General features: G+C 32.5%; 8 protein-coding genes, 1 long non-coding RNA gene and 1 other non-coding gene across 17 annotated transcripts; 5 read left to right on the top strand and 5 right to left on the bottom strand.

Moving 5' to 3' along the window:
• The first annotated feature begins 13,412 nt into the window (after positions 1 to 13,412).
• On the top strand, positions 13,413 to 14,133 carry LOC144560364 (uncharacterized). Its single transcript, XR_013513382.1, has 3 exons — positions 13,413 to 13,444; positions 13,546 to 13,635; positions 14,056 to 14,133. It is a non-coding gene; the product is annotated as an uncharacterized LOC144560364 (long non-coding RNA).
• Positions 14,134 to 17,856: 3,723 nt separating this feature from the next.
• LOC144561012 (allene oxide synthase 2-like) lies at positions 17,857 to 19,508 on the top strand. Its single transcript, XM_078310235.1, has one exon. It carries the CDS (start codon positions 17,943 to 17,945, stop codon positions 19,404 to 19,406), a length of 1,464 nt encoding a protein of 487 aa, XP_078166361.1. The 5' UTR covers positions 17,857 to 17,942; the 3' UTR covers positions 19,407 to 19,508.
• Positions 19,509 to 32,933: 13,425 nt separating this feature from the next.
• LOC144560256 (alpha-1,3-arabinosyltransferase XAT2-like) lies at positions 32,934 to 35,186 on the bottom strand. The gene is made up of 4 exons (XM_078309419.1): positions 35,069 to 35,186; positions 34,869 to 34,955; positions 33,486 to 34,261; positions 32,934 to 33,380 (listed from the first exon to the last, which is right to left on the bottom strand). The coding sequence occupies exons 1-4, from the start codon at positions 35,184 to 35,186 to the stop codon at positions 32,952 to 32,954; spliced, it is 1,410 nt and encodes a 469-aa protein (XP_078165545.1). The 3' UTR covers positions 32,934 to 32,951.
• An 8,495-nt stretch (positions 35,187 to 43,681) lies between these two features.
• LOC144560666 (poly(ADP-ribose) glycohydrolase 1-like) lies at positions 43,682 to 47,962 on the top strand. 4 transcript variants are annotated; one of them, XR_013513440.1, is made up of 12 exons: positions 43,682 to 44,145; positions 44,254 to 44,439; positions 44,740 to 44,843; positions 45,101 to 45,287; positions 45,458 to 45,562; positions 45,786 to 45,904; positions 46,071 to 46,214; positions 46,479 to 46,545; positions 46,765 to 46,896; positions 47,089 to 47,236; positions 47,343 to 47,405; positions 47,515 to 47,575. XR_013513440.1 is itself a non-coding variant. In XM_078309907.1 (11 exons), exons 1-11 carry the CDS (start codon positions 43,882 to 43,884, stop codon positions 47,689 to 47,691), a joined length of 1,548 nt encoding a protein of 515 aa, XP_078166033.1. In that variant the 5' UTR covers positions 43,688 to 43,881; the 3' UTR covers positions 47,692 to 47,962. The 4 variants fall into 4 exon arrangements, 3 of the variants coding, with proteins under 3 accessions (XP_078166034.1, XP_078166033.1, XP_078166035.1); XM_078309907.1 differs by lacking the exon at positions 47,089 to 47,236 and having other exon boundaries at positions 43,688 to 44,145; positions 47,515 to 47,962; XM_078309909.1 differs by lacking the exon at positions 47,089 to 47,236 and having other exon boundaries at positions 43,963 to 44,122; positions 47,515 to 47,962.
• Positions 47,963 to 48,318: 356 nt separating this feature from the next.
• LOC144560078 (disease resistance protein RPP13-like) lies at positions 48,319 to 51,970 on the bottom strand. The gene is made up of 3 exons (XM_078309229.1): positions 51,172 to 51,970; positions 49,991 to 50,773; positions 48,319 to 49,742 (listed from the first exon to the last, which is right to left on the bottom strand). The coding sequence occupies exons 1-3, from the start codon at positions 51,783 to 51,785 to the stop codon at positions 48,467 to 48,469; spliced, it is 2,673 nt and encodes an 890-aa protein (XP_078165355.1). The 5' UTR covers positions 51,786 to 51,970; the 3' UTR covers positions 48,319 to 48,466.
• A 2,579-nt stretch (positions 51,971 to 54,549) lies between these two features.
• On the top strand, positions 54,550 to 66,159 carry LOC144560758 (BTB/POZ domain-containing protein At4g30940-like). Of its 3 annotated transcripts, XM_078310006.1 has the most exons (11): positions 54,829 to 54,967; positions 55,611 to 55,684; positions 55,974 to 56,059; positions 56,277 to 56,360; positions 56,523 to 56,607; positions 58,898 to 58,977; positions 59,624 to 59,725; positions 59,852 to 59,910; positions 63,760 to 64,234; positions 64,455 to 64,761; positions 65,399 to 66,159. In XM_078310006.1, the coding sequence occupies exons 1-11, from the start codon at positions 54,888 to 54,890 to the stop codon at positions 65,959 to 65,961; spliced, it is 1,995 nt and encodes a 664-aa protein (XP_078166132.1). In that variant the 5' UTR covers positions 54,829 to 54,887; the 3' UTR covers positions 65,962 to 66,159. The 3 variants fall into 3 exon arrangements, with proteins under 3 accessions (XP_078166134.1, XP_078166132.1, XP_078166133.1); XM_078310007.1 differs by lacking the exon at positions 55,611 to 55,684 and having other exon boundaries at positions 54,887 to 54,967; XM_078310008.1 differs by lacking the exons at positions 63,760 to 64,234; positions 64,455 to 64,761; positions 65,399 to 66,159 and adding an exon at positions 60,710 to 61,097 and having other exon boundaries at positions 54,550 to 54,967.
• A 20,374-nt stretch (positions 66,160 to 86,533) lies between these two features.
• Positions 86,534 to 87,209, top strand: LOC144560955 (protein NDR1-like). Its single transcript, XM_078310175.1, has one exon. The coding sequence runs from the start codon at positions 86,535 to 86,537 to the stop codon at positions 87,120 to 87,122; it is 588 nt and encodes a 195-aa protein (XP_078166301.1). The 5' UTR covers position 86,534; the 3' UTR covers positions 87,123 to 87,209.
• Positions 87,210 to 96,516: 9,307 nt separating this feature from the next.
• TRNAL-AAG (transfer RNA leucine (anticodon AAG)) lies at positions 96,517 to 96,597 on the bottom strand. Its single transcript has one exon. It is a non-coding gene; the product is annotated as a tRNA-Leu (tRNA).
• Positions 96,598 to 98,921: 2,324 nt separating this feature from the next.
• LOC144560348 (transcriptional regulator) lies at positions 98,922 to 104,863 on the bottom strand. 3 transcript variants are annotated; one of them, XM_078309514.1, is made up of 13 exons: positions 104,734 to 104,863; positions 104,427 to 104,637; positions 103,405 to 103,608; positions 102,256 to 102,437; positions 101,966 to 102,092; positions 101,598 to 101,786; positions 100,827 to 101,501; positions 100,575 to 100,730; positions 100,403 to 100,488; positions 100,256 to 100,307; positions 100,017 to 100,082; positions 99,696 to 99,727; positions 98,922 to 99,458 (listed from the first exon to the last, which is right to left on the bottom strand). In XM_078309514.1, the coding sequence occupies exons 2-13, from the start codon at positions 104,559 to 104,561 to the stop codon at positions 99,161 to 99,163; spliced, it is 2,202 nt and encodes a 733-aa protein (XP_078165640.1). In that variant the 5' UTR covers positions 104,562 to 104,637; positions 104,734 to 104,863; the 3' UTR covers positions 98,922 to 99,160. The 3 variants fall into 3 exon arrangements, with proteins under 3 accessions (XP_078165640.1, XP_078165639.1, XP_078165641.1); XM_078309513.1 differs by having other exon boundaries at positions 104,427 to 104,613; positions 104,734 to 104,860; XM_078309515.1 differs by having other exon boundaries at positions 104,427 to 104,634; positions 104,734 to 104,854.
• Positions 104,864 to 111,748: 6,885 nt separating this feature from the next.
• Positions 111,749 to 114,145, bottom strand: LOC144560335 (temperature-induced lipocalin-1-like). Its single transcript, XM_078309499.1, has 2 exons — positions 113,724 to 114,145; positions 111,749 to 112,243 (listed from the first exon to the last, which is right to left on the bottom strand). The coding sequence occupies exons 1-2, from the start codon at positions 114,099 to 114,101 to the stop codon at positions 112,058 to 112,060; spliced, it is 564 nt and encodes a 187-aa protein (XP_078165625.1). The 5' UTR covers positions 114,102 to 114,145; the 3' UTR covers positions 111,749 to 112,057.
• Between the last annotated feature and the right edge of the window lie 11,005 nt (positions 114,146 to 125,150).

Genomic DNA, 125,150 nt, shown 5'->3' on the forward strand with positions numbered 1-125,150 from the left:
AAGTTTTCCTAACTGGTGTGTTCTAATCTAGGCCCTTGGGGGCACATCCAGGAGTGCCAGAAATAGAAAAACCGTTGAAAAATACATTTTTTTAGGCTTTCTGCGACTCTGTGCATCCACACAGGCTTCTTAGGTTGTAGATCTTCTTGCGAGTTTTTCGAAAAGTGGTTATACACTCAAAACGGAGTTACAAGTCAAAATCTATGACTGTTTTAAGTTCAGGCGCCAGTCTGCGTGCGTTCGCATTGCTCTCGGATTTTTTCTGTGCGGTCGCATCAAAATTCGTGCTTCCGCACCAAGCCTAGAATTGCTTCTGTCGGCTGCTGAAGCCTTCCAATTTCGTCTAAGTGCTGAGTGCAGCAACACCAGTGGCCAGTGTGTCTGCACTAAGGTCATTTTCATTCATTTTCTTCATTTTCTGCAAATTAAAATCAAACAAACGCAGTAACTTGATTCTAGGTGTATTCTATTATTTTTGTATGAAAATACAAGATATTTGGTGTCTTTTTTATGATAGAAATCAAATCGAATATGTATATAATTTAGGTCTATCAAGCATCTATTTTGTTATTTTTTGTTAATATATTGTGCATATTTTTGTAAGTTAACAAACATAAATTAAGAACTACATATATGTGTTTGTTCACTAATTATTTTAAATAACTATTAATATATATTATTTGAAACACAGGAAACTTAGGCATACAACATTTGTGTGTTCATATTCAAATTCAAAGGGTATAATTTAATGAGCTCAAAAGGTAAAATGAATTTAATTTGAAGTTTGTGAAAAATAAGATTTAAATTAAAATATCGATTGTTTCTTTTAATAATTAACTTACAGAAAGAAGACAAAGAATGAATTAATATTATCAAGTATATAATAATATTTCATCAGTTGGAAGTTTAAAACATGCTCTTAAATATTTCTTCCGTTGTAGTGGAGGGCTTTGTTGGTGCAGCATGCTCCAACGGAAGAAATATTTAAAACATGCAGCCCAAAGCCCGCTATCGTCGGTGATTCTTCGCCACCCATTTCTTTTTTCTAGAACAACCTAAGCCTATTACTTTTGGTAGCTAGTAGCCTACTACCAAGCCATTAAAAAAAAAAAAAAAAAAAACCTAAGCCTATCACACCATATGCTTTTTGCGTGCCAATTTCATTAAAGCACGTGGTTTTTCTTGTCGAAGTAGATAATTACGGAAATTAGCTAGATACACCTCTCAAAGAATTCAATTCGCATCTCTGAGATATCTCATACTTTGTGTGATATTTTTCGGAAAATCTCAACCGTTAAAATAATACTGCCCGGCCCTACGCTATTCCCTGGACATGTCGATCAGGCAAAATGTGAGATATCTTAGAGGATTCTCCCTCCCTCCCTGTCAACTGCATACTGAAATTATATTAATAAATTATTTTGCGGTCAATTTAATTAAGACTGAAATTAAATATTAGAGAGAGATGCCTTCTCGTCTTGGTGAAGAGCGATCCAGAGAAACTCAAGCGAAGAGAAAGGCACCAAATTAGCTCCATGGATTCGCTAGGGTTTTCTCCTGAGAAACTCAAGCGAAGAGAGAGGGAGAAAGAGACACAGCGGAGTTGCTTGTTCAATTAATGGTATTAACGGAGTCACGACATTAATGTCTGATTATCTACTAACACGAAATTTGATAAAAAAAATCAACGGCTCAGATTTCATCTTACTCTTGGGAGTAGGATTTTCCTGCCTACAGAGGAGCAGAGGATTCGATTCCCATCAGTCTTGTTTGGATTCTCTCTATTCAGAATAGCATTGCTATTTACAACATCCAAACACATTCAAAAAAGACAAAAACAATGACTTTCCTTCATTTTTCGCTTCTTGCTCTCGTGATCAAATCTCGTCCATCGCTGTCACGTCTCTTTATTTGAAGTGGGGATAATTGTCCGTATTCCAGTCATATTCATTTGTTTGCTTGTTTTTTTAGAAATAGTCGACTACCAACAGCTATGTAGCCGTGATTTTTATTAATATTCTAAAAAAAAAAGAAATATCAAATTTGTTATCGCTTTAAAATTAATTTTAAAAATATTCTAACTGTCCAATGTTAGAGAGGTCAGTTTCTTTAATCAAACTGTTCAGCATTTGAGCGGTCATTTTTTTTTTTTTTATCAAACTGCTCACAGTTTGGACGATCAGCTACATTTTTTTTTTTTTAGATCTTAATATTTTTAAATTTTTACCAAAGTAGAAACTAATTTATACCATAGTAACGTGATTCACATTTTACTCTTAAATAAAATGCGAATAAAACACTTTTGAGCGGTTACCGAACTGAACAGTGAATAAAACAGTTAACCAAACGTTTACCAATTTATTCGAAAAAAAACGCATATAATACGTTTTTTACGAATTATTTATGTTTTATTCTGAAAGTTGGTCGCGTTTTTCGCTTCGTAATCCGTGCAATATAGTGGTTTCACACTAGTTCAAAGTTCACACGACAAAGCAACACGTTGGTGAAGCTCTGCCACTTTTTTTTGAGAGACAATTTTGAAGTTTGAAAGGACTGAGTGGGCCCTCCCCCTACGACCACCAACCTCAAAATTTTAATTTATGTAGCATATTTTGAATGTCAAGAGGTGTTTCACATTTGGAAATGGTGCAAGGAGAAGCTTGAAATGAAATGTCATTATATAGGTAGAGAAAAGAATCACCTAGCAGATGGTCTAGCAAAGATAGGAAGGGAACTAGGAGAACAGTATGAGGGATACACATATCCATGGACACGTATCCTCTGCATTAACGTACCGTTTGAGTTAATTTCTGAACCGTACGATCAGAATTCGGGCTAATTCAGCCCAAGCCTAGCTATAACGCACGGGACCCTTTAATATTAGTACAAATCTCAATCGGACGGTCCACATTTTAACTCAAAATTTGAGTTAATGCAGAAGATATGAATTCCATATCCATTGTTTAGTCCCCTAGCAAGGGGTATTGGGCAGGACCGTAGGAAGAAGGCACACTGAGGTGCGTTAGAAAGGGAGTCTATTTAGATCCATTTTCAGAAACAGAGTCAAATGTAACTTGCCTATGGGCGTGATTCAAGCAAAAAAAAAAAAAAATGTCAAATAGAGGCACAGCTTTTTTTTTTTGCCTCCAATTTTTTTAAAAAATATTGAAAATTAAAAAATTAAAAGATATATACATTTCTTTTGATTTTTTTTTTTGCTTCCTTATAAAATCGAATCATCCCCGAATTATATCCGAATTATATACCAGAATGACGAATTTTTGACTCCGCCAAACCGAACCCGAATAATTAATTTGTCACTATGGTTTATACTAGCAAATATATAGTAGTTTTAAAATGATTGTGATTTTTTTTTTATAGATGTTTACTAAACAAAACTTTTTTTAGAGAGATTTTAATATTTTCATCTAAAATGTATATTATATGACACCTATCTTAGATGAGTATATTGTAGTCATAGAGAGATTCTGAGTTGTTGTATCGATTAGATTAGATTACTTTGAAAATGCATTCTAATTTGTTAGATTAGATTGCAAATACTTGAACAATTGCTAGCTAGGCACCTATTAGAGACGTAAAATTCACAAATGCATATCCAAAGTTGCCAAAAAAACAAAGAGAAGAGCCTCCAAATTTGAGTTGAAGTTTCATATTAAGTTATTCATTTTTATTTTTCGAACATGTAAAATACCAATTTTTTTATAGCAAACATTCATTCTATACACACTAAACATCTCTAAAAAAAATTATAGCAAACCGCCCCACTGTGGGGGTGGTCAACAAAACATTTTGTTTTAGAGATGTTTAGTGTGTATAGAATGAATGTTTGCTATAAAAATTGGACATTAAAATGAATGTTTTGATATAGTTTTTATAGTCTTTCAAGTTAGATTTATTACCCAGAGGTTTCGCGGCGCAGGGGTATTGCCTTAACATTTCTCAATTTTAGCACTGAATTGAACATTAAGAAAAATATCAAAATAAATATTTGCTATAAAATTGAACAGTTTTCATTTCTCATTTTTAGATGAAAATATTAAGATTTCTAAAAAAAAACTATAGCTAACTGCCCAAACGCTGAACGATTTGGTAAAAAAAACTGACCGCCCCAACGTTAGGCAGTCATGACATTTTTAAAATTAATTTCAAACCAAGGGCATATTTGATTTTTTTTTTTTTTTAGTTTTAATAAAAATCACAGACTATGTAGTTAGACAACTGCATTTTAACTTTACTCATGTATACATACATATTGACCAAAACCAAATCGATTCGGATTCAAATCTAGTACAAGTTAATTGTTATTCAATATTGTTAAATGGCTACATACAAGTTCCTTCTCTCCCATGGTTCCACTAGTCTATCATTTTCTATAATAATTAATTGTATAATTAATTATGTTATGTTTTCTATTAAACTTAATTATGTTACTATTTTTTAAATTTGACTTTTTATATTTTCTGTGTTATTTTAATTATATCAAAGTTTCTAAGAATTAATCATTATGTATTGTTAGTTTCTACGTTGGACTTCTATTTTAGAAGAAATGACATGTTATATTTTACTTTAGACTAAATTTTTGATAATATATGATATGTTTTTTTATCTTTTATCTTAAGATTTCTTTCTTTTTATCTTGATTCTCCTTTTTAAATTGTTTAATATGTCACTGCACGGACTAGAATTTGAAACATGCTGTCGTGACATACAGTTGTCGACAATTTGCAAATTATTTGTATGTTAATTAGTCATAATAATATTAGGCAGAAAAAGAAACACTTCAGAACTTCAATACGCGACTAAAATCATATACCCTCGCTTGCCATTCCGTGCATTACTTAGGAATGTTTTGATAGAAATTAAATAGCACGCATCTCAATAAAAAAAATAATCATTGACGGGGTAGGCGCATGTGGAACTCGTCACAATTGAGGTCCACAACTCAATTATTCATGCTTGGTGCAAATGCTTTGCTGGCCAAATCATGATTAAAGGCACGTGGTTTTTCTCGCCGAATTAGGTAGATAATTATGGAAATTATTGGCGTGCATGTGTCAAAGGTACGAATCAAACCTAATCAAATTTATTAAGGTACGAATCAAACCTAATCAAATTTATTATAGTTTGTGTTTGATTTGTTTTGAATTGAATTAATTGTAAATTATATATTTTTTGAATCGAAATCGAATTACGAACTAAATATTTTTTTAGCAGCTTTAGTTATACTTGTAGTTTATACATTAATTTTTTTTCTCTGGGACAAAATTCACACGGTTTCCTTTTACCGGTATAAAATGAGCGTTTTTAAGTTGAAAAATTGTTCATGAAAAAATATATCACAACAAATAATAATAAAAATATAATTAAGTACAATAACTGAAATATACAGTAAAACAAGTGATCGTATCTTGAGTGCTCACTTGATCAAATCCTTGATCGGACCATCTAATGAAGTGAGAATCCGAAAGGTAGAGAAGGCGGAGGAGAGACGGCCGAAGAAAGAGGAGAGACAGCCATCTAGGCCAGATAGACGACTAGTCGCCAATAGCGTCGGCTAGGTTTTAGAGCGAGAGGGAGAGCGAGTTAGGGAGAGGCAGAGAGACACTACTAGAATTTCCGTTTTTTTCAAGGGTAGCATCTGTATTTTCAAGGGTAAGAAGGGCCCTTGGAAATAAAATCGAGTTTGCTGACACATTTAACTATTTTCAAGGGTAGGCCCTTGGAAATAGGAGCGCATGGAAATCCCTGATGCCAACCCTTGAAAATGCTTGTTATCCACTCTTGGAAATACTTTTGCACGACCCCATGACCTGCTAAACAGAACGAATACTATATTTTATTGATAGCCCATATTATTTCCAAGGGACTACTCTTGAAAATGTTTTGGTAAGTTTGTTTATATTATTTTATAGTGGGGCTCATGAAAATGCTGGAGCAAAATACTCTTGGAAATATTTTGTTGATTCAGTTTATATTATTTTATGCTAAGGCCCATGAAAATGCTGGAGCACACTCTTGGAAATATTTTATTGATTCAGTTTATATTATTTTATAATTAGATATAATATTTTCATGAGGCTACCGTTGGAAAAGTTTAGCTCTTAGAGACAGAAACATTTTTGATTATTTGAGATGCCCCTTTGAATGATGAAAATAATAAATCACAACAATAAAACTAGTACAATAAACACCCACAATTCCAATTAATAATACTAAATTATATAAAAAGATTACTAAATAACACAATAATAATATCATATTATGCAAGTATCATATTTACAAAATCAAAGTATCTCATTATTCAACACAGTTTCATATATCTATGATCAGAAAAAATCCACCTACAATTTTTCTCAAAACAAGAAAAGTGTCAAAACCATTAAAAAAAACTCAACGCAAACTAATATATCCCCACTGGTTCTAACTAATACAGTGTACAGGGGGGATTTCATTGTGAATATGTCTAATAATCATGAATATCAATTACATTTTCTTTTGCTATATTAATTTTTTTCAAGATGGGATTTCATTGTAGGAGTAAGGTTAGTGACTGGTACCAAGCCGGTACCAGCACATCAGTTTTACAACTGACCATATGTCAGCATTACACAACATATATACCAGTAGCATTCTTTTACTAATATAAACTCTTTCTAATAGCTAACCATGCAAAATAAAACCTGAGTTACAACCCAAACAAAACAAGTCTGACAACAACTATTACACTTTTGCAAATAAGTCCACATAACTAAGAAAATATCAAAAACTTGAAATCAGCAGCTAACAAATAAGCAAACTGTCAATTTCCAAATGGTTCAAACAGCCGATTCAAACCGTTAGACGTGGTCTGTATATCAACAACATGTGCATGGTCATGCTCAAATGTAACCGGCTCTGCTGGCTTGAACTGCTCAGCCTGCACAAATTATCAAAAACACCAATTTAAAGCAAAAAAATAACATAAAAAGAAAAGGCATTTATTTTCTGGAGTGATTCAATGTCATAGTTATTAGGCAGACTAAACTCGATAATCAAAACTATAGGTTAGGCAAACAAAGCAAAGGAAACCACTTAAATTTTCCTAACATCAACCTTTTTAACAAAAAAATTGATTTCACTTTCAAACCCTTTCCTAATAGGTAACTATGCAAAATAATTTATGAGTTATAAGTTATAATCAAGTGTGCTCCAGAAAGGGTTAGCGGAGGGGAAAGGGTTTATATCGTAATTGATAATTTGGTTTACTTCCACCTTTGACATTTCACAAGTCATGTACCCCTTTGACATTTCACATAAGGACTGTACCAGTACACTAAGAGAGAAGTAAATCCAATCTCCACTTGATGATTGTACTTTTCAGCATTTAGAATTTGTTACCTGTCTTTCCTGCTTTTTGAGAAAAAAAAACAACAATTATAAATACAAAATTATTAAGGAAAGCATGTACCAGAACAAGCATAATCAAGTAAATAGAAAGCAAATAGTAAATCAAAATACAACTTAAAGCATACAAGTCAAAAAGCTAACTGCAGAAGTGTATATTTGGATTTCATCATAAATTTTATTTACATATGACTATTTTACCCTTATTTTCATATGACTATAATACAAAAACATGAGACGCACCATCATAGGAACGAAGAAAGTTGTCTTGCAGAAAAAAAAAATAGCCAAGTCTAATGCTTGTTACTTGTACCTAAAATCAAGTGAGTCAGATACCAAAAAGGATGTTGCGCCATTATAAATTATAATGACATATCATCCGTCGAGCATACTTATTAAAAATAAAATCAAAAGTTTATACTTCTTGATCCATGGAAATGTTTCTTAATCTGTCTATTTGATTTTGCCTAACCTATAGTTTTGATTATCGAGTTTCATTTGTCTAATGACTGTGACATTGAATCACTTAATCGAACGGTTCAGATTTATTAGTTCTCATTAACAAATTAACAAATTTGATAGGAAGGTATTGCTGCTGCATAAGAAATGCATACCCTCTATCTCTCTCTGCCCGTCTCTTCACTTTGCTCTTCGTTACCTGTAAAGGACAAGATCAGTCCAACAAATCATAACAATATCGTACTTAAACCAAGAAAGAACACTAGCTTGTGCTATGGATGCTGGGTTCACAGTTTCTTGAGCTAGGTAAAAACAACTAAGACCAAGCAAAAACAATGTCAAGTACCGGACCAAGTGGGTACCACCACTACCATGCCAGATGGCTCCTCTACAATTATGTAACTCCATACTTTGGTGACAAACAAATTCAACATAGAAAACATAACAACTGGTTCTAAGTACAAGTTGAGTGCCTTAGCACCAAGTATTTCAAAAATCATTTTGAGGAATTTACTGGTACTTTTTAAACTTCTAAAAATCTTTAGGTCTGACATGAGTCATTACATACCAGTTGTATGGACCATTAAACCCAACAAATTAAACAAAATTATTGTAGCTGATCTGATTACATTCAATGTACATTCAGGTTCAGATTGGATTTCAATTCACATCCTTCCTGAATTATGAACCTTGATAAGGACCCATTCAAGATTAACCTATTTAGCCTATTCAGTTGAAATTGGTACAGAAACAAGGAAACAAAGAATTAAATAGAGAGAAATTTGGAACAGAAATCTCAACTTGATTTTAAGCCTAAATTATTAACCTGAAGTGAAAAGGCAGAGGTGGGGACAGGGAACAAGGAAGAGCGGAGGCGGTGGCGATGGGAGGAGGGGAACGGGGAGGAGAAGACCGGAGGCGGTGGCGACGGAGCTCAGATCTGCAGAGGTATGAGCAGGAAGGGGCGAGAGGAAATCCTCGGAGGCGAATGGATCGCCTGTGAATTTTAGCTGAGAGAGAGGATCGAAGAGGGGAGATGAAAGATACGCTGGACGGAGGAATTCGTACCTCTGAGGTAGAGAAAAAGAGAACTGAGCTTTTGAGTCCAATAAGCTCTAGCACTGTCCGATCTATATTAAGATATGGGCGCACGAAAATTGAAGCATTTACACATGGATATTTAAGCAGAGCCCACGCATCTTAATTTGGATCGGACGGTCACCGAGTACATCGAACCAAAGAACCATCCGGACCTCTTTGAATTCAGAGAAAAAAAAGTTTGGACTTTGGAGAAGAGACGATTTTTTACAGAGAGGGCTGAGATAAAATTTGGTACACCCATGTGGGTCCTCCTAGTCTGTGACACAATATTGATTAATTGGATGTATCCATTGGTAATTTGAACATCACATCTTCTATCAAACGGTTCAGATTTACATATGTTTCTAACCATTCGATGTTTCGATATTCCGTCGACTTGATGGATAGGTAAACTAAAATAAATTTTCATCAAAATTTGCTGCAGGAATATAAATGCAGTGCTCTTTAATTTCAACGGTTCCGATCGACCAACAGACGACGTGTTTACGTGCGCCTTCATTAACTCACAAAGCAAGAGTATATGTTTCATAAGACATATACTCTTGCTTTGTGAGTTAATGAAGGCGCACGTAAACACATCGTCTGTTGGTCGATCGGAACCGTTGAAATTAAAGAGCACTGCATTTATATTCCTGCAGCAAATTTTGATGAAAATTTATTTTAGTTTACCTATCCATCAAGTCGACGGAATATCGAAACATTGAATGGTTATGAACACTTCACGTTAGATCGAAACTCAGACATAATAAAACTTCAAAATTTTTATGTTGGTTACGTTCAATTTTTTCTCTTGATCATTTTAAAACAAATATGGAATAATTTTTTCTCTTGATCATTTTATGTTAATTTCTCACGTGAAAATGAACGGTTCGTATATATTTGTTAAATATGGAGGGGCAAATAATGATAAAAGTCTATAAGATGGACAATTATAACTATGATTTGGTTATAGAAGATATAAATTATTTTATTTTATTTTTTTGAATTTTTTTCATATTATTTGTTGCACATATATTATTTGGAAATAATTTTTTTATATTTTTTGCTGTGCAAGCATTAATTAATTTGTATATATGTAAATCTGAATTGTCCGATTGAAAATTTGTTATTTGGATTATCAATGAATATGACCATTTATCTTATGTATTAATTCTAGATCAGAGATAGAATAGAGGATGACAAATGGATCCCACCTGACACATCAGAGATGAATAGTGAATTTTTTGTCAAACAGAGGTGCTTAGTGAAATTTTTGAAAAATAATACCCCCTTTCCTATTCTCCAAGTCCAGTTGAGCGCGAAACGAAAATTTTGTCAAATTATTCCCCCTCTTCAATTGGGGTTCCCTTCAATTACGATCCGTAATTCTCCCAGTAAATGCAATAGGTCTCCTTTCCATCTCTTCTCTGTAAACTTAACAAAATCTCTCCTCCTCTCCTCTCCTCTCCTCTCCTCTCTGTACTCTAAGAAAAAAGAGCACTATCGCCAAAACCCTAAATCGGATCTACACACTCCTATCCAAGCCCTCCTCCTGCAATCAAACCAGCGCCTCGCTGCTGTCCACACGGCGGTCCGACAGGAGCTCCTTCAATCCCTCAAATCCTTCAGCCACGGTGTTTGCCTCTGTTGCCGTGGGGTCCACTGAACCCCTTGTTGATCTGTAAAGGTACTAATCTCTCGACGAAACCAAATTGAAACCTCTTAGGAGTCCACTTAGACGTTTTTTTTTCCATTTTACTTCTCTTAAGTCAGATACCAAGTTGAAACCAAGTACTTCTCGACAAAAAAACCAAATTGAAATCTGCTGAACCTCTTAGGGTCCACTTAGGCATTTTTTTTTAAATTAAGTCCGAAAAAACCAAATTGAAACCTCTCTTAAGTCCGATACTTGTCTATTTATTCTTTCAATCTAATAGTTTTGGCATGATTATCCATAGGAAAATTATCCATCTTAAAAGGTTGAGAGAAGGCTAAACCCCCAAAGAAGAGCTTATTTTGAATCATCACCATCATCATTATTTTGGGAAGGGCGGGGTATTTGAGGGATGGGAGGTGGGGTGGTGGGGTGGGTTTGAGGGTTGGAGGTGTTGGAAACATGGAATGAAGTCAATTTAATTCGATTTGATTCATTCTAGTATACTGGTAATTATCCATAGGAAAATTACCACTTGGGCGTTTTAATAATTTATTGTTTCCATAGGAAAATTATCCATCTTAAAAGGTTGAGTTTTGGCATGATATACAAATGTAACAAACTCTGAATTTCAGGTTGAAGGCCGTCATAGCTATTCCAAAGGTGCAGCCTAGACATGCAATAGCTATTTGGAAAAAATACCCAACCATGAGATCTTTACTGAATGTGTATATGGACCCATCTAGACCTGTGAGTTCTGTTTTAAACTTGGATGTGCAGGCCACTTGAGGATTTTGTTACCTATTTTGTGCCGTAGCAGCTCAGCAATGGGCTGGGAACAGTAATACAGTAATGGAATCTGATATATAGGGTGGTCAAAGGAAGAATGTATCTAATATATCAGATATACAGTAATACAGTAACAGTTCAACAAGGGTAGCGCATGGAATCTGATATATAGTTAAATAGATGCAAGCCTTAAACCAAGTTAAATAGATAACAAGATAACAAGCCTTAACTTGTTATTGATATAAATTCAACTTGTTGAATATTGACTGACATTTAACTCTTGTAAAATAGGAATCATAAATAATTAATGTTGCTTGGTTAGTTCATAGTTTCCAATTTTAATTTTGTTGCAGAACAATATATAAATAATTAATGTTGCATGCTATATATGTGGATTGTTTCAACGAGGTAACCTCTTCATGTGATATTCAATTTTCAAGGTTTCTGTATTTTATTCCATTTTTCTTATTTTCTAAATGATTTATATTTTTCTAAGGAGAATCTTTATTTCTAATGATGCAGGCTTGCCTTATTGCAGACATAGTACACCACTTTGTAGATGCCAAGCTCGACTTTTCTATAGGAATTTGCACGTTTTGTCACCCAAAACATATCGAATCCTTTAAAGAGGTAATTATTCTTCTATTTCTTTTTCTTAGAGTGAAAATTTAGGTTTGTTAAAAATGTAAATGCTTTATCTCAGGGGCTTGAATTTTTGACACCGTATTATGTGAAAGGCTTGAATTATATGATATGTGCTGGTACCGATCAGATCAGGAACTGCTCTGAAACTTTGCAGTCCAGTCCTATTCTGTTGCAGTATTTTCAGAATCTGTCACAAACTGAAACTACTCATAACTTTTAATTGACAAATGGTTTTAGATTGATTCTTTCACCAAACGGTTGTGGTTTCAGTGTAGTTTTAATTAAGTTAATATTATTTGAGAAGTTCTGAAAAATGTGTGAAATATTAGTAAATTAAGATGAGATACAAATTCTTAATTTTAGTACCACTAGGTTGAGTTGGCAGCGGTGCAGGTACCTGTCTAAGTTAAAATTGCATTATAAACTTTTAAAGTTAAAGTATATTATCATGTTTCACTTCCTTTCTATACGGTTTATATGATTGAACTTTTCTTATTTATAAATGATTAAATAAAGCGGTGCATAGGCATGAACTTTTAACTAGTATAATTATGTACTGCTATACATATAGCAAGGATTATAGTTTCATCCCCAAAATATGCCAAGTCCCAGTTAACCCAATTGGCAATGTTGATTCATTTGACACTGATTTATTTTATAATTAAGCTTTATTTTATCCATTTCAGCTCTAGTATGTGAATTTCTGAAAATGTTGCATGCTTTGGTTGCTTAATCAAGTTTAACAATCCATTACAATTGTGCCAGCACACTGTAAATGTGTAGTTCTTTGAAGTATCATGGTAACTTTTAAATAGTTTTCACATTTATGTCTTTATATTATATAAAACAGAATGGTGCCTTCATGGTTGGTTGCATGCGCTCCCATTGGTAAGTTCTCTTTTAATGTTCAATTTTCATTAATTTTTCATTTTACTTTTAGTTGCCTCATTCTTAAGACTTCTGTTTTAATAATCTACAAGGTGCATTTTACTGTGCACATTGAAAAAAACTACAGACCTTCATACAAATAGACTTGTGATACGATACTTGGCAATTACTTCTGTCTTAATTCATAGTCTTACTAACTACTTGCACATTACAATTGAACTTTTATTTGAGCCTCGAATGGTGCATGTTTCAGTTCTGCTATACACCTTTAAAATCATGTTCTTTTGTTGTATTGGGCTTATTAGGTTTCCTTGTTAATTGAGATATCTAATTAGTGAGCTACTTGATAGTTACCGTTGTACCGATTTAGTTCTATTACTCTTCAATGTTTATATTTTCTAATAATATAACCTTATTATAAGTACGTGCGGCTAAACTCGTTATTTTTGTTAAGCTTCTATAGGATATTTTGGGAGTTCAATTGGAAGAAAAAAGCAAGGCAGAACTTGCTACTTTACCTACATGGTATTTACTTTTCCTTTTTCTCTCTAAAAGTACAAAAACCTTAATATAAATATATACTATTAATTACTGGATGTAATTTTTGAAACATGGTCTGAATATAGGCATTGCATTGTGGTTAGCTGCACGAGGTGCTGGAATGTAGATGGTGAGATCTATCAACTGTTAGAAAATAGCACCAACCATCAACAAGAGTAAGCAAGCACATAATTGTTATTAACCTTGACTACTGCTCATTAATCCAACGACACAGCATTATAATTTGTTAATTTGTAGTTGGAAGGCAACACAAAAGTTCACATGGTTTAGAGTTCCATTAATTCTTGAAGGAAGAGCATAAAAACAAAGCTCTCCTGATAACCATGCATTTCATGTATTTGGAGTGATTGGTAGATAATTATTAAATGGAAATGTTTATGATGCAAAATGAGTACTAAAATGTTGGTGTGTGGCTGAAGCATAATTGGTGCATACTAACAGAGGTTTATTTTAAAATTCAAGGGGTTTAGAATATTTCTTGCATTAGTAAGTTACTGAGTTGTAAAAATAACATAGCTATACAACTTTTCATTAAAAAAAATTATTAAATGAAAGTACCCTTTTTTTCTAAAAAGATACAGGTGGAGTAACAAGATTTGTGAGTATCAAGCTCAAACTGGATAAGAGGTTGCAAGGAGTGAAGCCGCAATGATCCAATGGCGAGGGAAAAATGTTTTCACTGGTAAAATTGTACCAGTATATATTTATAAATTCTGAAAAAGCCATAATTTTTTTGGAAATACTGTGTTGCAAGGTGTTGAATTTTTTTTTTTGGAAATACTGTCTTTAATATTTCCAAGGGATAATATTTTTGGGTGTATAGCAATGTGCAAGTACACGGTGTTGTGTTGTAATGGGTTTTCGATATTTTTTGATACAATGTGTGTTGATTATGCTATATTAATGCTTTATTCTTATTAAAAGGTTTATGCTTATTAAATGCTTTATGATGTTTTTCTCAATGTGTTTTCTATCGATTTGTAAGATGTGTTCTCAGTTTGAATGAGAATTGGGGATTGTAAAGGAATACTGGGTTGGTACTGGGAGGATTGTCCAATGAAAGCATTCTGGTACCAAAAATAGGAGGCTAGTAATTCCAGAGGTATATCCATGGAAAAAATGCACGGGCCCATTCAAATAATAGTGCCAATTTCTGACCAAGTGGGGCCCACTTTCGCTGGTCATGGATATGCTGGGGTGGGTCCCCCGTAAACTATCCTTGAAAATACTCAAGTGGGTCCCAGGGGTGTCACCTTTGGAAATGTTCAAGTGGGATCCATGTTCCCTCCCCTTGAAAATAATCTGGTGGGCTCCACGATGCTCCCCTTGAAAATAATCTGGTGGGCTCCACGATGCTCCCCTTGAAAATAATGTAGACAGTGGCCAAATTTGAAAGTATTTCCAACGGCCCTTTTTCCAAGGGTAGTCTCTTGAAAAAAGCTAGAAAAGAGTATTTTCAACGGTCCCCTTGAAAATACTGACTATTTCCAAGGAGGGTATTATCAACGGTAGCATTTTCAAGGGTAGCGCTTGAAAATGACGATTTTTGGGCTTTTTTCAAGGGTAATCCCTTGGAAAAAGCCATTTTTGGGAGCATGAAAAAAGAGTGAATTCTAGTAGTGAGAGAACTAGGTAAATTATTGAGATTTGAGAACGAGAGAGCGTCGGCTAGGTTAAATTATGACTCTCTATTTTGGATTTTAATTTCATCAGGTAAATGAACAACTGATATTATTATGAGATTCGAACCATAAAAGTTCACGAACCCATTTCGATCGAACCAGACCCAGTTTCAATTTGGTTTGAATTAATTTCAAACCGAACCTGATTTGGTTCGTTTCAGTTCAAACTAATTCTGAATCGAATTAACTCGAATCAAACTGAATCAAATCCGAATCAAATCACGAACTACGAATTTTGCCAGCCCTAGTCAAATGCATACTGAAATTAAATTAATAAATTATATGACTTTGCGGTCAATTTATCTAAGACTGAAATTAAGTTAAATTATGAAATTTTAATTTTTTTAGAAATAAGAAATTTGATTGGTCGACGATGCATTACGGCACTTATGATTTTATTTTCAATTTATTTTAGCTTGATTTAAGAAAATAATGGTAAGATTAGTTAATACATTTCGGCAAGTGATCATGTCTTCTATTAAAAAGTAAAGACAGAAAACAATAAATTATCAGAGCCCTTCATTTCCCGAGATTTTTATTTTTACCCAAAAAATAAATAATTTTATTATAAATAACCACGTTTTTTGAAAAAATTTATTTCTACCCAAACCGCATATATTATGTGCGGCCCGAATTAAAAATTCGGACCGTATAGAATATATGTGGTCCGAAATTTTTTTTTTTTTGGATTTAAAAATTCGGACCGCCTAGAATATTTGCGGTCCGAATTTTTTTTTGTTTTTGTTTTTGTGTTTTTCAAATGGCCTAGGCAATTTTTGAGTGATAATATCTCACGATCTGTTTAGAGATTTTGGATGAAACTTCACAGTCTTGTTCTACGATGTCAAGACTACATGTCGGTCAATTTTCATGAATTTTGAAGATGTTTTCCTATGTTAATTAGGGATGCAAAGTTGGACTCAGAAGCACTCCTTTAGCAGTTCGGACAATTTTTGAGTGATGATATCTCACGATCTGTTAAAAGATTTTAAATAAAACTTCACAGACTTGTTCTACGATGTCAAGACTACATGGAAGCATGAGTACCTTCCCGAATACCTCCAGGTTCTTAATTTATTCTCCTTTCATATGTGCAGTTATAAAGTTTCCTGGTATTTTGTAGTTGCAAACTAAACCCTGCATTTTGTACTTTCAACAAAACTCCAGTTTGTTTCTGGGTTTTCTCAATTGATTCACTAGAGTTTTTTTTTCATTTGGTTCACGTGTCTGTGAATTGCACATAAACATTTTTCATTAAGCAAACTAATACCTTTTTATTCAATTGATTTTTGGAATATCTTATCAGTTATCACGGTCTGGCAAAGCTGTCAGAATTCAATTGGATACAGATCTTCATTGTGGGCTACTCAAAATCTTTGCTGTTTGGAAATATATATAGAACAAATGTTGGTTTATTTGTTGCAAGTATTAGATATACCGGGTCTTATTTTCATGTATTTGGTGAAATTTGCATAACAAAATATTTTTGGATTGTTTTTCCTAGTTCCTTTCCTGTCGGTCTTGACATCGTAGAACAAGTCTGTAAAGTTTTATTTAAAATCTCTGAATAGATCGTGAGATATCATCACTCAAAAATTGCCCGAACTGCTAATGGAGTGCTTCTGAGTCCAAATTTGCATCCCTGGTTATCATAGGAAACCATCTTTAAAATTCATGAAAATTGACCGACATGTAGTATTGACATCGTAGAACAAGTCTGTAAAGTTTTATTTAAAATCTCTGAACAGATCGTGAGATATCGTCATTCAAAAATTTCCCGAACTGCTAAATGAGTGCTTCTGAGTCCAACTTTGCATCCCTGGTTAACATAGGAAACCATCTTCAAAATTCATGAAAATTGACCGACATGTGGTCTTGACATCGTAGAATAAGTCTGTGAAGTTTTATTTAAAATCTCTTAACAGATCGTGAGATATCATCACTCAAAAATTGCCCGAACTGCCAAAGGAGTGCTTCTGAGTCCAACTTTGCATCCCTGGTTAACATAGGAAACCATCTTCAAAATTCATGAAAATTGACCGACATGTAGTATTGACATCGTAGAATAAGTATGTAAAGTTTTATTTAAAATCTCTGAACAGATCGTGAGATATCATCACTCAAAAATTCCCCGAACTGCTAAATGAGTGCTTCTGAGTCCAACTTTGCATCCCTGGTTAACATAGGAAACCATTTTAAAAATTCATGAAAATTGACCGACATGTAGTCTTGACATCGTAAAACAAGTCTGTGAAGTTTTATTTAAAATCTCTTAACAGATCATGAAATATCATCACTCAAAAATTGCCCGAACTGCTAAAGGAGTGCATCTGAGTCCAATTTTGCATCCCTAGTTAACATAGGAAAACATCTTCAAAATTCATGAAAATTGACCGACATATAGTCTTGACATCGTAAAACAAGACTGTGAAGTTTCATCCAAAATCTCTAAACAGATCGTGAGATATTATCACTCAAAAATTGCCTAGGTCATTTGAAAAAAGCAAAAAAAAAAAAAAAAATCGAACCGCAAATATTCTAGGCGGTCCGAATTTTTAATTCGGGCCGCACATAATATATGCGGTTTGGGTAGAAATAAAAATTTTCGAAAAAGATGGTTATTTCTAATAAAATTATTTATTTTCTGGGTAAAAATAAAAATCTCGGTTCATTTCTGCTATATATACTGGTTATCTTATGCATGAAGGTAATCCTTGAGCTCTAGAACTCTAAAACCTTCTTAAAACCAATAACATAATAGTAACTAGCGAGCTAGTTCCATGGCCAACTCAAGCAAAGGTACCATTGAAGAACGGTCGAAATCTGGCCTACCAATAAAACCGATTCCGGGCAGCCATGGCATCCCCATCATCTCTCCGATCTATGACCGTCTGAATTTTTTTTATTTCCAAGGCCACATGGAGTATTTCAAATCACACGTGACCAAGAACAGTTCGACGGTTGTGCGGATGAACATGCCGCCTGGCATGTTCATATCTCGCAACCCCCGTGTTATTGCTGTTCTCGATGCAAAGAGCTTCCGTGTACTGTTCGACCCATCTAAGGTTGAAAAGAAGAACACTTTCACTGGCACATACATTCCACCCGTCTCTCTCTACTCGGGCATCCGCCCGATGGCCTACCTTGACACCACTGAGCAGCTACACTCATCCCTCAAATCTTTTTCATTTCACATGTTGGCATCTCGCAAGTCAGAGTTCATACCCAGTTTCCATAAAGCATACTCTTCTCTTTTCGATACGGTCGAAGAAAAGTTAGCCTCTGGCCCCGTGGAGTTCAACACCCTTAACCAATCTGCAGCCTTTGATTTCACATGCAATGCATTCCTCGGTGCTGTGCCAAGCGATGTAATTGGTCCCTCGGCATCTAATAAAGTCGCAATATGGCTGCTATTACAACTCCACCCAGTAGCAAGCCACCTCTCTAAATTCATCCCATGGCCTATTGAGGACCTCCTCTTGCATTGCTGTCAACTTCCGCCATTCCTCGCCCGTAGCAACTATGAAGCCCTCGAAGAGTTCTTTTCCAAATCTGGCGAATCTTTGCTAAATGAGGCTTCCGAAAAGTTCGGGCTCTCACGCCATGTGGCACTTCACAACCTAATTTTCATGACCTCATTCAATGCGAACGCTGGTTTCAAAATTTTCATGCCGATCATCCTCAAATGGCTTACGCAAGCTGGGCCAACACTGCATGGCCGATTGGCACAAGAAATCCGATCGGTGGTTCAGTCCTATAATGGCATAATTACCTTGGATGCTCTCGAGAAAATGGAGCTCACCAAATCAGTCGTCTGGGAAGCATTGCGCCTAGACCCACCTGTAGAGAATCAATTCGGCCATGCAAGAACCGATCTCGTAATAGAAAGCCATGACACGGCTTTCAAAGTGAAGAAAGGAGAGATGATATGCGGATACCAGCCCCTCGCGATGAGGGATGAGAAAGTATTTAGAAATGCTGAAGAATTCGTAGCTGACCGATTTGTTGGCAATCACGGAAAGAAGTTGTTGGAGTACGTGTACTGGTCGAATGGGCCAGAGACAGTCACGCCAGCAGTGGGGAACAAGCAGTGCCCGGGAAAGGACATGGTGATATTGGTTGGTCGATTGTTCGTTGCGGATCTATTCCTTCGTTACGACACATTCTCGGCAGTGCATGATGGAATGCTTCTCGGGCTCGAGCCGAAGATGGTAATAAAATCTGTCAAGAAGTCTTCATATTAATGAGCAAGATATAATTTGTAATATCTTTGTTTTGTTGAAATTAAATATTTTGTGTAATTTAAGCTATTATGCTTCAATAAAAAGATGTCTTCTTTGTGTGAACATCTCTAATTAAACCTCCAAGCAAAAGGAAACGGAAATGAAAAAAAAAGACGGTTTACAACAAATATATATGTATTTTCTTAAAAACAATTTGGAAATATATAACAATATTTTTATGGTCAAAATCTAATTATTAGGGGTTCAAGCATCTGCAATTTCTATGGATGAAATGAATGTGTGTCAACACCTTGGGCTCTTTTGGTTGTGACTTAACTGCAATTTCTATGTTCTGAATCTTATTGATAAAATTGACACCCAAAATATAACACATAAATTACACACTTGGTTAAGTACTGAATTTAATCCTTTTTGTTTTAACACATACTAATATAAACTATTTTCTGGTTTGTCTCATTCATGTTACCAATCAAGAACAGTGCTAAAACAGCAGAATTTTTGCTGGAGTATAAGGAATATCTTTGCAAATCCTTTAAAAGTAGTGCACAAAGCACTTCATCTTAATTTTGATGTTGGAATTGTCTTTGTCCATTGACGAGGGTTCTGAGTGTGTAAACAACATGCAATTAGGCAACTACATTTCCATAGGTTGCAATTTTATGCAAATTTCATATGCATATGTAGGCTTTGTGTTAAAAAGGTCTTTATCATAGACATAGACAGGCTGGACTACTTCAGAAGAATATTATTTATTCGAAGAATTTATGAATCGCAAAGGACTCAGAAGGATCGAACATTAACTCTTCTTAATGCTCACTTACGACGGGACTAACAAATTGTAATTTCCGAACACTTAATTAAATTTAGAATATGCTAAACAAACAGTAATTAATCTTCGCATAGAACATGGTTAATGGGTCAGATTTGTTTTTTTTTTTCAAACTTATTAAAGCTTCAATTAATAATAAATGAAGTGTTTTTCATGATGCAATTCGACAAAGAGAAGTTTGTTGGTTCAGTCTTGGTTATATATTTCGTTTGTTCTTTTGAGGTACTTAGTATGGCATGATTGAGTTATGATAGCATGCATACACCTTACAAATTAGGGTTACAGGCTAAGTTACTCGCTGATAATTTGATCTTGAGATGTAGTTTACGCTAACAACTCGCCAAAATTAACGCGTGGTAGTGACTCTATCTTTTGGTCGGGAAGAGGCAGAAAAATGCACAAGCAAGCAAAGCAGCTATCAGTTCCTAGGACAACATTAGAAACTTTCAGATTTATATTCTTGAACCAGAGCGGATCCCATTAGCAGGACCCGTTAAGAAAGGAGACACTCAAGGCGACATGGGGAAACAGGAAACCCTCTCTAATGGAGATGGTTGGTACATGGTACTGGCACGCCGGGAGAAGCAGCAAGCAGCTGGCAACAAGCACCAACAGCCTAGCAAGGCAGGGTGGCGACACCGTTAGTCTACACTCCTCAGAAATGAGCAAGATAGGATGACAATCATAGTAGGAATTATTGATATCAGGATCGAAATTGGAGTATCGGCTCAGAATCGGAGTTTTTTTTTTTCTTTATAACACTACTAGAATTCCCGGTAATAGCAACGGTACTAGGTGGTTTTAGCAAGGGTAATAAGAGCCCTTGCAATAGAAATTGAGATTCTGATTTCTTCCGAATAAATTAATATATTTGCAACGGCAACCCCTTGCAAATAAGCACGCTTGCTAATGTCTTATACTTACCCTTGCTAATGTCTCCTATTGCGCTTGCAAATTAGTCCCAGACGGTCACAACACACTAGTTGCAAGGGGCACCGTTGCAAATAAAATAAAGGGTTCTGTTTACATTATTTTATTGTGCAGGTCATTATTATTTGCAAGGGGGGCCGTTGCAATTGTTTTTGAGTTGTGAAGGTCCTAACTATTTGCAAGAGGCACCCTTGCTAATGTTTTGTAAGGTGCATTTTATATTATTTTATTGTAAAAGACGTTAATTAGTATTATCCAGAGAGACACCCTTGTACGGAGACAACAAAAATTAGTATTATCCTATAACTAATGAGACTACAAATTAAAATAAAACAAGGTGTATATATCCCAGTGGTTGTGTAGTTGAAGGCTCATCAAAAGGTCAACAGTTCAATATTGTATTCATTTACTTGTATAGAAGGTAAATGATATTAGATAAATGAAGAATCTGGATGCATTAACACAAAACAATATTACACTGGATTAGAGGTGGTAATATATTTTTTTTCAATATTACACAGGATTCCATAAAAAAATATATATATAGAAGGGAAAAAAACAAAAAATATTACATCCTACTTTACAAAGTAATTGAGATACACAAATAATTCACCAAATTGCCACAACACATACATGTATTGATTTACCAATTAAAAATTTGATTTTCTTTTTGTGGAGTACCCACTGTGTACATATGAAGTTAATGTATTGTATACAACCCACAAATTAATAGAATAGCCCCCCCATGATTATCTTCATTTGAATCGATAGTAAATTCACCATACTTTCAGATTAATGTATGTATTTGAGACAGGAGATTAATGTATTTGAGACAAATACTGACCATATATACAACTGGTACGATAACAATAAGAAAAAATACTGTCCATATGTAACAGAGAAACAATAAAAAAAAATAACATAAAGGGCTTCTATGTTTGTATATCGTACCAGTTTGGAGAAACAATAAAACATTACCACAATGTAAACTTCAATCCCAGTTTCTCAGAAAGTTTTATGGTCATGCGTCTTTGGGAGACTCAGTTTTGGAGCCTTCGAACTTGACGCAACCTGCTGCAGCTTTCTGAACAGCAGCTGGTGTGCCAGTTCAAATTGCTTTGTCTCACATTTTTCCCACACAGTACCCCTTCAAAATTTTACATAACCCTCCCATATATATCTAATGTAATTCCACAAAATATCAAGTAAAAATAAGAAAGGTAACATCTGTTTTTGTACACATTTCTCCAACAGTCCATAATTTCTCAGAATCTGGACTGGTCATAGAAAATACTGTACCAGTAGACATTAGGGTATTAATTTCTCCAACAGTCCCCCTGAGTGGATGTGGTGGAGTCTACGGGAGACTACCAGGGTGATGTTAGCTCGAGTCTCCCAGTTTAGTGGGGTCTGGCCAGAGCCTCGGTTCCCTATTTGGCAAAGAGAAGCATGAAATTAGATTGTAGAAACCTAAATTCTCAAAGTATAATTAAAGCTTGTGAGAATTTTGTGCAGATGTTGGTCTCACAAGGTTGATACCAGTTAAGTACCACAGCATCACTGTCAATGCACTATACCTTGACCTTGTACTTCTCAGCAAGTTTATCATGTAACCACTCAGACTTAAGAATGCACATGATTCAACGGGGCATTTCATCAAACACCTCGTGAGTATAGTGGAAGTGTAGCCAAATTAACAACAACAGTAACAAAGAAATTCAATTAACCAATTAATTTTAGTTGATCTTGAATTTACTACTCACCAATTTGTGTATCCTTAGCAGGAGGACCAAAGGGGATTAAGCTCAGATATCTTATCTGGGCTCCGCAACCTGAAGAGGGGAGGGTGAGATTGATTGGGGAAGTGGGGTGCAGCCTGAAGAGGGAAAGGCACCATTGAGAATCGTCTAATTGCTTCTTTGGATGAATTATCGGGGCTGTCGGGAAGCGAGTGCTACAAATTCAAAACTGTAAAAGGTATTGGCGGGGATGGTTTGGTGGGGATTTAGGGCTTGGTTGGAGAGAAGTATCTAGTGAAAATTGAGAGGGAAATAAATTTTCACAAAAGTTCAGAGAGGGAGAAGTGAAATTTGAGAGGAGGGAATCAAAATTTTGAGTTCGATAAACTCCTCCACCAGAAAAAGGAGAAGGCGGGTGGTAAGAAGAGAAAATAAAAACAAGTTAAGGTTCTACACGACAGATATTGGAACTCAATTTGAAATTTCATATTAGTCTTGAATTTAAATTGCAGATAAATTTCATATTAGTCTTGAGAAGAAATTAAAATTATTTCACTTGTATATTTAAAATTTATTGCAAAATATATTAAGTTGAGTGGTATTTTACAAGGTCAAATTATTAAAGTCAGAATAAAATTAAAAGTTAACAAAATAATTTTTATGATTTACATATGTATAGATTAGATAAAACATATACTACAAAATAATATAAGATAATTAAAAAGAAGATTTTAAAATCCTTACTATTTTTCTATGATTTACATATGCATAGATTAAAATTAAGTTGAGTGGTTTTTTAAATCCTTACTGCTTTTCTAAAAAAATTGATACTTGATAAAATAAATTAAGTTGAGTGACTTTTTTTAAATCAAAATATTTTTCAGAAAAACAATTTTTTAGAAAATATTATGAAAATGAAACAAAATATAATTAGGTAATTCACGCACGACAAATAGTATGAAAAAAATATTTTTAAAATTTTTATGGTTTCTCTGGTCAGATAAAATTAAAAGTACAACAAATAATATTAAAAAAATGAAATTTATTTATGAAATTTATGCAACAATTAATGTTATAACATATTTATTACTTAATTATTTGATTTTGACACATTAAATTGTATAGCATTACATGCATGTTGCTTACTTGACTCATATCTTCAATGTATGAACATGAAACATAAACTCTTGTTTCGTGAGTTAATGAAGATGCACGAGAATATGTCACCGATGGTCGATCGGAACCGTTTAAATTAAAAAACACTACATTTATTGTCTTGTATCTAAGTTTGATAAAATTTTGTTTTTATTTACCCATCCATCTAGTTAATTGAAAATTGAAGTATCGTATGGCCATAAACACTTCGTGTTGGATCGAAGACCATACATAATAAAACTTCCAAACTTTTATGTTGGTTACGTTTATTGTTCTCCCTTGATCATTTTAAAACAAATTTGGAAAGATTTTATTACAGATCGACCGTTGATTTTCCGCGTGAAAATGAATGGTCCGAAAATGTTTTCTAAATTTGAAGGGACATATAATGATGAATGTATATAAAAATGACAATAATAAGTATTATTTGGCTATATAAGATGGAAATAATTAAAATTTATTTTTTTTGAATTTTTTAAATATTATTTGTTGTACATACATTATCCAATTAGTAAATATCAAACTCTAAACCGTTCGATAGATAATGAATGGTCTTGATGTCTTTATTTTAGAGATTGTGGGTAAGAAGTCCCTATTCTCTGAGGTAATATAATATTGCTTTTTAGATGCGGTTTTAAATGATACACCAGATGTTTTAATATTCGTGCAAAACTCTTCTTAGACGACCCTGATTTAAACAAAAATATTATGTTACCTTGGAGTATATTACGATACAGAGCATCTTCTATTTTTCTTCTCTGTTGTGGACTTGGGGAACTTAGGGTTTATTTTCATTTCTCTCCAAACATTCATTTCGGCGCCTTCCTAAATTTTCATTTCCCTCCTAAAAATTCAGATTCTCCTTATTACGGTAAAATCTAACTCTCTAAAAGCTCTCCGCCATCTCTCTTTCTCTCTTTCGCTCTTTCGCTCTAATGCCTCAAATCGGCGCCTATTAGCATTGATCACAGCAAAGACGCGCTCACGCCCCCTCTTTCATTGCCTCCCCCCGCACACATATAATCCAACCACCAAACCCTCGTGCAAGGCTGGAGGCGGCTCAGGTGGTGCGATCGCTGGCCTGGTGCGGACGTGCAGCGTGTGCTCAGGCGAGGCTAGATTTGGGCGTGCGGGGTTGGTCGGTTGACGAGGTACGGGGCTGACGAGCACATTGAGGTATGCCTTCACATTTTTTTCCTTAATTATTTTTCTAGAATAATTACTGCCTGAATTTTTATTGATTAATCAAACTATTTACTAAAACCATTGCATAACAGATTTGTAGGAATTAAGGTTGCAACTCGATTGCAGGAATTTCTCAAAGATGCTTTTCTACAAGCAGTTGACGGGCTCATCCATTCATAGTATCGTAAGCCCCAAATTCTTCATGCATACCAGACTAATTGAAATTGCCCCCCAAATTCTTTAATCGGTCAACTACTTCACTACGTTGCATTTGAACTTTCTTGTTAGTTGTGTAATTGCAATTCATTTAAGCCCAAATGACTTCTAAATTGTTCTCAAGTATGTAACTAATCATCAACTTAAATCAACCTAGATTCAATTTGTCATCAATCCTGTAACCATATATGGTCATGTCGTGTGCCATTGCAAGTGAGACCGATCTGTTGGATTAATGCAAGTGAGACCGATCTGTTGGATTAATGCATGGTAGAGGCATGTATGCAAGTGAAACCTACATGTGCCTTTTCTACCTTATCTGATTCTGTGATTTCCAAAAAACCGAGCCAAGTGAAACCTACATGTATTCTGTGACTTCTTTTTTTCTTGGACTAGCAGACAGTGGCTATGTCGTGTGCCATTGCAAAGCGTTTGATAGAATCAAAGCAAACCACCCCACATCTCTATTTGTCTAAAGGTATGTGTTTGGATATATAATTGTTTCAACTTGACATATTCAATCACATAATGAAACCATTTTATGAGTTATGCAACCATTTAAGGTAACCACATTATTACTCAGAAATCTTTATCATTTCTCTACTTAATTAACATTAATTATTTTTCTTGAAACACAAGGTTTATGTGATTTATATGGAAAGTGCTACAAAAGAAGGAAATGAAGTTGGTACCCATGATGTTTCATTGAACCATGACAATCAAATGCTTGCTTCTGTTCACGATAGAAGGTAAAAGAAGAAAATATGTTGTTTTTGTTCATTTAATAAGGTTCAATTGAAAATTTTATCTTATAAAAGATATATATCAATGATGTCACTTTTAGCACTTATTAAATATTTTGATTGTTTATTTCATTAGGTATTTGATTGCGAAGACTATTTTGAACATTCTTAAATGCTGCTTCTGATGATTGGTGCTAATGGCAAATTTCAGAATTATGCAACTAATTTCTTGACTGTAATTTATTTTGTAAAAATTGTTAAATGGGTGGTCGATGTATTTTGGGCATATTTAGAAGTTCATTTCATTACTGTTGTTGTAATGTATATTGGTACAATGTATAATAATTGTACTATATTGATTAATGTTTATTAAATGTTATATCTTTATATTTAAATGTGTTTATGTAAATTTGGTTCAATAGAATTGTAACAGTTTATTGGGTTGGTACTGGGTTGGTATCGGGGTGGTACCAGATTGATACAATGAGGGAAGATTATAGAATTAGAGCATGCAAAAAGTATTAATTATGTCTTTGCAAATAGTCAGGTGGGGCCCATGTTTGATAACCTTGCTAATAATCTGGTGGAACCCATGCGTGACATCCTTGCAAATAATAAGTGGGACCCACAAATGATATCCTTGCTAATAACTAGGTGGGACCCACGAGGGACATCCTTGCAAATACTAAGTGGGTCCTACGATACGTATGCTTGCTAATACTCAGTTGACCACGCGGAAAGTCTAGGGAAATGTTTTAGCAAGCGTAGGCGCTTGCAAAAAGTCAGAAATTGAGCATTTGCATGGAGGTTTAAAGCAACGGTAGTTATTGCAAGCGTAACGCTTGCAAATGGCGTTTTTGGGGCCTATAGCAAGGGTAAGCCGTTGCAACAAGCCCAATCCCACCGTTGCTATTACTGGGAATTCTAGGAGTGTAATTTGCTATACGTGAGAATCGGCTCAGAATCAAATCGGACTCAGCCAATACTAATACGTATCAGCCGATCCGTATTGGTATCGGCCGATATTTCCTACTATGATGACAATCTCATCAAACAACGGCTATAGAAATACAAAACATGCCTTCCCAAGACAATATGGTACAGCTCCCATCTTCTCAGGTACAGCAAAACCCATGATTACAAACACAATAGGCGTGGGAATACAGGGGTAGCATTAATGGCAGCATTACTAATGAAAAACGTTTGCCTAATCCATCACCTCACAATTCAATGAGCATTAATGGCTACCTATTAAACCCCAATACAAAAATGCCCCAGCAGGTACAACATTGTCTCCCGCGTACACCCAACAATCGAGGAAATCTCACCTCACTCACCAACTGAATATAACCCCACCACCTCTCGGGAGAATGTACAAATTGTCTTTCATTTTCAAACTAACAAACAAAATACTCCTCTTCATAAATTATTAACAAAACGTTCTTGTAAGCTTCACTTTTTCTTCCCTTTTATCTCTCTCTCACTTCTCTTCATTTAGTCTCCACCATTTTTTATTTAAAATTGAGAGTTATGCAACATACCAACAAATATAAACACATTTCCTTGTTGCATAATTTTCTTTTAATTTGTTTAATTGGTAGCCGCTGCTTTACCGAATTGCTCCAGTCACTAGTGGAGATTTTTTTATCTATAGAAATTAATAAAATAAATTATACAGAAATAGAAAGAGTGTTTTATTTGTAATATTTTTAGAAAGATCGGGATCATTAGTTCCGATCCATAATTTTAATTATTTTTTCTCATCAAAGTTGTTCATAATGAATACGAAAGTATTAAAATTTTGATTTGGGACTAATAATCTCGATCTTTCTAAAAATGTTGCAAATCTTTCCATTTTCATACATCTTATTTTATTAATTTCTACGGATAAAAAATTATCTTCACTAGTGTCCAACAATTAGTCTTTTTTTTTTATAAAATAATTATATGATGTCACCACATTTTCTTATCTTTTGATAGGTTTGGTTATATTATTGTAGTTTCCTATGGACTATAGACTATGGCTCTTTGACAAGGTAAAAGACATATTTTTTTTATTAATGTATTAACATAAATCATGATAGCAAACTTTAATGTCTCATTCAGTGTAGAAAACATGCCTCACATGAAAGAATGTTAAATTTTTTATCTTAAGGGGCGGTATTAATAAACATTTCTAAATTTGTTTGGTCAGTTATTTTGATGTCTTAAATTTCTTACATAAGTTAAGAGGATCTAAAACCAGATCTACAATTCACAATTCAGCTAGTTAATTATTTGATTGGACAAAATAATGGATTTTGTAATCATTTGAAAGATGAAGAGGGTTCAAATATTTTCAATTTTTGTGCTTTCATCATTTTTAAAATTTATGCGGTACAATAAAACTGTTAAATATAATCTATATTATTTTCTCTATATGTCAATAAAATTATCGTTTTCCAATTATAGTTTTACATGAATTAATAAATTGAAAAATCAACATTCATAATTTATTCACATTGATGCATTTTTGCAAGCTCTGAATTCTAATCAAAATAAAATTAAAATTTTGTAATATTATGTGTGCATAGAGAAAATAATAGAGATCATATATAACTTTTTTTTTATTTAAGTTTTAAACTTGAAGTTATTGTAATTTTTAAAATGAAGACAAAAAAATTGAAGGCACTTGAACCATAGGGCCACCATTGCATTATGCTTTTATATTTAATTTCATAAAAAATAATACTGGTGTAGTATAATGAAATATGTTCCTGTGTACGCAAGCTTGAAAAATGATATAACAAAAATAATAAACTAATCTTGATGCGATGAAGTACAAAATATTTGCGACAAAAAAATTCATATTTGCTACAAAAATAATAAACTAATTTAACACATCATGAAACAATCTCAATACAATTTAATCAGCAACAAAAAAAATTAATAAATATATGCTACATCCAACAAACTTTATGAATAAAGTACAAAATATTAAGAAAATAATATTCGCTACAGACTTCGTGAATATAGACGAAAATATTAATAACATAATAATAAATAATTTTATTATAATTTTTAAATTGAAAGCAATTTAATGACCAACATTAAATAATAAACCAATCTTGATGCATTTTATATTTTATGATCTGTTGTATAATTCTCCATTTGAAATAAAAAAAACTGCATAAAGAGATTGGTTTATTAAATAAAACACGACAAATTATGCAACAAGGATATGTGTTTATATTTGTTGGTATGTTGCATAATCTTTCATTTTAAATAAAAAATGATGGAGAGTAAATAAGGAGAAGTGAGAGAGAGAAAAAGGAAGAGAAAGTAGAGCTCACAATGACATTTTGTTAATAATTTATAAAGAGGGGTATTTTGTTTGTTGGTTTGAAAATAAAAGGCAATTTGTACATTCTCCCCCACCTCTCATTATTTCTCCTCCATTTGGAGAAGGAACCAACTCCACTGCTCTCCAAATAGGAGTAAAATCGAACTGTTTAATCTTTTATGCACGGATCTCAACACAGATGAATGGTTTGATATTGAATAACAGAGTTCTGCTCTCCTATTTGAAGAGCAGCGGAGTTGGTTCCTTTGGAAAAAGGTTTGTGTGTGATATAATGTCCTTTATTTAGGTCTCAGTAGCATGGCTCATTAAATCGGTAAGTAATCGATTCCGATTGTGTCTTCCCTCTGCGTATATCTAATATCAATAAGGCCGATTAGTGTTATCGACTCCAGTAAAGTTGTGTAACTTCAAAAACCATCAGATTGCTTTCATTTGTTTGTTTTGCAAAAGATCTAGTGACTAGTGGTACGGTTCTACAATAAATCATTTTTTCGCATTAATTTTAATTAGACCTAGCTTGATATTGTCACAAAAAAAATCCTGAAACAAGAAAAATTAATTTGAAATGTAAAAGCTTATAGGTAAATCAAAATTAGCTTTAAGTTTGTCATTTTGAAATTGATCTGATTGTTTTAGGTTTAGTTCCCAACAAACTTTCTCGGTGTGCTTAAGCTCGATCATATAGGTTCATTGTTATATTGCACTCTCTAATTAGCATTTATATTTGCAATCTATGTTGCATGGATACGGATACATGTATCATATTGGATACGATACGGATACGGCGATACCGTAATTTTTAATAATCAAGGATACGCTACGTCTATTATATATATTACTTTTTATAATTTTAATTATATTATTAATTCTTATTATATAAATTAATTATTAAAATACAAAACTATAGATAAGTATATATTATATAAAATAGATATTGCCTTCTAACAACAAATAACAAGTGGCTCAGTGGTATTGTACTATTGATTTGTTGCCACAGCTCTTGGTTCTATTCTCCCCAGCATCAAAAAAATTTGATTTTGGCGTGGTGCACCGTGGACCAGACCCTGTTAGGGTTGTTCGCACAGTGCAGTGGACCAGGCGTATCCAACACGTATCAGAGACTGTATCAAAAGAATAAGGATACGCCACGTATCAGGCGCGTATCGGATGCGTATCGATATCGGATACATGTCTGACATGGGTACGGAGCCTATATCGAAGTATCCGAGTAACATAGTTTGAAATTGATATAACTTGCATGCTGAATGGTGTTTTAAATCTAAATGACTTGGCTTGAAGAGACTCAGATTTTACACTACAACAATGGAGCAATATCCACGAGTGTAAAACAAATACTATTGTCGATGATACATTGACGGAAACATGTTATTTATGAGCGTATTAGTATTACCGATAGGAGTTTCCACGACCATTATCTAACAAATGTTTATACTTTATATATATTTTCTTTGGTTAATGTTTTTACTCTAACTACTCTATAATTAAATTAAGACTGTGTATTCAAGCTGTTAATTGCTACTGCTGACTGATATATCATATACCTCTTGGGTAAATTGCTTTGATTTGTTTTTCATATATGCTTACATCCTATTTTTAAATGAAAAGTTGACTTTGACTAAAGTTGAGATGAAATAGTAAGAGACCATGTGAAATGAAATTTCTTTGTTGAAAGGATAGAATGCAAGTAGAATTTGTGTTGCTTAATTTGTTCCTTTTATAAGATGAGAAGAATGGACATAGCTAGGGGTGTTGTGTGTTTATCGGGTTCGGTTTATTTGGTTTTCAACCAAACCAGAAAGGTTCGGATTGAATGGTTCAGTCTATATATATGGTTCAAATCTATGCTTTTATTTTTTCTTAAAAATCCAAAACGGGGCTGGGTTATTGCTCTGATTGGCCTATGGGCTACGCTGGTATTAAGAAACCCAGTAATATAATTTTCTCCAACACTTCCAACTGGAAAGGACCGGCTTACTGTATGACCAAGATAAACCCAAGAAAGAGTGTAGAAGATAATTAAATCAAAATGGCTGGAGTGTTATTGCTGTTGTCAACTGTGCAGAGAGGTGCATTCTGTGGGCAACGCAACTGTTTTCCTGTTATATTTTTGGAGAAGTACATGTACATTTTCTGAGAATAAGCGTTCACACTCCATTGCTGTTCCTTTCGAATAATTTCCTCTTCAAATTTTTCTCCAGTGCCATTTACAAATAAAATAGATTTTGTTACTAAAAGGATGCGATTATATAGCATGTACGTACTGTGCTGAACATAGTGAGCAAACAATTTTTTTTTTTAAATAAATAAGAGGATGATATAATTGTCACACAAATAGTAAATATTTGTGTGAATAAAGTCAGTAATTAATAATGTCTATGGTAGAAGGACATCTAGCTATTGCTGTTTTATCTAACAAGAAAAAAGGAGACTGCTGAGAAAAATATATAATGTGTACCGTTATTAATTTTTACCTCTGGATATATGTTCTTAATACAACATGTTATCTTTTTATGTGTGTGTGTGTGCGCGCGCGTTGGTTTGTGGGGCGATGAACCACTCCATTGTTCGGTGCGAACTAAAGGAGAAGAAATTTCGAGTCACCACCACCTTTGTCATCTCAAACGTCGCGCAGCAGTTCATCCATTCTATATGCAGTTGAGACTTGAATGAGACTACATGTTAAATATATCATCTTTCAGAAGGTGTTGTAGTGGTCTTCTAGAAGATGGTCCTAGTCAAAGGCAGTTAGTCGGGGGATTTGACGTACGTGAGATTGATATTGAGGGTTGTTATGACGGAAATAAATCTGCTGAGATCCAACGGGATATATTGCACGGACCCTGTTATTCCAAATCCAGCCTTTTATTTGTGTTGAGATTTGTGCACAGAAAACATCTTTATTAAGATTCGTGTATTTCAAAATATGAAAGGCTGGATTTGGAATAACAGGGTCCTGCAATCCCGTTGGATCGCAGCAGATTTATTTCCTGTTATCACGGCCCAAGTCCGAATTAAGTATTTGGCAGTAATTGTGTTTAGCTTTCTTTGGCAGTAATTTTGGGCCTATAGGGTTTTACACATAGTAGGAATTATTGGTATCGGGATCAGGATCGGTTCCGGCTGATACCGATACGGGATCGGGGTATCGGATTGGTATCGACTCAGGATCGGGATTTTTTTTTTTTCTTTATGATTTACTACGTGAGGATCGGCTCAGGATCGGATCGGGTAGACCGATACCGATATATATCGGCCGATATTTCCTACTATGGTTTTACATGCAGTCTGATTCTGATAACGTTGATCAATACCCTTTGAAAATGAAAAACTATATAAAACCCTATAAATTTCCCCTTTTGCAAAAAAAAAATCGAAATGCAAATACTATTCGTTGAGAAGCTCAAGAGCATTGACAAGCACCAGTTCAAACCTAGTCACATTAAGCCTCACATCTTGCTCAAACCAATAGTACTTCTGCGGATCCTGCCATCCTGTTGCAGCTACTGCTTCGGGATCTTTTACGGCAAGGTGATCTCTTCCATACTTATCTAACAAGGAGCTCTCGTTGATGGTGATAGTGTAATCTAGTGTCCTCAGTTTCATCTCTTCCGCTCCTCGGTCAAATAATCCATGCGCTGCACTGTTCATACCTTTCCCTCCTAACGGTATCACCTGGATCATCACCGCATTTGTTCTAAGGAACAGAATGTTTGTTAGCCCAGCACCATGCACACCCATTAGCACATCGCAAGAGTCGACTAATTTTGCCACTTCAGACTGGTTGTCGCTCTTTTTGAGCTCCATCTGCACAAGCTGTCAAAAAAAAAAAAGTTGCTACTGTTGAGCGTTATGTTATAAGAAAGATATTTCACAAAGGGCTGCATAATATTTATAATATGTCATAATGGACAAATATACCTCAAAGCCGTTCTTCATAATAACCTCTGCTACCTCTTCTTGATTAAGAAGCTTTCTAGTTTTGGATCTCAATATAAGCATTAGCCTCGGCTTCTTATCTGGCTGGGGATCCATCTTATATGGTATATCTACATTCATAGGCAGTGAATAGATGTTTCGAACATACAATCTGAACTTAAACATGTCAAACCTATCAAATGCTCTGTCCGGATCAATTGAAAAGTCACGATGGTTTAGAACACCAACCATCATTTGCGGGTAGCAACGGATTTCTTTATCTTCATCGAAGTTTATGATTTTGTACCGGGTAAGATCCTTTAATATCAGACTGTGCTTGTTAATGAGTTCTTGATTGTAGCTGCTTATTAGAAACTGGACCTCTCGATTGAAAGGTTTTGAAGCAAGGAAAATCGGGATCAAGACATCAGCGAAGAAATGCCACATGTTACCATTCGCTGACGGACCACCCATAGACATCAAAATAGCGGGGCTGTTTCTTTGGACAGTGCAAGCAGGTGCATCCCTTGGGTCCCTCAGCTGCTTCACTGTCACAAACTTGATCAGGTATGCGTACATCTTTTGCGAATAAGGGTTTAAGCTCCATTCTTGTTCCTTGGGAACAATTGTGCGCTCAGAAGGAATGAAGAATACAGTAGAGCTATTATTTCCTTTTGTTCGAATATCACCGGTCATGCTGCAAATATCGCTGCGCCTATCAGAGAAGTCACAAATTGGTTTTGATGGAAGTGCCTCTTCATCTTTTTCACTAGCATTATCTAATTGACAAGTACAATAAGATGTGGAAGTAAGGCATAAATGTTTATGTTCCATAGAATTTTTAAGAGAAATATACCTACTTTTGATAATTAAACCGATTACATATAATTGAAAAACGTACTAGTAATTACTTGAGAATTAAAAGGGGGAAAAGACCAAATTATAACTTGTCAAATTTTTTTTAAGAGAAATAAGATGTGCAAGAAATATATAACTTGTAATATCTTTTTCGGATTCTGTATAGATTTGGCAGGTACTGAGTTATCTTTTTGGTTTGGCAACAGCTCTGTTCCTAGCAAATGTGTATAAAACACACAATCAAATGTAGTCAATTTCTTGCATGATTAAAAAAGAAAGAAAAAAGTAGAGCTAATTAAAAGATAAGTTAAAAAAAAAATCACAGAGTTGAAATCAATATAGTGTTGGATTTTGCGTTTGAATAATGTGTGTGTGTGTGTGTGTTAAAAACAATATGCAAAGTTCTAAAAACAAAACAAAACAAAAAAAAAAATATGAAAGCTCGACATAAAACAAGGTAGTAGTGCAAAGATATTAGAAAAAAGAAAAGAAAAAGGAAGAGAGGTTATGAATTGCAAAAATATATACCAAAGGTTGCATTGGTTCTACTGTTGTTCTCAGGATCAATGTTACTCTCTGTAGAAGCAATTGTTGTATCAGGATCAATGTTACTCCCTAGAAACATGAAAGAAAACACTCAAATTAAGTGCATACAAGTAAAAAAAAGTGGCAAGAAAAAATTGGTAAACTTGGCCTAATTAATTATATATGTTTTAATTTCTACTCACACTTAAGGTTACGAAGACTGAAAGATTGAGGCGATGAATAAAGCGTAGCAAATAGCAAGCAGATGCCTACAAGCAGCATGAAGATCAGATGAAACGCAGCATCAGATAATACCTTCATCTCTAACACAAGCCACTCAGTTATTATGAGATAGTGATCTCTCTTTTTATTATGTCTTCAATGGGAATTTGTAGTTGTCTAGTTGACTTGAGCACCTCATTTATAGGGAAAATTACTTTCTGTGGGCCCCACAGATTATCTTAATAAGTATTAATCTTATCTTAATTTACCATACTCTAACCTATTAAAATTAATTGATAATGAATGGAGAGTTATAGAATAAATTGATACTTTATATATAGTTTAACTCAAAAATCTAACAAACAAATAATAACTAAACACATCATGTACGTAATATTATAAAATATATATAATTATTAATCCTATTTTTACAGAAAGTAGAGTTAAAATGCTTCGTTGGTTTTGTGCCCCACATCATTATCTCAGTTTTCAAAGTACAAATAGTCAATTCAAACCGCTCAACATGGTTTCCATATTAAAATGTGTTTGGAGACCAAATTTTATAATATTTAGAATTTTTTTACTAATTTTTTAGATACTTATCATTTTTTTTGGAATTTGAAAAACACTGATTTTGTACATATTTAAAAAATAGTAAAAAATTTTACAAAAAATAATATAAAATTTGATCACTAAGCACGTACATTCTAATATGGATATCATATTGAGCTGTTCAAATTGACCATTTGACATTGGAAATGAAGATAACAATGTAGGCATGATTGGAGCATTTTAACCCAACTCTATTTTAAAAAATATAAATATTAACTACATGAACAATATAAAACATGTATAAATTAATTTTGCCATAAATTATTAAATAAAAAATATTGTATAAATCAATTTAATTGTAATAATAAAATTATTTAGCTATACATCAGAATAAAAAATTATCATAAATAATTTTATATTTATCAATTACTTTACACGATCAAGGTGTATGAAATAGCTAGCTCTTACATGCGCCCCCATCTGATATGTAAACGAACTTTTTTTTTAACTCGTACCCTTAACAATTTACAAAAAAAATTATTAACTAAATGTAATACAAATAGAATAAACGAAAAAAAAAAATCGCGGTCACATCCTAAATCAGAACATCTAAATGTTTTAAAATAGAGTACATATATATATTCAGACACAGATTCATAGGATCAGGACAACTCCTTGTTGGATTTAGATGTAGACTCTGATCTTGGTTTAGAATGATTGAATTTAGCTGATTATTTGTGTGACAGAGCGGTATATGACGCTATTGATTCACCTACTGGTCTTCTTCCTAGTTCCTCATCAACTAGTTCCTCTTCGGCTAGTGTTATTGTCATTAGTGATACCATTTATATAAAGATTATGTTGTGAGTTAGGCTGGGGTGCTATGGATAGCATAGTGGCCTCTATGCTACGGCTCAATATTCGAGTTTTTAAAATCCAAACAGTCGATCCGAACCGTTCATCTTATTCTCCATATTAATATCTGCTTGGAGACCAAATTTTACATTTTTCTGAATTTTTTTACTATTTATTAAGTATTTTACAAAATTGTTGATCCAACGGTGGCTGCACAAAACAGTAAAACCGTTGGATTAGCAATTTTCAAAGTGGCTTAATAAATAGTAAAAAAATTCAGAAAATTATAAAATTTGGTCTCCAAGCAGATATTAATATGGAGAATAAGATGAACGGTTCGGATCGACCGTTTGGATTTTGAAAACTCGAAAATTGAGCCGTAGCATAGATGCCACTATGCTATCCATAGCACCCCAGCCTAACTCTTATGTTGTTATCGTAATGTTTGTCTACTCTATGCTTTTAGTTTTACCGTTATGTTTTCTGCTGTGTTATGGTTAGTAGTACTGTGGATGTTGGTTATTCCATCTAGTTAGGCTTTGTTTTGGATACTAGTGCTATGCACTGTTTTGAAACTTTATAGTTTCGTAATTAATGTAATAGGCGGATATTATCACTTTTACAAAAAAAAAAAAAAAAAAGAGTAAATATGCGGCTTGAGGTGACTAGTTATTGCTATATGGCACTTAGAACGATGTTTTGGGTTTGAGATTTAAAATGGTTTAGGATTTAGTCTATATAAAAATAACGAAAATACATATTGGCTTTTATAAATTTATTTAAATGATGTATTTTTTTTAAATACAGTTATTTGTTATTATTTAATACAGCCGCATAAAAATATGGGATCATTTCACATTTCACTGCGTTGAATTGCTTTGGAGGCAGCAATCTGTCCGAATCGAATAAAATAATTGCAAAGGAATACACGACGATGAACTCTTTAATGTTAGTATGACATGTGAGCGCAGGAACCACGGAGCACAAATTGTGCCATTGAGTGTTCCTAGAGTACGTAATTCACAGCAAAAAAAATAAATAATAAGAAGTACGTTTCGATCGGATCGAACATATTTAACTCGAATAACTCAAATGGGGAGACTTACGCTGGTATTATAAAATGGTACCATGCATTCCGGACAGGATCCATATCTGTTGCTTTTCTATCTGGAACCGTATCTGCTGCTTTTCTAACCGAGAGAGAGAGAGACGTAGCCATCTGTTATTCATTTTTTCTCTATATTTCTCTTTAAAGAAGAGCTGAGATCGAGAGAAAGAAATCACGTGGGAGAAAAAATAATAGAGAGAGAATAGGGATTTAAAGAGCACGGGATCTCATTTAGGGGTGCAAACGGGTTGGATATTATCTGACTCCGTATTCGAAAATTTAATACGGATATCCAAATATCCATGCGGATACGGATACGGATATGATTTTGAATTTTAATTATCCGTATCCGAATAGTAGATATATATTATATAATTTAATATGAATTATGAAAAAAAATTATGTTATTCACTATTATAAAAAGCGGATATCCGTATCCGGTTAATATCCGATCCGTATCCGTATTCATCTAATATCCGTATCCGTATCCGAAAAATAAAAACAGATACAGATATGGTTTTACCATTATTCGATCCGTATCCGATCCGTTTGCACCCCTAATCTCATTTCTTCCAAACAACTACACAAGAATGTTGACGGGTATGATACGGTTCGGATGAAAATATTTTCATAGCTATATTCATTAAGAATAAATCTTATCCTACTTAATCTATATTGATTAAAATTATTGAATAATAAAATGGTAGTGAACAAATAATGAATAATACTAATATCATATAGCTAGTTTTATTATATTTTATAAAAAGAAAAAAAAAGATCATCAAAGTACTATCCATCTTTATGATTGAGAGAAAGACAAAAAAGTACAAAGAAAGAAAAATGTACGATATCGAAACCTAAAAAGTTAAAACGAATCTAGTTTATTCAACGGTTTGCTTGTTTTTCAGCTTCTTATATATTTTGTGTTCAAAAGATGTCCATATAAATTTCCAATATATCCAATTAAATCCAATTAAATTCCAAATCAATCTGAATCAAGTCCAACTCAAGTCAAAACCCTAAATACACTTATGTCAAGTCCAATAAAAATAAAAATAAAGATCCTAAATAATTCAAATCAAGTCCAATCAAGCCCAAATCAAGTATAATCAGATCCAGATATAGTCCAACTTTACCAAATCAAAACCAAACCAAAGACCGTTGGACCCTTATAACCACTAAAAGGGAAGCAGTTTGGTACGATGTCTATTGGATCTAAAGTGATTTCAATGGGTTCACTAATTGTCTGATCTGCTTTAGGATTCGCATCCATAATTTTGCATCTGCTTTAAAATCTGTATACACGAATCCTAAACCAGATCGGATGGTTATCGAACCCATTGAAATCACTTTGGGTTCAATGAGCATCGAACCCAAGCAGAAGTCCACTAAAAGATGTATCTTTTGATTCCACCCTGAATTAAGAGTTCCCAATGAACCTCTTCATAACAACAGATGGTCCCCTTACAAGTTACAACCACCAATTTTCAAATCTCTTTGTTTTGAATTAGGCCTAGAGAATTAGAAATTTTTAGGCTAAGTTCAGAACACAATCTGAAGGGCATATATATAACTCCTTTTGGAATGTAATTTGTGAATTCCTTCATCTAGGTTGAACTTGAAGGACTTAGAACCCCTTTAGTTAAATCCCAACCCCAGTTTGAAAGAAATAGATCTTCCTTTCAGGCTTTGAAACTTTGAAATCAGCGGTGAACGACTTAAGACACCCGTGCATGAGTAGATTAGAATACCATATTTCCTGCTTTTGATATGCATCATGGCATGTTAGGTTCCAACACGCATACTCACACACTAGTGAAAACAAAGTACACACGACCAAAAGAAAACATGAAACCTTAGCCCTTGTATTAGCTCATGATAGGCACTAAATCTTGGAAAGAACGAGGTGCTTGAGACCATATGAGTTCTCGAGGTAATTAACAGAAGACACTTGCACCCGTACGTTGAAAGTTTAAACGTCCTCATGATCGATGAACTCTCTTGACAATCAATTAAGAACGGTTAATCATCAAAGGTGAACCAATAGAACATCTCTCTAGCTCTGTCTTTCTCCTTTCTGAGTGAAGATCAGTAATCCCATCAGTGTCCGCCGCTTTAGATTCTAAAAAGCTCTCGCACAAGTTCATAAAAAGGAAAACGGGAGGAAAAATGTCACCAAACAGAAATTTACGATATTAATTTATTCAATAGTTTTTATAATTTTTTAATTAGTATGTATGTTATGACAAAATTGTTTTGTACAACATTTTATATTATTTTATTTTATTAATAATTTTTAATTTTTAAACAACGGGATATTAATCATAATTTTTATTTTAATGATATTACGTGTATGATGTGTTTCATATATTTTGTATTTATTATTTTTGAAATTAAATTATATAAACTATTAATTTATTCGATAACTATTCATTATTTATTTTGTTACCCGTTATCTGAAGATAAATATTGTTTAGACTAATTCTATACTGTATGGTTATGTAAATGCCCTCCAATCTCCATCCATCCAATCTGCATCGTATCTATTGACAACCAATCAGCACAGACCAAAACCCCCTCATATGCCATAGCTGATCTTCTTATGCCTTTAAAAAAAAATACTCTGATGTGTAATTAATAAATGTGCATTAATTGCTTGAAGCACCACAAAACCCAAAACTGGGCTAGCTAGGTTTTTGCCACAGAAGTATTATGAAACCCAATAATATCATTTTTCCAACACAACCCATTATGTCTATTATATGACCCAGAAAGGCCCAAGAAAGAGAGTAGAAGATAACTAAAGGTCACACAATTACTTCATAAAATGATATCATGTTAGTTGGAACCTAAATTAAACAATTAATCAAACAATACAGTCAAATAACTATTGATTCTCCTTGTATTTCATTTTGGAAAATTGCCTGTGGGGCTCAATTGTCCTGCTATCATTGCCCAATCAATCTAAAAGTCTTCTCACTATCTCTGTAACTCCATCAGTTCTATTTTTCTTTTAAATAGTTGTACAAAAACAGTTCCATTTTTTTTGGGTAAAATTTCCTTTCCCCTTTGGTATAATTAATGGAATCTTAACATAACAGTTCTAATAGAGACAAGATACGAGACTTTTGACTGATTAAGTAAACTTTTAAGTCTATATATGACCATTCATGTCATCGCAGTCTTCTGTTCATCCGGTTCCATTGAGCAATTGTAGAAAGGCGCCAATTTGGCCAGTGTCAGAACCAAAGTCATGGCGTGCTAGTGACGGCATCGCACAGTTTTTACACTCTCGCCACGGCCACACCCTTATGCATACCAGGTGCTCGATCGTTTGCCTCTCAGAGAGCAAACAAAGTGAACATGGCAGCATGGAACATACTACTTAACTCCAACATTTCCCCTACCATCACCGTTTACTCGATCACCATGTTGATTTCCACCTGTATAACCTGTTTACGCATGAACTTTATTACGTGCTCAGTAGGTGTTTGATGAAATGCCTAAAAGAGTTTCTTCCATCAACCAGTTTGGTGTTGCGAGACAAACAAAGTGATGTACTCCTGGACGGGCTTCTCTTTTAATGAGGGAATATCAAAGGATCTGTTCATACTTGGCATTAAATTCTCCATGCATTTCTTCTCAGCTGCCACAACACAAATGCGGTTACAACTATCATCACTGTATATATATTATGTACGCTTTCTTGTATTAGGTATCTGATTATGTTTTTCAATGAAGAGTGGAATCAAATCTCCCTTTGTTTGAATATCAAAAGAAAATTAAACCAAAAATATTTGAAATTAGGCATGTGAACAATACGCATGCACAAGGTACTTATGTGTATGTCAGGTACAGGTTCTATTCTACTACCAACCTGATTTTCTTTCACTGAGCAAAGATTAAGTTCAGTGGTAATGTCATATTCCACCTCATTTCACAATATTATTAGATACTTCTCGTACTCTAAGGGCCTGTTCGGCATATTACTGTTCACCGTGAGAAAACAAATTTTGTTCAGACTAAAGTTTTTATTTCCACGGTGAACTGTAAAATTCATTTCAAAATTTTCAAAACCCACACCCATTTCTATTCTCTATTGGGCTGCCGAACGGACCCTAAGTTTGAATTAAATTGCTTAATTATATATGCCCTTTTAAGTTAAAGCGGCCATTAACCGCTGGGAAGGGCACAGAAATTGAACTGTGGAGAGCATTGATCATCCTCAAGGGAGAGAATTGGCACTTGAGGTATGGAGTCGTGATAAAATACAGACTTACACAGACATTTTATTGAACACTTTGTATTCCATAAGAGGAGGGTTCAAATGCCTCCATTTTTTGTGCCTCCACCGTGCCTCCATTTTTTAAAACGTTAATAACTCAAAATTTAAATCATAAATTTCAAATAAAACCGTTAGATGTGATCTATACTATTATATCTATGTGCTCAAATTTTTTTATTACATTTTGGTATTCTTTTTATGTGAATCAATTAGCTGAAAAATCAACGTCTAGAAATTATCCACATTAGTGCGTTCTTACAAGCTCTTGATGACAACCAAAACAAAGTTGAAATGTCATAATATTTTACAAGTGCATAAATAAAATGATGTAGATCATATCCAACGGTTTTATTTTGACTTTTAAGTTTTAAATTTTGAGTTATTAGCGTTTTAAAAAATGAAGGCATGATGGAGACACCGAAAATGGAGGCATTTGAACCCTCCTCATTCCATAAATAGATACTACCCAAAAACGGGCTGGGATTTTTGCTGTGCTGAGCCTATGGGTCGGTTAGGAAATAAATAAAGGCCACAAAATTACTTTAACTTAATATCTCAGTTGGTTCCATCTTTAATGGCCGCTTCATACTGGCTTATCTTTTTTTTCTTTTTTTCTTTTTTCATTTTCTTCCTTTCTTGCTTCTCGATCTCATGATGTTGTAATTATATATTTGCATGAAATTTAGTGTGGTACTATAAATTTTCATTGTATATTGTACAATTAAATTGATATGTTTGAGAATCCGTTGAAAAATAAATTGACAGTTATAAATATAATTTGGCCATACAAACTATAAAAAAATGAAAAATTATTTTGTTTCACTTTTAATTTTATTTTGACTTTAAATCTTGGACTTTATAAAATGCCACTCAACTTAATTTATTTTATAGCAAGTTTTCATTTTTTTTCTTTTATATAATTATTTCCAATATGTAAATTGAAAAAAAAAATGATTTACAAAATTTACAGTGAATAAAATAAATACTTAAAAAAATCATTATTCCAGAAATTCAAGAATACGGTCAACAGGTCAAAGTCTTCGGCGCTGTTGGTACAGATGCAATGTGGGGCCCATCCTTTGTTTTTTCTCTGTTTCTATCTTTCAGAAATAAAAAAGCAAGTAATACAATTAATTTGGTAAGAGTTTGGTAACTGAAAAAGCAAGTAATACAATTTATTTATATTTATGAAATTTAACGCAGAGTGTGGTAACTGAAAAAAAAGAGAATTATATAATTAGTAGGGATCATAGTATAATTGTGTTTTTAATGGAAGTGTGGAGATCAATAAATGAGAGATAGAGATGTAAGAATAATTATAATTATTCTTACATTTTATAAATGTTTAAACCAATGAAGAGTTCATCTCAAATTTCTCTTCCATAGATTTCTCACGTGAACTTACCATCCAACAAAACTAATCCATAAGAAATATTTGCAATTTGGCCAACATGTAAACCATGATACAGACTTTGCTATTAAAACGAAATAAGATGAAAGCTACTAAGCAAACTATATATGGCGGTGACATGTGGATCCACTTGTTTATTACAATACTTTATATCATTTTCCAGCTAGGCATAATATAATATAATTGGACAAAATAATCTATGACGACAAATAGAAATTTGACATCTCATGAAAATTACCAAGCAAGTGAATCAACCAATGATTATTAATTTTTTATTAATGGGAGCTTAGAGTATCCGCTGGTCATCGGATGAAATTCCATCTGATGCATCGTCTGGGTCGTTCAATCTATGTTAAGATTGGTGCAAAAATTAAATTAGAAACCACCCTAAACAGGTGCTCAAATCTTATAGTGGATCGAACGGTTCATACCGAATTTGGTCTGATGGCCAGACCCCCTTCGCTCCACTTATTAATGGGCTATAAATCATATATATCACAAGAGCAAATTAATGCAAATTAAATTCTCATACTACAGTGTCTAAACTAAACTCTCTCCTCTATCTATCAATATTTGCCCTTTAATGGATGACCTCTCCGGTATCAGATCAATCTTACCATTTCTTCCTATATCTCTCTCTTCAACACCTTCCTCCCCTCATCTCACATGGCCTGAGGAAGCCGAAAGGTCTCTGTGTGACCTGACCAAGGGCCCCACTGTCAGCCATGTCGACTCGGGCTCCAAATTCTTTGACTTTATAGATAACGTCCGTAATGAACTTGATTTCTCTTCACAGCCTCCCCTAGCTTATGCCACCTCCAATGGTTTATCTTTCTTCTTTGATCAAGTAAATTGTTGTTTCTAAATTATTTCTTTGATCTTTTTTTTGCACTTTGGCACTAAATTATTACTAAATAAGGATAAAATGTTTTCTTTCCTTGAATTTTGACTACAGCACTTGTCTAGAGATGAAGCAAAAGTGTGGTTTGATGAGGTTGTCCCTAGCTTGGCCGCACTGTTATTGCGCCTACCTTCTCTGCTAGAGGCTCATTATTGTAAATCCAATAAACTAGTTGCAATCGACAAATTCAAACTTCGTCTTCTGGGTTCACAAGAAGCAGGAATTGTGATTCTAAATCGAGTAAATGAACTATTGATCATGATCATTATCATAACTTTTTAGAATCTCTTTATCACTATTGATCGTACGTAGTTGGTGTTAATCAGACAAAAACTGCAAATTGGTATCATTTTTTTCTTTTTAAAAAAGGTGCAAGTTGGGGTATTATATATAAAGCTTTGGTGGTGCATCATTAATTCATTATTATATTTAATAATAATAAGTTGGAACAGAAGTAGCTTCAGTGCCAAACTTCTATTTTTCTATTTTGCATTATTTTCTCACAAAGTAGTAAATTGAAAATTTCCAATTTTGTACTAGGAACTGATAGCTGCTCTGCTTGCTTGTGCATTTTTCTGCCTCTTCCCGACAAAAGATAGAGTCGCAACACATCTATCACGCGTTAATTTTGATGAATTGTTCGCGTAAACTACTTCTCAAGATCAAATTATTAGCAATTAACTTAACCGTAATCCTATCCTTTAAGGTGTATACAGGCTACTATAACTCATTCATGCCCTAATAACCTCAAAAGAACAATAGTAAAAATATAAAATTAAGATGGCGTATCATGAAAACACTTCATTTATTCATTAGTAATTCAAGTTTAAATTTGTATAAAATTGGAACATACAGAACTGTAATTTTTGCCTAATCGCATGTCGTTTACGTACACACTCAGGACCCTCATCAATGGCCGGAGACAATTCCAGCATCAAAAGATGAAATGCTTTGTGCATTACTTTCAGAGGATTTGCAAAGATATACTGGTACCAAAAGGGGTCATATCGTTCGAGCGAAAGGTTCTTCCCCCATGCTATGATGCCAATTTTTGGAACAATTCAGACACCATTCTTTGTCATATGCAGGTATATATACTTGTGATGTCTTAGGTTTAGATTGTTTTTAATCATTTCTTACTTGATTTGGTTAGTTTTAAGCTAGGCATAGGAGTAAATCCTGCATGCATATACATATCAGGTCGCTCGACTTCTATATTAACTGTTAATTTTTTTATCTTTAATTTTTCATTTAATAGATTTTTGCTTCTGGATCGATTGAAGATCAGCCTCATGAGGCTCTTGAAATTGTCTTTTCAAATAAATATTATGGACTCAATTCAATTTCTATGGGCTGCGTACAGGTTCTTCACTTATTTACTTTACTTCTTTTGATCATATACATATATATACCCCTAAATAAGTTGCACATTTTAATATAAATCCACCAGAGTGGTTGTTTTGGTTTCTGTGCACAATACTTTATGTTAGGTAAAATAACACATAACCTTGTTCTGAACACCATTTCAATTAATTTAGCATAATTTTTGTAATTATAGTTTCTAATTTTCGATTATGAAATAACAGGAGCAAATCAGGTTCTTGACAACTCCGGAACTTGTTGTAGGGTTGTTGTTTATTGCTTGCATGGAAGAAAATGAAGCTATAGAAGTTGTCGGAGTCGAAAGATACTCACAGTACACAGGGTTAGCGCATCTTTTCTGTTTTCATAACAGAAGCTGTACCAGTTTAATACAAAGGGCATACTATACCAAAAAAGATACAGAATTATATATGACTAGAAAGTTCTAACTAATCAGACAACTGTCAAAGTCTAACAAGGAATTTAACCCGAATTCATTTCACTGATAGTTATGCTTCATCATTTCGTTTTGCCGGGGAATACCTGGATACAAAGCCTGTTGATTTGATAGGAAGAAGAAAGAGAAGGATTGTTGCCATGGACGCGTTGAATAAACCATTAGAAGTGCAGTATGAAACTAAGTTTCTTCTAAGGTATATGGGTATGGTACGGTACAAATGTTTTTAATTCGAACCGTCTTCTTTTATGTGTTCCATGATCGCTATAAATTAGGGCTAGGCTGCAATTGAACAATATTTTGGAGAGGTTGTGAAAAGATATATAGTGAACAAATAAAAATTTGATTGCTTGACTAATTAATTAGTATAAATAATTAATCGGTTTTTGTTCATTAGTTATTTTTTTATTTTAAATTTGTTTCAATCATGAAGGATTTTTTTCTTATATGACTGTTACAGGGAAGTAAACAAAGCATTTGTTGGATTTATGGAATCAAAATATAAGTCTAACTTTGCTGATTCCCAGGTTTGTAATTTTTTTAGACGGGTACATTTTTTTTATAAAAGATGATCCTTGATATATACTGCATAAATTCTACTGTATTATGAGCACTGTTCTTGACTAATAATATGAATGAGACAAACCAGAACATAATGTGCCACTATGTAACCTCAGTAGATCTCTTACATATTATATGATTCCAGCTGCATTTTGACATGGCCACATGGCTAATGCAAATTTCAGGAGTGCAAATCCTCATCTATGAATTCAGATGCAAATGCAAATGTTGGAATAGCAACTGGAAATTGGGGGTGTGGAATATTTGGTGGGGACCCACAAATTAAATGCATGATTCAGTGGATGGCAGCTTCACAGGTACTTCATTTAGGTGAAAATCCATGGAAACCTGAATTTCATATTTATGGGCAAGTGCAATAGATGTTCTATGATAGTTAAGAAAAAATAAGTATCACAAGTACCAAGTATTTTTGGCTTTATTATTGGAGAAGAAGGCATTCCCTGTTTTGATTGCATACAATATTTTTTTTTTACAATTGTTAAATTTAGGATTTTAGTCAAAATATTTAACTCAAGCAACAAAGGAGAAGAAAATTATGGAAATCTTAAGTGAATTACTTTCATTCTGATTCTACTTAATTTTGCTCAGCCCCAACTGAAAGTTTTAATACAACTTTACCAGAAAGACCCACAAAATGTAATAAATTTTATTAATATAAAATTTAGCAAATTTATAAATGGTTATTTCAACCAACAACAATCCTAATGTGAGAGTATGTTTGATATTTTTTTTTCTGGCACAGTCAAAGAGGCCATTTATTCATTATTACACGTTTAATGAAGGATCCATGCAGAACGCCGAAAAGGTATTCCTACATGAGAATTACATCTGCTATTATTAAGTAAATTTTGGGAAATTTACACGTTTATGTGTGTGTAAAGAGGAATGACATGATTTTTTTTCATTTATGACAGGTAATTGCATGGATTGCAAATCAAAATTGGAATGTTAGTGATTTGTGGAACAAAGTCATGGATTACACGTCACAAAAATTAGAAGGACAAACTGCACTAGACTTCTTTTCTTGGCTTCAATCTGAGTGTACTAACATCATTCATGTGGGCCCCGATCCCTTGTCGGGATCCAAATGAGATTCGGACAAGGGATGTTGCTGAACATGCCACTGTAAGACCACTATGTATGTTGCTGTCAACTAGTGTTAATATGGGGTTCAAGTAAAATAAAGATTTTTTTTTTCTCTTTGGATTCTAACCAAAGATAAAAAAGGATATGTCAACTAATGATTGTGTAATAAATCTTTCAAAGACTTTTTGTTTATAATTTTTCTATTAGTTTGTTTCCATTGTGGTTTTCAAATATTCCCTAGACTCTGATTTTTTCGATTTAAACCAAATTTTCAAAGTTTATTTTCCATGTCCTTTTTTGTTCAGAATGAAGCAGGGTTATCCCTGCCTGATTCAAAGGGTAAAGAATTTAAGAGAGCAGTTTTGGCTTCGTGCAGCTGCAGTAAACGAACTATATGCAGCACTATTTTGATTCTATAGTCCGTGTGCTGCATCAAGACAAAACTATTCTTTTAAAAAATTTACCCCTGATTCCATTTACCAGGAACAAGTGTCTCACACTTGGCCCTACATGGCATCCATAAAAAACAGCAATCAGATAACAATATTTAGCAAACTCTCAGAGGGCAACTCCTCGTACCAGTACAGATACATTATGTATCTACATGCACTAATGAGCAAACTGTAAATAAATTTTACACGTGCTAAAATTTCAACTTCCCTTGAAAGGACAGTTTACATTAATTTTCGTTACATTTTATGTTTTTCATAGATAAAACAGTATTATACCAACAAAAACTGTAAATAAATTTTACAATTACAGAAACTAAACATAACCCCATTACCTCTTCGCATCCACAGAGCTGATATGTATGATTTTGTATTGGTCCTCTGATTGCATTCTTCTTTGTAACTCTGGCGACGGATGAGATATATTTAGGGACTGAAGTGTTGTCACCATTTGCAACTCAGGAAGCATGCACAGATTGTCACACCAGCCAATTTTAAGGTGACGAAGCACAGGCATCGCTCCCTCCTCTATGTGCCAATTTTGTAAATTTGGCAAACTTTCAAGCTCCAATTTTTGGAGGCTCGGGAACCCTCCGACTGAACAGATCATGTCTCTCCCGACATATGAGTCTTCCAATAACCGAAGTATCCGGAGGCTTTCCAGCCTCTCTAATACCGGCATCGGATCTTGTCGAAGATTGGCGCTCGCAAGTGTGCACTTGGCAAGGTTTGTTGGAAGCATCTCTAAGGTAAGAACAATGCCTGTTGGCCACATTCCGGCAAGGTATAGACATTGTATCGTTTCATGGCATGGCATGTCATTTGTGCCAACAATCCCGAATTTCACGTAGCCGCTTTCTAACCTTATAGCAAGCGAGTCCAATTGCTCCATTCGAATTAGCAGGTCCTTTAGAACATCCCACACTTTTCCGGAATCTGTACTAAGCTCGAGCCCTATTTTGCGCAAAACAATATTACATTCCAATTCATGAAACTCTTGGAGCCTTGCCCATTTTAGGGTTTGTAGATTTTTAAAAATATCCCATCTTGACGGTACATACATTGGGCTCTTGGAAATTACATGCCGCAGCGTTGGAATTTGCCACAGAGAATAACCAGTACTTTGATTGTTGTAGGAAACTTTTGTTTCCTTTAAATCAAGTGTTTCTAGATTTTTCAAGGAACTAAAGGAAAACTCGAAGAATCTTTGTGGCAGTTCACAGTATCTAAAACCCAAATATCTCAAGTTGATTAAACCCTCTAGCCCCCCTTCATAAATGGCTTCTTTTTCACTTATACGGACACGCTCAAGGGTTAACACTCTGAGTAGCTTTAAGCCATGATATTTTGTAATACATTTCCCAAAAAAGAGTAACGAACGGATATGTTTTGATTGGATATCATGTGTTGTTGTCAAAGTGCAAAATTGTAGTGCTACACGGCGCATTGGTTTGGTAGCCAGATGGCTACCATCTTCCTCTTTCGAGTATATGGTGAAAAAGTTAGTTTCCTTCGCTTCATGGATAGCTAAATCACGTAAAAGATCATGCATTCTACAAATTTTGCAGTCTCCATTCCAAGATTTTTGGACAACTTGAACCAAGCATCTACATCAATATTTTACACCCAAATTAAATTGTACCAATAAGAGGGAAACATTGGCTATATGATCGTTTGTGGATATTTATCATGGTAATTAAATTAAAAAAATTTAGTTTGTAACCTTAATTTGGATAATTCAATCGGATATAATGTCTTAACAAACAGTGATAGGAGTGTTTCTTACATTGTGTTTGTTTTTCACAATATCAAACTCTGAATATAAAAAATATTTGAGAAAATTTAAATAATGTACCTTTGCACTAGCTCTTGAAGAACAACCTCAGCTTTCTCCTCTAATGTTGCAACTCCATCTTTAGATATGAACCCTTCGGCTATCCACATTCTAATAAGATGTTTTGCCGACATCTCGTAATCTTCAGGAAAGGAAGAGAAGTACAAGAAACATTGTTTGAGATTGTATGGCAGGTCTTCGTAACTCAACGCGAGTATTTGCATGCACTTCTCACCATCTTCGGAATGCCAATCCAAGGTTTGCTTCACTTTGTTCCATGCATTGTAACTAGGTTCTCTCCTCGAGAGGATACCACCGACCACAACCAATGCTAACGGCAATCCACCGCATTTTTTTGTTAATTGTTTTGCGACTTTCATGAGACCCGGAGGATTATAGTTAGGTTGTTTATGTGGAAAAGCTTTTCTTAGGAGGAGATCTAGACTCTCCTCTTCATTTAGGTAAAGTAGTTTGTAAGGGTTTGTTTCGGAATCAGCCGCCATAGCGACATCAAGAGATCGGCTAGTAATTAGCACACGGCTTTTGTTTTTCGTATCTGGTAATACTGTTCTCAGCCGATTCCACAGATCAACTGTCCACACATCATCTAGGATTATAAAGTATCTCTTCTTATTCAAGGATCTCTTAAGCTCTATGGGTAAATCCTCATCTTTCACGGGTTGAGCTTTGAATTTCATTTGAGGATCGACTGAGTAAAGAATTTCTCTCAAGAGGTTAGTTAGATTGAACTTTTGAGAGATTGACAGCCATGCACGACAATCAAATTGCCTCTCCATTTCAGCACTGTGGGCACAAACACAATTTGACAGAGTGAGAATAAAATAATTATTTTGAAATTTTTTATATTCATAACAACATTTGAGCACCAATGGTTCTGCAATGCTGGTTTTTCTGGTATTTGTGTGTTTGAAGTTTGAACTAGGCAGGATGCACTGTTTTATTTTAGTCTACAAATATTTTTGAGAAATTAGTAACATAATGATTGTAACTGATTGGATTCAGAATCAAAAAAATAAAATAATAGGACATATATAAAGTTTTGATTTGTAACTTTAGCAAAAATAGATTGGATTCAGCCAGTCTAGATTTTTCTGGTAAAACCATGAGTACAGCTCCAGAAATTAAACTTACAAAAGTATATTCAGATTTTGTATGTATTTAAATTTAAGTTCATATATAACCTTTTATAAACCTTTTGAGCCAGTGTAGTCTTCCCGAGGCCTCCAATTCCCACAATCGAAAGAACAGTACGCCTTTGAATGCTCCTATCTAACAGGTGCTTGATAATCTTGTTCTTGTCAGAATCAAAACCAACAACCTCCGAAACATCAATGTCGCAAAGTTGAGTCGGCCTAAAAGGTAACCAATCATTGTCGACGCTATCATCGCTCATTTCTGTTATCCCCAAGTGTATTCTACGCTTATAGATCATTTCGAGGGTCTCTTTGATGTTTCTAATCTCATCACTGTGCTCAAGTTTCGAGGGAATCTTTACGAGATTCTTAAATATACTTATAATGCCAGAACTTCTTGGTTGGTTGTCATCGATCTCTAATAGCAAGGTATCCATCACATCTTCTATTCTGTAGGCGACATCTCTTATCTCACTTACCCAATGTTTCACCAATTGATCTCTCTTTCGTTTGGAATCGGCATGTCTAAGAAAACATTGAATCAAGCAAAGCTCCCGTTGTATCAAGTCTACCTGATCCTTAACATGATACAGCTCCAAAGCGTTATTGAGTGCAACATCACGAAGCTTCTCTAAAATAAAGTTCACAGCTGCTTCTGCCATTTATTTCAGATTCAGCATGAGATCTCTCTTTTTTGTTTGAAGGTGGGTTAATCGGTTATATTATAAGGAAGCTCCTCCAAAGGAAAACTATGTTAGTATTACCTTTTTCATTCATAGAGGTGCCAACACATGGATTAAAATTTAAATTAAAGTTCTAAGTTAAATATATAGTCTATGACTCCATGTCATTTTCTGAGTCCATATGATCTATATATGTGAAATAATAGATTTATTTTCTATATTTAATTAGGGTGTGTGAAAATTAAGTTAATTTTAAAAAACTTGAATCTTCATTCATAAAAAGGCAGTTAAACTCAACCGCAAAAAAATCTATATTACTTGATGGAAAGATAATTGGACCATTGGTACATTGGTAAGTACCCAATTGATCAACTTGTTATATCTTCTTTAATTATATATTCTATATTCAATGGCATCCTTTTTCTCTAATTTATTCGCTATAACTCGCCAATTGCCATTTGATGTCTTGTCTATTTTTTTTGTTCACAAATGATCTGTTATAAATTATTAATTGATGTTATTTGTTCAGTTTGATTGGTTTGTTGGGTCAATGCTTGTTTAACTACTTGCTTGTTGATAATTGATGTTTGCTATATATATTTGCCACTAGTATACTATTTGTTCGTCTGAAATTGTTTATTGTTTACTGAGAGTTTCTGATAACGACAGTCTGAAATTTGTACATTAATTTAGTACAAATTATTAAATAATAAAGGGTAGGTTTGCATGTATAGGACATACATATAATCAATTAATTCTAGCCGATTGTTTTAGCTCATTAAATCTATTTTTGCATCATATTAATCAAAATATTAACATATTGTTACTATTCATTGAATAGTCACCGAGATTACAAGTGGCAACTATCCCGTCTCTTTGTTGGGAGACGAATATCAATTCTCAATAATAATATCTGGAAGGTGTACTGAAACCTTTTATTAAAACAACAAACAAGTGGCTGCCACTTATTTTCTCAATGAATTTCAAGGTGGTTGCTGTGAGAATACAATGAATTTGAATGAAATAGACTGTGAAATTGGATTGTGTTGAAACGAATCTTTGACAGGAAAACGCGGATTCAAATGTAATTTATCTATATATAATTTCAAGTTGTATTGAAAGCAATTGGGAGATGACCTCAAGTCTTCTCTGCATGTAACATAAATACTTTTCATGTTCTACTATATTTTTCCAAAGCCATAAAAATCACATCATTATTTGCACTTTCATTTATGTGTCAAAGTTGAATAATATTTGAATGAATGAGTGGGAGAAGATTAATTAATCTATATATAATATAATTTCAAGTTGTATTGAAAGCAAAGGGGGAGAAATCCTCAAGTCTTCTCTGCATTTGATATAAATACTTTTCAAGTTTATTAGATTTTCACAAAGCCATTAAAATCACGAGGAAGGTTCCAATACCTCATGTCTTTCATACCTCATATTTTATATCTTTGTTTTCAAAGTCCAAATTATCGATCTGAACCATTCAACATGATAAATATACTAAAATATGGTTAGGGGTGAAATTTTATAATTTTTGGAATTTTTTTTTACTATTTTTTAAGATAGGTAGAAAATCATTGTTTTTTGAACAGTTCAGAAGCAGTGATTTTGTACCTATTTTAAAAAATAGTAAACAAATTTCAAAAAATATAAAATTTCATCTCCATACATATTTTAGTATAAATATCATGTTGAATGGTTCGGATCGAAAATTTGAACTTTCAAAACGAAGATATAAAATATGAGGTATGAAAAAAATGAGGCATTTGAACCCTCCTCTAAAATCACATTATTATTTGTACTTTTATGTACCAAAAATTGTAAAAACCAAAAAAATTCAACCCCAGCTTTTAGTATAATTCCTTTTTTTTTAAGAAAGATCTTTTAGTATTATATAAGTTTTTTTTGTGATGAACGAAATAATGTATAAGTTGAAATTTTCTCCAAAATCTCATTCACACTGAAATTTTTGCCTGAATCTTTAATACTCCGTGGTATTTTTTTCTGTAACTTCTCGTGTTGCGGGTAAACATCGTCCATTTTGAAGGGTCAAATTAACTTGTTTCGCATTAAATATAGGACAGAGGCTGTAAGTAGCTGGCAGCGGCCTATGGGCTGTGCTCGTCTGACACGTTGACTCTCATGCAGGGCATCGGGATACGGGATTCACTGTGAATTATTCTCTGTATCTTTCGTACGGGAGCAATCTAATAACAATTAAGAACTTGTAGTTTGTTACATGGAGGGTTTCACAAAGTAAGACCCAGAAAAGAAATACAGCGTCGACCCACTCTCTTTCTTTCAGCGACACGTGGCTTTCCTGTTAATCCTACTCGTTCATTGAGAACCAACCAGTGTACTTCGATTGTAAAATATCCAATATGGTGAGATATTCGATTTATTTCTACCTTCTTACAGATTGACCCTAATAAGTTCTATAATTTCAGGTACATGTAAACAAAGGATGATCCCAATTTTCTGGATATTTATATCTTGTGTAAAAAATTTCGAATTAGGTTGCATTTTTTTTAAGTTCTCTTCTATTAGTTCACAGTTTCAATAAAAAGACTTCCATTTTATGTCGTTCAAGAGTATTTTTCATATATCAGTACTTTCTTATTGTAAATTAAACGATATTTCAACATATGGATTAATGACACTTGACAGTGTTTTAGTTTCTTTAAACCTTGTTTTGCAAATTGAACAAAGAGCATGGTGGTTAGGAATTTGGTTATCTATAGTTTAGTCCCTCTTGCAACTAGCAATTGTCCCAACCACTGCAATCATAGTACATATTATCTAAGGTAACAGAACATTTTTGTTTAGATCCGGACCGTCCGATCAGAATTCGGACCAATCAGGTACGAGGTGGAAAGCATGGGGCTTTTTTAATATTCGTGCAGATTCTAATCAGACGGTTTGAATCTAAACATAAATTTTTGGTTACCTTAGGTGATATGAATTCCTGCAATTATACAACCTATGTCTCTGACATCATTACCTGTAATACTCCAGGTCTCCAGTAGGGGCTGAAAAGTTTCTTTATTGTAACACTTAGAATTACAATTTTTCATGGAGGCAAATGCAGAGATTCCCTTACCAGTAGACAAGCTATCAATCGACCTGATACAGAAGACTAAATCCTCAATCAGGTCTAATATTCTTATTTGCTGTTATCAAATACTCAAAATCATTTATTAATTTTACGCTTGCTTCTAGAGTCATCAATTATAGTTTTCTTTATTTAAGATTGATTGTCTACAAGGGTAGTTTTGTAATTTGTTCAGTTATATTTTTACTGGCTTTAATTTTATTTTACCATTTCCTGAAAGGAGCAACCTGTTTTCCTGTTATTTTACTGTTTTCAGTCACAGAACTGGTATCATTGCATTCAATTTTTAGTGGCCTTATATTTGAAGCTATTTCATTTCTTGTGAATTGCTTTACCTCATCAGTTCTGATTTGTTACTTGGCAAATGATTGATCGAAATTGGCAAGTTGGCAGTTGGCACCAATGTACCAACCTGTTTAATCTGTACTTCAGTATGCTACCGGATGGATTCTAGCTCTGTTTCATTTTATAAAAACATTCATAACTCGTTAAATAAAAACGACGAAAGTCTTTTTTGAAACCTACAAAAAAAAAACGTAGAAAGTCAAAAGAGAGAAACTGATCCAATATTGTTATAATCTATGTGTGCGAATCTGTTTGTCTGTCTGAATGCGCACACGCATGCATTGTTGTCATAATTATAATTTTTAGTTTTGAGAAAAAACTTGTCTACAATTTTAAAGTGATCCTAGATATGCTGTACTGGTATCATCTGGAAGCTTCAATCCACCAACATACATGCATTTACGAATGTTTGGTAAGTCTCTCAGTCATGAATTTTAGTACCTTTTTTTTTATTCTATACTTCTCTGCTAATTTTCGTCATGATGTTAAGGTCTCAGTGTAATAAAAAAAAAATGTGAAATTATCTCTGCTTATACCAAATTTGGCACTAAGTTAATCCTTGTTTTTCTGGGCTTCTTACATTTTCAAATTTTAAATAATCAAAGTGATCTGAAAGAAGTTGCATTTTTCATAAAATTTTATAGAATTAAATCTGAAATTATCTCTGCTGATACTTAATTTTATATGTTATCTTTTGTTAGAGTTGGCAAGGGATGAACTAACAGCACAAGGTTATACCGTACTTGGAGGTTATCTTTCACCGGTAAATGATGAGTACAAGAAAAAGGTATATAGCTACTATCTACTCAAATGTTTATCTCTCTGATTAATATGTAATCTCTATTAATTTTAGGCTATTTGAGTATCCAAATGATGACATCTTCTTTGCAACCTACACTAAAATGTCTTACATTCACAATTAATGCCTAAAATACTTGCTAATGATGTGAAGTACTAGACAATATTTGAAAAACACATCTCATAAACCTTTCTTTTATTTGCAGGATCTTATATCAGGGATGCATCGAATCAGGATGTGCGAGCTAGCATGCAAGAGCTCGTCCTTTGTTACAGTCGATCCATGGGAGGTACTTCAATTAGGGTCTCAAAAAAAATTCAATTTTATCGCCTTAGTATTCGACAGATTTCGAGTTATTTCTTTCTAAAATTCCATGTTTTCACAGGAAACTTTGCATTTTTCACTTTATTTCCTTTTTTACCAGTTTGTCATGTAATAATTTGTAGTATAGGCAAAACAAAGTAGCTACCAGAGAAATTTAGAGGTTCTTGCAAGGATTCAGAGCTCTTTGCTTAAATCTGGCATCTTTGACAAAGGTATGTGGTATCACACTATAATGATGAAAGATAAAGAGTGAGGATATGATATTTGCAATGCGCAGAAAGGTCCGTGCTATGGAATTATGGATCCATATCTTCGTATGAAAAATTATGAAAAATTATAAAAAATGTAAAATTTTGTCTCCAAGTACATTTTTATATGAAGATCATGTTAAGCGGTTCATATCAACTGTTTGAACTTTATAAACATAGATATTGATCTATAGCACGGACGTTTCTGAATTTTGCAAAGTACCATAGCCCCACTCAAAAGATAAATTTCAATCTCATTTCATCTAGCCATATTCTTTGTATAGTTGGATCTTAAGGTTGTACAGTAGTGTCTAAATTCATTATCATTTCTTTCTACTTAGTAGAGGTTTTGATGAATTTCAGTCCCAGCTCCTATGCAGAAATACCAGTAGTTGGGACACTTGCCAGCATGGTTTGGAAAATCGGCCGAATCCGAGTTGACTCGAACGAGTTAGACTGGAATCGGCCGGAGACGATCCGATTTTTCCCGAGTTAACTCGGGTATATAAGTTATATACAGAAAATCGACAAAATTGAGGCTAAATCGAAACAATTAACTGAATTTTGAGTTCTTTTTTTAACAAATATATGGAACAAATTAAACGTTTGAGATAACACACACCCTGATTTTAGAACTTGTGACAGGTTTTGTTAATTAATTTTTATTAGACAGTGCCTATTAAAAAATAGAATGAAAATACACACACGCACATATATTGAAAAATAAAAAGCAGTTGCCACCCATTTCATTGGTGAAACAAATTTTTATTTACAACATATACATTTCTACACTATCCTGGTTCTCAATTGTACATTTACAACTATCTGGTATGTACCAGCACAGTGGTACCAGTAGCCACTCGATCATATCTTCCCTAGATACAAGTTCAGATCCAGTGCGGCAAGATGTAGAATGAGATTTGCATTGTCATTTTTAACCTGGCACGAATCTTAAAGTGGACGCCTTAGAATTCAAATAGACACCGAAATTATTTTGTCTCAGTTGAAAGCTCATTCTACTAAGTGCATACCGCAGAGGATATGCATCCCCTTAGATAAGTAGATAGTTCATACCCTGCCAAGTTTATAAAATGCTGATGAAGCTTGTATCAGAACAAAAATACAATGAGAAAAAAAAGCAGATAAGTCCCTATTTGCAAAAATTGGTTTCTTTCATTTTTATTTTCTTTTATAGTTTTGCTTCCAGTTCAAAATGCATTACTAAAAAATGGTTTTTTTCATTTGGCTAGGAAAGTCAAATTTGCGCGTATGACCACTTTTCGGAAAGAGGGGATGAGATGGATCCGAATATCACTCGGGGGAAACTCCCAGGCATTCGAAGCATCAGAATTTCAAAAAAATGTCATTTAGTGCCTCAAAAATTCAGTTTAAGTTTTCGTTCAACGGTAGACATACAACGATCAGTATTTTATTTAGTCAAAAGCCTAAGAGATTATTCAAGAATTATTCATATAATTATTTTAAAATGCATTTACTATTTATTATATTCGTTTGCTTATCTCCGAGCAAATGGTATATGTCGACAATAATCAAAAATTCAATTATTCTCTCTTTCGCTCTCCAATTATTCTCTAAAAAAAAAGAAATTGACATCATTGAGGCAATCTAACTATATTTCCTTATGTATATTCGAATAAAATAAATTATTAAGAATCAAGGTCAAGTCCTTAATTAGTGTTATCTTTAGACTTGTGATATCTAACTAACAAATTAAATCAAAGTTATAAAGAGTTACGACATCACTTCATAAATATATCAAATATCTTATTTTTTTGGTATACACTCTAAACAATAAAACTTTTTCTTTACAAAATTATTTAAATTAAAATATTAAGATCTCTAAAAAAAATATAGAGAACCGCCCGACCCCCAGGCGGTTTGGTCCCTAGTGGACCGCCCCTGGCTCGAGCGGTCAGCTAGGAGTATGGACCGCCCCTACCCCGGGAGGTTGGGACAGTTTTAAAAAAAAAACTGAACTTGGAGGCATTTTTGTAAAAAAAAAAATTTAGGGTTTTAATAAAAATGTCCCTGATTTTTCTAGGCGTTGCCCTGGTTTTAGGAGAGTGTTATTTTGAAATTATTATCCATGTAATCTTAACTTACTTCTAGTTTAGTTCATTTAGAATTTGCTCATCTTGTTAGTAGATGGTATTTAGAAGTAATACTGTAATAGCTTATTCTTTCCAATTTTTTTTTTTTTTTGGTAATCTATTTATTTATATTCCTGATATAGGTTCACTCAAGGTGATGCTTTTATGTGGTTCGGATCTACTCGAGAGATGGGGAGTCCTTAAAGTTTGGATTGCTGATGAGGTAACCCAAATTATGCAACTAACTCTAATTTAACCCTGTAATTATGTCGCTCTGTTTAACCCAATTTTGTTTCAATTAAACCTTCCTAATTTGCACTTCCTCCTGCAAAACCCCAATTCACCCAAAAGGTTATATTTTATCTATCAAACTACTCAAATTTACAAGTACTTTTTTTGGGGGTGGAATTTCATGCATATCCCTCAAAAACTTCAAAATTACGTATGTCTCCCTCTAAAATTCATTATATTGTATTTACCCTTTTAAACTTCAAAACTCACAAATGGTTCATTTCTCTACTTCTAATGTATACACGGTAACATTCACGTAGACGCTGGTGTATATGTCAAAAGTAAATAAATGAATCACTTGTTCTCAAAAACCAACAAATTAGAAAACTACCATTTTTATTAAACAAGATGCATATTTTTAATTTTTTAATAAATGATAAAATGAGTTCTTTATAAATTTAAAATGAGCTTTGGGTAATTTGTGTGTTTTTTAAGTTTAGAAGGGTAAATATTATATTATGAATTTTAAGGAGAAAACATGTAATTTTGAAGTTTTTGAGGGGTATACATAAAATTATCCTTTTTTTCGTTGTACTATGTAAAAGAAATTGGAAAGTAAAACAATGTCTCTGTTTCAGCTTAGAACAATTTGCAAGGATTTTGGTGTAGTTTGCATTCGTCGGGAAGGGATGGATATTGACAAGATAATATGCAATAATGAGATTCTAAGTGAAAACAAGGTATATATAAAACTTGTTTTTCATGGTTATCAAATTTTCTTTCTTCTTTTACTTTTGCTCACAAAACCAATGCAATTTAAATGTGGCTAACATGTTTTACATTACTTATGTTGTTATTTTTGCAAGAATAACATCATCTCGGTCGATGAAATTGTTCCAAACCAAATTAGTTCAACAAGAGTCAGGTAATGTTATATGATCTATACATGGGAAAACTATATGCTTATCACCACTGTTCTGTATTTTTTTTCTTCAAAAAAAAGAAACATCTGTTTCTTACCAGTAATAACAGTTGGTACATAATGTAAAAGCCGGACCTAGACTGGAACTGACATTTAGGTTTAAGACTTTAATAATGGGATTATAGATTGATTAAACCTGGCAAAAATTAAAATGAACATGATACTATTTTGAGTGAGTCTATGGTACTATGCATATTACGATTTGTTACCGTGCTACGGCTCTATATTCGAGTTTTCAAATTCTAACGGTCGATCCGAACCGTTCATCTTGTTCTCCATATTAATATGTGTTTGGAGACCAAATTTTACATTTTTTGAAATCTTTTTACTATTTTTTTAGATTTATTGAAAATCACTGTTTTTGGATGGTCCAGAATTTTCAGATCAAGTGATTTTCTAAATATTTAAAAAAATAGTAAAAAAATTTAAAAAAATGTAAAATTTGGTCTCCAAACACATATTAATATGGAGAACAAGATGAACGGTTCGGATCAACCGTTAGGATTTGAAAACTCGAATATAGAGCCGTAGCACGGTAACAACCCGTGATATGCATAGTACCATAGACTCACTCTACTATTTTATTTAATTTGTACAAAGTGTCCTTCTTTTTCTTGATTCTAGAAGCCCAAATAGTGGATAATAATCTTCTTTTTTAACCTATACATACTGTCTAATTAAACTATTATTATATATGTTTTGCACAATCTAACAGCTGAAATATATTCCCTTTTTTTTCAAGGGAGTGCATCAGAAAAGGACTCTCTGTAAAGTACCTGATATGTGATGAAGTCATTGATTATGTGAAAGATAACCAACTCTATTTGAATCCACCTGATAACTGATAGGTCTCAAGCATGACATGACAAAAAAAAACCAAAATATGGATTGAATTTTAAGGAAGGAATAATTAACAAGTCAAGTGTTACGAAAGAAAACACACTTTCTGTGATAAAAAAAAATTATTATCCAAGAAATGTAATGTAGAATTTAAGAGAAAATGGCGAACTTAAATTATGTCATTTTCTTCCTTTGTCATGTTAATTACATTATTTAAAAAACAAGCAAATTATATGTGCTGCATTGTTTTGGCAATTAAGTTGATAAGCTCTCTGCTGAACAAATAATCTGCTTTCAATTTCATTTGCGCATATTTCCAATCTGTGCAAGTATTGTAATATTTCTTTGTTTTTTCTATCTTCAAGCTCTCCATGTCTTTTTTTTTTAAGCTTACAAGCTCTTCATGTCAATTAACATAATATCAAGATCTCATAATTTAGTATGTTGTGAGAAATTAATATAATATGATTAATATTTTGTTCTTATTTTGTAGCTAATTGATTTAAAACGAATAGTTTTATGGACATATTTAATGACCATAAATTAGATGAAGAGGGTTCAAATGCCTTCATTTTTAAAAAAATTATAACTCAAAATTTATAAATTAAAATTCAAAATAAAACCGTTTGATATAATCTACATTATTTTATCTATGCACTTATAAAATTTTAAATTTATAATATTTCAACTTTGCTTTGGTTGCCATTAAGGACTTGTACAAATGTACTGATGTGAATAATTTCTTGACGTTGATTTTTCAACTTATTAAATCATATAAAAACAAAATCAAAATGTGATAATAATTTATGAGCACATAGAGAAAATAACATAGTCATATATAACGGTTTTATTTTGACATTTATGATTTAAATTTTGAGTTATTAACAAGTTAGATATTATCTCTCAGTTTTTATGATTTGAAGATCTAAATTGATTAAAAATATATATAATATAATTTCATTCTAGCATAATATTGTTTATGTTTAATTTAAGGGGGAATATTAATTTGTAATTTGCATAAGTTAGAATTTATCTGTCAGTTTTATTATTTATGATAAAAAATTAGTCTAAAATTAATTGAATAACAAGAACATATACATCTCAGATGCATTGTACAATGTAATATTTATACATCTCTATTGATTGAAAATAGTAATATACATTGAAGATGCGCTGTAAATAATTCCAGCATATTAATACACAGTATCTTTTTTTATTTAGCGCAAAACAAATTCACGAGCAAATATAGGGTGATATTTATAGTATATCTGTAAAATTTAATTATTGTAAAACTTGAAATGAATTTTTCATTAATTAAAAATATTTATCATAATATGCAGTAAATAAATTTTTGCATATCGTCTGCGTTATATTATATATGTCGTATTTTTTTTTTATTTACTTCTTCTAATTTATGATAGCAAGAAGAGGGGGGTTAATAAGAGATATTGATAAGATTAAGCAACCTTGATAAAAATAAATTTGTACTTTACATTTTTAGATTGTGCAGTTGACAGTTACCTAATAAAACGGAGTTTGCTTTAGAAGACATCTTAGACATGTCTTTCTTTTTCCTTGTTTCCGGAAAAGGGTATTTACTTGCAATATTTTCTTATTAAAATACTTCTAGGGTCAAACATGAAAACTGCCACAACGAAGAAAGGCGGAGAGAAAGAGGTGCGTGCCATGGCCCCACTGGCCCCACAACTCTGCAGCAGATTGGTTCAAAGCAATGTTGAGATCCTCTGTTACAAATTATGTGCAGTAATCCCTGTTGCATATCACTGAGAAATTTGTCTCTATTAGATAATTAATAAAGAACAAAAATAAGCGAGTATTTTTTATTTATAGAAATTAATTAAAAATAATATAGGGTATTAGAATGAGAAAACGTGGAATTTTCATGTGGTGTTGTGTTGTTGTGGCGCCTCAATGAATTAAAAAAAAAGTCGACTTTATTGCTTGGAGCTGAATTATTGAAAATGTCCAATGTAATATCGTGAATTCTATGTATCATAAATATAACACAGAGTTAAGTTATATGCATTTAAGCACGATGGACAAAAACATAGTTATACAGTTAGTCTCATTCTAATTTCTCACCTTTTGTGGTCGTCTGGTGTGGTCAGTGCAGAGAGAAACACAGAGTGATTTTTAGTAGACCAATGTACTATGAACTATTGTAAGTGACCAATAAATTTCTATAAATAAAAAATTCTCTAAATAGACACTGTGTTATTTTCATACTGCTGTAATGTACTGTATGTTCCATAAATATAACTGAATTATTTTTTCAGTTTTGTTTATGCATTTAAATTTAAAAAATATCATTTTAATACCCTATATAATTATATATAAATTTTTATAAATAAAAAATTCTCTGAATAAACTTTGTATTATTTTCATATGCCTATAATCCATTATATATCCCATAATAAATGCTTCTTTTTCGAAATAGAAGATAACTATTTGTAGGTATTACCTTAACAAAGAACTTAGTTCTTATAAGTTATACAAGGCATACATGATTGTTGTCACATAGAATCTATATTATTAAAATTCACAATTCCGATTGCCACGACATCTTTTCTTTCAAATTAAATTTCTCTGTTTCCGGTTTCAAACCAATTTAATTAATCTTAAACCACCTACATAAATTATATATTTCAAAAAATCTGACCTCCTCTTCTCTTCCAATCTTCTTCCTCATAAAACTCAAACCCCTCTCTCTCTCTCCTCAAATCCATTGCTCTGTTCCCAATTCCTCTCTTCTGCGATTGTTTCTAAAGACCAATTCTTTATTCTCCTTCCATTAATCAAACTAATTTCTCCTTCGATTGATTTGAATTACACTTTGTGGCTACGAAATTTCCATCTCTATACTTCCCAATTCGTTCCCCATTGAATTTGAAAGCTTTTCAAATTTTACCTCCTTACATGTAATTAATACAGGTCTATGGCAAGCCGTGATCGGGTTCGGTTCAATGTAGGAGGCCAATTATTCGAAACCACATCCACAACCCTCGCAAATGCGGGTCGAGAATCCATGCTCGGTGCCTTGTTAGATGAATCATGGAATCCGGGTCAACCCGAATACTTCTTGGACCGAAACCCGGCTTGTTTTTCTGTCCTTCTAGACCTCTTACGCACCGGGGCACTTCATATCCCAGCAAATGTACCCCAAAAGCTCTTGTACAGGGAGGCGCTGTATTACGGGCTATTGGATCATGTAAGGAATGCAAAGTGGGGCCCACTTGATGGGAACAGATTGCAACTGGCTGACTCGGTACCGGGTCGGGCACCGGGTGATGGCACAGCCATTCGTGCGGCGCCAGATGGCGGATGCTGTGTGGCCCATGGGAGTGTTGTGCATGTTTATAATTGGATGTTGGAGGAGAGGAAACCCATTAGCCTTGATTATCAACAGGTTCAATTACTTTGTTTTTTGTTTTTTTAGTTTATGTCTTAAAATTATTTCCATTCAAAGGTTTTTTTAAATTTAAATTCAATTTGAATACCACATATTCTTTGTACATTATAATGAACAATTGATTCAAGATTAGTGTTACATACTCAATCACAAGTTCATGACACATAACTAAACAAATTAACCAACGCATGATTAAATGACAAATTTGCCCTTATAGGTGAATGATGTAGGCTACATAGATGCCGACAGCATAGTCATAACAGCCCGAGAGAGGCTGGGGAGAGCGGAGGGGGGCATGGCCATCTTTTCAGCTTCAACTGGGGAATTACAGCACCGGTTCAGAGTAGAGCACGGCCAACAACCAAAGAGTTTCACGGCAGGTGCACTGTCACTAGCAGGCCCTGACGACAACCGCATCTTCTCCAGTTGTAAGGGAAGGCTGAATGAGTATGGCATCGGCATGTGGGACCTCAACACGGGACAGCAGGGCGATTTCTTCTATGAACTTCCTGGTTGTTCTCTCGGTACGTGCTAGCAACTTATGTAATTTTCTCAATTTTTAAAAAATTTAAATATTTTTTATTTGTTAAGTCCATTCAAATATGCACAAAAAGTTTGATTTTTTGATGGGGATGGTCAATCTTGGTCAGTGATGTAAGGCATGATTTTACCAGTTCAATGCATATTTGTTAGAAATTATACAAGGAGTCAAATTTTTTCATATTTAGTTTAGAAAGTGGGCACAAATATGAAAATTTGTAACTATATGCTATGAATAATAACACATAAAGGGTCTATTATGAATTTATGATTATGTTCCTTTCACCAATGACTTAGTTCTTGTTGATGCCATCAATACCATGTACTAGAATCAAATAATGAAAGTGATATGATCTTATTTAATGTAGATTGACTTTCATATTAGATAATTGCACATTAATTAATACTTTTGAATAGGCATAGATGATTAAAAAAATTGAAGTAATTGATTAGTAGTACTTATTTGTTGGGTACATTTCTATGTTATTTCAAGTTTCTATAGTCACTGTCGATCTCTTATTTCAAATTTTCATAAAAATTTGGGTCTTTTATGAATAAAAGGCACTGCAGTTTTTCAAATTATTTGACAATTTCAGTATATTTTGTTGCTAATTTCCCCAGGTGATGCTGACATACTGCAATGGCTGCCTTCGAAAAACTGCCTCATGGTCGCCACTCTATTCCCCCGTACCGACAACTGTTTCATTGGGCTTCTCGATTTCCGTGCCAAAACCATCCCGTGGTCATGGTCTGATGCTGGCATAGTTGTAACCCTAGAAGACAAGCGGGTCCTACACGCAATTGCCATGGAAGACGGCCATTCCATATGTGTCATAAACCAATACGAGGACCTAGGGTTCATCGATCTCCGTGCCGGTACTGGCACCAACAGTGCCGGTGCGGGCGTAAGGTGGAGTTCCAGGAGCAAACTAATGAACCGAAAGGTGCCATTTGAAGAAAGCTGTTACCCGAAACTTGCAACTCATAATGGACAGCTGTTTTCTTGCATGAATGACAGTATCTCAGTTTTTAGTGGTTCTGAGCATGTGCTTACCAGTACGCTTAGTAGGAGTTATGGTGGTTCGATCTGTGATTTCTCGATTGGAGGTGATCGTCTGTTTGCACTACACAATGAAGATAATGTGTTTGATGTATGGGAATCATCGCCTTCTCCGATCATTTAGGTGATCAAAATTGAATTTTGTTTTGCACTGTGTGGGGTTACAGGGTTGTATTTATTTTCTTGGTTTTGTTTAAGAGGCTAATTAAGCAAAGATATGTGTGCTGAGGGGTTTTTGTTCATTTGGAGAGAGATAGTACAGGATTGGAGTGTAGATTATTTAACTGTAAATTTATATAGACGAAAGTAATTTTTTCTTCTATTTCTCTTTGAAGTAAATTTTCAATTTTGTAATTACAGTTTTTTTTAAGGCCAATCTTTTTCATTGTTTAAATGCTGATAATTGATTCAGAATTTTGGATAACTAATATCTGTCTCCATGACTGAATCAATGCAATTTTCGATCAAAACTGGAATCAGATGGCTCAGATAAAAGAAACCAGTTCAACTATTTCACCGTATTCAATCAAGGCCGTTCGATTTTGATCAACCGCTTCAGAAACCTGCTCTCAGATATCATTTCTAAAAAATTACACATATAAGCAGAATTCTGTCCATGAAAATAAATTAAGAAGTTAATTAAAATTTTAATCTTCCTTTGCTTAAATAACTTTCCAACTTTCATGCATGTCTTATGATCAATAACATGTGATGAGCAGTTGCACCTGTTAAAGTTAAATGGAAATTATGGAATAGGTACCAAACCTTTCCCTTAATATATATGGATACTATACAAGTTAGGTGAAAGGGTAAAGTGCAAGTCAAATGAGTATCTGTGTGTTCATATACTATAGCATTGTATAAATAAACCACTAATTATATCATTTAATCATTGTGCTAAGTCCCAATTGTTCTTCCTTTTTGCTAAAATTAATCATATGTTCAAGTTTTCCCAAATATTTATTTTGCATGGTGTCAAGCTGGAAAAGTTGGATAATGTAATTTGTTGGAGCTGAAAGATTCAAGTGATTCCCAATTCCAATTGTGCAATCATGTCTAGACAAATATTTTTTTTTATTCTTAAACGGTTTGGACAAAATGTATATTTTATTTTTTATTAAGTCAATCATCTATTCACTGTTCTTTAATTATCTATTTATTTTTTATGTCTATGAGAAATGTTCAGGAGCTATATACCTTAATTAATGACACCATCGTTATAATTAAACCGAATATTTAATGGGTCATGATTAATCATTCAAATTTAACGAATACTTTTAAGTCATTTAATTGATCTATGACTCTATTAAATTGTATCCTAAAGTATGTACAATATATGGTTCGGTCAAAATTGGTTCAAGACTCTTTCGATTAAAAATTTTCTAGATTTTGACCTATTTTTATTAATTTTCCGGTTCAGGTTTTGTCAGTATTTTTTCAAATTAGACAAATCTTTAAGTCATCTAACTAATTAAATGTTTGGCATTTTCTCTATATATATTTGGCAAATTAGACAAATCCTACAATAGTTTCATGATAATAGCAGGGAAAAAGATGTATATCAGCTCATTTTATCTATATATTTGGCAGAAATTTTATGTAGTGTCATTCGTTTTCAAAACATAGAACAAAATATTTTTATTTTAAAATTCTTAATAAAATATTTCTGTGAGTCCCACGTTTTTTCTCTCTTCATCTTCATCTCCATCCCACTCTTCCTTATTTACTCTCATTTATTCTTTGTTTTAGTAAAATATATAAATGCGATCTCATTCACATTTTGTATCATTTTATTTTTATCTTTTATGCGTATAACTGATTTAAAAATAAAAAATAGTGTAAAAATTTATTCGCTAAAATAAAAAAGGAAGGTCGTATGTTTTTTTCTTTTGTTGCAGAGAATATAGTTTATGTTATGAATGACTAGTCGGATATGAAAATAGCGAAATTAATTAATGTTAGCATCCCCTATTATTTTAAATTTTCCTTTTCGTTCGATTTAACAAGTACAATGTTTTTATAATAATTATAGATTTACAGTTTCCTTTAACATTTATAGTGTACATGTCAGCGTTTATCTATTATGTTTTATAATTTGCTACCTATTTCAAAATTTTAGTCACTTGTTATGGAAATATTTTTTAGTTCCATTAACAAGAACAATGTCATTATAAATTTTATAAATGTAAATATTTTATAAACTTCTTATCAACATATATCTTGTAATTGTTGACCATTATCTATTTCTTTATTATAGTCGGACACTTCAAATTTCTATCCATTTTGAAATAGAAGGGCATTTTGGTAAATTTTTCTTATATTTGACCTACTATTAATATGCCATCTAATTTATTTTTCTATAATTAAATCAATGTTGTAAATAACGATATGCGTTTATTGGACAGGCATAGTACCACCAAGCAAAAAATCAGGAATAATTGAGAATAATCGGTCATAATTGGGAATAATCGACTAATTAGTCAGAAAAATCCATAACAATTTGGTCACCGTCAACAACTAATCAACCGATTAATCGACCTAAACGGCCGTTTTTTACAACACTGAATTAAACTAATATTAGTAGTTGGAAACCAAAACTTGTAATACTCTCTTATATTGCACTTTATTCTAATAAAGGAACAAATCAGAGACTTCAGTATCAATTACATATATATTGCTTTGAAGGCAAGCATTGCTATCTAAAAATATACTCCTAGAAAAAGAAAGAAAAAAGTGGTTCTTTTAGTACAAGAAAGATAAATGTTAGCAAAGAATTCACAGTTTTACTCAATCATCATCAACCTAAAAAATTTTAGGGGACCCTTGAAAGGTACCAACCACTCTGCAAGATTGTTATAATTGTCACTAAATTCTGTCTTCACTCAGAGATTAGATTTGTTCATCAGTAGTCCCATTGTTAGATTCTTTGTGTGTGTGTGTGTGTCTCTCTCTCTCTCTCTCTCTTTTTATTATTATAACAATTCCTGCTCTGAATAGTAATATATTGAGATTGGTTTTTGGTAAACTTTTCATCTATTTCTAATTTCTAGATAATATTTGTCAAGTATAGTAATTTATTTATTATTTTTTAAAATTCAACTATTTAATATTCAGTATAGGGCGGACTCAAGTGAGCACAGAGGGGTTAACTGCCCCTTTTGGATTTAAAAATTATATAAATGATTTACAGGTCTACAAAATTTTGCTCCTCTCTGAAAATAATGTTGACCCCTTCTGAATTTAGAACATTGAAAAATAAAAGTTGGAGCATTGTTTTTTTTTTTTAATCTAGTACTCGATTAAATAATAAGTTTGAATCCGATTAACTATTTAAACTCAATTCATTATTTTATTACCTACCTGACAAATTCTGAATCTATATCCCTGCATGTAGATTTCAAACATACGACTTACTACACAAATAAAATAAAAAAATTGTCACCGAACCAAATTCTGATTTTTATAATCATCTTTTTTAATTGTAGATGTTCAATCAGTTACCTCTTTATATATTCCTTTCTTATGGATATGAACTTGCTTTGTTGTTGCTATTTTTTAATTAATCCCAATGACAAGCACTTTTTTGTGAATAGACTGGAGACCTTCTGTCTTGTACTTTTTTTTGACATGGATTTTGCTGCCAACAGAAGTAAAAAATTGGAAGCCATCTTAATCAGTACACATTCATGCGTATAAAACAAGTTTGTATCAGTTTGTCTGTAATATGACATTTACTGGTAAATGCATTTCTTAAGTGCTTGTACTTTAAAATATAATTATTTTTTGTAAAAGTTGTCATACTTTAAACAATTATTTATAATTATACCTTATGTTGTTAATTAGAAGAAAAAAATAATGAATGTTGTATTTATATTTCGACAAAGTATGAATTTTTTTATTAATATTTAGAAAAAGAAAAAGTGATGAATACTTTAAATACTATGTATAAATATTTATAAATTAAACGTAAGATTTTTAAAATGCAGATAAAAGATACAAAATAGGAGATGTAAAATAAGCTCCTCTTTAATAAAAGAAACCTTAAGGAGAACTTAAAGTTGTGCCTAAAAATGCTTACATTAAACTTAACAAGCTTTTGATTTTTTTTTATAAATATATGTGATCAAAAAATAATTCAATATATTAGTCCGAAGCAAAGTAATGCATCAAAGCTAGTAAATTTGGTAATTTTGATAAGTATCAAAATAATTGCATTTATTTCTTCTAAAAATATCCTTCTTAATTACCTGCAAGGCTGGGTATTTCATATGATAAATGGATGATTCCAGTTTCGCCTAGAACCGGAGGCTCCAGTATTACTATTGAATTGGGTCTTAAACTGGAGGCTCCAGTAAATATTTATGTCTATCCATTATTCATACAATTGGAGGTGAACAGGATTGTTGTCTGTTGTTTGGGAGCTGTCTCAGTGTACCAACAGGTTACAGGTCCATTATCCAATGTCTGATAAAATTTCATGGTACTCCTATGAAACCACAAAATAGGATACAAATCCTTTCATTTGAGAAAAGTTATAAACATGTAAATCATGAAATATTTAATAGCAGAGTAGAATTAAGTTATTTTTCAAAATTTATTGAATTAGTTTCAACAATGTATTCAAGCTGTTGAAATTAATTTATTTTTCGACTGATATATTTATGTACAAAATTTATAAAATTTTCGAATTAATTTAGTATGAAGTCAACTAGTTAAAAAAAAATTATAGGTTAATTTTAATGCTTTCTTTTTTCCTCGTTTTTTATACACTTGACTTTATAATAAATTAATTCAAAAATGTATAAATTTTGTTTGCAAACGCATCACTAGTAAAATAGATTGATTTTAACATTTTGAATTTATTATTTGAAATCAATTCGATATCATAGATTTTTGAAATTAACCTCATTAAAATATTTATTGAGCTTAAGAACGCTCTAATTTTATTCTTAATAGCATTGTTGTCATTGCAAATACAGTATTTCAATATTTTTTTTAAGGCTAATAGTTTTAAATACCAACTAACCATTTCATTGATAAAAAAAGGTCAAATAAAAGTAATTCCTAAATTACTCTTTTATTCTCATAAAATATAATCTAGTATTCTAATCTTCATCTCGCTTCACGACCGAATCCGCTTCTTCGGCCACCGCCGCACTCCGACGGCGACCGGATCTACTTACCGTCGCACTCCAATCGAGATATTGATCACTGTAATACTTTAATTGCCATCTCGCTCCACAACCGGATCCGCTTCTTCGCCCGTCGCCACACTCTGACAATGACCGAATCTACTCACCGTCGCGCTCCAATCGAGATATTAATCACTCTAATGCTATCTCGCTCCACAACTTATCCGCTTTTTCGACTGCCACCATGCTTTGACGAAGATCGAATCTACTTACCGTCGCATTCCTATAAAGATATGAACTCTACCCTCCGAGCTCCGATGATACCGTATTTCCAGCTCCAATTGGCTCCACTCAACTCCGGTTTCTCTCCTCTCTCTCATTCTCCTCTCTGCTCAAGGAGGTAGAACCGAGAGAGAGAAAAGATGTGTCAAGACTAAAGACTACAATGAATGGTGGAGTTGATTTCAAAAGTTTTGTAGGGCAATATGTAAAAATTGTGCATGATAGAAAATGGTCAACTGTCTTTTTTTAATCAGACTGCTTCATGACAATAATAATTTATTTATTAATTGCAATCTTTATGTTAAATAAATTGATTTATGAAAGTAACAACATATGAATGCATGTAAGTACAAACAAAACATTAATTTTTCTTGATGAAGCTTTCAGAAATCTTTATTTTGGGAATAGAAAAATGTCATTATATTTGTATTTTATTAATAATTTATGGTGGGTCTTTGTTTGCTTTAAAGTTAATAAAGAGAAGGTACATTGTACCATCTCTAATAATGTCACCACATTTATTATTCTAGTTTCTTTCCACCTAAAAATCAAATTGTTATTAAAAGATGTATCATGTTATCTTACCTTGGTTTCATGAATGTTCATTGTTTGTGGCTGATTATATATATATAAAAAAAAAATTTATTGACAATACTACTTGGTCTTGAATTATTTTATATTTTGAAATATAGTAATTGCATAAAATACCCTGGAAAAAGTCAAATTATATAATGATTTGATAGAATATTTATATATCTTATGTTACCATGGTTTCATGAATGTTTTTCATTTGTGTGATTACAAGAAAAGTTGTTGACATTAGTACTACTTGGTCTTGAATTATTTTATATTTTGAAATAGAATAAATTTAGAAAAGACCCTGGAAAACCTCAAATTAGATAGCAATTTGATAAAATATTTATATATCTTATGTTTCATGAATGTTTTTCATTTGTGTGATTATATGAAAAAGTTGTTGACACTAGTACTACTTGGTCTTAAATTATTTTATATATTGAAATAGAATAATTATTGTTGATAGAATATTTCATATATCTTTATAAAAAAAATTCATATATCTCTCTTCTAGAACGATGAATATATCTAATAAATATTCAAGATAGATGACGCATTTGGCAATTTAGTTTAGTTTTTAAATATACTTCTCTCCGTATGGTTCCTTGTTACTTATTTTAGTTTCATTCTAGTGGGCTAAATAAAATAATTCTTTTCACGATCTATTGGAGATCTGGTTTTAATTTAATGGTAAAGTAATGTTTTTCGTACGAATGATTATAAATTCAAAATTCGGATGAAGCATCATTTGTGGATATTAAACGGTTTGATGATTTGATATTCAATTTTATTAAAACAAAAAATGTTCATTGCGGAATATTGGTAACCTTCGGTGAACTTTTAAAAAAAAATCTAAAATATTTAACCCATTTACAATCTTAATACACAAATCTTAAAGGATATTTTGTCTAATGTTGTCATTGTGTTAATAGCTAAGAAAGAAAATGAGGGGGTAGGTATAAAATTTTGTTGAACTGCCACATGAATTTCTTTTTAAAATATAATTTTATATCAAGTTTCTTTTTTAAAAAAAAAATAAAATTATGCTTGATATTTAAAAAATTAAAAAATTAAAAAATTATGTCACACTTTAAAATTCTACTCAAACTTCAATTTCTATGCTCTTATCAGAAAAATGTATAAAAATTAAGATTCTAAACATTGATTATTACGTCATTGCAGAAAGACTAAAAAATAGCTAATAACACTATAATTTTTAAAGTCCAAAAAAATTATGACACAGTTATAGTTAGCTATTTATAATTCTGATAAAAATATATTTAAAATTCAAAACAATTAAAACTTATATCTCACGTTAAATTTTGCTCCATCTTATATATTAGAAACTTTTGACTCCGTCATTACATATAATTTAAATTAAAAGTGTAGTAATTATCATAAGATACACATAAAAGCATTATGCCTAAAGACCATTGACTCATTGACTCATTGACTCCGTCTCATAAAGCATTTGTCAAACTTTATAATTATTAAATATATCCAATGGGTCATTAATTAATTGTATTATAGGACCCACCTGTAATTCGATCAAAGACCATAAACTCAAAAAATTTGAATTTGCGTTTTCTTCAATTTCTATGTCCATGGAGTAAAACGTGTTTGTACTCCACGTCGTATTTTTATTTTGAAAGTCCAAACGACTGATCTGAACAGGTTAGATATGGTCTCCATATTAAAATGTGCTCGGAGACCAAATTTTACAATTTTTTGAATTTTTTTACTATTTATTAAGCAATTTTGAAAATTGTTGTTTCGCTGTGAACAGTAAGAAAAACAGTAAAAATTTGTTGACCATCGGATCAGCGATTTTCAAAATTGCTTAATAAATAGTAAAAAAATTCCAAAATTTATAAAATTTGGTCTCCAAGCACATTTCAATATGGAGATCATGTTGAGCGGTTCAAATCAGTCGTTTGGATTTTCAAAATAAAAATATAGTGTTATGGAGCACCAACTCATTTTACTCGATGGCTCACCGTAGCCCATCTCTCTCTCTCTCTCTCTCTCTCTATATATATATATTAGTTTTCAAATTTCAAAAAATCACTAATGTATCAAATTTATTGTTCTTTCTATTAAAACTCATTTTAAATCTATAAATTTCAAATTATTTGTTATTGAAAAAATAACAATATATATTATTTGTAAGAAAAATGCCCAATTTTCTAATTGATATAAATTAATTATTCATTTCATTACTTACGACTCACATACACTTGTATATGTAAATTTTTTTTTTCATATAATTGAAATTAAAATGTATAATAATTAGTATAGGATAAGCATAAAGCATGATGCCTAGTTTTCTCGAGACAGATGCCTGGTTCATTGTTAATTTGTCAAAGTCTTTATAATTATTAAATACATCTAGTGGTTCATTAATTAATTGTATTTTATGACCCACCACCCCCAGTAATCCGTGTAGAACGCATAGGACTAAAAAAAAATATATTAAATTTACATATTTCTCTTTCTAAGACTCATAGATTTATATTTAGCCTTTTCAATTTAAAAAGTTCACTAATTTATCAAATTTATTATCTTTTCTATTATAACTTATTTTAAATTTATAAAATTTCAACTATCCTTTATTATAAAATTAAAAATATATAGCATTTGTGTGAGAAATTTTAAGTTAAAATTTCCTAATTAATCTAAATAATTTATTTCGCTTATGATATATATGTAAGAGACATTTAGATATACATTTGTGAGTAATTTTTTATTTATCATATAATTTAAATGAGGGTTCAAATGCATCATATCTTATATTTTTGTTCTTAAAGTCCAAATTGTCGTTTTGGACTGCTCAACATTATATTTATATTTAAATATGCTTGTAGATCAAAATTTATATTTTTTTGAAAAGAAAATTGATAGCTTATGAACCTATCTTGCAAAATAGTATCATGTTGAACAGTTTAGATCAGTGTTGTAAAAAACGTCCATTTAGACCGATTAATCAGCCGATTAGTCGTTAGCGGTGGCCAAACTGTCATGAATTTTTCCGATTAATAGGCCGATTATTCCCGATTAATCGCTTGGTTGTACCCTATCCGTCCGACAACTGCATACCGTTATTTACAACGCTGATTTAAATTGACAATTTGAACTTTAAAAATAGAGATATAGAGTACGAGACACGATAAGATATGAAATAGAGATTTCAACCCTCCTTAATTTTTTTTTTATTAGTAAACTTTCTTAATTTAAATTAAATAAATAGTAATTAGGATAAGATAAGCCTAAGCCCCAAAAAGCCATATACCTAGTTTCCTCGAGACTGATGTCTGGTGAACTGTTGATTAGTCAAAATCTATATATTAATTAAATATATGTAGTGGTTCATAAATTAATTGTATTGTGGGACCCACCACCACCATAAACTGCGCAGAGCGCATTGGACCAATATATATATATATATATATATATATATTTTTTATTCTGGTCGTGTACCGGTGTACGCCACTCATTGCTTTTGGAATGATTAATGAAAGAGAAAAGGTTTCTGTCCACTGGATTTTGTCCACCATCTGTCCACAACACTATCCATTTCCGGTTTAACTGTCTTCAACTGTCTCCCCGCTATCCAATTTATAACGGCCTATTTAAACATCGACAGACGACGGGACCTTTCTTTTTTTGAATTTCATTTCCGATATTTTCAAATCCGATCTGATTTTCTCCACATTTGGTGATTGCCTTCCTCTTTCACGCGACGCCAGTTTCAAACCAATCCGGCCTTCGCTTCTTGTAGGGTGCAAGATCGATTTCTTCTCGGATGGCTTCGTTCGACCATTTCTGGCTTCGTTCTGACTCAGTACGTCATCTCCGATGGTTCCATTCAATGGATTTCTAATGAGATATGGACTGTATGAGTGACGGGCTTGATCTGCTTTTAAGTTCTTGTTTTGTCCAGGCGATTTCTAATCAGATATGGATTTCTAATCAGTACGTCATCTTCGATTGGACCATTTCTTCTCGGATGGTTCCATTCAATCGCCTGAGGAAATATCGCCATGGAAGAGTGTTATTCAAACAGAGTGTTATTCAAATTTCTTTGCTCAGGTTTAATTAGATCGATCGTGCAGATCTGAACGGCCTCCTCTCCTACAGTCCATTTTATACATGATCGCAATGGAACCTTCAATCGTGGAGCGCAATCGAATAGAAATTATTTTTGTTGAAGAGCACGGCAAAATTCAAATCTAGTAAGTTATTTATGTTGAATTTGTTGTTTTCGTTGTATACAGTAACAGATCTAGCATTTCAAATGAAATCTGGAGGAAAGAAATGATAGATAGGCGATATGGAGTATTGATCTGTTAATTTTACTGTATTGCCCCGTTAATTTTACAGTGTTCATCTTGTCATTTTACAGTATTTATCTTGTAAAAATCTGCAGGAAATAGATGATAGAGAGGCGATATGGAGTATTAATCTGTTAATTTTACAGTATTTATCTTGTAATTTTACAGTATTCATCTTGTGAAAATCTAGAAGAAAGAGATGATAGAGAGGCGATATGGAGTATTGATCTGTTAATTTTATAGTATTGTCCCGTTAATTTTACAGTATTCATCTTGTCATTTTACAGTATCCATCTTGTGAAAATCTGGAGGAAAGAGATGATAGAAAGGCAATATGGAGTATTGATTTGTTAATTTTACAGTATTTATCTTGTAATTTTACAGTATTCATCTTGTAATTTTACAGTATTCATCTTGTGAAAATCTGAAAGAAAGAAATGATAGAGAGGCTTCTTATTCATCCGAACAATATTCAATTGAAAATTCTACTGTATATAAGATTCAATTTTACAGTTCTGCTGATTCAATTTTACAGTATACAAGATTCAATTGTAAATTTTATTGTGTAGAAGATTCAATTGAAAATTTTACTGTATACAAGATTCAATTTTACAGCATACAAGATTCAATTTTACAGTATACAAGATTCAATTTTACAGTATACAAGATTCAACTCAGTGAGGACGCTAATAACTAACTCTAACTGCCAATAACTTCTTATAACTGTAATTTCCGAAAGTACAGTTTGAAAGTACATATATTTTGTCCTGTTGTGCAAGTTGCTATCTTTTTCTAACTATCATGGGACCACTTCAAATAGTTGCTGGATGTTTTGTGATTAACTGATATATTTTATGTGATATATTGTATAATTATACAGCATGTAGAAGTAATTTTACAGTATTCGCACAAGTCAAAGCTGTGGACAAATGGTGGACAAAAGGCTGTGGACAATTAGACGCTTCCTTCCATGGAATATATAGATGATGTAGGTGGAAATTCCACTCAGCATTTTTTGCTTTTTATGTTCTCAATTTCTTCAAATTCAGTAAAAACAAAAGTGAGGTGATTGTAAATTTTTATTCCGTAATTTGGCAAGACAGAAATTTTAATGAGTATGGCTATGGTAATATGCTACCTATTCATATCTCTATTTTCGAAGTTCAAGCAATCAATCCAAACAGTTAAATGTATTTGGAAACCAAATTTTATATTCTTTTTTTGAAATTTTATACTAATTTTATATAGGTAAAAAAAAAACACTTGATTACAAAATTATGGATTATCTAAGAGCATGATTCTCTACCAATCAAAAAAAAAATATTAAATTTTTTTTTTAATATCTACCATTATTTAGATTAATATATGAATCGGATTATCGAATTATGAATATTTATTGGCAATAACTTTAAATAGAGGATTGCTAAAATGATTTTTCAAAAGAAGAGAGACAAGAAAAATTGAAGAAACAAAAATTCGGATCAACCAAATTGGAATGTCCAACATTTTTTGTGACCAAAAAGTCATGACCCAAATTTCTGGAAATATATCAATTTGTATAAACCTTTCAAGTCTCAAATTTCCACAAAGCAAGAGACAAGGATTGCGTATCTTTAGGCCTGTTTTAGTTTGGTCGTTTCTCCTAAATAGGCCCCATTATTTTAAATTATTTTGACTATTGGTCCTGCTGGAGAATTTGGCAATTAATTTCATATTATTTTTAGTAATGTGTTGTGATAAGATGTTAATATAAATATTAGTAATGAACTAAGGTGCTATGTAAAGTAAAAAAAAAAAAAAACTTTTTGTATTTTAGATTAATTTTTTTTTTCAAGTTTGAATGGTCGATCTCAACTGAAATCAGATATTGATATGTAGTTGTAGTTGAAGACCAAAATTTGATATTTCTTAATTTTTTTTTACTATTTTCAAAATAGTACTAATTTGAAAAGTGGTAATATGCTATACAAAATATACTGGGTTAGCAAAATAGTACCAACCCAACACTATTCAAATGAGAAATTCATTTTAGATCACACATCCAAATGAGAAAAAAAATACTATTTCGGAAATAATGCTTTTCTCATATTCATATTTTTTTTTATGAACTGTTGTTATTTCTTTTTTACTTTTTAGTTAAATTGAATTGCATAATTGTATGACATAACATAATTTTCTTGTATTTCTTTTCTGAAAAATGAAATTGGAGTCCGTAATATTTTTTTTTTTGTATATCTGTATTTCTATTTTCTTTTAATTTCATATATATAGAGAGAGAGATGGGCTATGGTGCATTGCAATGCATAGGCACCCTTGTGCATTGGACCATAAATCACCGATTCAAAATCCAAATGACCGATCCAAGACGTTCATCTTGTTCTCCATATTAATATGTGCTTGGAGACCAAATTTTACATTTTTGGAATTTTTTTACTATTTTTTTAGATTTATTGAAAATCTGAAAATCCGGATGAACAGTAAAAATTTCTGAACCACCGGATCAGCAATTTTCAAAGTGGCTTAATAAATAGTAAAAAATATCCAAAAAATGTAAAATTTGGTCTCCAAGCACATATTAATATGGAGAACAAGATGAACGGTTTGGATCGGTCATTTGGACTTTGAATCGGTGATTTATGGTCCAATGCACAAGGGTGCTCATACATTGCAATGCACCATAGCCCATCTCTCTCTCTCTCTCTCTCTATATATATATATATATATATATATATATATATATATATATATCCTCCTTATTAAGGAGCTTAATGTCTAGATCCTGCAAGGGTCCTGATTTACTATTTTTTTTGGAAGGATGCTCAGCCGTTGAATTTACAGATCATACATAGATGAATTTTCCAAATTATGCGCTTCAATACTTAAGCATGCACTGGTCGCACCGCATATGATCACAGCGCCCGTAGACCACGCGCCACACCCGTGGACCGCGCCTCTAAACCACGCACGGCGCCTGTGGACCGAGGCTGTGCACCGCGCACCCTTTTTTCTGCTAAATGCGGGATTCGAACCCAGTTGGGTTCTGTTGGTGCCAAAATTCTTACCATTACACTAGAGTTCACATGTGTTATTTTGTAGATAAATATAGTATTTAGCTATTTTTCTCTACAAATTTGATTTAAATTATAATTATATAAATATCATATATAAAATAATAAATATATATATATATATATATTAATAGTCGTATCGTATCCTTCATTTTTAAAAATTACTGTATTGCCGTATCCGTATCGTATCAGTATTATTATTGCTTTGAGATTTGTGCAGCACGTATTTGAACGGTTGACTTTCAGAAAGGTCACACAAATAATGAAATAATGAAACGCTTGATCTTCTTCATTTTATAATATTTTATAATGAAATAATATGTTTCCGTTGCAACGCACGGGTACGATGCTAGTATATATATATAGAGAGAGAGATGGGCTATGGTGCATTGCAATGCATGGGCACCCTTGTGCATTGGACCATAAATCACCAATTCAAAATCCAAATGACCGATCCAAACCGTTCATCTTGTTCTCCATATTAATATGTACTTGGAGACCAAATTTTATATTTTTTGGAATTTTTTACTATTTTTTAAGCCATTTTGAAAATTGTCGATCCAGTGGTCGATAAATTTTTACTGTTTTTACTGTTCACCCGGATTTGCAGATTTTCAATAAATCTAAAAAAAATAGTAAACAAATTCCAAAAAATGTAAAATTTGGTCTCCAAACACATATTAATATGGAGAACAAGATGAACGGTTTGGATCGGTCATTTGGACTTTGAATCGATGATTTATGATCCAATGCACAAGGGTGCCTATACATTGCAATGCACCATAGCCCATCTCTCTCTCTCTCTCTATATATATATATATATATATATGAGTAGAACTAGGGTGTTCTTAAGCTCACCAAAGTGTTTGGTGAGCTTAACTCCAAAACCCATCAAATTAGTTTCAAACGACGAATTCGAACCGTTGGAACCCGCCTATCTTACAAGTGATGAGTCTACGTGTGAAAATTTCAAACATTCGAATTAATTTAGTATAAAGTCAAGCGGTCAAAAAACATTCAAAAAATGAATGCACTAAAATTAATTTATTAACCTTCTAATTTTGACCGATGGACTCTATACTAAACTAATTCGAATGTTTAAAAATTTCACATGTAGACGCATCACACGTAAGATAGACAAGTTCCAACGGTTCAGATTTGTTATTTGAAACCAATTTGATGGATTTTGGAGTTAAGCTCACCAAACACTTTGGTGAGCTTAAGAACACCCTAGTTCTACTATATATATATATATATATATATATATATAGGGTCTGTCTAAATTGCTGCTGGCAGCATTTCGGCAGAGGTGCTGCCGGGGCTATATTTAACCGTGTGATGTCCAAACAACAAATCCAAACCGTTAGATGTTTAATCTATATTATAATCTACTTGGAGACCAAATTTTACATTTTTTTGAATTTTTTTACTATATATTAAGCTGGTTTGAAAACCGCTGATTTCAGTAAATTTCTGCAGCATTGAAATCAGCGGTTTTCAAACCAGCTTAATATATAGTAAAAAAATTCCAAAAAATGTAAAATTTGGTTTCCAAGTAGATTATAATATAGATTAAACATCTAACGGTTTAGATTTGTCGTTTGAACATCAAAAAATAGAAAAAACAGTGGCAGCACCACCGGCAGAAATGCTGCCGGCAGCAAATTAGCCACAGCCTATATATATATATATATATATATATAATATGCAGCCCTAATGGTATGATATTGCATATGGCTAAGAAATTTTCAATTCATCATATATGTTTATTTTTTTTTTCTAACCCAACAAAAACTTGTGCAATTGAGGTATGATCCAACTTCCAAGCCCGTTATGCTTTTTGGATCCAATTTAGGCTATTTAGCCATTTCTCTCTTTCATATGTGGGCTAGTCACCAAACCTCATTAAAGCAATTAAGCCCTGTTACATATTACCCAAGCCAGTAACCTCTTCTTTGCTACTAAATATGAGTGTGATTAAATTTAATCCATATTTATTAAAACAAACAAGCTCAATTATATAATAATTTCATCTATTTGTTGATTCAGTTGACTTGTGTTCCCTCAACTTGCCAAGAGCACACTTCTATAGTTGACTATGCCAAGTGCCAGCTCAGCTTTGGTGCTCTCAGGCTGACATGTGGGTCTCTAATTGGAATTTGTAATTATTCATATATATATTATATGTTATTGTATCTTGTATTCTATATTTTTATTTTCAAAGTTCAAATTGATCCTCAACAAAATATCGATATTAAACTATGCTTCCGGACCAGATTTTATATTTTTTGAAACTTTTTTTTTACTATTTTTTAAGTTAGATACAAAATTATTGTTTCTGAACCATCTAAAAATATTAATTTTATATCTATCTAAAAAATATAAAATTTAGATTCCAAGCATATTTTAATTGATATGGATATTATGTTACATGATTTGGACCAATATGTTGTACTTTAAAAACAGAGATATATGATATTAAGCACGATAAAGTATGAAAGACATGAGGTATTTAAACCCTTCTCCATATATCATATATAATAAGAATAATATTTATATGAAAGTATTTAAAAGTGTGATGATATGTTCTCAAATTATAAAATTAAAAAAAAAACTTAATGCACGATTAAATAATTACCAGAAAATAACATGCATTAATTATCCAAAATTGCACAATGTATATCAAAAAACCAGTTTTCTTGGAGCGTGTTCATTGTTTTTCTTTTCAAAAAAAAGGGCTAAAGTTTTTGGTTTTTTTATTTTTTATTTTTTTTTCCATTTGCAAACATATTTTGTTTGACTCTGGAGTAGGTCTGATGATTTGAAGGACCATCCGATTCTCTTTAAGATCTATGCACTTTGCTTTAATATACGTGCACATAGATCTTAAAGCGGATTGGATGGTCCTGGAGTTCATCAAACTTAAAAATAGGTCTGATGCTCAACTACGCTCTTGAAGCACCTCTTTAAAGTGTCACCGATGGCATTTTAATCTAAGAATGCCGATTGCAAAAACATGTTGAATATACCTCAAACGATGAATTCAAACTATTCAAACGGATCTAATTTTCAAGTGATGTATTTGCATGCAAATTATAAATTTTTAATGACATTGAATATTAAGTCAAACAGCTAAAAACGATAAAAGAATTAATACATTAAAATTAACTTAAAAAACATTCTTTTTTATGTTATTTGCAGAGTTATAAAATTTGAGTCGACTCAAATTTTATGTTATTGCATAAGATACGGACTCAAATTAAACTTCTCTCGAAAATCTGAAAATTAAATAAAATGTTGACTTGTTTAAATAACTTTGGGAGATTCCAACATATGAAATCACATGTCAGAACACTCCAGCACAAAAAACGCTCCAAATTCTGAAGTTGCATCCTCTTACATATCTCAAACGATGCGTTGATATATGAAAAATCTGAATGGTTCAAATCTTTTCTACACGAATCTTAAAGCATAATAATACTAGATTTTATGTTCGGAAGCTCTTCTGTCAGACTTATAGAGACCGTAGGATATAAATTGGACAACAGAGATCTGCTCTGGAGATTCTAATTTGTTATCGTTAAATTGAGGAAAATGTTTTGCAGACATGGCTTTTGGGCCGGATCCCTGGAATCCACATCCTCTCCGGTACCGTAATAGAGAATCTTTTAGAATTACTAAATCTGGATCGTTCTTTTAAACTTGGCACGAATCTCAAAGTCCAATAATACTGTTCCTGCCCTAGCTTAAATCCCAAAGCAGCTGGGAGTTAATCTCAAACCGAAAAGTGAAAGGAATCTTTTACAGAGGATACATGTCCGGATCCGGGTAGCTCGTCAAACTGAGAAATTGTTCATTAAACATTTTGTAAGAAAAGCATAATACAAGACACATGGAAAACATGTCCGAGAGAGACCTTACTATTTACTAAACAATACAAATTAACTAGAATTAATAATACTAGACATTGGATTGGATTGGATTGCTGGGTTGACTAAGTCAAACCTGAAGTGTTCATCAGTCTCTGGCTCTCTGAGTCTCTGCCTCTTTTTTTCTTCTCCTCTCCATTTAAGGTGTAACCACCTCTCTCCATTTCCTCCTATAATGACCACCTCTATGTACCTCAATGTTGTGTTTTATGATTTCATTTAAATTTTTATTTTATTTTATTCCCTTCTTTAATCCCTTCTTTTGTGATTTAATTTGTGTTGTGGGATTTCTATGACTAATTTAAGAGGTTCTGCACGAATCTCAAAGCTCAAATAATACTGCCATGCACCTACGCTATCCCCGAATAGGCACCGAACACGTCGGTCACGCAAAATATGAGATATCTCAGAGGATACGCACTCCGAAAGGGGAGGAGAGGGGTGATTAGACTCTGTTTACTTATTTCAGAAAGTTAAATTTTGAGCAAAAGAAGAGGTGAACTCTATATACAAACTACTTAAATTTTGTAACTTCAAAATCAAGGTGTAAAGAAGTGTTTTCTTACCCTGCCTTCTCCCTTCCCTCCCTTCAATTCCTCTCTTCCTTTGTGTAGCATAGCCTAAGGCAACTGCCAACCTGTTTACCTCAAATTCTCAATTATTAATAAATTAATACTGCTTGATAAAAGGGTTCTTGATTTAATTAAGGCCATATTGAATTGTTGTTTTGAATTATTTCAGACACTGTTAAAGACAATTTTGGGAATTTGATCGAATTTGTCCGAAAATTTATAATTTTGGTTTGTTGTTGAAAGAATATTTAGATTTTTCATAAAAAAAAAAAAAAAATTCAATGCATGTCAAGATTATATAAAAACTGGCTTTCGTAATTAATTTCTATTTGGTTTTGGTCATCTATTATAAAATCACTTAGGTTATCTTCTGATTTAGGGTCATATAGTTTGTATTAGTAGAAACATTGCAATTGTAAATAATAATTGCAAACAATTTCTTGTTACATTTTTGACAAAACCGGAGAACTCTTTACGTTTAAAAAAACAAAAACTTCATATCACACCATTTCTTTAGTCCCAATAATATTGATATTTTATTTTGTAGATATCTAAAGTCTTAATAAGGTCATAATTTATTGTTAGTTTTATTATATTTTTGGACCGACGGTTCATATAATATGTGAGACTTTGTTGACCGTTGATTGGGACTTTAACCAACTAACAAAAATCAATAATTTATCAAATTTGTAATATAATCCAGACTGAGTCTATATAAGGCCTCCTCATCTCCAATCTCATGCATCAATAAAAGTTGTCAATTAAGTTTCAGAAGCTCCTCCCCTGAGAAAGGTAAGAATTAATTAATTAGACTAAAACTCGATCCTTTTTTTTTTTTGTAGCACTACCAAGTTTCAAAAAAAAAAACCTCGATTTTTTTTTAACGAAACTTTATAGTATAAATAAAATCACCTGCAATTGTTCATCCCATTTGAAAGGTCAAGTTTTTATAGTATGTACTATTTTGTGCTACCAAGTTAGGTGGACGAGCGCACACATGCACACATGCGCATGCGCACACACACTATATAGGTGTTGGGTTATTTGTGCTGCATAAAGTAAAGGTCATGTATAACGTCAATATCTCTGTTTATAAAGACTAAATTGTTGATCCGAACTAGTGGTTTGCTAACGGGTAGGGTACGGGTACCTCGGGTATATCCGGGTCGGGTAGTCGAGTAGGGCGGATACGGGTAGGACGGGTAGTCGGGTAGACGGGTACGGGTAGGTCGGGTAGGTTTTTAAAAGAGTGTACCCTACCCGTTTCAAACCCGTGCCCGTCTCGGGTAACGGGTACGGGTACCTCGGGTACGGGTATTTTATTTTTTTTATTTTTTTTATTTTTTTTTTCGTTTTTTAATATTGTTTTTTTTGTTTTTTAGTTTTTTTTTCTGTTTTTAATATTATTTTTTTTGGCGGCAAAATAATTTTGAATTTTGAATTTAAAAATAACGGGTAAACGAGTAAAGGTACACGGGTAAACGGGTAAAGGTACACGGGTAAACGGGTAAAGTTGGTCGGGTAAACGGGTGCGGGTACGGGTAAAACGGGTGCGGGTAGGCGGGTTTCGGGTACGGGTAAGACGGGTACGGGTTGGGCGGGTTTTTTTCCGAATCCTTGAGTCCGGTCCGTCTCAAACTCGTACCCGTGTACCCGTTTACCCGCCTATACCCGGACACGGGTACGGGTACCTCGGGTAACGGGTACGGGTCGGGTAAAATGGATCATACCCGTTCGGGTTTTAGCAATTGTCTAATCCGAACTACTGAACATGATCTCAATATTAAAATGTCTATGGAGACCAAATTTTATATATTTTTTTAGAATTTTTGTACTATCTAATTTTTCGATTGGTGGAAGATCTATGAATTTAGAAGATTCTGGTCCATCCAAAAAGAGTGATTTTCTTCCATTTTTTGTTCTAGCAGGTAGGTATCTGTAATTGTTCTTCCCATTTGAAATGCAGAGTATATATACACACACTATATTTATACTACATATTAATTCTATTTGTGGTATCAAGTTTGGTGTGTTTGCGTGTGTAGTTGGGCTATATATTGTGTTTTATGAAGTAACGGTCATGTTTTACTTCATGCCTAATATATCTCCATTTTCAAAATTCAAAAAGTCAATTCAAACCATTCAACATGATCGACCGTTTTTTTTTTCCTACCACCCTCAAAAATCAGAATTAAATGAATACCACCCGAATAATCAGATTTCAGATTCTGCCACGTTCGCACCGTGGATCTGCGAACGGATCGCCAACCCGTTCGCGGAATGGATCTGTGGACTGACCCGCTTGCGCCCTGACCTGCTCGTGTGACCCGTTCGCACCGTGGATCTGCGCACCAACCCGTGGATCTGTGCACTGACACGCTCGCTTTGACCCGCTCACGTCATGACCCGCTCGAGTGACCCGTTCGCAGATCCACGGTGCGAACGTGGCGGAATCTGAATTCCGATTTTTCGGATGGTATTCATTTAATTCTGACTTTTTAGGGTGGTAGGAAAAAAAAAACGGCATGATCGATCTCCCATATTAAAATATGCTAGGAGACCAAATTTACAGTTAGGTTTTTTAATCAATGGATTTTCTATCTATCTACAAAAAATAAAAAAAATAAAAAATTCTGAAAAATAAAAAATTCAGTCTTCAATCAAATTTTAATATGGAGATCATGTTAAAGCAATGGATTGGATGTTAAACGCCATTTTGTTCTGATTAATTTCCGTTGTAGCAGGCAGGTTGTAAAATTAAGATGGGGAACAATGAAGTGACAGCAAAGAAGATAGAGGCGGCAGTTATGTTGCTTCTGGCCATCCCTACTTTATTGATATTATGTGTGATATATAACACATTTCATTTTCACCCTTCTTTTGAACTGAACAAATTCTACATTCCAGCCCTAGACAAATCTTTGAACTCTTCAAAAGATGCAAGTATATCTTTTGATTTCACCTTGAAAAAATTCCGCATTCCAGTCCTAGAATATTTCAAGTCTCCAGATGTATTCTATGATCCTATAAATGTAACATTCTATGATAGCCCAAGCCAGGACCACTCTATAGCCAACTTCACTGTACCTAAATTCGATTTAACAAAAGATGAAGTTGAATATTGGGGAATGGCGAACGCAACAGGTCTTGATTTGGATGGTGCAAAGCGGGAGATCACGGCTAACGGGTTCAAGGTTTTCCGGGTAGGCCTCGAAGCATCAGTGAAATATAATTTTTTTCACTTTTGGAAGACTAAAAGGTATGGATATAAAGAAGGTGTTGATGTGAAAATTGGTGATACTGGAGCAGCAGAAAAATTTGGCAATGATTTTGTGGGAATTAGAGCATTGATCATGCTCAATTTTATGGTGCTGGTTTTTCTCAGTTCGTATTGATTAATTATGCCGTAATTTGTGTTCTTCAATGTAATTTAGATCGATATGATGCTTGGTTTAAGTTTTCTTTATGAAGTGCTTCAAATTGTATGTTTATTTTTATTAATACTCAAATGTGTGGCTTTACAATTCACAATGTATTAATTATTCAAATATTAATATATATTTTGTATGTTGGCTTGGAAACAATAAGAGCAAATAAGACTTCTTTCTTAGGAATTCATCAATTAAAACTCAAATGTTTCTGTATACCCTTCTATCGAATTAATTAATAACAATAACACATGGATGGATAGCTAGTTTTCTCCTGAGTTTGTTCTAATTGCTGGTTAACTGGGGAGAATTGATGTTAATATTTTTTAATATGGACCACACTGGAGAGAAAGTAAGATATATCTTTGTTTTTCATTTTTTAGCAAAGTTCAAGTTTCGAACATGCAACTTTTCATACAAAAAGTATCATGATTAGGCATGTTGAGATTTATGTATGTTTATTGCATTAATAGTAACTATAGGGTTATATTGGTAAGAAAGTAATTATAGAGAACCATAGGGTTACGAATGTAATTGTAACGCTTATATAGGCTCAAAAGAACAAAGAAATAAATACAATTCATTTTAGACATATTTTCTATTTCTCTTTATGGTATCAGAGCTGAAAAAAAACGAAACCCTAAAATTGCTACAGTAGACGCTATAGTAGCCGCATTTTTACAGAATCAGATCTAAGACAGAGCACAGCTCTGCCAGGATCGCCGGAGCTCCGCCTCCTCCCAGGGGGGTCGCCTGACCCCGCTGAGCACTGTCTCGTGCTCAGATCAGCCACCAGTGCTCCGCCCTGCCACCTCTGAGCTCTGCCCCGATCTGGTCTGAGATGACCTAGGTCACCTTGCTCCGCCTGATCTCCTTCACTCCGTTCCGCCTTCCCTCTCTCTTGGCCAAGCACAACTCCGCCTAGGACAGCCACCAGCTGCCGCCTACTGTTCTTCTTCTCTCTCTCGACTTGATCTAGGTAGGCCGGCCAGCCACCTAGGGTAAGCTTCTTTGCTTGATTTGGCTGAGTGGGGGGCCTACACCCCACAATACCCGAGAGTCGAGTTCTCAATCGGATTTGATCGGGTTTGGGCTCGTATCTTGATGAGGTAGATCAAGTTCGGGTCAAGAAAGAGAAGAAGAAAGGGGGAGATGATGTGGATCTCGATTTTAACAGTGTAAGATCGGGTCTAAGAGAGTAATAGGAGGGATTCGGACTTGAATTGATACATGAGGAGTATATCTGAGTCCGATCAATATCAAAGGAGAAGACTGGCAATACGTTTGCGAAGGCTTGCACGAAGCTGACCTCTTATGAGATGGCTGTCATGGTGCGACGAGCGTTGGCCGTGTACCAAGCTTCTGTTGAGAGCAAGCCAAAGGTGAAAAAGGTTGAGCTGCCACCTATCGGCATGAGACTCGAAGGGAATGATCTTGGGGGGTACTTAACTGAGGAGGAGACCCGGATTAGGCTACAGGCTGGGGTAGCAGGACTTCCAGTCACACAGGTAACACAGGGTTCAGAGGTGAACCTCGACGGTGTTACAAATGCGATGAGGTAGGTCACCTGAAGCAGGCTTGCTCTAAGCCACAAAAGGAGAGAGATACAGGTGGGAGGGGCAGTCTGGGACTAACCCGTGGACCAACTGAACCAGACTGGATCGGACCAACCCGTGTGGGTTTGGACCATGGTCCTTAGCACGGATTTGGACCATCCTCTTCAAATTTAGACCGTCTAATCCGAACCGTACGGAACCGTGGACCGGAGAGACCCGTAGACTGGGGGTTTTGGACCGGACCGGACCGTTTGTAGCAGATGAATGCATATTTTTGTATTGGCCCGACCCTGACCGGTTTGCATTCGTTCATGATTTATTTTAGAAAATACCGTTTCCAAGAATCTATTCAAACTTATATTTTCTTCAGTTCTTACACGTATATATATACTGACTAGAGGTGGAAAATTAAGCTTTCAAGTTTTGTATTTTTCGTCGAAGTCAGACAGCTTTTCATTTACAAACAAAAGGTTCACATCATCCCATTTCTTTACCTCCAAAATTAATTAGGTAGTATGCATGTAGGTCATTTTTTTTTGTTGACTTTGTTGAAAGTTGTGACCAAGTTAACAAAATCAATTATATATCCAACTTTAATTTAATCCAAATTAATTAAGTCTATATAAGGCCTCCTTATCTCCAAGCTCAGCAACAAAAGTTGTCAACTAAGACTATATCAAGTTTTCCAATGAATCAATTAAACAAAATCTGCAGTGTAACACATGATGTATGAATGGATGAACTTTCAAGAAAAAAATTGAAATGATCGAACGATCTGGAGCCAGGCACCATCCAAACTTTCAATTGCATCTCACAAAATCATGAGATTTAATGGTTCAGAAATGTCTAGATATGTTTTTCAGATTTCTAATGTGTTTTACAAAATGTTTCAGGAACAATTTCAAAGATTTTGTGTGTTTTTGAAATAAAAATTAGATAGAATTTAAACTTTTCGTTTGCATAGGAAGTCAAAGTAATCCGAATCCGATCCAATTTGAGACGACCTGAAATTTGAAAAGTACTTAAATTGGATGGGCTTAAACTCGACCCGAAATCCAACAATGATCTCATGTTTAACTAGCACGAATCCGACCTGACCCATCTGATTGCCTTCTCTATATTAACAAAATTAGCCAACTTTCACCTGAAAACTAAAAAGATATATCTTGCTTTCTCTCCAATATGAACCACATGAAGGAAACATCAATTCTCAGCAGTTAATGAGCAACTAGAACACAACTCTGGAGAAAACTAGGTATATTTATTCTGGTATTGTTTGTGCAACTTGAAACACAAAATGGTAGTATCAGATTAGGTTCCCGGTCTGTTTCGATCTAGAAGGGTATTGCGTGATTTGTTTTATAATTGATGAATTCCTAAAGTAATACAGTGTGAATTGTAAAGCCATATTTGAGTACTAATTAATTAATTAATAAACTAAACATACAATTGCATGCACTTCATAAAACAAACTTAAGCGTGCATCATAGCTAGCCGAAATACATTGAAGAACGCGAATGCTGGAATAATTAATCAATACGAACTGAGAAAAACCAGCACCATAAAATTGAACATGATCAATGCTCTAATTCCTACAAAATTATTGCCAAAATTTGAAGCTGCTCCAGTATCACCAATTTTCACATCAACACCTTCTCTATATTCATACCTTTTAGTCTTCCAAAACATGTAATAATCATACCGCACTGAGGTTTCAACGCCTACTCGGAAAACCTTAAACCCGTTAGCCAATATCTCCCGCTATGCGCCATCAAAATCAAAACCTGTTGCGTTCACCATTCCACTATAATCGACGACACCTTGTATATCTAGATTGATTTCAACAGGTACAATGAAGTTTGCTATGGAGTGGTTCTGGCTTGGACCATCATAGAATGTTACATTTATAGGATCACAGTATATTTTTGTATCATAGGCAGAGTTTCTCAAGGAGATATCGAAAACAATACTTGCATTTTTTGAAGAGTTGAAAGATTTTTCCAGGGCTGGAATGTAGAATGTTTTGAGTTCAAAATTAGGGGGAAATTGATAGCAGTTTCTGATTGTAACTGATAAAATCACTAATAAAGAGCCCCAAAAACCGATATGAACTAATTTTTTTTTACTAAAGAAATCAGAATCTTGTCTGGTCAGTAAAGGTGTTCCTCCTCCTTATCATGTGGAAAACACGGGGGAAGACCATATTTGATTGTTCCTCTTCTTTTGCAAATGAGAAAATATTTCTGTCCACTGGGTTTTGTCCACCATTTGTCCACAACCTTATCCACTTTCATTTAACTGTCTTTTTACAGTATACAAGATTTAATTGAAAATTTACAGTATTATTTGAAAATTTTACAGTATACGAGATTCTATTTTACAGTATGCAAGATTCAATTGAAAATTCTACTGTATACAAGATTTAATTTTTACAGTATACAAGATTTAATTGAAAGTTCTACTGTATACAATATTTAATTTTACAGTTCTGTTGATTCAATTTTACAGTATACAAGATTCAATTGTAAATTTTGCTGTGTAGAAGATTCAATTTTACAGTATATAAGATTCAATTGAAAAATTTATTGTATACAAGATTCAATTTTACAGTATACAAGATTTAACCTAGTGCGGACGCTAATAATTAACTCTAACTGCCAATAACCGCTAATAACTAACTCTAACTGCTAATAACTTCTTATAACTGTAATTTCTGAAAGTACAGTTTGAAATTACATTTATTGTGTCATGTTGTGCAAGTTGCAAACTTTTTTCTAACTATCATGGGACCACTTCAAATAGTTGTTGGATGTTTTGTGATTAACTGATATATTTTATGTGATATATTGTATAATTATACAGCATGTAGAAGTAATTTTAAAGTATTCGCGCAAGTCAAAGCTGTGGACAAATGGTGGACAAAAAGCTGTGGACAATTAGACGCTTCCTTTGCAAATACCTGCTACAATATAAATTAATCAGAAAAAAAATGGAATACAAACACACAACATAATAACACAAAATAGAATTTATATGTACTATATATATAAAACTTGCTATTTTAAACGGGAAGAACAATTTCAGTTCATTTTCTTTATACTAAAAGTTATGAACAAAAAAAGGAGCTTTAATTTAATTAATTCATACCTAGCCTTTCGCAGGGAAGGAGCATCTGAAATTTAGTTGAGAACTTTTGTTGATGAGCTTGGTGGAGATAAGGAGGTCTTATATAGAATCAATCTGTATTAAAAATTGGATAAATAATTTATTTTATTATTTAATTAGTACCAATCATGTCTCAGCAAAGTCTAACTTGTTCATATATTATGTGAAACCGTCGGTACAAAAATATAATAAAGAAAGAAAGACCTAAAGACTTCATCCACATCTATAATATAAAATTCTATAACTCTGCACGCGACAAAATTAATATTGAGACTAAAGAAATGGAGTGATCATATGAAGTTTTTGTCTTTCGTGAACGTATAGCTGATTGAGACTAAAGAAAATATTAACAAAATTATAATTTGTCAAATTAATATGTTAACTAGAGAAATTGTTTGCACTATATATAATTTTACAAATGCAATGCTTACTTTTTTTCTGTTTTAATACAAACTATGACCCTAACAGAAGATATATAGGTGGCCAAAACCAAATTTTGAAAGCAAGTTTTTATATATGCATGACCTTAATCCTGATATGTATTAAAAAAAATTATAAAAATCCAAATAAGCTTTCAACACCAATCCAAATAAGCTTTTCTTTTTTGCTTTCTCTTTTCTTTTTCTTATTATTATCTTTTAATATTATGGGATTAAATACAGTCCGTTGGACCATGTAAATACGTTTTTATCAATGAAAAATCGTAAGATGGCTTCTTGCCACCTTACCCTCAAAAAAAACTTCCATCAATTTCAAGAAATTGGGCTCTTTAACAATGTTTGAAATAGTTCAAAACAACAATATTAATGGCCTTCAAGTCATACATGACCCCGATTTTTTTATTTATATCCAAAAAAATATATAAATTTAAAAAACTAACCAAACTGCTTGTTATTTTCCAAAACTACCCAAACCGGAAAAAAAATTTCCGGTTTCAATACCAATTTCCAGAAAAATTTTTTCCGGAAATTGGATCCTAAATCCGGAATAATTTTTTCCGGATTTAGGATTTCTTTTTTTTTTGTTTTTTTTTTTGCTAAATCCGGAATATTTTTTTCCGGATTTAGGATTTTTTTTTTTTATAGGAAATTTTTTTTTTCTGTTTTTATTTATAATTTATTTATTTTTTTTATTGAGGTATTACAAATATTTAATATATTTTTTAAAAAATAGATGGAATACTATATAATTTGATTTATTCGAAAGACTGCTACAAATAATCCGGATCAACATTTTTCATGCCGGATTTTTTACGGCCGTAAAAAAAAATTATAATATAATATATGTATATGTATGTATATGTATATGTATATATAATATAATATATGTATATGTATATATAATATAATATATGTATATGTATATATAATATAATATAATATATGTATATATATGTATATATAATATAATATATATGAAAATGAAGATACAAAATATGAGGTATGATGAGGTATAAAAAATATGAGGTATTGGAACCCTCGTTTAGTGCCTCAAAAATTCAATTTAAGTTTTCGTTCAACGGTAGGCATTCAACGATCGGTATTTTCAAAGTTTTCAAAGTCCAAACAGTCGATCCAAACCGTTCAACATGATGGATATTTTAAAATGTGCTTGCAGATCAAATTTTATATTTTTCTAAATTTTTTTACTATTTATTAAGATGGGTACAAAAATTCAATGGTCTGAATATAGATAGCGATTTTGTTAAATACTTAATAAATAGTAAAAAAATTCAAAAAAATATAAAATTTGATATGCAAGCACATTTTCACATATATATTATATTATATATACATATATATACATATATTATATTATAAATACATATATTATATTATATATACATATACATATATTATATTATATATACATATACATATATTATATTATATATACATATACATATATTATATTATATATACATATACATATATTATATTATATATACCTATACATATACATATACATATACATATACATATATTATATTATATATACCTATACATATACATATACATATACATATACATATACATATACATATATTATATTATATTAATTTTTCTTACGGTCATAAAAAATCTGGCATGAAAAATGTTGATCCGGATTATTTGTAACAGTCTTTCGAATAAATCAAATTATATAGTATTCCATCTATTTTTTTTTTAAATATATTAAATATTTGTAATACTTCAATACAAAAAATAAATACAAACTGAAAAATGAAAAAAAAAATTCCTATAAAAAAAAATTTCGGAAAAAAAAAATCCTAAATCCGGAAAAAATTATTCCGGATTTATGATCCAATTTCCGGAAATTGGTATTGAAACTGGAAAATTTTTGTCCGGTTTGGGTAGTTTTGGAAAAAGACAAGCAGTTTGGTTAGTTTTTTAAATTTATATTTTTTTTTGGATATAAATAAAAAAAATCGGTACATGACCCCTTTAATTAATCAAGTCATACATTACTGGTTTAAATAACTTTGGGAGATTCTGACATATGGGACCATATGTAAGGACCCTCCAGCACAATTTAACTTCACAAAATCATCTTCTCTTCAATTCCATTAATTAAATTTACCTCACTTTCAAATTCTGATATGATATCTTGCTTTTGTCATTTTTGTTGCATTCTCCAGGGTTCAAATTTCTCTGTTATCTTCTTTTTCCCAACTTCCGTTGGAAATTTTATGATTCTAATTGTTAGTCTATTTGATATGCGGTTTCTACTGAATAAATGAATGTAAGGTGTAAGTGAACCTTGATGGTAACCAAACTCTAGAATAATAACAAAGAGATTATACTCAGGCTCCCTTTCTCTTTGATTTCAAAAAGTTTTAATGGAAATTTTTTTTTTTTGGTAAATTTCTCTCTTTTTTTCAAATTAATTTGAGAGATTATAGTTAGGCCCCCTTTCTATTTTGTTTTTGCATGGTTGATGCTTCATGACTTGAAATATTAACCGTTGTAACTTGGTAGCATCTACCAAGCTTTCAAAAAAAAAGAAATATTAACCGTTGAGAATTTGAGGATATTGTAAGCAAAATGAAGATATTGTGCAACACACAGTTGAACTTCATCATGTTCACAAAAAAATCAAGCAGTATATATTATTTATCAAATGGGAAGAACAATTGCTGATCATGTATTTTATACTAAAGGTTCCGTAGAAAAAAAAGGAGCTAAACGACAAGCTATTAGCTTTCATCATTTATCTAACAATAATTTTGTTAACCATTTTGTAATATTCAATCATAGGGTTACTTAGTTATCTCTATAATTTTAAAATTTTAATTATATATATTGAAATTTAATTGAATTTTATTTTTCTAAATGTTCCTGTATGGTTCACCACCCTCATAAAAAAATAAATGTTTATTTGTTACCAAGTAGTTATAGTTAAATTTTTGTAGTTGTGGAGACTTGAGTTCAAATTCCACGTATCATACATTGTGCATTTTAAATCTTAGCCTTCTCAATCAAAATTTTCTGGTTCCGTCTCTAATTGTAACTTGACAAAACAGAACAAAAAAAAAAATTAATTAGTGCTTGATATTAAGTTGCAAGTAGCCCTTGAAATATTTTCTCTATTGGTGGATAGAGGAGGGTTCAAATGCGCCATGGTTTTGTGCTTTAATTATACTTCACATTCTTATCTCAGTTTTCAAAATCCGAACAATCGATCTAAAGTGCTCAACATGATCTTCATAATAAAATATGCTTGGAGATCAAATTTTATATTTTTTTTTTATTGATTAGTTCCTACTTTGTGTGTGTAGCAATTTGTGTTCATTATCAATTTAAATCAACCATAGCCTTTCAACTTGTGTTATTAAAACCGGATGCGTAATATACTTGACAGCGATTGTCAAGGTTTCAAAAAAAAAAAAAAACGGATGCATAATCAAATCCTGTTTCGGTTCAGATAATAGATTAAACTAGCCGACCGTTAGTTTTTATATTTTTATACAATGACATAAAAAAATTGATCATTTATAAAGATCTTAATTTTTCACTGTACGAAATGAAAATCCAAATCCTTAATTATTGGAGAGATGATTGTGAAACAATAGTTGATTAAGTGTCTAATATTCACCTTGTATCAAGACAAATATCTAGTCGCAGGATGGAAAACCAGATTGAGAAATTTATTGTAGATATTAAATAGTTTGGTAACTTGACATTCAACTTTTATTCAAGATAAATGTTTTGTGGTCTGCTCTAATTGTCATATTATGTTTTGTGGAAATCCATACCGTTCAAATTCTTTATGTACGAATCTCAAAGCACAATAAATGATCTCCTGCTTTCCGAATAGGCATCTAAAAAATGTGGCCTGCCTTTAAATAAACTGAAAATTTGAGATATCTATAGAGTTAGAGAGGAACACACTTGTCTCCTCTAAGCTAAAAAATAAAATAAAGAAATACTATTTACTATTTTTTTCTTAGAAAAACCATAAAAATATAATTGAAAGAATTATAAATTAGAACTCGTCCTAAATTTTCACCAAATATACTTATAATTATATTTTTGATATAAAAAAAAAATAACATGGCGAGATTGGGATTTGAACTTTTTCTCCAAATATACTTCTAATTCTATTTTTGATATAAAAAAAAAAAAAAAAAAAAGTTAACATGGCGAGAGTGGGATTTGAACCCACGCCCTTTCGGACCAGAACCTTAATCTGGCGCCTTAGACCAACTCGGCCATCTCACCACTTGATTACTTTTAATTCTAGCTTTTTTAAAACAATATAAGCTATAGTTGATATTGAAAATAATTATAAAAGTATAGCATTTTACTAAATAAACTTGCTAGTGCTACTCCAAGATTCACAAGTCATGCACACGTCTTGTATTTTGATTTCTATCAACAATCATACTCAATTGGTTGAAGTAGGGTTGGGTGTGGCACTATTGAGAAGAAGGGACTCAATTTTGCGGAACTAAATCTGCTGTGATCCATAGGAATTGCAGGGACTCTGCTATTCCAAATCTAACCTTTCAATTTTTGAAATGCACAAATCTCAATATAAGTTGTTTATATGCACAAATCTCAAAACAAATGAAAAGTTAGATTTGGAATGGCAGGGTCCCTGCAATTCCTTCGGATCACAGCAGATTTATTTCCCAATAGCAGGGCCTGTTCGGTAGCATTAGAATAGTGGAATTGAAAGGCACAGGGCATTGTGAGGGAAAAAGGGAATGGACAACAAAATTTATGTGTGTTGTGGTTATGTGTGGAAGGAGTGGAAGGAGTGGAATGAGGCAATTTCAAGAGATGGCACTATGGAGGCAGTTTTGTAAGAAAACCAGTGCAACAAATAGCATAGTGTTGAGGATACTAGAATGTTGTGATAATAGAACTTTTTTTTAATATTATATAAGTATGTGATGTAAACACATTTATTTAATACAAGTTATCTCTACCAAACATTTTAAACAAAAAAAAAAAAAAAACAATCGGACTCAATTTCTTGGTGCCGTAGGAGCTTAGAGGTTGTTAAATCATGCATTTATAATTATTTGCAGTATACAAATACAACATGGATAATCTGTTGATTTGTTTTATTAATTTTCAGATGAATTTAAGACTATAAAGTGTGAAAGACGAGAGAAATAGTTGAATCTCAAAGCTGTACGAATAACTTGCTCGTTTTAATTTATTATTAATTAGTATTAAATTGTGTGCAGAAATGATTCAAACGAATTTAAGCTGGAAATGAACATATTGCAAATACCAATAGCTAATTTCTTAATAATTGGTGGCTATTGTTTCCCGATTTTTGTTTTCTATTATGGGATATCGGAGGCATGAAAGAGAAGTGAAATTCGAAGGTAATAGTAAATCGGTTGCTTTAATTTTTTTTTCTTAAAAATAGTAAATCAGATCTAAATAAGGGTTTTTTTTACTGTTTTGCAGAATTATTGCATGTTATTTTTTTGCTCCTGATTTTTTTATTGTTTCATATTATTTTATATAAAACGTATTAAATGACAAAATCATTAAGATAAAAATGCTAGACAGATATTATGTATTAAAAATATATATATTTAATACAATATCTTGTCCTATGACTATGAGGGAAAAGAAGAAAAGAGAGAGAGAGAGAGAATCCAAGTACTATACAACCCAAAATAAGCATGCAACCCCATTTTTCAGTTTTTGATCTAGTTGCCACACCTGTTTACTGTTTTGGAACCATACTGCTTCTTTCAGTTAAAAAAAAAAAAAAGTAGATTATAATTATTTTAACACCAATATTTCAGCTGGAAACCCCTGCTGCCATGATTGGCTTGTAAAGTATAATTTACATCTATTTCTTGTTTTTATCTTCCTCTAGGTAAATAAGTCATTTCTTATTATTGAATGCATCAGAAGTTAGCCTCTGAGCTTCCTCTCTCTCTCTCTCTCTCTCTCTCTCGCTTTTGTTTTATTGACATTTCAATTTAGAACAGTCAATAACTTTCAAAGATTGGTAGGGTTGGTCTTCAAAACTTATCAAGAAACTTAAAGAGCTGGTGCCAAAACATTGAAGAGAAATTCAAATTCAAAGCCCAATTTTACTGGTTTTGGGACGTTCAAGTAAAACCCAAAATAGGCAAAGACATTACGACAGGCCCCATCCAATAAATATCCATAAATTCATAGTTGACCGTTTGAGATTTAGATGTAGACTAAACAAAATAATAATAATTAATAATCTCACTTCTTAATACAACCGGATTCTTGATGTAACTCAAATTTCAAGTTTGGATCCAGACCGTCCGATCAGAATCTGGACCAATCAGAGATAACCCCTTAGTTAATATGTCAAACCAAATCAAACAATCGGATCCAAACTCTAAATTTGAGGTACCTTAGGTGATATGAGTTCCTCTTAATACTTGGATTAAGGTGATCAGATTCTTCATAAACTATTCCCTTTTTCCCTCCATAATTTAAGCGTACCTATTATGTTTTTCCCTCCATAATTTAAGTGTAACTATTCCCTCAAACGAGCCCACAGAACATTAGACAAAGAGCCCAAGAGAGCAATATACATAACATAGCCCTTTCAATAAGAGGCATATGCATTATGTACTAAGATAATCCACAGTACCTAAACATTACTACAACCTAAGTAAAATATCATCTCTCAATGCATCAAGCACAAGTCTATACCCCTACCTTCTTCTATCTTCACTGACCAAGATATGTTGCATGCACACAGGAGGCACCAATGCAACTAAACCAGTACAAAAAAAAATGAACCAAACTCTCTCCTCTCTAAAAACCCTCAATTCCTCCCACCCTTTCTCTTTGACCTGGTGCCGCTAGCTGACTTGGCACCACTAGCTGCTGACTTGGCGGTGGCACTGCTTGCCTTTTCTGGAGGCCCATTGGACTTCGATTTTGGTGCAGTTTTACCAGCCGAATCCTTAGTCTTTGCATTTGCATCCTTCTTAGAGGTAGTTGCAGTTTTGGGAGTAGTCTCGGCCGGTTCCTTGGCCTTCGATTTGGTAGCGGTTTTGGAACTCTTAGGCGTCTCTTTAATCTCCTTAACCGAGCTTGTTTTTGCTTTCTTATTCTTCGATCTGTTATATTAGATAATTATGTTTCCATTAATTTTGGTTCAAGCATGGTATATTTTTTTTAACTTTACTGGCCTAGCAAAGCATACAACTACGCAGATTACTTCAATCTAGAAAGTAAAATTTAAGATGGGGCTAATATTAAGTGACCTGACTACATAAAATGCTGTTACCTCAGTGATCACAATAATAATTATGAAAATATGTAGACACTGAACAATTAAATATAAAGAGACTTACGAATCTGGGGCAGGAGTTTCTTCTTTGTCTTCCTGAAAAATAACACATATTATTGAGTTAAGTATAGAAAACAGTGAAGATAAAGAAACAATTTATGTGATCTGCTTGTAAAAAGAGAAACCCTGATACTGATAACCAGTCAGTGATAGTACAAAAGGGAAGTTATTAAGAATTTTCATTTTAATAATCGTTCGCTCTGTGACCGACATTCAAGAAATACCAAGTTGATGTAAGTTCATACCAGTACTATTTTGGTACAGCAAACTTCTAATTAGAGCAATTAGTACAAAAAATATTCATTAAAGAGAAAATTTTACTCACCTCAACGAAATCCCATTTCTCATCCTTCAAATGTAACACCTCAATGTCACCATCATCATAGGCAACCTAAGGAAAACCCAAAAAATACTATAATAAGATAAGATCACACAATACGAAGTGGTCAGATTGAGTTTTCTATCAAATTGTTCAAAAGAACTATACCTAAAAGATCATTGTAACAACCTCAAAAGATATGTGTAACAAAACTATGGAAAAAAAAAATTCAAGAGCAACAGTACCGTGTGCCTCTTGTCAGAACGGTTGTACTTCTCAACAGTACCATTGTAGTACCTGGCAGAGCATACAACAGTTCATTATCAAATTTAACCTAACACAACTAATATTTACAATTGATAATATCAGTAGATTCCTAAATTGTAGCTTACGCTTTGTCATCGGGCCACCATACTTTAATCCTCTTGCCAATAATACTTTCATCGCATTTATTTGGCTGCTTCTTTACTCCAGATTCCTATTATTAGCATAAACAAAAGGTAATTTAAACAAAAAAAAAATCTTATATTAAAAAATAAAAGACTATTTTTTTAAGAAATAAACCTTCTCTTCCTTTTTCTCCTCCTTGCCCTTCTCCTTCTCTTTATCCTTCTCTTTATCCTTCTCAGGGGCCCTCTTTCTTTTTGATCCACTGGATTCACCCACATTTGCTTTTTCTTTAGCAAGCTTCTTCGCACTCACCTTAGCAGCAACAATATCCTACTCATGGTATAAAAAAATGTGCATTCATTCATCCCTTGGTCAAGTACATTTTCTTTTTAATTTTTCCCTTAAAAACAACAAAAATATATATACCTTAACACGGATGTCTTGACTACCATCTCCGTCAGAATTAACAGGAGGCGCCTCCACTTCCTTCTTCTGAGTCTTGGGCCCACCTTTCTGTTTTGCATCTCCACTGGCAGCAGCAGCAGCACCTTTTCTTACTGATTGCCTAAGTGACTTCCCCTCTGAGTCACTAGCCCCTTCAACAACCTCCTTTCTAGCTTCCACGGGTTTCTTAGCACTACCCGCCCGACCCCTTTTTGGCCTTGAACCCGACTCAGGAACTGGTACACTAGAATCAGGCTCATCAGGCTTAGGCTTAGGCTCAGATTCCTCTTCCTTCTTGTCAGACAAGACCTCTTGTGAGCCTGACGACTCAGCCTGCTTTGCGGGGGCTGCTGCCTTTCTCTTATTTGATTTGACTGGTGGTGTTGCCTTTGTTTCAGCCTCTTTAGCCTTGGTAGATTTCTTGATGACACGTGAGGGGCGCTCCGCCTTTTGCTTTGGAGAAGGCGGTTCTTCTATAATGGACCCTCCATTTCCGTCAGCTACTGGAGGGGGTTCTACTACATCTCCATTTTGTGCTGCACTGCCAACTTCCTCTGGACATTCAGCCTCGGGATCTTGCTCTTGCTCGACTGCTTTGTCAGACTCCTGAGGCCTTTCATCAGAGACCGTTCGCTCTGACATTTTGCTTTCCTCAGGCTGCAGCACAAGCATTCAATACATAAATACTTAATTTGACACAGAGGCAAGCACATAAATTCATTCTGTCAATAAAAGAAAAATAATTAAACATACCGCATTCTTTGCTGAGGCCTCAACATCACTCTGTTCCATGGCATCTGATGTGTCTTGACAGAGAGATGCAACAAATTTACAGTACTCATTTGATCTGTCTCCGACCATCTCTGTCAGTAGCGGTTTCAACTTGTCGGCACAATTGCGAATCACTTTCTCCCCTAGTTTGAACGATACTGACAGCTTTTCCTAATATTAAATTACAAAAAATCTATTTGAGATATCAAAATAGGAGCTGTTATATTAATACTAGCAAACTAATCCATACCATATACGAGCATAGTTACACTCTTGATATATAATTAAGGTCAACTAAATCTTATGAAGTAATTAAACTAATCCATACCATAAAAGGAAGATAAGCATACCATTCTATCCTTTCTAACACTTTGAAGGAGGGATGACACTAGCTCCTTTGATATTTCTTCACTCTCTTCTATGACAAGGGACATTATAGTCTCCATTGACGTAAAAATATTTTCCTGATGCTTCAGACTGCAATCAAAGAAAGCTTAATTAGAGTAAAAAACCAACAAAACTCCTTAATTTTCCATACTAAATCTACTGTTTTACAATCACAAAGCTTGAATTGGAAAGAGATTTGATTTTAATGGTACATAAATTTTGGAAAGTAATAAACCAAGCATTCAGCATTTACCTTATTGTCTTGATGAAATGTTGAAACATATCCAGTATCAGGTCGTCACACTCCAGATCAAGCATCACAACACAGGATCTCACCTTAGCCACTGTCTCTAGAATTGAAACCCTTTTCAAGAACGACCTACTATTCAGATCATCTAGTCTCTCAAATGATTCCACAATCCTTTTGAACAAATCCTAGTATTATACACATTATACAATAAAGCATTAGATATGACACCAGCAGCCTTATTTCCCAGAAGACCAGATAATTGTGTTATTAGTTTTAGCTTTTAACCATTTGACCAGATAATTGAGTTTGGATCCGGGCCGTTCAATCTGCTCTCGCACGAATATTGAAAGGGAATTCCACCTCAGGCCGGATTGGCCCAAATTCTGATCAGACGGTCCGGAATTCAACTCAAAATTTGGGTTACTTAAGGGGACCCAGACCCATTTTGAATTACATTTAGGATTCTACAAACTTCAACAGTAAGCACAAGTTTATTTCAGGTTTCGTGATAAATTACTCCGACACCTTTTCTGTCACTAGAATCTAAGCACAAGTTTATTTCAGGTTTCGTGATAAATTACTGCGACACCTTCTCTGTCACTTGAATCTAAGCACAAGTTTATTTCAGGTTTCGTGATAAATTACTGCGACACCTTCTCTGTCACTTGAATCTAAGCACAAGTTTATTTCAGGTTTCGTGATAAATTAATGCGACACCTTCTCTGTTACTTGAATCTAAGCACGAGTATATTCGAGGTTTCGTGATAAATTACTGCGACACCTTCTCTGTTACTTGAATCTACAAACTTGTTTTTTCACTAGGTGCCATTACACAAAACATACCTTAATTACAATATCACATATCTTAAATGTTTACTGGCACTGCATGTGCAATTCCTTTCCTGGTGTTACTAAATTTTTGTTCTGCCTTAATTACTTTGATGCCCTCACACATAATAGCACCTGTGTATTTCAGGTTTCGAGTTGGATCTACAAACTTGTTTTTCCACTAGGTGCAATCACACAAAACATAACGTATTTACAATATCTCATATCTCAAATTTTTTTACTGGCACTGCATGCACAATTTTTTTCTGCCTTAATTACTCTGGTGCCCTTACGCACATAATAACCACAAGTAAAAGCCAATACCTTCATCAAATCATCATCATAGGGGGCATCAGGTGCAGTGATACGGGTGACCTCACTGATACATGCAGCGACGGCCACACGTACATCGGTGTCAGGGTGCGATAACATCCCCTTGGCAGCTAGGGCTGACATCATTGGCTTCAGTGCTGCCATCATTGCTTCAGACGGCGACTGATCCACCCTTGCTAACAGTGACTCCGCTTCCTAAGTTAAAAAACAATTTGATATACTTGCTTAAATCACGCGCCAAATACAATTTCCAGTTTTGACAAGGGCTTTTAATGAAATCATAATTGACCGGAAAGTTAACCATTCCGCGCCAAATACTCGAAGCATCACTGTTATTAAAATTATTAACCGTTGGGAAGTCTGTTATGGTGCTATCTTTCAATTTAAACATAACAGAAATAAACAGAACAAAGATTCAAATTTTATCTACTCGCACCAGAATAAGTTATTTGTTCTGACAGAGATTTCTGTTTAATATGTTATTTTAATTATTCTTTTACAATGACTAACAAGAAAATAAAAATAATAGAAGGAAACAAAGTTAAGATAGGCTATTAAAACCCTAATTTTTCTCCCAGAGCCTCAAAATACATCTACAATCCATCAAAACCTAATTCCAGCCAAATAGTGAGAATTGAGAAAATGGCTTCAGAAAACTAGGGTTTTGAAATATGAGAAAATGGAACTTAGAATTGGCAAGAAAGGAAAAAAAAAAAAACTGATAGGAAAATCATGTGCTTGACATATATAGGTTTATAATGATTACCAAAAAAAAAATTCTTCTCTTAATTAAAAAAATACTTAAACAAAACAAGCAGTTCCTAATTTGTTTCCAAAGGGCTTCTACAAACACACATTATCGAGCATAAAAACCTACTAAAACTTGAACAAAAATTTCAGAAAAATAAACAAAAAAGGGGGGGAAATTCTCACATCGAGCTGAAGAACCAAACCAAACACCCATGAACAAAAATTTCAAAAAATAAATAAAAAAAGAGGAGAAAAATTCTCACATCGAGCAGAGGGAGAAGTTCGTCAGCAGAAGTCGGTGGAGACTCAAGCTTATCTCCAGACTCTTTAATTTTTTCTTCTAGGTTTTTGTTTTCGGGGCTCGTCGTACTCGCCATCTCAGCCGATCTTCCTTCCATTGTTGTACGAACAAAACCCTCAGATCAGATGATCATCCAAGGAACCAAAACCCTAGAATAATTCGGAAAAAAACTACTACAAAATACACAAATAGAAACCAGATCAGAACCAACAGAGGGATGAAGAAATACAAGATTTCACGGATTTAAATAGAGGAAAGGAGGAGCTTACGAGAGAGTATGAACCTAGGGTTTCTTCCCCCCCTGGTAATAAAAACCTTCCCGAAAGAAAGAAATAAAGAGATTTCTTTTTTTTTGTTTTTTCTCTCTATCCCTTGTTTTCTCCTTCGCCTTTGTTTTCTCGTGCTCGACGGGGGGGAAATAAATCTTCTGTTATTCAAAAGGAATAACAGGAACCTATTATTCTCATCCTTTATCGGTGATCTTCGTTGAGATTCGCGTAAAAGAAACTTTAATGGTTTGGATTGTAATAATAGGTTCCTGTTATTCCTATGAAATAACAGCAGATTTATTTCCCGACGAAGAGGAACTCTTTATCCTCTGCATTAATGCACCGTTTGAGTTTAGATCTGATTGGTTCGATACATATCAGCACGAATCTTAATGGAAAACCGGTACAAAACTCAACGATGCGGTAATGCAGAGGATGAGGACTCCTGTTCGAGCTAGGTGCTCTCGATAAAGAGGGAAAAGATTGTTTTAATTATCTCCAGTAGTTTTAACATGGAATTGTCCAGTACATCTTATCTTCTATCCTGAACGTTCATTTCAAATTAGTGTCATCTCCTGCTGTTGAAAACGGAGGGTACGGGAGATAATGGGTCGGACTCGCACCAATTATGGAATTGCGTTTACCGAGCACTCTGGAGTCCGGAAAGGATTTGCTCTTTCTAGATCCCCACAAAATAAATTTAGGGACCATTTCGAAAATTACACTAACAATTTGATTTGATTGCGGATTTTATTTTTAATTCATCATTGAAAAAAAAACTTTTCAACAAAGTTTTTTTTTTTGTAATTTTCTTACAAGACTGGTAAAAATTAGTGCATTAGAATGATTATTTCTAGTATTATAACATTTTTAATTAATGAATGTGTTGTATATTTAAAGGGCTGTTTTTGGTTAGAAATGTTGTGTGTTGCTAAGACCAGGTTTTAGGAATTAGAAGGGTTCATTTTTTGTCATTTTCTTCTGATTTAGTCTGTATATATTTTTGTTTCATTTTCGATTATTTTTTATAACATTTGCAGTTATAAATTATAATCAATGAAAATAACTCTCAAATTAATTATAGTATATTTATTTAGATGAAGATGTAACCATTGTTTAATAAAAAATGTTCCGAAAATCACCATCACGTTTTGAATATACTAGCGTAGATTTTGATGTATCAATGACTAGAACTGTTAACTATGTACATAGGGGCGGATTCAATGTGTATGCCATTTTTTTTTCAAAATGTATATATTTGTGCGTGATTTTCTATATAATTTAGTGTAAAATTCTATGGATATTGTAAAATTGATCCCTATTCAGCATAAAAAATGTGTATGATTGACCCTCTTATTTGTGTCTGAGACCCATAACTTGAAAGTCTTGCTCTGCATGTGCTTGATTCACACTTAACAAACATTGGCTATATTTAAACTAACTTTCATAAATGTCAATCTTGTAAATTATATGAAGTTCACACTTAATTAACGAAAAAAATAACAAACATTGACTATATTTAAACTAACTTTTATAAATGTCAATCTTGTAAATTATACGAAGTTCACACTTAATTAACAAAAAAATTAACGGGTTTATACTTTATATGTTTAACCGCATGCAAATTTTATACAAAATTTAAATTTATATGTAATTAACACTATTTGTTATTTAAATTTATATGTAATTTATGCTAGCATGTTAAAATCAATATTTACAATTGTCAAATGATAGATTAACAATTTAACACTAATGATAAAATAATTTTCATTTTGTGTATATGTTTCGATTATTCTCTATTTAGTTACTATTTTGTTTGTTGTTAATTATTCCATATTTAGAAGGTTGTATTGTAGGCAATTTAACATAATTATTTTTTTGCCAAGATGATGACAGGGATTTATTTGTAATTTTTTTAAAATTTCGAATACAAAGGGGGCATATTTCAACTTCTTCAAAAGAGAACTAAGAAACTTTAGCTTAAGTCCTTCTAATTTTAAGATTTATTATCTTTGTCATAAGTATCTTCATTTGTGGAGATCCTTCTACATTTAATCATTTTTTCAACTAAAAGCTTAATGTGCCATTTTTTATCTAAGGATAATTTCATGTATATCCTTTGAAAATAAAAATAAAAACTTGTGTATTTTCTTCCTAAAATTCGTAATATCATATTTATCCTTCTAAACTTCAATTACTCACATCCGAAATGGATTTACTTGAAATATATGAGGGTCAATTGACCTCTTTTATTAATTTCTTGCCAATATACAATATTTTAATATGTTTCATCTAATAGCGAAACAACAAGATCACTTATCATTTGTACTGAACACCTTGTTAAAAAGTTAAAAATGATGTCAAATTATCAATTTTGGAAGAAAAAAAAACATATTAATGTAGCAGTAATTTCACATAGTACTAGAAAAAATTATACTTTTTTGACATAAAAATAATATTAAGGACCATTGTATGATTCCCACAACATTAAAAAAACAATCATTTTTTTTATTGTCATTTCTGTGGCAATTAATATATGTCGTTACAAAATTAGATTGACTATTATCATTATATTCTCGAATCAGATGGAAGAAAATATTTTTTTTCAAGCAATTTTGGATACATAGAAGGTAAGAAGAACAAAATGGAGGCGAATGGAACAAAAAATCAGACAAAAGACATGCTATCATAGACTATCATGTACCATTTTTCACTATTTAAATTGTATTACAAACGCTAGTTGAAAAATAGAAGGGGAATGTATTTTTTTTCGTCCTAAAAATGTGTTCCCACTTAAACTATGTAGTTTGTATATCGTAATAATTTAATTTGCTTTGAAATCTAAATAGAAAAACTCTAGGAGGATTTTTTTAAATATTAATAATCAAAATTATTTAAACGAAACAAACACCCAATGTACTGGATTTCTGAAAAACACATTGAGTGCTTGTTTCATTTAAATAAATTTGTTTATATTTATTTTAAAAAAATTCTCTAGGAGCATATAATTTATATTATATGCCAAATAAATGTAGGATGGAACAATTACTTAATTGGGCTTTGGGAACCATATATTTGGGCTAGTGGGCTCTCTAGGCCTGGTTCAGTCCCATGACAAGTCAATGTTACAAGTCTACTAATTTATTTTGCTTCAATTAATTATTATCAAATTCAACGGTTAAAATTTTTTTTTAAGTTTTACTCATAAATGATAATTTATATATGAGATATACTTCATAAATGTTCATTCAATTGATTCTGATGTACGTTATTTTTACAGTTACAAACAATTACATCTTTTATATATGTTTATTTTATTGTTTCATGCATTATTTTAATATTATATGTATAAACTAAACTATTATTATTTTATTGTAATAAAGAAATTAGATATTTCATTCAATGATAAATGTATCATTCATTGCACAAGTTGATATATGATACATGTCATTTATAGGATTGACTATATGAAGTATTGTTGTAATATAGATAATATTATATTAAAGAGTCGAGCTAGTATGGCATCGATAATTCGATATCATATGACACTAATTTTCAAAATTTATTGGATAGACTTCAAACGATTAATCTAAACCGTTCAAACTGATTTTTTTACTTTATGAGTAATGTGTTTACATGCATAAATTTTATTTTTTTTCGAGTTACTTTTTTTCGAGTTATTTTAATGTTGAAAAATGAATATATTAAAATTAACTTGAAAACTCCCACATTTTTCCGCTTGACTTGATACTGAATGAGTTCAAAAATTTATAATTTTTATATGTAAACGCACAACTAATGAAATAGATCAATTTGAACGGATTGGATTCACTGTTTGAAATCGATTCAATAAATTTTGAAGTTGATATTATATAATTTGAAATGACATTAATGTCATACTAGCCGGACTCCATATTATAACAAGACATGTTTTTCTTTTCAATTGCTAATGTACTTCCACTTTGGATCTAGGTACTTGAGAATATAAAAATGTTACGTTGTGATCGAACACGTCATATTATAATAAAGTACATGCATTAGTTATGTGTCGTGTTTATTCTTGTGTCGTGACTACTTTTCTGAAAAAATGACCCAATACAATTTATACCATTGTTAATTCAAACAACAACAAAAATTTATACCATTATTAATCCAAATAACATAAAATTTATACCATTATTAATCCAAACAACAACTCAAATTTTAGGCACTAAATTTATCTTTTACACATAAATTTGTTTACTGAATTTTTTATGTTACAATTATTTTACAAAATTAGTGTATATATTATAATCTCCCATTTTTAAGGTACAACCCGTCCCTTCTTAATTAGTGTATGTATTCTATTTATTTTTTTGTCCAATTATCCTCTTGTGAACTTTTAAGTATGTTTGTTGGGAGCTAGAATAGCAAAATTTGAGATTAATATATCATAATAAAGAAAAAAATAGTAATTTTCATATTAGTGTGAAAATGATGTTATTCGTATTAGTACAAATATTGTTTGGATTGTACATCTGAAATAGTGAATAGCTGTAACTGAGAAAGAATAGTGTCAACAACGTGTTAATTAAGAGGAAAGGTAGACAAGTGAGATCTCAAATGAATTGTCATGAAATGGAGATGACAAAAGTGGCACCAACTTTGTCACTTCAGAATTGTGTTGGCGAAAATCCAAAAAGAAAATATTGTTTCTGTCCTCACATTTCTGAATAGTAGATATTTCAACATATATATTTGTGGCACAATTTCCTCAGTGCTACTCTTGGATTATGCTAATTTTCGTTGGTTCATATTTTCTTCCAATATGCTATGTTATTTTATATGATATATATATTTACCAAGACTGTAATGAGAAACTTACAGAAAATGCCCCTACTTAAACATTCATCATATTTATTTAAAATAATTAACTAAATTTAAACAAACTGGAGGGGTTATTTTTCATCATCAAAATACATAACTACTATTTCATTTGCCAAAGAGAGATTTAAGCCACCAAATTTCTCTTGATTCTCTGGAAGTGTCATTGCTCTCTGGTGGAGTATCATCTTGGGATGTTTTGCGGAGCTTCGAAACATCATATCCATCTTCTTTTGCTTTCTCTAAAAAATGGTTTTGAGCAATACCCCTGAAAAACAAATTAAAATAAGTTTGAAATCATCAATACTTTCAATTGAAAAAAAATATGTGGTCTATATTTTTAATTAAAATATGTCGTCTATACTTTTAATTGAAATATTCCGTCAACATTTGCAATTGAAATATGTTGTCAGTAACTTCAATTGAAATATATTATCATCAATTCAAAAGACTCTTCAACTTTAGTACAAATTTTTCATATTTAAACCAAGAGACAATCTAAATGACCGAATAAAACATGGTGAAATGTCTCAAGAAATTAATGGGAATGTCATCTAAAATTGGTATAATTTCAATTTTAGCTATGATAGTTGATGTTATACAAGCTACATATGAAAAATGCCTCAAAACTGACATGGATGGTTGTATCCAAACCTTTTGAAGGCGAGCAACTTTTACTAAAATTTTGCCTATGGTTCTCAAGGCAAAAACATGGCATAGCTTTGCTTTAACTAGGTTCAATAATGACACATTGACACTATATTGAAAGTAGAGTTTGGCTAGTATAACATCAGTGTCATTGCAACCTATATAACACAAACTCTAAAACCTATCAAATCGACTTCAAACGGTAAATCCAAACCGTTCAAACCAATCTACTTCATTAATTGTGCGTTTACATGCAAAATTTATAACTTTTCGAATTTATTTAGTATTAAGTCAAGTGGTCAAATGTGTGAGTTTTTAAGTTCATTTTAATACATTAATTTTTTATTATTTTTACCGCTTGATTTGATACTAAAATAACTCGAAAATATAAAAAATTTGTATGTAAATGCATCACTCATAATGTAAATTGATTTGAACGGTTTGAATTAGTCGTTCGAAGTCGATTTAATAGGTTTTAGAGTTAGTGTTATATAAGCTGAAATGACACTGATGTTATATTAGCCAAACTCCTGAAAGTATTCATTCTTGTGAACATAATCCAAAAAAGGAACTCACCATCTTTTAAAGATGTTAATCTGAACATAATATTGAAGCCTCTTCGGACTAGCATGTTGTACGTGTCATTGCAATTACTTGACAATATTTTGAAACATGTTGCATCATAGGTATATTATTTTTCTCTTCTTGGCCATCACATATATATGGCCAACAATCAATAGTGTTTCAAGAGATTTCAATGCATCCGGTCTTAATTTATTACGTTGTATAAGTTTTCTGAGTCTTGACTCTTGAGTCTTGAGTACCTATATAAAATTGACCTGGTCGTGATACAAGTATTAAAAACTAAACAAATTTCATTCATATAAAATATTATAAAATACGAAATAAAAATAAAATAAGAATTTCGATATTTTGATTTATAGAAAGATCAGCATTATTTTTATGATTTAGATTCAAAGTTTTTTTCTATTTTATTATTATCTTTGAGATTCTCTGTGACAAGCACAAAAAGAGACCATGTTGTTTTATTGCTTTTATTGTCACATATGTATCCTAAAAAAAATATTGTTACATATGATCAGAGGCACACTGCCTTTTTTTTTTTTTTAAATTTATTGTAGCCTCTAGGCAAACTCACACACCCCTCTTATGCTTTAAACAGGAATCGAATCCTTGCTCTTTTATAGGAGAACTTGATGTCATGAGTTATGACCATCTGCTCTATGCAGTTTGAATTGCAATTAATTGGTAAATTCGCTATGTTAGAAAATTATTTAGTATAATATTAAGCGGTAAATTCTCTATGTTAGAAAATTATTTCCTGCTTAATACTATACTAAATAATTTAGAAAATTATAAATTTTATATGTAAATACATACTTATGAAAATAGATTGAAATAATTTTAACAGTTTGAATTCGTCATTTATAACCAATCTCATAAATTTGAAAATTAGACTCGTTAAAAAAGATTGATGAGCTCACGAACACACGAACTTTATTCTCTCTATATATATAAACATAACAATTATCAAAATTTCATCATTTTTTTAATAAAAGTGGAGCAAGCCCAACAATTTCCATTTAAACAAGAGAGTTCATACTGATACCAAACATCTGGTACAAGCACTACCTAAACTACAACAAGAAATTTACATAAATACCCCTACTTAAGCATCCATCATTTTTATTTAAACAAATTGTACACACAAGCTATTTAAACAAACCCTAGAAATTATATTTCATTATTAAAATACATATTAACTAGTTGCTTCTTGCTTGGAACTACTATTTCATTTACCAAAGAGAGATTTAAACCACCAAATGCCCTTTTTATCTGTGGGAGCTGCATCGCTCTCTGGTGGAGGATCATCTTGGGGTGTTTTGTGGAGCTTCGAAACATCATACCCTTCTTCTTTTGCTTTCTCTAATAATTGGTTGTATATTTCATCGTCCAATTGAGTTTGCCTACACAATATCTTGATTTCCAAAACAAACAAAAAATCAATTGTATTACATGAAATAAAAATGTTAGAATATGAGTTCTTGAGGTGTAAAATTAATTGGTTTTATATTTCATGGTGTATTTGAGTTTGTCTACATAATATCTAAATTTTCCAAAAAAAAAAAAAAAAAATCAATGTATTACATGAATAAAAATGTATAGAATATGAATTCTTGATATGCAAAAAATAATTGATTGTATTTTTCATCATCCATTTGAGTTTGTCAACATATAATATTTCAATTTCCAAAAATGAATTTGATTATGTTACCTAAAATAAAATTGTATAGGGTATGAATTCTTCAGATGTAAAAATAATTGATTGTATATTTCATCGCCCATTTAATTTTGTCTACATAATATCTATTTTTTTTAAATAAATTAATTGTTTTACATGAAATAAAAATGTATAGTTGAATTCTTGAGATATAAAAATAATGGCAAATGCTTCTGTGCATACAATGACCTATTTGTAAAATGAACATATTTTTATTTTCAAAGTTCAAACAGTCGATCCGAACCGTTCATCTTGTTCTCCATATTAATATGTGCTTGGAGACCAAATTTTACATTTTTCTGAATTTTTTTACTATTTATTAAGATGGGTACAAAATTCAATGGTCTGAATTTGATATTTTTTGTACTCATCTTAATAAATAGTAAAAAAATTCAGAAAAATGTAAAATTTGGTCTCCAAGCACATATTAATATGGAGAACAAGATGAACGGTTCGGATCGACTGTTTGAACATTGAAAATAAAAATATGTTCATTTTACAAATAGGTCCTTGTATGCACAGAAGCATCACTCAAAAATAATTGGTATATTTCATCGTCCATATGAGTTTGCCTACAAAATTTTCTAAATTCCAAGAAAAAAGAAAATCAATTGTATTACATGAAATAAAATGTATAGTGAATGAATTATTGAGATGTTAACAAAATTGAAGGAAATATAATTTCAGTTTTTTAGTTGCCCAAGAGTTGTCTGTTGTACATTAAAACAGTCGATTCCAATTTTATATATGGATGAATAAAGATAACATGTATGGTTATTCTAAAATTGATATTTTATGACTTTAAGATCTAAATTATAAACAACACAATGTCTTAATTATTTGAAAAATAAATCAAATTTTGACTTGATGTTGTAATTTAACCGAATTCAAAAAGAAAAAATTTAACAAACCGCCATTTAAATATAATAATGTCATAGTCATATATATATGCTTTTGTCATGCATGATGAGATTAGTCTTAACTAGCAAAATACATAAACTAATACATGCATATACTAAAACAGATGTACTATTGGCTGAGTTATAAGTTCCTGCTTTAGATACTTATAATTGATCTTGATTTTTTTTATTTCTAATGAAAATCGGTGGATATAATTCCACTAAAAAAAACACACAAAACATGTATATATATACATAAAATGATAAAAAATGCGTACCCAGAGATTCTTTCTACTAGGCTCTCCAACTAGCACGTATTGATAGTCGTCCTCCAGATATAACACCCAGTAATTCCCTACGACAGGTATGATCGGCAGGAACGGAGGTACATAAAACTTGACCTTGAATTTGGCTTCATTATTGTTTGGATCGGCTTTGTAAGCCGTCCCTTCAATATAATCTCTCTTCCCGCCACTCCAAGTTTCATTAAGAACATTCACGATAGTTCCATCGCTATTCAAACTATATGTGGCACGTGTATTCCTACCGTCCTTCGGTTGAAAAAAATTCGGTATTGATGCAATTTCGTACCATCGTCCCACGTACCTGGTTAGATCTAAATCCTTCACTACACTCATTTCTTTTTTTGTTGCCATCAGAGGAGAATTAGTTCAGAGTTGATTACTTTAAGGTATAATTGTGCTAAATGAGGAAAGGTTGATTTTTATAACTGGTGAGAGCATAGGTCTGGAGATAAGGTGGTAGGGACATGATGGGAGACGTGGAGCATTTTAATCAACACAAACCATTAACTAATACTAGTTTTGGATATTCTGTGGGTATAGATATATACAATTGTGATGCAACATGCCGACAAGAAACGGATCCAGTTTCAAATTCTGTTCTGTGGGTCCCATACAACCTGAGGGAATCCACATGGTCCTTTAGGAATCATCATTAATTGTATAATAGTGCTATTCAGTAATTCAGGTGCCCTCATTGTATAATAGTAGTGTTCTATTTTAAGGGGCGTGCCATTGATATTTTAAAAAAATAATAATAATTTAAGCCAATTGCTAGGATTTGAGAGGTTTAAAAATACGGAAGCTCATAAGGATTATTGTTTATGATTTATAGCAGCAAATTAGTTATCAATCTGATTATGAAAGATTTTATTTCATGCAATATATATATGACCTTTATATAAATAGATTAAAAATCAGGAATTCTTCTGATGACTCTAAAACATTCTACAAAGAATCTTCTAGATTGTACAATAGTTGAACTCCTCCAGTTTCATATTATATTAATAATTTAATATACATCATACAAAGGCAGTGTCACCGTGTTGAGAAAGGTGCAAGTCCGATGCCTATCGGACCTAGTTTGATTTCGATGGACAGATATACCGTCTAATTTGTTTCAGGATTTGTGTGCACGAATATTAAAGCAGACGTGAAAGCTCTGGCGTGAATCCTAAAGCCAATCTGACAGTGAGTGAACCCGTTGGAACCAAAGTAGGTCCCATGCCCATCGGACCTACTATGTTTTCCACCGTGTTGGACTAATGCTAACTGGAGTTAGGTTATGGGAATATCCATAGTAGAGATTGACTCTGCTATAAATTTATATTTTTATCTTCAAAGTTTCGTCTGAATTGTTAAATATAATTTTTATATAAAAACATACTTAAAAAATATAATTTTTATAATTTTGTTACTATTTAATTTGTTTATTTTTAGAAGAGCCCTAGGCAATTTACTATTTGATTTTCTGCCTTTCTAAAATTAGTAAAAAAATTTAAAAAATATATAAAATTTGATATCCTAGTATATTTTTGTATGATATATGGAAATTATATTTAACTGTTTGGATCAGCTGTCTGTACATTAAACATAATACGGGTTGGTCCATAATTTTCACATCACTATAGCCCCATTCTTCATATAAAATAATGAACTTGATTACATCTCATATAAAATTTTGATTATGGCAGAAATTAGGCCTAGTGACAGGACCTATCCAGTGCTGTTAGAAACTGGAGAAGAATAGTTGTTGTGTGGCCTGTTGGTTGGATCCAGAGTCCAGAGTCCAGACTCTTCCGAATTCGTATCCTCTGAGATATCTCAAAGACTCAAACTTTGCGTGACTTTATGGAAAATCCCAACAGTTTAAATGCGTTATACACGAATCTCAAAGCACACATAATACTTACCCCTACATCACCCCCGAATAGGCACCGGACACGTCGGTCACGCAAAAGTTGAGATATCACAGAGGATACGCACTCGACTCTTCCCTGGTTTGTCACCGCCACAAGCCAACTATTTTGAGGCTCCAATGCATCCCTCTTGTTTGTTTTCTTCCTAGAAAAACAAGGGATTTGAATCACCAATCCGGGATTAATTGCTATTGCTTCTTTCCCAAGCTTGTAAAATGACAGCAATAGCATACAGCCAAAAGTTAATTTCTTGGAGAGAAAGGTTAAGCAACCTTCATTTTAATAGATCTGCAGTAGAACAATAAATTATTGTATGGGATTTAAATAGTTAATTATATTTTAATTTATTAAATAATCAGATACTAGGTAATTATAATAAAAATTAAAGTTATCTATTTTAAAATTATTGAACTATCTAAAATTTATTGAATTATTAAGTTATTTATTTGATTTGTTAGACTATCTAAAATATATTGGATTGCTGAGCTCACATCATAGGTCCAGGATAAGACCTGAAACCCAATACGTATAAATTAGTTTTGAATTTTTAAGATACCTGACTGCCCCACTCTCGAATGAGCTGCATCCGCCTCTGTCGGCCATGATGGAACACAAATTTAAAATGAAATATAATTTTATAATTATTTTATATGTTAAGTTGATTTTTTTTTATTTTTTTTTAAAAAGTATAGAAATATAAGTATAATTGGAAAATAATTTTTAAGATGAGACGTGAATTTATAGTATTCGAATGAAGCGATTTTGTCCATCGGATATTTTGTAATTGTAGAATACGCAGAGTCTAATTTGCACAACTTAACTGCTAGAATGTCCAACATTTTTAAAAATACTCATTTTATAAAATATTTTAATAAAAATAATCAGGATTGAATCTAATTTTTAAAAATACACGGTATTTCACGGTTTAAGATTTTAATTCCAAACCGTGAAAAATATTCACGGTTTGATTTCTCCATTCAGTCACAATTTTGCACAGGGAGATGTACATGTATCTATTTGGATTTATCTATTAAAATCTACAAACTTATTAAAATAATTTAATCAAGAAAGAAAGGATTACAGCTATCAGCAATGAAGCTTTGAAGATTTTGCCTATATTTGTGAGTTGTTGAAAATTTGAAAGAATAAATTTGATATTATGAATTTTAGAGGAGGAAATACACAATTTCAAAGTTTTTGAAGGGTATACATGAAATTCCTCCTATAATTCGTACAATGAGAAAGAGACCATACCCACATATAGTGTGGGAAAAATGGCACGGCGGAGCTGGCTCTGTTACGGAACGACACGGTAACGGCATGGAACGGCACGACACGGTACGTGTTACTGTTCCGTGCTGTGACTCGAGTGTTGCGTGCCATGATCACCCCTTGAAATTTTGGTCACAGCATAGCACGACACGCGAAAGATCTGATCACGACACGTAATCACGCGAGTCACGTGTAATTAGGACCGTTAGGTCATAATCAAATGGTGAATCTTGAAAAAACTAACTTAAATTATGAAAAAATAGTTAAACGCGAGAAACATGACTAGTTATGTTTGGACACGGCGTGACTCGCATGCCGTGACCACCCTTTGACATTTTGGTCACGGCACGGCACGAGTCACTGTTCACGTGATCACGGCACGAGACCAAAGTTACGATGTGTTAGTCACGGCACGACACAACACGTTTTTTCCACTCTACCCACATATTTACGGTTTAAAATTAAATCTCAGTCAGAACTCAGAACTCAGAACTAGCGCAGGGAACAATATTATTGAGGACTTTGAAATTCATCAACCAAGTTAAAAAAAACGGTTAAGATCTACTAATTGTAAAAGATTCCCTTATCAGATAAAGGGGAGGGTAAATATGACCAGTTTACTAAAAGAAAAATGACCAGTCGACTTGTCTATTTTGAATCGAAATAGTGTCCTCGTATCGTGACGTGTGCGAGCGAGTCACTACAAACTTACGGTTTGGATTTACAGCGGTACTTTCTTTCTGTCCCAACATGTAACGAATGACAATAACAGTAATATACTATCAAAAAATATTAGAGTTGGATTGGCAAGGCGTGATCAGCTGCAATTTCACAATACCACTCTACGCCACAGAATAATATGCGGTAGAAGGCGTGACCGCGTGAGTCCTGAGTGCGTATCCTCTGAGATATCTCAACTTTTGCGTGACCGACGTGTCCGGTGCCTATTTGGGGGTGATGTAGGGGTCAGTATTATGTGTGCTTTGAGATTCGTGCAGAACGTATTTAAACAGTTGAGATTTTCCATAAAGTCACGCCAAGTTTGAGATATCTCAGAGAATACGAATTCGTGAGTCCTGCCGACGAGGCCCTGCTGCCCATAGTAACGAATTCATATCCTTGCATTAACTCAAAAGGAAATCATCAACTCAAAAGATTTTCTTTGGAGTTAGACGGTTAAATTGCCTTCGTTTAAGTTTAGACGGTTGAGATTTATCAACTCAAAAGATTTTCTTTTGAATTAATGCAGATGATACGTATTCTATAGTAACCACGCAAGATTAATTCGTGAATTATTCGCATTATTTTTTTTAATATGTATAATACGTTTTATTCGCGAATAAAATGCGAATTACAAATTATTTACGAAAAAGATGAAAAAACGCGTGTTTTAAAAATAATTTTATCTTTTTTATTTTTTACTTCCTTGTGGTACCGAATTATTCTCAAATCACGAATTTTTGATTCCACCGAAATGAATCATAACTATTCATTTCTCATATGACTCCTTCCGTGCCAATCATGTTATAAGTTGTAATTTGAGAGAATAATTTATTTCATACAATATTTTGATTAATAAAAAAATTATAGATATGACCCTCATGCTATATAATGGAATTTTAATTTGAAGCATATTTGTTTTCTTTAAAAAAAAAAGCGTCTTATGATATTTTATCAATTGTGAAATCCGTCGAATATAACTACAAATACACACAAATATATATAAAGAGATGAGCTACGCTACTTCATGGAGTAAAACGCGTTGGTGCTCCATGGCACTATATTTTTATTTTGAAAATTCAGACCGATCCGAACCGCTCAACATGATCTCCATATTGAAATGTGCTTGGAGAACAAATTTTATATTTTTTGGAATTTTTTTCCTATTTATTAAGCAATTTTGAAAATCGTTGATCCCATGGTCCAGAAATTTTTACTGTTTTTTTACTGTTCATAGCAAAACAACAATTTTTAAAATTGCTTAATATATAGTAAAAAAATTTCAAAAAATGTAAAATTTGGTCTCCAAGCACATTTTAATATGGAAATCACATCTAATGGTTCGGATCGGTCGTTTAGACTTTCAACATGAAAATACGGCGTGAAGTACAAATGCATTTTACTCCATAGAGTAGCGTGGCTCATCTCTCTTTATATATATCTAGTCCGACTATGCTACTCATATAAGCATATCATAACTGATTATAATCCGCGAACCATTTTTGGAGCCTTTCGAATAAAATTGAATAATTTTAAAAAGTTGTAGCCTTACCAATTATTGTTCATCACGGGAGAAATTCACTAATTTCTATCATGTGACTGAGTGACTCATATCAGCTAACGTGATTCACCAAGAAAAAGGAATTAAATTTTTACGAGAATCACAAGACCAGATTATTTGAATTGGCTTCTCGTTTTTTGGAACTAAATTCCGAGGAAAACCAAGATCAACCTTGCCTTGAGTATAAAGAATTTTTTTTATAAACCATAATTAATTAAATTAATTTTAGCAAAGCAGCATGATTATTTTTTTTTTTTACAAAAATCGTAAGGACTGAATCCCCAATTAGATCTCCCCATTTTACTTTTTTCTGAACCAAATTGGGGATTGAGTCTCCCTTTATTTTGAAACAGGGAATGTCCCTGACAGAAACAGGAGCTGTTTCTGGCGGAAACATGCTGGAAACGTGGGCCGAAATAGAGGAAAATGTGGAGACCGCATCTCCAATTCGGTCTTTTCAAAAAGTAAAATTTGGAGATCGAATTGGGGATTCGGTCCTTGTGGTTTTATAAAAAAAACTAATTATGCTGCTTTGCTAAAATTAATTAAATTAATTATGATTTATAAAAAAAATTCGGGTATAAAGGACAGATGAATGTTAGTTGGTAGTAGCTAGTGACCGAGGAAAAATATTTCATAATTAACAGAGTAGTTTCTACTTCATGCAGCGCACGAACAATAGAGCCAAAACAGCACTGCAATGATTTAACGCTGCTTGAAGTAAAAACTACTCTGACATTATCTTTAATTTAAAATGGGATGTGTGACATGTGTCAATTGTCAACTCGTTTTCTTCCCCTTGCATGCGACAATCACCTGCTGTCGCTACTTTTTTGCTAAGGATTTAAAGCGCTTATATCTTTATGATATTCAGTGTAACGAATTATTTTACTGTAGCATTAGGGACAGTTAGGCCGTTGGGCGTTGGCAATATAGGACCAGCTACAGATTCAAAATACGACTCTACGCCATAGAAAAATGTGCGAGACCACACGGGATCCTTGCCGACGAGGTTCTGCCGATCACAGTGATATATGCACGCCAATTTTTCACTTGTACCCCGGTAAATTTTAATTTAAATGTATTACTGACAAGTGACAAATGATATTTTCGGGTAAAGATTTTAACAGAGCAGTTTGAGAGCAACGACATCTCAGCAACTCAAATAAACTTCTAAATAACTGTTAACTAATTTTTAGAAATTATTTTTTCTAAAGTTTCTAACTCTTAGAGCAAATACAATGGTAATTGCTTTTGGATTGCTAATCTAATGTGTCAATTACTAATATAATTGCTGAGTTATATGGCTATTACATATTTAGCCATTGTCGGAAATAATTACTTAGTAAGAAATCATCTTCTAAAGATGAGTTGGCCAAGTGTTTAATTCTTATTGGTCAAGTGTTTGATTGATTGTACCAATGTAGGGGAGGATTGTTTAATTTTTAAAATTTTCATAACTGTTATTTAGTAATTAATTTCAATTGCTGGATTGGGGATGCTGTTACATCCCTGAAATTAATTTCAAAGTTTCTATTAAGTCACATCAGTAATAAAATTAAAAGAAAAAATAATTTCAACCAATCAACTGGCTAACATAGATTTTATAAACAATTTCTTAATAAGAAACTCTCCTGCATAGTTTTGAAATAAGAAACTCTTTCACACATCTCTAAAACTAAATTAGAAACTCTCATAGTATCAGAGATGTAGATGCTCTCATCACGTAGCACACAAACTATAAAATAATAACATCGTTGTATATGGTCCGTACACTGCGTAGAGCTAAAACTGCTCTGATAAAAATATTACCCATTTTCAGACTCTTAAAATTATATATGTTGTACTATGAACTTCAGATTGGACTAAATTTGTTAGGAATTATTCTTTATATTATGAAACAGAGATTGATGGCTACTTGATGCTTATCTAGATGTTAAGAAAAGCTACAACTACATATTTAGATTATCTTACTATAAAAATACGCAAGCATAAAATGATTCAATAAATCGGGTTGAAACATCATACGAGCATCTCCATTCTAGTTGTTAAGGAATGAAAAATGTTGATTTTGATACCTGCAATTTTAATTACAGAGCTGTAAGCTCCTCCTAATTTTGTGATCTTGCTAAATTATCAATTTTTCTGAAAATATTACATAATTTTTTACAAGAGGAGAGCTAAAATACCTCATGTCTTTTATGTTTCACCGTGTCCTTACATTTTTTTCTCTTCGTTTTCAAAATTCAGATCAACATGATCTTCATTTTGAAACGAGCTTTGAGACCAAATTTTATATTAAAAAAAATTGTTTTTTAAATATGTACAAAATAATTTAGAAATAATAATTTTGTATCTATTTAAAAATAGTAAAAATAAAATTACAAAAATATAACATTCAGAAATAATAATTTTGTCTCCAAACATATTAAAATATGAAAATTATATTAGAATTGACTGTTTAGATTTTGAAAATGAAATTAAAAAAAATATAAGGTACGAGACATAAAAACTTAAAGCATTTGAAACCCAACTTTTACAATTACTTAACAAGTGAAATGAAAGGAAAGAAAGAATAAGAAAGTATAAAAATAAAAAGAAGAGGGTTCAAATGTCTCTATTTTTTGAGCCTCTACAATGTCTTCATTTTTAAAATATTAATAATTCAAAATTTAAATCATAAACGTCAAAATAAAACCGTTAGATATGATCTATGTTATTTTATCTATGTGCTCATAAAAAATTATCACATTTCGGTTTTGTTTTTATGTGAATCAATAAGTTGAAAAATCAACGTCTAATAATTATGCACATTAATACGTTATTACGAGCTCTTGATGACACCCAAAACAAAGTTGAAATGATATAAATTTAGCTCTTGATAACACCCAAAACAAAGTTGAAATGACATAAATTTTTACATATACATTGCTAAAATAATGTAGATCACACCCAACAGGTTTCTTTTGACATTTAAATTTTAAATTATTATAACTTTTAAAAACAAAAATATGATGGACACACAGAAAATAAAATCATCTGAACTCTTCTGACTTCTCAAGTCAAAATGACAAAACCCAACAAGCCAGAAAAAGTTTTGTCCCAATCCACAATTCATAGAGCACGCTCCATTTCCTACACAACTGTTCGTCTCCTGTCTCTTTGTCATGATTAGGGCTGCTAATGAGTCGAGCCGGCTCGCGAATCAATGAGTTGAGCGGCTCAATATTTCATAATGAATCGGACTCGAAACTAAAAAATGCCCTAACTCGACTCGGCTCACTTTTGAAAGAAAAAAGCTCGGCTCGGCTCGGCTCGACTCAACTTATGTAAATACTTGGCTCAACTCGGCTCGTGAGCCGGCTCATATTACATGTTAAAAAATGATCATTTAATTATTTTAAAGAAATGATTGAAGTGGGATAGAGATATTCTTGTGACTTTAAATTACGGAAACAGAGTAGGTCCGATGGACATCGGACCTACTTTGGTTTTAACGGGTTCACTCACCGTCAGATTGGCTTTAGGATTCGAGCCAAAACTTTCGTATATGCTTTAATATTCATGCGCACAAATCTGGAAGCAAATTAGATGGTAGATCTGTCCATCGGAACCAAACTAGGTCCGATGCCGCATCGGACCTACACCTTTCCCTTAAATTACATATTGAAAAACTTTTATTATTTTTTAAAGAAATGATATAAAAAAATATCATTTTTTTAAAATAATTTCAAAATGTCGGCTCATATTACATGTTGAAAACTTTGAAATTTGAAAAAGAAAAAATTTGAAATATGAAAATTTTTGAAAAATTTGAAATCTGAAAAATTTGAAATCTGAAAAAATTTGAAATCTGAAAAAATTTGAAATCTGAAAAATTTGAAATCTGAAAAAAATTGAAATCTGAAAAATTTGAAATCTGAAAAAATTTGAAATCTGAAAAAATTTGAAATCTGAAAAAAATTTGAAATCTGAAAAAAATTTGAAATCTGAAAAATTTTGAAATCTGAAAATTTTGAAATCTGAAAAAAATTTCAAAATCTGAAAAATTTGAAATCTGAAAAAAATTTGAAATTTGAAATCTGAAAAAATTTGAAAAATTTTGAAATTTGAAAAAAATTGAAATCTGAAAAAAATTGAAATCTGAAAAAAATTTGAAATCTGAAAAATTTGAAATCTGAAAAAAATTGAAATTTGAAAAAATTTGAAATCTGAAAAAAAATTGAAATCTGAAAAAAATTTGAAATCTGAAAAATTTTGAAATATGAAAATTTTGAAATCTGAAAAAAAATTGAAAGTAGGCTCCATGGCAAATGAAGATATACATGTATTAAAAATATGAGTCGGCTCGTGAGCCGGCTCGCGAGTTCGTGAGCCAAGTTGAGCTTTTTTTTTTATGAGCCGAGTCGAGTTGAGCTTTTTCTTTCATGAGCCGGGTCGAGCTGAGCTTTTTCTTTCAAAAATGAGCCGAGTTAAGAGCCGAACCATTGGGCTACAATTGACGAGCCGAGTTGAGTTTGAGCCGAATCTTAATTATTAGTAGCCCTAGTGATGATTAAAGGATGTGTCACTTTCTTGTGTTGTGGGTTAAACATTTTAATTTTTTTTTTATCACCTAACAGATAATTGAACTTATATGAAGATTTTCAATTTTGAAATTGGCAAATATTACATTGAAATTTGACAATGTAAGCCCATATTTATACAGATAATAACCTAAATAGAAAATCCAGCAATTGGAGGAATACCGGACATCTCCAGTTTAAACGGAGATCATTGCTATTATAAATGCTGCTTCTAATTTTTTAATATAAAATTTAAAATGCCAACACCAAGTACACAACAAAACTGGCACAATAAAGGTAGAGTAGAACTAGGGTGCTCTTAAGCTCACCAAATTTTTGGTGAGCTTAACTCTAAAATTCATCAAATCGATTTTAAACGACGAATCCGAACCGTTGAAATCCGTCTACCTTACGTGTGATGCATCTACATGTGAAATTTTTAAATATTCGAATTAATTTAGTATAAAGTCAAGCAGTCAAAATTAGAAGGTTAATAAATTAATTTTAGTGCATTCATTTTTTGAACGTTTTTGACCGCTTGACTTTATACTAAATTAATTCGAATGTTTAAAAATTTCACATGTAGATGCATCACACGTAAGGTAAGCGGGTTTCAACGGTTCGAATTTGTCATTTGAAATCGATTTGATGAGGTTTAGAGTTAAGCTCACCAAAACTTTGGTGAGCTTAAGAGCACCCTAGTTCTACTCATAAAGGTAATTTTTTTTATTTCCTATCATATTTATGATAAATTACAATAAAGTTGGTAAAAAAAGGAACAAAAAAAAAAGAGTTTAAAGACAATATTATTTTTATTTTTTACGAAACGAGTTGCTGTTTTGAGTTTTGTACGTTAATAATGTGCGATCCAACAAAATTATTTAGAATAAATTAAAAAATAAATAAAAAAACAGATACGATAAAAATTTACTTTCTTATCAGATTAACTATAAAAATAAATTCGTTTCTTATTTAATAAAAAAAAATACAACAAGTTACCACGATTTTTTTTTTCTTACCAACCTAATAAAACAGAATTAAATCATTACCATCCGATTAATCGGATTTAAGATTTCACCACAAATGCATACCTAGTATGTGCACGGATCCCAATCGGTGCGTGGACTAGGTATGCGTACCGAAATTGATTTTTTAAATATATTTTTTAATTTTTTTTATTAATCCGTCCGCATACTCAGCATGCGTACGGATTTTTTTTTTTTTTTTTTTTTTTCTGTTATGCGTATATAAGTTGTAGTATGAAACATTTATCAAATTGTGCGTGTAATTTGTAGCGATTTGTGCACCAACTTAGTACAAAATGCTGCTCAAATTGTGTGTATAATTTGTTGTAGTAATTTTTAGT

The sequence above is a fragment of the Carex rostrata genome, chromosome 10, assembly GCF_964058835.1.
Source record: "Carex rostrata chromosome 10, lpCarRost1.2, whole genome shotgun sequence".
NCBI classification, from domain to species: domain Eukaryota; kingdom Viridiplantae; phylum Streptophyta; class Magnoliopsida; order Poales; family Cyperaceae; genus Carex; species Carex rostrata.

What these genes read in the sequence shown, in the direction of transcription:
- LOC144561012 (XM_078310235.1), top strand. Translation starts at nt 17,943, where the DNA reads ATGGCCAACTCAAGCAAAGGTACCATTGAAGAACGGTCGAAATCTGGC.
- LOC144560256 (XM_078309419.1), bottom strand. Translation starts at nt 35,186, where the DNA reads ATGAAGGTATTATCTGATGCTGCGTTTCATCTGATCTTCATGCTGCTT. An exon ending in CAGTCTTCGTAACCTTAAGT is followed by an intron (nt 34,956 to 35,068) that starts GTGAGTAGAAAT and finishes TCATGTTTCTAG; the next exon opens with GGAGTAACATTGATCCTGAT. An exon ending in TAGAACCAATGCAACCTTTG is followed by an intron (nt 34,262 to 34,868) that starts GTATATATTTTT and finishes CTTGTCAATTAG; the next exon opens with ATAATGCTAGTGAAAAAGAT.
- LOC144560666 (XM_078309907.1), top strand. Translation starts at nt 43,882, where the DNA reads ATGGATGACCTCTCCGGTATCAGATCAATCTTACCATTTCTTCCTATA. An exon ending in AATTTTGATGAATTGTTCGC is followed by an intron (nt 44,844 to 45,100) that starts GTAAACTACTTC and finishes GTACACACTCAG; the next exon opens with GACCCTCATCAATGGCCGGA. An exon ending in TTTCTATGGGCTGCGTACAG is followed by an intron (nt 45,563 to 45,785) that starts GTTCTTCACTTA and finishes ATGAAATAACAG; the next exon opens with GAGCAAATCAGGTTCTTGAC.
- LOC144560078 (XM_078309229.1), bottom strand. Translation starts at nt 51,785, where the DNA reads ATGGCAGAAGCAGCTGTGAACTTTATTTTAGAGAAGCTTCGTGATGTT. An exon ending in GCTCAAAAGGTTTATAAAAG is followed by an intron (nt 50,774 to 51,171) that starts GTTATATATGAA and finishes TTGTGCCCACAG; the next exon opens with TGCTGAAATGGAGAGGCAAT. An exon ending in CTTCAAGAGCTAGTGCAAAG is followed by an intron (nt 49,743 to 49,990) that starts GTACATTATTTA and finishes ATATTGATGTAG; the next exon opens with ATGCTTGGTTCAAGTTGTCC.
- LOC144560758 (XM_078310006.1), top strand. Translation starts at nt 54,888, where the DNA reads ATGGAGGCAAATGCAGAGATTCCCTTACCAGTAGACAAGCTATCAATC. An exon ending in AAGACTAAATCCTCAATCAG is followed by an intron (nt 54,968 to 55,610) that starts GTCTAATATTCT and finishes ACAATTTTAAAG; the next exon opens with TGATCCTAGATATGCTGTAC. An exon ending in ATTAGTTCAACAAGAGTCAG is followed by an intron (nt 59,911 to 63,759) that starts GTAATGTTATAT and finishes TAATTAATACAG; the next exon opens with GTCTATGGCAAGCCGTGATC.
- LOC144560955 (XM_078310175.1), top strand. Translation starts at nt 86,535, where the DNA reads ATGTTGCTTCTGGCCATCCCTACTTTATTGATATTATGTGTGATATAT.
- LOC144560348 (XM_078309514.1), bottom strand. Translation starts at nt 104,561, where the DNA reads ATGGAAGGAAGATCGGCTGAGATGGCGAGTACGACGAGCCCCGAAAAC. An exon ending in AGGCCTCAGCAAAGAATGCG is followed by an intron (nt 101,502 to 101,597) that starts GTATGTTTAATT and finishes CTTGTGCTGCAG; the next exon opens with CCTGAGGAAAGCAAAATGTC. An exon ending in TGGTGGCCCGATGACAAAGC is followed by an intron (nt 100,308 to 100,402) that starts GTAAGCTACAAT and finishes ATGCTCTGCCAG; the next exon opens with GTACTACAATGGTACTGTTG.
- LOC144560335 (XM_078309499.1), bottom strand. Translation starts at nt 114,101, where the DNA reads ATGGCAACAAAAAAAGAAATGAGTGTAGTGAAGGATTTAGATCTAACC. An exon ending in CTAGTAGAAAGAATCTCTGG is followed by an intron (nt 112,244 to 113,723) that starts GTACGCATTTTT and finishes TTGGAAATCAAG; the next exon opens with ATATTGTGTAGGCAAACTCA.